Source organism: Narcine bancroftii, chromosome 2 (genome assembly GCF_036971445.1).
Source record: "Narcine bancroftii isolate sNarBan1 chromosome 2, sNarBan1.hap1, whole genome shotgun sequence".
Taxonomy (NCBI): domain Eukaryota; kingdom Metazoa; phylum Chordata; class Chondrichthyes; order Torpediniformes; family Narcinidae; genus Narcine; species Narcine bancroftii.
In genome coordinates this window covers 199,134,289-199,266,471 of record NC_091470.1, presented here as the reverse complement: position 1 = coordinate 199,266,471, position 132,183 = coordinate 199,134,289, and the positions used below count along the sequence as shown (strand labels likewise).

Here is a 132,183-nt window from a genome sequence, read left to right as displayed (position 1 = left end):
GTTCACCTGCTGGGGATTTTATATCCAACCCCCCATATTGCTATATGGCCGCAAGCAATCTATTCAGAAATGTAGAGGGGGTCTCCTCAGGACCTTGGGGAACCTCAAATGCCTTCTTAAAGTTCTGTCCTTTTGGAACAGACTCCTTTATATCTTTTACTAGATTAGCCCTGTACTGATCCATTCGCGTGCGACCATCATGAGTAGTCTTATCCCAATTTGGGTTGACCAGGGGAAATTTAGCTTCTCTTTTTTTAAAATTTTTTATTTTTCACACCATAAACCACATTAACCAAGATACATACATTTTCCTTTTCAAATATATAGTGTCATTTTCTTCCCCCCTCCTCCCATCCCACCCTCCCTACCTCCCCCCCATTAATTTAAAGTACAGAATCTAAGATACATTAAATCAGTCAAACAATGCTGTCATTCAATAAAAATAAACAAGAAATTCCACTGAGTCAATTCTTTTCATTTCCTTCTCCTTTCGTGAATTTAGGTAGTGAATGTCCCCGGTAGGGTTTCTCTATTGTGTTTCATGTATGGCTCCCATATTTGTTCAAATATTTCAATATTATTTCTTAAATTTTATGTTATTTTTTCTAATGGAATACATTTATTCATTTCTATATACCATTGTTGTATTCTCAAGTTATCTTCTAATTTCCAGGTTGACATAGTACATTTTTTTGCTACGGCTAGAGCTATCATAACAAATCTTTTTTGTGCACCATCCAAATCAAGTCCAAATTCTTTGTTTTTTATGTTACTTAGGAGAAAGATCTCTGGGTTTTTTGGTATATTGTTTTCTGTAATTTTATTTAATATCTGGTTTAGATCTTCCCAAAATTTTTTCACTTTCTCACATGTCCAGATTCCATGAATTGTTGTTCCCATTTCTTTTTTACAACAAGAACATCTGTCAGATACTGTTGGGTCCCATTTATTTAACTTTTGAGGTGTAATGTATAGCCTGTGTATCCAGTTATATTGTATCATACGTAACCTCGTGTTTATTGTATTTCTCATAGTTCCAGAGCATAACTTCTCCCATGTTTCCTTCTTTATCTTTGTTTAAATCTTGTTCCCATTTTCGTTTAGTTTTACCATTTGTTTCCTCATTCTCCTTTTCTTGCAGTTTAATATACATATTTGTTATAAATTTTTTGATTATCATTGTATCTGTAATCACATATTCAAAATTACTTCCCTCTAGTAACCTCAGACTGCTTCCCAATTTGTCCTTCAAGTAGGATTTCAGTTGGTAGTATGCCAACACTGTATATTGAGTTATATTATATTTATCCTTCATTTGTTCAAAGGATAGTAATTTATTTCCTGAAAAACAATTTTCTATTCTTTTGATCCCTTTTTTCTCCCATTCTCTAAAGGAAAGGTTATCTATTGTAAAAGGGATTAACTGATTTTGCGTCAGTATTAGTTTTGGTAATTGGTAATTTGTTTTATTCCTTTCTACATGAATCTTCTTCCAAATATTGAGCAGATGATGTAATACTGGAGAATCCTACGTTGTACCAATTTTTCATCCCATTTATATAATATATGTTCAGGTATCTTCTCCCCTATTTTATCTAATTCTAATCTAGTCCAATCTGGCTTTTCCCTTGTTTGATAAAAATCTGATAGGTATCTTAATTGTGCGGCTCTATAATAATTTTTAAAGTTTGGCAGTTGTAAGCCTCCTTGTTTATACCATTCTGTTAATTTATCTAGTGCTATCCTCGGTTTCCCCCCTTTCCATAAAAATTTCCTTATTATTTTCTTTAACTCCTTGAAGAATTTCTCTGTCAGGTGTATTGGCAATGCCTGAAATAGGTATAATATCCTTGGAAAAATGTTCATTTTAATACAGTTTATCCTTCCTATTAGTGTTAGTGGTAAATCTTTCCAATGCTCTAAATCGTCCTGTAATTTTTTCATGAGTGGATAATAATTTAGTTTATATAGTTGGCCAAGATTTTTATTTATTTGTATACCTAGGTATCTTATTGCTTGCATTTGCCATCTGAATGGTGATTCCTTCTTAAATTTTGAGAAATCCGCATTATTCATAGGCATTGCTTCACTTTTATTTACGTTAATCTTGTAACCCGACACTTCTCCATATTCCTTCAATTTCTTATATAATTCTTTTATTGATAGTTCTGGTTCTGTTAAGTATACTGTAACATCATCCACAAATAAACTGATTTTATATTCCTTGTCTTTTATTTTTATCCCTTTTATATTATTTTCTGTTCTTATCAATTCTGCTAGTGGTTCTATAGCTATCGCGAACAATAAGGGTGATAGTGGGCATCCCTGCAATGTTGAGCTGCTTAAGTTAAATTGCTTTGATATATATCCATTTACTGTCACTTTCGCCAATGGTCCCTTATATAATGCTTTCATCCAATTAATATACTTCTCTGGTAAACTGAATTTTTGCAATACTTTGAATAAATAATTCCATTCTACTCTGTCAAAGGCCTTCTCTGCATCTAAAGCAACTGCTACTGTTGGTGCTTTACTTCCTTCTACTGCATGAATTAAGTTAATAAATTTACAAATATTGTCTGTTGTGCGTCTTTTTTTAATAAATCCAGTTTGGTCTAGATTTACCATTTTCGGTACATACTCTGCTAATCTGTTTGCTAATAGTTTAGCTATTATCTTATAATCTGTATTAAGTAATGATATTGGTCTATATGACGCTGGTGCGAGTGGATCTTTCCCTTGCTTTAGTATTACTGTAATTATTGCTGTTTTACATGAATCTGGTAAGCTTTGTGTTTTATCAATCTGGTTGATTACTTCCAGGAGGGGAGGAATTAATAAATCTTTAAATGTTTTATAGAATTCTATTGGGAATCCATCCACTCCTGGTGTTTTATTATTTGGTAATTTTTTTCTTATCTCTTGTATTTCTACTATTTCAAATGGTTCTGTTAATTTATTTTGTTCCTCTATTTGTAGTTTTGGTAGTTCAATTTTAGTTAGAAATTCATCTATTTTCCCTTCTTTCCCTTCGTTTTCAGTTTGATATAATTGTTCATAGAATTCTCTAAAGTTTTCCTTGATCTCCTTTGGATTATATGTGATTTGTTTGTCTTTTTTCCTTGATGCCAATACCATTTTCTTAGCTTGTTCTGTCTTAAGCTGCCATGCTAGAATTTTGTGCGTTTTTTCCCCTAGTTCATAATATTTCTGTTTTGTCTTCATTATATTCTTCTCCACCTTATATGTTTGTAGTGTTTCATATTTTATTTTTTTAATCTGCCAATTCTCTTCTTTTAGTTGTATCTTCCTTCATTGCTAATTCTTTTTCTATATTTACTATTTCCCTTTCCAACTGCTCTGTTTCCTGATTGTAGTCCTTCTTCATTTTGGTTACATAACTTATTATCTGCCCTCTAATGAACGCTTTCATTGCATCCCATAGTATAAACTTATCCTTCACTAATTCCGTATTTATTTCAAAATACATTTTAATTTGTCTTTCAATGAATTCTCTAAAATCCTGCCTTTTGTGTAACATGGAGTTTTATCTCCATCTATACATTTTTGGAGGGATGTCCTCTAACTTTATTGTCAATATTAAGGGTGAATGGTCCGATAATATTCTAGCTTTATATTCTGTTTTTTTTACTCTATCCTGCATACTAGCTGATAACAAAAATAGGTCTATTCTTGAGTATGTTTTATGTCTAGCCGAGTAGTATGAGTATTCCTTTTCTTTTGGGTTTTGTTTCCTCCATATATCCAAAAGTTTCATTTCTTGCATTGATTTAATTATAAATTTGGTTACTTTGTTCTTCCTGTTAATTTTTTTCCCCGTTTTATCCATATTTGGATCCAAATTCAGGTTGAAATCCCCTCCTATTAGTATGTTCCCTTGCGTATTAGCTACCTTCAAAAAGATATCTTGCATAAACTTTTGATCTTCTTCGTTAGGTGAATATACATTAAGTAGATTCCAAAACTCCGAATATATCTGACATTTTATCATAACATATCTCCCTGCTGGATCTATTATTTCCTCTTCTATTTTAAATGGCACATTTTTACTAATTAATATAGCCACTCCTCTTGCTTTTGAATTATACGATGCTGCTGTTACATCTCCTACCAAATCTCACTTTAATTTCTTGTGCTCCAATTCAGTTAAGTGTGTTTCTTGGACAAATGCTATATCAATTTTTTCCTTTTTCAGTAAATTTAGTAGTTTCTTCCTTTTAATTTGGTTATGTATTCCATTAATATTTAAAGTCATATAGTTCAGTGTAGCCATTTTATATTTTGTTTATCTTCTCTTTCCGTTTTTCCATCATTACCTTTCCTCCTTTTCCATTTCTGTTTTCTTATTTTCAACTCTTTATAAGACAACATTCCTACAACATCCAACATTTTCCTTATTCTCCTATTTATATCTTCTTTATCCCCAATCTCCCCTTCCCCTCCTGAGTTGTCCTTTATCCCTTGTCGGACAACCACATCTCCCCTCTCCATTTGGGTTTGCGAATCCACTCGCAAGCGTCAACTGATTTTGCAGTGACCGCTATTTCCCCCCACCCAGCCCCCCCAGAAAAGATTTCACTTTTCATATGTCACAAAGGTCACTCTTTTAATTCCCTCCTTATTCTCTCTATTCCATTACCTTCCCTTATTAATTCTTGTCTATACTATCTATATTTTCCTCTAAGTACAGATACATTCACGTATGCACATTGTCTCTATTCACTCTTATACCTCTTTACCCGCATACATATCAATCGTAATCATTTTTACTCTCATTACCCGTCTTCATCCCTCAGTCTATTTTTGTCTTTACCCACATACATATCAATCGTGATCATTTTTACTCTCATTACCCGTCTTCATCCCTCAGTCTATTTTTGTAATTGTTCTGCAAATTTTCGTGCTCCTTCTGGATCCGAGAATAGTCTGTTTTGTTGTCCTGGAATAAATATTTTCAATACCGCTGGATGCTTTAGTATAAATTTATACCCTTTCTTCCATAAAATCGCCTTTGCTGTATTGAACTCTTTTCTTTTCTTTAGGAGTTCAAAACTTATATCTGGATAAATGAAGATTTTTTGCCCTTTATACTCCAGTGGTTTGTTGCCCTCTCTTACTTTTTCCATTGTCTTCTCCAGTACCTTTTCTCTTGTAGTATATCTTAGGAATTTTACTAAAATAGATCTTGGTTTTTGTTGTGGTTGTGGTTTAGAGGCCAATGCTCTATGTGCCCTTTCTATTTCCATTTCTTGCTGTAGTTCTGGACATCCTAGGGTCTTAGGGAATCCAATCTTTTGTAAACTCACTCATATTCTTGCCTTCTTCATCTTCCTTAAGGCCCACTATCTTTATGTTATTTCTTCTGTTATAATTTTCCATTATATCTATTTTTTGAGCTAGTTGTTCTTGTGTCTCTTTAGTTTTTTTTATTAGATTCCTCCAATTTCTTTTTTAAGTCTTCTACCTCCATTTCTGCTGCTACTGCCCGCTCTTCCATCTTGTCCATTTTCTTTCCCATTTCTGTTAAGGTCATATCTATTTTATTCATTTTCTCTTCTGTGTTGTTTATTCTTCTTCTTAAATCATTAAATTCCTGTGTTTGCCATTCTTTAAATGATTCCATGTATCCTCTAACAAGAGAAAGTATATCCTTTACCTTGCCTTTCCCTTCTTCTATTTCACTGTACTCTTCCTCTTCTTCTTCCTCTGGGTTGGCCATCTGTTGTTTCTTTGTTGCCCTTTTCTTCTCTTCTTTCTTGTTTCCATTGTCTTCTGTGGTCTCTTCTTGCTGCAGGTGTTCTGCAGCTGTCGTTGCCGGCTGCGGAGATCGACTCCCCAGCTGGTCCCCCCTCCCGTCGGTGTGTTTTTTTTCATGCGCATCGCGCATGCGCGAGGACTCGCGCATGCGCAGTTGTGCACTTTTACTCGGCTCTGCGAGCCATTTTTGTAGTCCTATTTCTACCGACCTGAGGAAGCGGGCTTCTCTCTCCACGGGTAAGACCTTACCTCTTCGGACAGGTAAGGCTCTCTCCTTCTTCCTCCGTTGTCTTCTCTTCCTCTCTTCTTACCGTTGATTTTGATTTTTCTTTTTTTGTCGCCATCTTCTTTCCACCTTTATACTCACTTTTCTTTAACTTTTATTTCTGTGCCTTTGTATTTTCTCTTGTTTTTCCCGACTTTTCTGGAGAGGGCTGGAGTTCATCGTCTGGCCACTACTCCATCACGTGACTCCTCCCCCACCTTCTTCTTCCGACGTCTTTCCTTCTTCTTTTCTTCCCGTTGTTTTTGGTTTTTCTTTCTTCGCTGCCATTTTCTCCACACTTTTACTTTCACTTTGTTTTGGTTTTTAAGTTTGTGCCTTTGCTTTTTCTCTATCTTTTTTTAAATTTTCTGGAGAGGGCTGGAGTTCCCCTACCGGCCACTACTCCATCATGTGACTCCCCCATTCTTGAGTATGTTTTATGTCTACCCGAATAATATGAATATTCCTTTTCCTTTGGGTGTTGTTTCCTCCATATATCCAAAAGTTGCATTTCTTGCATCGATTTAATTATAAATTTGGTTACTTTGTTCTTTCTGTTAATTTTTTCCCCAGTTTTATCCATATTTGAATCCAAATTAAGGTTAAAATCCCCTCCTATTAATATGTTCCCTTGCGTGTCTGCTATCTTCAAAAAAAGATCTTGCATAAACTTTTGATCTTCTTCGTTAGGTGAATATACATTGAGTAGATTCCAAAACTCCGAATATATCTGACATTTTATCATTACAGTGAATATACATTGAGTAGATTCCAAAACTCCGAATATATCTGACATTTTATCATTACATATCTCCCTGCTGGAGATTATTTCCTCTTCTATTTTAATTGGTACATTTTTACTGATTAATATAGCTACTCCTCTAGCTTTTGAATTATATGACGCTGCTGTTACATGTCCTACCCAATCTCTCTTTAATTTCTTGTGCTCCATTTCAGTTAAATATGTTTCTTGCACAAATGCTATATCAATTTTTTATTTTTTCAGTTAATTTAGCAGCTTCTTCCTTTTGATTTGGTTATGTATTCCATTAATATTTAAAGTCATATAGTTCAACGTAGCCATTTCATACTTTGTTTATCTTCCCTTTCCGTTTCCTCATCATCACCTTTCCTTCTTATCCATTTCTGCTTTCTTGTTTTGAACACTTTATAAGACAACATTTCTAAAACATCAAACATTTCCCTTATTCTCCTATCTAAAATTTCTTTAACCCCATTCTCCCCTCCCCCTCCTGAGTTGCCCTTTATCCCTTGTCGGGCAACCACATCTCCCCTCTCCATTTGGATTTGCTAATTCACTCGCAAGCATCAACTGATTTCACAGTGACCGTATCTCCTCCCCACCCAGCCCCCCCAGAAAAGATTTTAATTTTCATATATAACAAAGGTCGCTCTCTTAATTCCCTCCTTACTTCCTCTCTTCCCTTTCTTTCCCTTATTAATTCTTATCTATTCAGAAATGTAGAGGGGGTCTCCTCAGGACCTTGGGGAACCTCAAATGCCTTCTTAAAGTTCTGTCCTTTTGGAACAGACTCCCCTCTCCATTTGGATTTGCGAATTCACTCGCAAGCGTCAACTGATTTTGCAGTGACCGTAACTCCTCCCCACCCAGCCCCCCCTGGAGAAGATTTCAATTTTCATATATAACAAAGGTCACTCTTTTAATTCCCTCCTTATTTCCTCTGTTCCCTTTCATTTCCTTGTTAATTCTTATCTATACTCTATATATTTTCCTTTAAATACGGATACACTCATGTACACACATATATACATACACACACTCATATATATATATATATATATATATACCCATATACACATATACATATAGTTCATGGTCATTTTTACTCTCATTACATGTCTTCATCTCTCTGCTTGTTTTGTATTGTTCTGCAAATTTTCGTGCTTCCTCCGGATCCGAGAATAGTCTGTTTTGTTGCCCTGGTATAACTATTTTAAGTACCGCTGGGTACTTTAACATAAATTTATATCCTTTTTTCCATAGGATCGTTTTTGCTGTATTGAACTCCTTCCTCTTCTTCAGGAGTTCAAAACTTATGTCTGGATAGAAAAAAATTTCTTGACCTTTGTATTCCAGTGGCTTTTTGTCTTTTTTTACTTTCTTCATTGCTTTCTGCAATATATTTTCTCTTGTTGTATATCTTAAGAATTTTATTAAAATGGATCTTGGTTTTTGCTGCGGTTGTGGTTTCGGGGCTAATGTTCTATGTGCCCTTTCTATTTCCATTGCTTCCAGTAATTCTGGTCTTCCTAGGACCCTGGGGATCCAATCTTTTATAAATTCTCTCATATTCTTGCCTTCTTCATCTTCCTTAAGGCCCACTATCTTTATATTATTTCTTCTATTATAATTTTCCATTATATCTATCTTCTGAGCTAACAGCTCTTGTGTTTCTTTAACTTTTTTATTAGATTCTTCTAATTTCTTTTTTAAGTTCTCTACTTCCATTTCTATGGCTGTTTCTCGTTCTTCCACCTTGTCCACTCTTTTTCCTATATCCGACATGACCATCTCTAATCTATTCATTTTTTCTTCTGTACTTTTAATTCTTTTTTTTCACTAAATTCTTGTAATTGCCATTCTTTTACTGATTCCATATATTCTTTAAAAATATATATATCCATTGTCTTGCCTTTCCCTTCTTCTTCCATTTCTCTATGTTCTTCTTCTTCTTCCTCTGGTTTGGTCATCTGTTGTTTCCTTGTTTTCTTTTTACTCTCTTCTTTCTCGTTCTCGTTGTTTTCTATGTTCTCTTCCTGTTGTTGTGTTGCAGCTGTCATTTTCAGCTGTGGAGATCGACTCCTCAGCTGGTCCCCCCTCCCGTCAGTGTTTTTTTTGTCATGCGCAGTTGCGCACTTTTACTTGGCTCCGCGAGCCATTTTTGTAGTCCCGAGCTCGGGACTTCAACTGACCTTAGGGAGCGGGCTTCTCTCTCCTCGGCGGGCCTCCTCGGACAGGTAAGGCCTTCACCTTCTTCTTCCGACGTTCTTTCTTCTTCTCTTCTTCCCGTTGCTTTCGACTTTTCTTTCTTCGCTGCCATTTTCTTCCCACCTTTACTTTCACTTTGTTTTAATTTTTATTCTTGTGCCTTTGTGTTTTGTGTGTTTTTTTTAAACTTTTCCGGAGAGGGCTGGAGTTCCCCTACCGGCCACTACTCCATCACGTGACTCCTAGCGCGCTTCCTTAACGTTCTCCTGTCGTTTGTTCTCAATGCCTCTTCTCGGATATCACTCGCTTCATCCACTGACCAGTTACCCGTCATCCGGGAGTCCAGCTGAATCGGCCGGGGTGCACCTACCCCCGTCGTCGGGCACTCTGTCAGTGGAGGGAGTGGGATCCCGGACGAGTCCCCATTTGTGAGAAACAGAAGTATCTTCACAGATTTTTCTCGAGACAAAAATTGAGAACAAAGAACATTTATTGTACAACAGTGCAAAGTCGGGTGCTTCCCCTTACCCTGGGAATACACACACATACTGGGGCTCACCCAACTTTTATACAGTTCATTTCAGTGTAGAGGTACCCTCCTCCCCTAACATTCTTGTGCCTCCTGGATTGGTTTGGCATTTGGTAATTCTGTCTGCCTACATGCAGTTTCTGTAAACTTGAAAGACCATGGGGTATCCTGTCTGGGTCCCATCATGTCATTGTCCTTATTCATGAATCTGCTTTGTCTTTATTCACACATCTCAACCCTCAGGATACCTAATTCTATGTGCAGAACTTGCTAATATCACTAAGACCCTTATTCTATTATACTTGCGTAACCCTTCCTCACACTCTTATCGGAATTCATCCCTACTCAGCACTTACTTAACTTCCTCATTCATACTAACTTTACTTCCTATATTCTATTATCTCTCACAGTATGATGCAGGTAGGGGACGGTGTATGCCAAATAGCAGCAACCACCCCAGGTAAGGGGTAACCATGCAAAGGCACGAGACCCACAAACCCAATAGGTCCCATTCATAGGGTGCTTGGAAATAAAAGGGGAATATGCCAGACAGTCACGGTATCCCAATGCATCAGCAGGCTTATCTGGGAGTTTACAAAAGCAGATAGAGCCCTTCGCATGTTGAGAAACAATAAAATAGTGGGGTGTGATATTAAGATGGGGTAGAAATATGCCATCCTTGAAAAATACCCAAAATTTCACTTAGACTAAAGAACCGGGCCTCCTCAGGCACAGGCTTATTAACATCAATGTGAACCCTGCCTTTGGAGGGATCAAAATATTTCCAGGCAGCAACCTCCGTTCGGGTGAAAGCAATGGGGATCATGGGAATTCCTGTACTGGTATGCAAAGGGTCTATGGTACAAATCCAACAATCAGATATATTCAATCGGTGAGCATACGCATAGGAAACATGGAGAAAGGAATTGTCAGACAAATCTGAAGGAATATTAGATGGTGAACTAGACAACCAACCCTCCACAGAACCGGAATCCTCCCACCACTTAGCAACAGGCGGTGCAGAGTTATTACAAGAGAAAAAGCGGGTACAAAAATGACCATCACAGAAGTAGGGGTCGACTCCTTCAGTTGGTCCATCCACAAACAGAATAAAGGAACCATGACCGGCAATAACATATTTATATAAGCTGCACTTGAGGCGAGTGACCAAGGACCTCATTGAGCCGTGTCCCCCATGGGCAACTCCCTCGGAACGTCCTCGATATTACAAATCCAATTGCTGGCACCAAAGCAGCTGTTAAGCCACATCACCAGGAGCGTAAAACGGAGGACCTGGAACAAAGAAACCTAACATATGTCACTCACGATGCCGTAAGCGTTCAGTATTTAAACAAGCTAAATCATCCTGTCCCTCAATAACTAACCACCGACTGTTACCCTGGGCAGGTGTCACTATTTCCCCTTTTACAGGAGGGCCACTACCTGTTGGTGCCATCCATACCTTTTGTCCAGCATTCTCTGGCTCGGGAATGGGGAGCAATGACTGTTTTTCCTCTGGAATAGGCTGTAGTACAGAAGCGTGAAGAAGTCAGTGGAAAGGTGTACCTCCCTTCAAAGGGCAATGATTCAAATTGTCGACTGCCTGCTGCAGCACATGGGACCACCCCTTCAGGGTCCCCAGTGGTGTTGACAAACGAATTTGTTCCTTCAGTAAGCCATTCATTCGTTCAACTAACCTGGCAGCCTGTGGGTAATAAGGAATATGGTGGCCCCTTAAGATACTGTTGTCAGTTGCCCAATCACAGATTGCCTTCCTGGAGAAGTGTGAGCCATTATCAGACTGAATTTCTTCTGGTACATCATAACAAGAAATTAAATGCTTTAGTCCTTGGATAGTGCTAGCTTGGTCAGCCGTCTTTGTATGAAAAGCAAAAACCAGGCCCAAAAAGGTGTCAACCATTACTAGGATGGGGGAAGTCACGTGATGGAGTAGTGGCCGGACGGTGAACTCCAGCCCTCTCCAGAAAAGTTGAAAAAAATAAAGGAAAACACAAAGGCTCAAAAATAAAAATTAAAGTAAAGTGAGTATAAAGGTGGAAAGAAGATGGCGACGAAAAAAGAAAAATCGAAACCAACGGTAAGAAGAGAGGAAGAGACGACAACGGAAGAAGAAGGAGAAGGCCTTACCTGTTCGAGGAGGCCCGCGGTGGAGAGAGAAACCCGCTCCCTCAGGTCGGTAGAAAGTGGACTACAAAAATGGCTCGCTGAGCCGAGTAAAAGTGCGCAACCGCGCATGCAAAAAAACACACCGACGGGAGGGGCGACCAGCTGGGGAGTCGATCTCCACAGCCGGCAATGACAGCTGCAGAACACCTGCAGCAAGAGGAGAACATTGAAGACAACGAAAACAAGAAAAAAGAGAAGAAAAGGGCAACAAAGAAACAACAGATGGCCAACCCAGAGGAAGAAGAAGAGGAAGAGGAAGAGTACAGTGAAATGGAAGAAGGGAAAGGCAAGACAATGAATATACTTTCTCTTATTAAAGAATACATGGATTCATTTAAAGAATGGCAAGCACAAGAATTTTGTGATTTAAGAAGAAGAATAAACAGTACAGAAGAGAAAGTGAATAAAATAGATATGACCTTATCAGAAATGGGAAAAAGAATGGACAAGGTGGAAGAACGAGAAGCAGCAGTAGAAATGGAGGTAGAGGACTTAAAAAAGAAATTAGAGGAATCTAAAAAAAAAGTTAAAGAGACACAAGAGCTGTTAGCTCAGAAAATAGATATAAGGGAAAATTATAACAGAAGAAATAACATAAAGATAGTGGGCCTTAAGGAAGATGAGAGAGTTTATAAAAGATTGGATCCCCAGGATCCTAGGATGTCCAGAACTACAGCAAGAAATGGAAATAGAAAGGGCACATAGAGCATTGGCCTTTAAACCACAACCACAACAAAAGCCAAGATCTATTTTAGTAAAATTCCTAAGATATACTACAAGAGAAAAGGTACTGGAGAAAACAATGGAGGTAAGAGAGGACAACAAGCCACTGGAGTACAAAGGGTGAAAAATCTTTATTTATACAGATATAAGTTTTGAACTCCTGAAGAAGAGAAAGGAGTTCAATACAGCAAAGGCGATTTTATGGAAGAAAGGGTATAAATTTATACTAAAGCATCCAGCGGTATTGAAAATTTTTATTCCAGGACAGCAAAACAGACTATTCTCGGATCCAGAGGAAGCACGAAAATTTGCAGAACAATTACAAAATAGACTGAGAGATGAAGACGTGTAACGAGTGTACAAAAGACTGCGAACTAAAAAGACATATAAGTTTTGAACTCCTGAAGAAGAGGAAGGAGTTCAATACAGTGAAAACGATCTTATGGAAAAAGACTATTCTCGGATCCAGAGGAAGCAAGGAAATTTGCAGAACGACTACAAAACAAGCAGAGAGATGAAGACATGTAATAAGAGTAAAAATGACCACGATCTATATGTATGTGGGTAAAGAGGTATATATATATATATATATATATATATATATATAGTGTGCATACATGAATGTATCTGTATTTAGAGGAAAAAATATAGAGTATAGACAAGAATTAATAAGGGAAGGAAATGGAATAGAAGGAACAACGAGGGAATTAAAAGAGTGACCCTTGTTACATATGAAAATTGAAATGTTTTATGGGGGGGGCTGGGTGGGGAGGAGTTACGGTCACTGCAAAATCAGCTGACGTTTGCGAGTGAATTCGCAAATCCAAATGGAGAGGGGAGATGTGGTTGTCCGACAAGGGATAAAAGACAACTCAGGAGGGGAAGGGGAGATTGGGGCTAAAGAAGTTTTAAATAGGAGAATAAGGAAAATGTTTGATGTTTTAGAAATGTTGTCTTATAAAGTGTTCAAAACAAGAAAGCAGAAATGGATAAGAAGGAAAGGTAATGATGGAGAAACGGAAAGGGAAGATAAACAAAATATAAAATGGCTACGCTGAACTATATGACTTTAAATATTAACGGAATACATAACCAAATTAAAAGGAAGAAACTGCTAAATTTACTGAAAAAATAAAAAATTGATATAGCATTTGTGCAAGAAACACATTTAACTGAATTGGAGCACAAGAAATTAAAGAGAGATTGGGTAGGACACGTAACAGCAGCATTGTATAATTCAAAAGCAAGAGGAGTAGCTATATTAATTAGTAAAAATGTGCCATTTAAAATAGAAGAGGAAATAATAGATCCAGCAGGGAGATATGTAATGATAAAATGTCAGATATATTCGGAGTTTTGGAATCTACTCAATGTATATTCACCTAACGAAGAAGATCAAAAGTTTATGCAAGATATCTTTTTGAAGATAGCAGATACGCAAGGAAACATATTAATAGGAGGGGATTTCAACCTGAATTTGGATTCACATATGGACAAAACTGGGATAAAAATTAACAGAAAGAACAAAGTAACCAAATTTATAATTAAATCGATGGAAGAAATGCAACTTTTGGATATATGGAGGAAACAACACCCAAAGGAAAAGGAATATTTATATTACTCGGCTAGACATAAAACATACTCAAGAATAGACCTATTTTTGTTATCAGCTCGTATGCAAGATAGAGTAAGAAAAACAGAATATAAAGCTAGAATACTATCGGACCATTCACCCTTAATATTGACAATAAAGTTAGAGGACATCCCTCCAAGAATGTATAGATGGAGATTAAACCCCATGTTACTTAAAAGACAGGATTTTAGAGAATTTATTGAAAGACAAATTAAAATGTATTTTGAAATAAATACGAAATCAGTGAAAGATAAGTTTATACTATGGGATGCAATGAAAGCATTCATTAGAGGGCAAATAATAAGTTATGTAACCAAGATGAAAAAGGACTATAATCAGGAAACAGAGCAGTTGGAAAGGGAAATAGTAAATATAGAAAAAGAATTAGCAATGAAGGAAGATACAACTAAAAGAAGAGAATTGGCAGATAAAAAAATAAAATATGAAACACTACAAACATATAAGGTGGAGAAGAACATAATGAAGACAAAACAGAAATATTATGAACTAGGTGAAAAAAACGCACAAAATTCTAGCATGGCAGCTTAAGACAGAACAAGATAAGAAAATGGTATTGGCATCAAGGAAAAAAGACAAACAAATTACATATAATCCAAAAGAGATCAACGAAACTTTAGAGAATTCTATGAACAATTATACCGAACTGAAAACGAAGGGAAAGAAGGGAAAATAGATGAATTTCTAACTAAAATTGAACTACCAAAACTACAAATAGAGGAACAAAATAAATTAACAGAGCCATTTGGAATAGTAGAAATACAAGAGATAATAAAAAAAATTACCAAATAATAAGGAGAGGATGGATTCCCAATAGAATTCTATAAAACATTTAAAGATTTATTAATTCTGCCCCTCCTGGAAGTAATCAACCAGATTGATAAAACACAAAGCTTACCAGATTCATGTAAAACAGCAATAATTACAGTAATACTAAAGCAAGGGAAAGATCCACTCACACCAGCGACATATAGACCAATATCTTTACTTAACACAGATTATAAGATAATAGCTAAACTATTAGCAAACAGATTAGCAGAGTATGTACCTAAAATGGTAAATCTAGACCAAACTGGATTTATCAAAAAAAGATGCACAACAGACAATATTTGTAAATTTATTAACTTAATTCATGCAGTAGAAGGGAATAAAGCGCCAACAGTAGCAGTTGCTTTAGACGCAGAGAAGGCCTTTGACAGAGTAGAATGGAATTATTTGTTCAAAGTATTGCAAAAATTCAGTTTACCAGAGAAGTATATTAATTGGATTAAAGCATTATATAAGGGACCATTGGCGAAAGTGACAGTAAATGGACATGTATCAAAGCAATTTAACTTAAGCAGGTCAACACGGCAGGGATGCCCACTATCACCTTTATTGTTCGCGTTAGCTATAGAACCACTAGCAGAATTGATAAGAACAGAAAATAATATAAAAAGGATAAAAATAAAAGACAAGGAATATAAAATCAGTTTATTTGCTGATGATGTTATAGTATACTTAACAGAACCAGAACTATCAATAAAAGAATTATATAAGAAATTGAAGGAATATGGAGAAGTGTCGGGTTACAAGATTAACGTAAATAAAAGTGAAGCAATGCCTATGAATAATGCGAATTTCTCAAAATTTAAGAAGGAATCACCATTTAGATGGCAAATGCAAGCAATAGGTGTACAAATAAATAAAAATCTCGGCCAACTATATAAACTCAATTATTATTCACTAATGAAAAAATTACAGGACGATTTAGAGCATTGGAAAGATTTACCACTAACACTAATAGGAAGGATAAACTGTATTAAAATGAACATTTTTCCAAGGATATTATAGCTATTTCAGGCATTGCCAATACAACTGACAGAGAAATTCTTCAAGGAGTTAAAGAAAATAAGAAGGAAATTTTAATGGAAAGGGGGGAAACCGAGGATAGCACTAGATAAATTAACAGAATGGTATAAACAAGGAGGCTTACAACTGCCAAACTTTAAAAATTATTATAGAACCGCACAATTAAGATACCTATCAGATTTTTATCAAACAAGGGAAAAGCCAGATTGGACCAGATTAGAATTAGATAAAATAGGGGAAAAGATACCTGAACACATATTATATAAATGGGATGAAAAATTGGTACAACATAGAAGTTCTCCAGTATTACATCATCTACTCAATATTTGGAAGAAGATTCATGTAGAAAGAAATAAAACAAATTATCAATTACCAAAACTAATATTGACACAAAACAAGTTACTCCCTTTTACAATAGATAACCTTTCCTTTAGAGAATGGGAGAAAAAAGGGATTAAAAGAATAGAAAATTGTTTTTCAGGAAATAGATTATTATCCTTTGAACAAAGGGCATATTACCAATTGAGATCCTACTTGAAGGACAAATTAGGAAGCAGTCTGAGTTTACCAGAGGGAAGTAACTTTGAATATGTGATTACAGATACAATGATAATCAAAAGATTTAGAACAAATATGTATATTAAACTGCAAGAAAAGGAGAATGAGGAAACAAATGGTAAAACTAAACAAAAATGGGAACAAGATTTAAATATAAAGATAAAAAAGGAAACATGGGAGAAGTTATGTTCTGGAACGATGAGAAATACAATAAATACGAGGTTACGTATGATACAATATAACTGGATACACAGGCTATACATTACACCTCAAAAGTTAAATAAATGGGACCCAACAGTGTCTGATAGATGTTTTTGATGTAAAAAATAAATGGGAACAACAATTCATGCAATCTGGACATGTGAGAAAGTAGAAAAATTTTGGGAAGATCTAAATCAGATATTAAATAAAATTACAGAGAACAATATACCAAAGAATCCAGAGATCTTCCTCCTAAGTAACATAAAAAACAAAGAATTTGGAATTGATTTGGAGGATGCACAAAAAAGATTTGTTAAGATAGCTCTAGCCGTAGCAAAAAAATGTATTATGTCAACCTGGAAATTGGAAGATAATTTGAAAATACAACAATGGTATATAGAAATAAATAAATGTATTCCATTAGAAAAAATAACATATAGTTTAAGAAATAATATTGAAATATTTGAACAAATATGGGATCCTTACGTGAAACACAATAGCGAAAACCTACCGGGGACATTCACTACCTAAATTAACAGAAGGAGAAGGAAATGAAAAGAATTGACTCAGTGGAATTTCTTGTGTATTTTTATTGAATGACAACATTGTTTGACTGGTTTAATGTATCCTAGATTTTGTACTTTAAATGGATGGGAGGGGGGAGGTAGGGAGGGTGGGATGGGAGGAGGGAGGGGGGGGAGAAAATGGCACTGTATATGTTTGAAAAGGAAAAAGTGTGTATCATGGTTAATCTGGTTTATGGTGTGAAAAATAAAAATTAAAAAAAAAACCATTACTAGAATGTAACGTTTACCCATACAGTCTGGCATGGGGCCTATGTAATCAATTTGCTAGACCGCAGCTGAGCGATCTCCCCGTCTTATTTGGCCGTGCGGACCAGGAGGAACGGTGCGTGACTTCACATGCTGGGCATGTACACATGACCATGCAGACATCGTCCTGATGGACGGGTAAGGCATATGTACGGGCCCACATAGCTGATCCCTTCTCCCCTAAATGGCCACTCTGTTCATGTGCCCATCGAACCAGGGGGACAGTATTGGCGCGGCTGATAGTGGCAAGCTGATCTGCTACTGCATTATGTTGTGCCATGTTCATCGTCGCATTGGTATGGGCATCAACGTGATATATGGTTATCTCACGATAATGGGAAGCATCCCACAACAGCTGCCACAGCTGTTTTCCCCATACTGGACAGTCATGTTTCAGCCAGTCGTTCTTTTGCCAATCAGACATCCATACCACTAGTCCATTAGCCACAGCCCAGGAATCAGTAAACAAGCCAAGAGGGTGATCATGGTTGTCTAGTGGTAAAGTGACTGCCTTCAACTCAGCATAATGACTGGAGCCACCATCCCCCTCCTCCAATAAGTGAGTTCCTGACCTGGGATGGTAAGCCACTGCCTTCCACTTTTGCTTTCCTTGCACCCACTGGCTGCTACCATCAGTAAACCAGGCATCCTCTTGTTCTGCTGGAGTGAGCAAATCATATGGTTTACCCCACTGAACTGGTGAAGGGTGTAGGGGAGGGGGAAAGGCGGGTTCAACGTCCTCATGACGAGACGGAAGATCAGCCACCTGTTCATGTATGCGGCCCACCTCTTCAGGCCCTCTGGTTGCACGACTCTGAATATATCACTTCCATTTAACAATAGAAGACTGTTGAGCTCGCCCGATCTTTAGATTAGCGTCATTAGCCAGGACCCAGTTCATTATTGGAAGTGTAGGTCGCCTGTCATTCTCTCAGTTTCCAGCAGGGCCCAGTAACAGGCTAGTAACTGTTGTTCAAAAGCAGAATAACGAGTGGCAGCCTCGGGCATGGTAGGTGACCAGAATCCCAGTGGGACTCGGCGGCCCTCTTGTTTCTGCCAGAGGCTCCAGGATGCCACATCATCAGTAACGGAGACCTGTAGTTCGTAGGGGGTATCTGGGATGCAGGGAGCAATGGGCAGGGCCTGAAGAATAGCCTGCTTGGTGGACCGGAACGCCCTTTCCTGATCGTCACCCCATACAAAGTCTGTTTTCTTTCGGGTAACCTTATATAGAGGACGTAAAAGTAATGCAAAGTGTGGAATATGGCGTCCCCAGTATCCCAATAACCCCAGGCAATGCTGGGTCTCTTTTTTGTAGTAGGAGTGGCCAAGACTGCGATCTTATTGAGAACTTTATCGGGAACCATCTGTTCTCCAGCATTGGAGAGTTAATTCCAAGGAAGATAACTGTCTGGGATGGGCCCTGTACCTTGGTGGGGTTAATGGGCCATCCTCTTTGCATCAGGGTATCTTGGACACTCTCCATACTTTCCTGTACCATCTCTTCCATGGCCCCTTGGATCATCACATCATCAATATAATGGTGAATTGAGAGGGAAGGCGATACTGTCACCGTCTCCAAATCACGGGCAATTAGGCTGTGGCAAATAGTGGGAGAGTGTACATAACCCTGAGGGAGGTGAGTGAAGGTATACTGGCACCCCTTTCAGGTAAAGGCGAACTGATCCTGTGAGACCTCATCTATAAGAATACTGAAGAAGGCGTTAGCGAGATCAATGACAGTATACCATGTTCCTGAGTTCCCAGTAGCAATGTTTTCAATAAGGGTAACAATGTCCGGAACTGCCGAAGCAAGTGGTGGGGCATGTTTGTTCAAAAAACTATAGTCAACTGTCATTCTCCAGGAGCCATCCGGCTTCTGGACCGGCCAAACAGGGCTATTAAAGGGTGACGTTGTGGGCCTCACTACCCCATCTTCTTGCAGAGCATTGATGGTGGCAGTAATCTCTTTCTGCCCCCCAGGGAGGCGATATTGTGGAATGCACATTGGTTTTGGGGGGGGAGGCAACATCACAGGATCCCACTTAGCCTGACCCACCACTAATCTCTTAGTAATAGTCCGAATTCCAAATGCAAATCCCCTTGGCTAGTATTAAGGGCCGTACCGGCCAACATATTAATACCCAGGATATACTCGTCAGTGGCAGCCATTAGGGCATGTAACCATATAGGGAAAGGGCCATCACCCACCGTGGCACGGACTTTTATTTCCTTCGCCAGGTGATCGCTCCTCCCACCCCCTCTATTCAAAATGTTGGTCCAGTCCAGAGGTCAGGGTTACCCAGAATCACCGAGTGCTCCGCACCGGTATCAACCAAGGCCAAATATTGGCGGTCAATACCCCAACCCCAATGGACTGTTAACGGTATGTAAGGCCGTGGGTCCCAGTGTATCCTTTATATCTCAATGGAGTAGACACAAGGGCCCTGCCCACACCCTTGTGCTTTAGTAGGGTTCAGAGGCTTCCAGGCCCACATGCCACTATTATCCATAAGAGCCTTTTTAACCATTTGTTGTATCTCATCACGGATAACTGGAGCAAGAGAAGCTGGCTCAGTGGGAGCAGCAGTGGGAGCAGAAGGCACAGCTGGGCCAGGAGGACTCAGCAGCTGGGGATGATGTTCCCCTGCCTTCCTCTTATAAAGGGTTTAAAGGACCGTGGTAGGTTTCCCATCAATATCACTTTTAGGTACGCCTAACTTTAACAAGGTTAGAAAAAGGTCCTTTCTTGTTGGTCCTTTATTAGCAGCAGGCCCTCTCTTTTCATCCTGCTTGTCTGATTTAACCTGGGTTGTACGTGAGTGGATTTTACCTCCCAACTCTAATTCTCGAAGCCCAGATAAGGCGTGCACCGCCTCAGACACAGGGTGCCCAATTAGCGGACTAGTTATGGACAGAACCAGTCCCCGTACAGTGGGTTGGGCAGAACGAACCAATCTGATATGCATTCCGGTTGTGAATATCTCTTCATCAAGGCTCCCCCCATGTACCCACAGCCTCAAACGCCCTGCATACAAGGCAGAGGCCAGGGCCTGCTGACGAATTACTGCTATACCCTCCTCTGGGGTGCCCCAATTGTTCTGTAAATGTAAATCCCAATCTTCTGGTGATGGGTTTACTCGTAGCAGAGCATCCCCTAGAATGGCAAGTAAGTAATCCACCTCTCTTCCACTACCCCGCAGCTCAGCAGTGACCCGGATATCAGTAATCAATGTTCCTAATCCCGACAATTCCTCAGGGGTTAAATATACATTACCCCCTCCTTGCTCCCAAACACACAGGAGCCAGGCTGCCAGAGTTTCTCCTGCCTTTTGCCTATATCGATCTCCAATGGCAGCCAGCTCTTTTATAGAGAAGTCACGTATCATTGAATGCTCTTGACCTCTGCTCCCACTTTGGCCCATAGGGTCCTTTGCCCAGTGGACGGGACGAGGCCTAGGCCATCCCGTAGAGGAGGTGGGCCATTGAGCATAAGCAGGGGTTCGGGTATTTTCCCCTGGATCCTCTTGGGAGATCGGGGTATCTATCCCTTCAATCTCTTCCCTTACATCATCCCCCCTTTTGTCTGTTTGGGAAGTCTGCTGCCTTATGAAGCAGGCGTGAACTGGAGCGGGCAGTATGTTAGGCACATGCTGAGGAGTATCTGCATTATTACCATGGTCATCTTTCCAGATATTCCCGTCCCATTCATCAATTAAATCAGGATCGTCGCCATTCCTTATCATGGCACAAATACGATGTGGATCGGGTTCTACTCCATGCCTTTCTTTATCTGCACAGAGCTGCTACCGGAGTTTAATATTACGGCAGATCGTTTGGACATGCTTATCCTCCCATTCTTTGGCTCGGTCCTGATTGGTGCAAACAATCTCACTCATCATGGAACAGCGTTGTCGCAGGGCTTCTACCTTCTCCTCTAGTTGCTCTCTCTTATGCTAAGATTCTACTTCTCGCTGAACTGATTCTGCTTCACACTGAACAGAGTGGTGTAAGGCTTGTGTAACCAGCAGCCAAAAACCGTCCGTCAGCGTCCCCTTTGTAACAGGAAATTTACTTTCTCAAAGGAGAGTGGCAACCTGCTCTCCCAGAGGCGCACTTGATGGATCTAACTTCTCATCCCAACTGAAGGGTGGTCCCAACAAAGACAGGGTATTGGCCAACATGCCAAACCCATCGTCTTTGGAAGTCCATCCCAGAATCAAGAACTGCTCAGGGCTCACCTCCTTCTTTCGGCGAAACATCTTGAGACCAATCCTGCCGACTACGCCAATTGTCTTGGGTAAACTTGTACCTCTCACTTTGTTCGTTTTAGATTGGTCACAGTGTTCAAGCTACTGAAAGAAAATAGACACACACACCGAGAGCAGTTCAGTTTATACAAGTCTTTATTACTAAATCTAAAGCTGAATTCACACTACAATATGCAAGCCCTTCCCAATTATACTTATCCAATACCTGGACTGGTCCCAACTGCCAAAGCGAGGCGACAACTGCACTCTTGTAGTAGGTTGTCTGGGCGCCGGTAGCAGCTTCTCCACCTCCCCGGACCGGGACGTCGATTTGGAATCTTGAAGTTCTTCTTCTTCCTGAGATGTTGCCACCTCTTGGAGAGTCTCAAACTTCAGCAGTGGGACCATGTCTTATATTACCCAAAAGTTGTTTACTTCAGATCTTATCTCTGAACAAATGATTTAATTATCTTCAAGGTCTCCTGACAGTCTGCGACCAACAAAAGACAACTGCATCTCTTGACCTCATGGTGGAAGCTGGATAATGTCTACTGATTCATATGCATCCGTGGGCCCCATAGTGTAAATTAGATAATGTCTTCCTATTCAACTGCATCCTGGGCCCCATAGTGGAATTTAGGTGTGTCTACTAAATATGCATCTTGGGCCTCATAGTGGAATTGAGATTATGTCTTCTGATGCAACTCCATCCCTTCTTTCATAAGCTAGTCTAAATCCTCCATTACACCCGTGCACAGCCAGACTGAGACCACTTGCATGTTAGAGGAACAACACCTCATCTTCCAATATGAGCCCCCTCCAACTGGTTGGCAGTAATGTCGACCTCCGGTTTCTGTTATCTCCCGCCCCACCCCTGTGTCTCCTTTCCTTCCCTTCTCTTCACTTTTCTCTCTGTCTCCTTAACCCCCCACCCCCCCCCACCACCATCAATGCTCACCTTTTCTTTCCATATCCAATGACGCTGGACAATTTAAAAAAAAAGGTTTTCTTCCTGGAAAAAAAAGAGGGATGAGAGACAACTTCAAGATGAACACAAAGAAAGTTTGAGATTTGCTGCATCACGTAGAAAGTTGGAGAAACATTTACGTTTATTGAATTTAGCCTGTTTAATCACTTAATGATGCTGACACATTGTGTTAGTTCAACCCACCTAAAATTGCTTTGCCGTTGATTTTTGTTTGTGCTCGGCATCTGATGCCTCTCATGTCACTGATTGTCAATAGTCCCCGTTGCCCTGTGGTGCCGAGGTCCCGGTGAAACCTTTCGCCATGTTCGTCACTGATGGTGCTGAAATCAGCTGGGAAGTGCGGATGCAGAAAATTAATTTTCAACGACGTCTTGCACTTCACGGTTTTGTCGGATTGAAGTATGACAGGAAATCACAAAAATAGGTTACATCTAAAAAACAGTATTGTGATAGGAAAATTTTAAAGTGAGTTTCATGATCAACAGCCCAAACTCCATAAAATACATCCCAAAATGTTTAGGAAGCAAAAGCTTTATTGTCCAGTGTTATTACTTTTTGTCTATCCTTCTCCCCCTCCCCCCCCCGCCAATTCTTTTATCCAGACGCCTACTGCTTTTTCCATACCTTGAAGAAGGGCTCAGGCCCGAAACATCAGTAACATATCTTTATCTCCTGTGGATGCCGAGACCGACCGAGAACCCCCAGTTACTACAATCATAGGGTCTGTAGCCTTTTGGTGTTTCACTCTGCGGTCAGTCATTTTTACCCGCAAGAACACACCACGAAGAAGGAGGCAGTTCCCATGGATCTGGAGTCTGACATCCATTGGGTGGTGGAACCTCTGCAAAAAGACCCATCTCACGAGGAGAGGGATTTGGACAAAGCTGCAGGGGCAACAGAGGCAGTAGATGGTGGATGGTCGACGTGACCCATCTGGAACCTGGTGGGAGGGTGGAGGATCGAGGTGACCCCTGTCTGGAACCTGGTGGGAGGGCTGAGGTCATCGTGATCCCTGTCTGGAACCTGGTGGGAGGGCGAAGGGTCGACATGATCCCTGTCTGGAACCTGGTGGGAGGCCGGAGGGTCAACGTGACTCCAGACTGGAACCTGGTGGGAGGGCAGAGGGTCAACATGACCCCTTTCTGGAACCTGGTGGGAGGGCGAAGGGTCGACATGATCCCTGTCTGGAACCTGGTGGGAGGCCGGAGGGTCAACGTGACTCCAGACTGGAACCTGGTGGGAGGGCAGAGGGTCAACATGACCCCTTTCTGGAACCTGGTGGGAGGGCGGAGGGTCAACGTGACTCCAGACTGGAACCTGGTGGGAGGGCAGAGGGTCAACATGACCCCTTTCTGGAACCTGGTGGGAGGGCGGAGGGGCGACGTGACCCCTATCTAAACCTGTTGGGAGGGCGGAGGGTCGACGTGACCCCTGTCTGGAACCTGGTGGGACGGCAGACTGTTGACGTGACCCACCTGGAAGGGAGTGTGAATTGTGGAGGGTCACATGGCCTCTCCGCCTGGAACCCAGTTGGAAGCCACATCACCTGCCAATCAAGTTTGCACTCTGGCTCCCATTAGCGCACACCTGACCACTGGCCACCCTCCAGCTTACTGCAATAGAAAGCCCACCCACGTGGAGAAGCTCTTCCTCTTTTGCTCCTCTGAGACGATTCAGACACCACGTTGCACAACGCTGGGGTGGTTGGTAAAGTGCGCCCTACACAGGGATCCGGACTGTGAGATAGCACTAAGCCGTGTCCATGTTAGACCAGGGATGGCGGGAGGCATCTCTGTACACAGTTGGGAGTGTTGTCCAATGTGACTGATTACATGTTGTGTGATGGAGAGCCGTTAGTGTGCTGTCCATTACGATCCCCTTACATGTGTTTAATAAAGATCCTTCCTACGTCCAGAACTGTTGCTCTTTTTCCCTTCCCACACAACAGACATTGGGTAACCGCTGGATTTCGTCCTCGACGCTGTGGGCTGATGCCGAGGCTCTGTAATACGGGTGAATTAGCAGCAAACGACTGCTGGATCAAGAGGTTCCTCCATCTGGCGTCCCATCTCTGCTGACAAGCTTCGAGCCCAGGAGCAGATGAGCGACGCGGCCGTCTCATTACTAAGAGGTCACTGGCCCCACCATCCACGATCTACCGGAATCATCGGGTCCTCCAGCTGCTCCCATCGGGGGAAGAGATGCAGAAAGATCAGAGCCAGCACCACCATGGGCAGCGAGAACGCGGGACTGCACCCACTGACCCTCCGAGACAATATTTTTTGGTAGATTAAATACATGTCCTGCTTATGTGTGATTTGTCTGTGTGGACTTGTGACCATAAACTTGACTGATCAGTAGTACTCATGAGAGCACAGCAACAAATTCACGGGTCGCTTAACGCCTTTTCCGCGCCAGCGATCGGGACAGGACAGGGGTTCGAGTCCCGCACTGTCTGGAAAGAGTTTGTACGTTTTCCCCGCCTCTGTGTTTTTTTTTAAATCAGGGGCTCCAGTTTCCTTCCACCCTTCAAAACGTACCGGGGGTGTAAATTGAGCAGCATGGATTCGTGGGTCGAAAGAGCCTGTAAGTCTAAATTATATTTTTTTTATTTAAAAATCCAGATGATTCAAGCCCATCCAAAATTGAAAGACGCTCGCACCAAGTTTTAACGGAGAGAGATGGCTCAGTTTGCCTGCAGAACCAGTGGCAGTTCAACCCTGACCTGTATCAGTATTCCGTCCGCTTGGCGTTGCATGCAATTGTTCCACGCACCGCCTCAGCAGAGCTGAAGAGAGACCGGGCTCGGAAATCCCGTCGACAAAGGGCAGGCTGCCTCCCACCACGTAGGCGGCAGGGCCAGGGGCTCACACTGCCCGACAACCTGGCCTCTTCTCGCTCCCTCCCGCTCAGAGGCATGGAGGGCGCCACGATGCGATTGCAGCGCCAGCGACCACGGGTTCGAATCCGGCGCTGTCTGTAAGTTGAAAGCCTGTGTGAATCCCCCTCTCAGGTAAGGAGACCGGAATGCAACAGTACTCGAAGCGCAGCCTCACCGGGCCCTGTTACAGCTGTGGATGAAGGTCTGAAATTCAATCCCTCCAGTATTGAAGGCCGATGTTGGGCTGGAACTACGACTGCAGAGTCTTGAACAGTGATTTTCTCTTGTATGCGATTTATTGCGACTATGAGGATTGCGGCGCTTGTGCTGGGCAGCAGATCACGAGGGGTTTCAGGCTCTGGGGGAAGCAGCAACCACCTCCCCCCCAGAAGCATAGATGACCCCGCAGAACGGTGACCAAGGCAGTGAACCAGCAAGGGGCCTCAGCCCCAGAGGGAGCTGATTCACTCGGGCTGCAAAACTGCTGAAGACGGGCTCACGGGAACCAAGAGGTTCGGACAGTTGTGCAGCAGCGGGAGAGCTGGAGGCGAATCTACAGACATTCGGCGTCTCTGAAGGAACTCTCTTCTACTTTTTCCTATTGTTAGGGGCACTGCTCAGGGCCTTACGGCTGGCAGAAATGGAAATCTATCATTAGTACGTTACCTTGCATGGATGAACAGTTTTTTCTCTTTAACATTATTCCCTACCAAGTATAACATACTTTTGTTTTGTGGCACTGTGTACTCTTCATGATCTGCTGTATCTACTTGCTTGGATTGCACACACAAGAGCTTTTCACCGTCTCTCAATAAATTCAATTAATCCCTCCTGTTTCTGTGGCCAATTAAACTGGACAACTTTTTCCAAAAGGGTTGCTTCCTTAAAACCATTGGGGATTGTGATATTAAGCTGAACACCATTTCAGATTTATTGTATCACGTAGGAAGTTGGAGAAACATTAACTTTTATTGAATTTAGCCTGTTTAAGCGCACGACGACGCTGGACACATTGCATTAGCTCAACGGACGGAAAATCGTTTTGCCGCTGATTTTTGTTTGTACTCAGCATCTGATGCCTCTCACCTCAGTGTCCAACATTAGTTGGCCAGCACGGATGGGTTCCAGTTGCCCTGATAATCACTTTTCCATGTCCTGGTGCAGCCTTTCGCTGTGTTCGGCACTGATGGCGCCGATATCAGCCAAGACGTTCAAGTGCAGATGCAGAAAATGGATTTTCAAGGATGTGCTGCATGCACTTCATGGTTTTGTCTGCTTGAAGTAGACTTAAAATACGATTGGAAATCACAAAAAAGTTTTATCTTTAACAAAAAAGGTATGTGACAGGAAAATTTTCATGATCCAGCAGCCCAAAATCGATTAGAGGTAATTCTGCCGTGTCGACAAGAATGTGATGTCATGCATGTCTGAAAAATCCATAAAATACACCCAAAAGTGTTCAGGAAGCAAAATCTTTGTTGTCCAGTGTAATTTCCCCCCCACAGAAGGCTGGTCATTACCACATAGCTGCCCAAATGTCCACCAACTTGGGCACCAGATCAGAATCAGGTTGGAAAGAGAGATTGCAGAATTTTTTTTCTTCCAAATTTAGACATCCAGCAATGTTAACAGTCCTTTCCAGCCCACGAGCGTGATGCTAACCATGTTCCAAAGGAAAAAAGGCACAGGCAGCTTTAAAGAGGAAGCAGCTGAGGAAGCTTCCACCCACCTGTGCAAATGTTCTTGGAACTGGCAACACAATTAGTGTGGCCCAGTTGGAAGGTCAGTAACTGGCTGTCTGTGAGGAGCTTGAACATCCCCTGGGTGCTCTGGTTCCCCCCCCCCCACCCTTTAATTGCTGTATATGGATGGCCAGAAGGGCCTGTTACCTTGCTGTCTGTGTAGATCCGACAAGAGCTCAGAAATGTCGGCACAGTCGGCGTAGCGGTCAGTGCAACGCCTTTACAGCGCCTGCGATCAGGACGGGGGGTTTGAATCCAGCACTGTCTGTAAGGAGTTTATACGTTCTCCCGCGTTGGCGTGGGTTTTCCCCGGGGACTCTGGTTTCCTCCCACCATTCAAAAATGTACCAGGGGTGTAGGTTCACAAGACAAAGGAAAAGAAGGTGGCCACTCGGCCCATCGAGTCTGCTCTGTTAATCTACACTAAACTGCTCTACACTAGTTCCAATTTCTGGCCTTTTCCCCATATCCCTCGACACCTTCACTAATGAGATACTTGTCTATTTCTTGTTTAAATACTCCCAGTGATCTGGCCTCAACTGCTCTGTGTGGCAGCAAGTTCCACAGATCCACGACCCTCTGGCTTAAGAAGTTCTTCCTAATCTCTGTTTTTTATGGATAACCTCTAATTTTCAGACTATGACCCCTTGTCCTTGATTCACCCATTTACCCACATCCACCCGATCTAAACCTTTCAAAATACGAAATGCCTCTATGAGATCTCCTCTCATTTTCCTCCACTCCAATGAATACAACCCAAGAGCTGCCAAACGCTCCTGTACGTCAGCCCTTGTATTCCAGGAATCATCCAAGTCAATCTCCTCTGCATCCTCTCCAACCACATCACATCCTTTCTAAGATAGGGGGCCCAAAACTGCATACAGTTCTCCAAATAAGGTCTCACCAGTGCCCCATAGAGCCTCATCATCACCCCTTTACTCTTGTACACTGTTCCTCTTGAAATGAATGCCAACATAGCATTTGCTTTCTTCACAACCAATTTCACCTGGTCATTAACTTTTAGGTTTCCCTGCACGAGGACACCCAGGTCCCTTTGCAACACCCGAGGTCTGAATTTTCACCCCATCCATATAGTATTCTGCCTGTTTATTTCCACTGCCAATACATACAACTGTACATTTCTCGATGTTAAATCTCATCTGCCATATTGGGGTGTAATTGGGTGGCACAGACTCGCGGTACGACATGGTCTGTTACCATGCTGTATGACTAAATTTAAATTTAAAAAGCAGACCATAGGAACATAGGAAGTAGGAACAGGAGTAGGCCAAAAATGGCCCATCGAGCCTGCTCCGCCACTCAATACGATCATGGCTGATCTAATTTATGACCTAACTCCACCTACCTGCCTTCTCCCCATATCCCCCAATTCCTCTCTCATGTAAAAATTTATCTAACCGAATTTTAAATATGTTTAATGAGGCAGCCTCAACCACTTCCCTGGTTAGAGAATTCCTTACTCTCTGGGAAAAATTATTTTTCCTCATCTCTGTCCTAAATCTACTCCCCCGAATCTTGAGACTGTGTCCTCTCGTTTTAGTTTCCCCGGCCAGCTCAAAAAAACCTTCCTACATCTATCCTATCCATACCCTTCATAATCTTATATGTTTCTATAAGATCTCCTCTCATTCTTCTGAACTCCAGCGAATACAATCCTAGACGATTTAATCTTTCATCATAAGTCAACCCCTTCATCCCAGGGATCAACCTAGTAAACCTCCTCTGGACTGTCTCCAAAGCCAGTATATCCTTCCTTAAATATGGAGACCAGAACTGGACATAGTACTCCAGGTGCGGTCTTACAGTGTACAGTTGCGACATTACCTCCCTACTCCTGAATTCAATTCCTCTAGCGATGAAGGCCAACATTCCATTTGCCTTCTTAATAACCTGCTGCACCTGCAACCTAACTTTTTGCAATTCATGCCCAAGCACTCCCAAGGCCAACAGCATGCTGTAGTTTTTCACCCTTTAAATAATATTCAGCTCTTTTATTTTTCTTGCCAAAGTGGATAACCTCACACTTACTAACATTGTACTCCATCTGCCAGACCTTTGCCCACTCATCCAGCTTAACTATATCCCTCTGCAGACTCTCCACATCCTCATTACAATTTGCTCTTCCACTCAATTTGGTGTCATCCGCAAACTTGGCTACACCACATTTTGTCCCCTCCTCCAAGTCATCAATGTAAATGATGAACAGTCGTGGGCCTAACACTGACCCCTGCGGCACCACATTTACCACTATCTGCCAACCTGAAAAACTCCCATTTATCCCGACTCTCTGCCTCCTGTCAGACAACCAATTTTCAATCCAGGCCAATATACTTCCCCGGACTCCACTTTCCTGTAACTTACTGATAAGTCTCTTGTGCGGCACCTTATCAAACGCTTTCTGGAAATCCAAATATACAACATCAATCTGTTCCCCTCTATCCACCGCACCCATTATATCCTCAAAAGAATCCTAACAAGTTTGTCAAACAAGATCTTCCCTTTCTAAAAGCATGCTGCGTCTGCCTGATTGAACCCTTACGTTTCAAAAGTTTCACTATTTCATCTTTAATGACGGCTTCAAGCATTTTTCCAACCACAGACGTCAAGCTAATTGGCCGATAATTTCCAGTCTTCTGCCTACATCCCTTCTTAAAAAGTGGCGGGACATTTGCTGTCTTCCAGTCTGCCGGGACCTGCCCAGAATCCAAGGAATTTTGGTATATGACCACCAATGCATCAACTATAACTTCTGCCATTTCCTTCAGAACCCTTGGATGCATATCATCAGGACCAGGTGATTTGTCTGCCTTTAGTCCCATTAGTTTCTCCATCACTACTTCCTTTGTAACAGCTATTTTATCAAGGCCCTCCCCAACATTCGCATCCTTAACTCTGCACTTGGGCATACTGGACATGTTTTCCACTGTGAAGACTGACACAAAATATTTGTTTAATGCCTCGGCCATTTCTTCATTTTTTGCTACCAGTTTTCCTTTCTCAAAATTCCAACAGAACAGGGTGGCTGGCGTAAACAGCTTCCAGCTGCTTTCCTGAACTAATATCCAGGACTCGATGGACGCAGGGTGGCAGTGACCAATAAAGGCACAAATGGGAAGCAGTAACATACTGATGTTTTATTATTAGGCTCCGAGGTACAGGAGGTGTGTCCTCTGGGAGATATCGAGCACAGCTGGCAAGAGACTTATTTGTTCAACTTTGACATTTTAAAAGGTGAATCAATAACGACAGAAGGAACTCCCCAGCCGATCCCACCACCCCGCCCACCCAAAAACCAGGGAAAAATAAAAACAGCCAAAAGCTTAGATACCAAAGCTGAGAAACTTGACAAATCAATTGAATTCAAAGACTGATTTTGCAGGTCCCTCCCTCCCACCACCCCCCACCCAAACCCCAGCCCATTTTATCCAGAGTGATACGACAGATGCACAGAAGGTCAGCACTTAGAGAACACACCAGCAAGTGCAGAACCGGAGATGGGTGGGCCTCCAATGTAATGAGCAGCAATGGCTACATCCCATAGACGCTTTCGTCACTGTAGGCGATGTACAGAAAGAAGTCTTCTTCATGGTGTTCCTGAAGGAGAAATGGGGAGAAATAAAAAGACAGGACCTACCTTTGGTCTCCCTGCCCTGTCCCATTCTCCCTCCACACCCCAACCCACCTCAACCCCCCACCTGTCCAACCCCAATGTCCTTCTCCTCCTTGGTCACCCCCTCCCCACCTTTATCCCCACTCCCAGCCTTGACCTGCCTGCTCCACACTTCAACCTGTCCCCACCCCTCCGCATCCCCAGTGCAACTTACCCCTACTCCTCTCACCACCATCCTCCCTCGACATCTCACCCTCCCCACCTGGTCCTCACCTCCCCCCACCTGTTGCTGCCTATCCTCCCTCCCCACCTCCATTCTCCTCCTCACAACCCCACCTTGACCCCCGCTCCCCATCTCGACCTGCTCTGTCACTGCCTCCTCTCCGTCCCCACCTTGTTTCCCCCCCACGTCCACCCCCCATCCTCTCCACTACCCCCGTCCCGCCTTGACCTCCTCTCTCCCCTGCACACCCCCGCCCCCATCCTCCTCCTCCTCTCCTCTCCACTCTGACCCCCCACTCCCTCCCTTGACCTGGCCCGTCATTGCCTCCTCCCGCATCTTTGCCTTGTCTTCCCTCCACCCCATCCCCAGTCTCATAATCACTTTTCCTCCATAGGTAAAAGGTAGAAAACTCTCATCCCGATTAATTAGAAACGTTCTGCCCCTTTTACCAGTCCATTATGCATTTAAATTGCTCCTTCATAGCCCAGTCTCCTAAAAGCACCAAGTTTTTGTAGCCAATGTTCTATGGAGTTACAATAAATTTTATAGTCAAAGCTAGTGAACCCCTGCTCAATTCCCAGGGTGGGAGAGAACACAAGAGTGAGCGACACATCAAAGTCACCAACTCAGGGAGAGGATGATTCAAGGGCCTCCCAACCTCGTGGAGTGGGTTTCCAACCTCATGGGTTGAATGGGGCCTGGACTGTGGCACATTGCACACACTACACTGCGATCGACCGCTGCTGCTTGCTGATCACCAATTTCCATCGTATCAAACCCAAACGGCCCACTTCTCAGCCGAGAACCCCAGTTTGGTTTTGGGGTTCACTTAGCAGGTTGCCTCCCCTCAATGCCAGCCGCCTCTGCCTGTGGCTCCGTGCACAGTGGCGAGGCAATTCCAGGGCTTTGGGACCATGCCCGACCGGTTGGGAGCAGTCCACCCACGCCCCGGCTGCTGTGACTGACCTGATAGAGCTGCCCCATGGTTGCACTGGTTGGTGGAATGACATTGTTCACGAAGAAGAAAAGGGCATCCTCGGCCCGCAGATGAATACGCTTACGGATCAGGAAGTAGAACTGTCCAACTGTGGAAAGGTGGGAGAGAAAAAAAAGGGGAAGATCAGTACGGAGCACCGAACCCCTCTACTTCCCCCCTCCACCATCAGACTCCTCAACAACAAACTCAGGGACTCATTTAAGGACTCTTATCCTTTGAACTTTAAGTTCTTGGGAGTCTCTATCTCGGAGGATTGTTCCTTGTCCCAACTCACCAAAGGCATCATGAAGAAAGCACGTCAGCGCCTCTACTTCCTCGGGAGAATGCAGAGGTTTGGTGTGACATCAGAAACATTGGAAAATTTCTATAGAGGTGTGGTGGAAAGTGTGCTGACTGGCTGCATCAAGGTCAAGGGACACCAATAAACCTGAGCGTAAAGCCCTCCTAAAGGTAGTGCCCACAGCCCAGGACACCATAGACAAAACCCTCCCCACCATCGAGAACATCCATGGGGAACGCTGCCGTCGGAGAGCAGCAGCAAACACCCACAAGTGGTCAGGAAGCAAAATCTACATTGTCCAGTGTAATCAGGTTTTGTAATGGTTGTTGCCTTCCATCTCTGTCCAAACAAAGGGATCATTAGCCCATTCAAATTGCACGACCTGGGTAGCCCTCCTAGGACCTGTGTGCAATTACTGGGGCAAAGGTGCTGGAATGGGGAAATCTACCCATTAAATCATCAAACCCACAAAGACGGGTCACATACTCAGCGGAAGTAGTGCCGGATGTTCGGATGCTGGCTGCCGGGTGACACACGCACACAAATGCTGACATCACCAGAAGAGTCAGGTCGGCCATTTTCCTGTTCAAATTGCCTGTGGATGTGACCTAGGTAGGTTTAACTGGGTTCCCTGACTCCCCGAGGTAGGTCAGGGACCCGGTTGGGTTCCGACGTGGTTGACCGGGTCGGACCCTTTCTAACTACTATGTAACTGGGGCGCTAACCAGGCGAAATGCCCGGTTAACCCCATTTTATATGGCAGTTTGAAAGGGCCTAGTGACGGCAAATGGATTTTTGTCATTGAGCGCGCGGGGTTCCTGTACCATGAAGTTTGCAGATGGGTGGATCATTATTAAATCCCTGGAGAAATAAGCCAATTGTTCTTGATGAAGGGTCTTTGACACAAAATCCTCCTTTCTGTTGAAGACATCTGAATTGTTGAGGGCCCACCAAGTCATTGCTGCTCTTTTTAATTTTTAGGCGCTTTTTTGTGCAGGTGGGGAAGAAACCCATGCTGCAAGACTGCTGAATGCTGTGTCTAGACAGCAGTAATTTCAATTTTACAGTTGCAAGCACCATAGCTATTTTTCCCCGTGGTTAAGAGCACAGGACTTGTAAACCAGGGTGTAGTGCGCTCGTTCCTTGCTGGGGCCTCATTTCTGTGAGGGGCACTGGACAAAGTGACGACTCTCTGTCTGCCTTACGGTAGACAAAAGTTAAAGAATTTCATGTATGTTACATTCTAAACATGACAATAATGGAACCTTTACCTATTTCAGAAACTCTGAACAGCAGTGCAGAAACTACAACACTGGGGATTTTCTCAGTACAATGAAGCAATTTCTGAACGCAACAGGAAAGCACCTGCAGTTCTGCATCAATGTACGTAGCCGAGATTCTTGTCCTAAAGGATGGTGACCCACGCCCCCCCCTCCGGACAGCAGTGAGCCCCGGCAGTAGGCCAGCAAGAGGCTGAGTGGCGGATGGCGCCACACAGGCTGCGGGAGACTGGCTCGTGGGAACCAGGTATCGGAATCTGGATTCAAGAGGGTGCTGAGACATCAAGAAAGGGCCTTGGGCGCGGAGGGGTTCCTGATCGTGTCGGTTTGAATCTGGAGCTCGGGTTGCCGATGGTTTGAAGCGGAGTCTGTGCGGCTGCAGGAATGCCAGAGGTGAATTCACGGACTCTCGGTGCCTCTGAAGGAGCTTTGCTTTCTCCTGTTGTTACGGGTACCGGGCAATGCTCACGGCGACTCTGCCATACAGCAGGGAAAAGTACATCATATATATTACATTTTTAATGTATTATTATGTGACAATAAAAGGTATCTTTGAGAATATAAAGTGAGGCAGGAGAGCCATAGACACCAACAGCTGTGCAGGGTATGAACACTTTCCAAATCACCAAATTGCTTTTCGAGCACATCCACTGAGTCATAATTCTTTTTATTTTTCACACTGTGAACCATATGTACAAAAGTTTCTCATAAAATTTACACAGTGGCATTTTCTTCCTTTTTCCCCCCTCCCCACCCCCCTCCGAAACCCATATTCAACATATACAATAAAACCATAAAACAATATCTTTACACAAAGGAAAATAAACAAGAAAAAATGCGTCATCTATTTATTACACACTGAATCTCGTCGTTTTGTCTTCTTATCATTTTCATTCTCATTTTAGGGGATGGAGGTCCTAGGCATGCTCTCTCTGATATGTTCCATGTATGGTTCCCAAATTTGTTCAAACAATGGGACTTTATTTTTTAAATTATGTTATTTTTTTCCAATGGAATACATTTATTCATTTCCATGTACCATTGCTGTATTCTCAGGCTCTCTTCCATTTTCCAAGTTGACATTATAATGCTACAGCTATCATAATGTTTTTTTTTGTGCTTTATCCAATTTGAGGCCTAATTCTCTACTTCTTATATTACTTAGAAGAAAGATCTCTGGATTTTTTACATGTTAATTTTTGTGATTTTATTTAATATCTGATTTAGATCTTCCCAAAACATTTCCACGTTCTCACATGCCCAAATTGCATGTACTGTTGTTCCCGTTTCCTTCTGACAGCGAAAACATCTATCTGATAATGTTGGGTCCCATTCTTTTAATTTTTGAGGAGTGATATATACCCTGTGTAACCAATTATACTGTATCCTGCGTAACCTCGTGTTTATTGTATTCTTCATAGTTCCGGAGCATAATTTATCCCATGTTTCATTTTTTATCTTTATGTTTAAATCCTTTTCCCACTTTTGTTTGGGTTTATAGCTTATTTCATCATTTTCCTTATCTTGCACCTTAATATACATGTTCGTTATAAATCTTTTAATTATCATTGTGTCTGTAATCATATATTCAAAGCTGCTTCCTTCTGGTAACCTCAGTCTGCTTCCCAATTTATCCTTTAAATAAGATTTCAATTGATGATATGCAAACATTGTACCATGAGTTATTCCATATTGGTACTTCAACTGTTCAAATGTTAATAAATTATTTCCCAAAAAACAATCTTCTATTCTTTTGATTCCTTTTCTCTCCCATTCTCTAAAGGAAAGGTTATCTATTGCAAAAGGGATTAGTGGATTTTGCATCAATAGTAATTTTGGTATTTGGCAATTTGTTTTTTTCCTTTCTAAGTGGATCTTCTTCCATATATTAAGTAAATGATGTTGCACCAGCTTTTCATCCCACTTATAAAGTATATGTTGTGCTACCTTCTCCCCTATTTTATCTAGTTCAATCTTAGTCCAGTCTGGTTTTTCTCTTGTCTGGTAAAAATCTGATAAATACCTTAATTGTGCGGCTCTATAATAATTTCTAAAGTTTGGTAACTGCAAACCACCTTGGTTGTACCTCTCTGTTAATTTGTCTAACGCTACCCTCGGTTTCCTCCCTTTCCACAAGAATTTCCTTATTATTCTCTTTAGTTCATTAAAAAAAAATTTCTATTAAAGGAATTGGTAACGTTTGAAATAAGTATTGTATCCTTGGGAACACGTTAATTTTAATGCAGTTAATTCCCCTCCCTAACAACATTAGCGGTAATTATTTCCAATGTTCTAAGTCTTCCTGCAATTTCTTTTGTACAATTTTGTACAGTTTGTACAAGTGGCTTAAGTTATTATCTAATCTGATACCTAGGTATCGGATTGCTTATGTTTTCCATTTAAATGGTGATTCTTTTTTAAATTCTGTATAATCCGCATTACTCATTGGCATCACTTCACTTTTCTTTACGTTGATCTTGTACCCTGATATTTCTCCATATTCCTTCAATTTCTTATGTAATTCTTTTATTGATATCTCTGGTTCTGTTAAGTATACTATAATGTCATCTGCAAATAAACTGATTTTATACTCCTCCTCCTTTATTTTTATCCCTTTTATTTTATTTTCTATTCTTATCAGTTCTGCCAAAGGTTCTATTGCTAAGGCGAACAATGAGGGGCCATAATGGACATCCCTGTCTAGTTGACCTACTTAATTTAAATTGATTCAATACATATCCATTTACTGCTACCTTTGCCAACGGTCCATTATACAATGCTTTAATCGAATTTATATATTTTTCTGGTAGATTGAACTTTTGTAATACTTTAAATAAGTAGTTCCACTCTACTCTGTCAAAGGCTTCTTCTGCGTCTAAAGCAACAGCCACTGTGGTTTCTTATTTCCTTGAACTGCATGAATTAGATTAATTAGTTTACAGACATTATCTGCTGTTCGTCTTTTCTTAATAAATCCAATTTGATCTTGTTTTACTATTTTTGGTACACAATCGGTCAATCTGTTTGCTAATAATTTCGCTATTATCTTATAATCTGAGTTAAGTAGAGATATTGGTCTATATGATGCTGGTGTTAATGAATCCTTTCCCATCTTTGGTATTACTGTAATTATTGCTGTCTTACATTAATCTGCCAAGTTTTGTGTTTCTTCTACCTGGTTCATTACTTCCAGGAGAAGAGGAATTAATAACTCTTTAAATGTTTTATAAAATTCTGTTGGAAATCCATCCTCTCCTGGTGTTTTATTGTTTGGCAGGTTTTTTAATATATCCTGTACTTCCTCTATTTCAAATGGTTTTATTAGTTTGTTTTGTTCCTCTTCTTGCAATTTCAGTAGTTCAATTTTAACTAAAAATTCCTCTATTTTATCATCTTTCCCCTCATTCTCAGTTTGGTATAATTGTTCATAAAATTCCTTAAAGTTTTCATTAATCTCTGTTGGGTTTTCTGTAATGTGTTTGTCCTTTTTCCTTGATGCAAAAACAGTTCTGTTTTAAGTTGCCAGGCTAATATTTTATGGGTTTTTTTCTCCCAGTTCGTAATACTTTTGCTTTGTTTTCATTATGTTCTCCTCCACCTTATATGTTTGTAATTTTTCATATTTTATTTTTTGTCTGCCAAATTCTCTCTTTTTCATTATATCATCCTTTTTTACTAGTTCCTTTTCTGTACTTACTACCTCCCTTTCCAACTGCTCTATTTCCCGATTGTAATTCTTTTTCATCTTAGTTACATAACTTATTTTCTGCCCTCTAATGAAGGCTTTCATTGCGTCCCATAATATAAATTTGTCTTTCACTGATTCTGTGTTTATTTCAAAATATATTTTAATTTGGCATTCACTAAACTCTCTAAATTCCTGCCTTTTAAGTAACATGGAGTTTAACCTCCATCTATATGTTCTTGGTGGGATGTCCTCCAGTTCTATTGCTAATAACAGGGGTGAATGATCTGATAGTAGTCTAGCTTTATACTCAGTTTTCATTCCATGTTTCATTTCCTGCATTGATTTAACCATAAATTTGTCCACATTATTCTTTTTGCTTGTCTTTTGTCCAGTTTTATCCAACACTGGATCCAAATTAAGGTTAAAATCCCCTCCTAGCAATATATTTCCTTGTGTGTCTGCAATCTTCAAAAAATATCCTGCATAAACTTTTGATCCTCCTTGTTAGGTGAATATATATTGAGCAAATTCCAAAATTCTGAATATATCTGACACTTTATCATTACATATCTCCCTGCTGGATCTATTATTTCCTCCTCTATTTTGATTGGTACATTTTTGTTAGTTACTAATATGGCTACACCTCTAGCTTTTGAATTATATGATGCTGCCGTTAGGTATCCTACCCAGTCTCTTTAATTTTTATGTTCCACTTCAGTTAGATGCATTTCCTGCACAGATGCTATATCTAGTTTTTCCTTCTTCAATAAATTTAGTAGCCTCTTCCTTTTAATTTAGTTATGTATTCCATTAATGTTTATAGTAATCAACGTGGCCATCTTATATCTTGCTTACACCTCTTTTCCACCTCCTCACCACCTCCATCCCCCTTTTTCCCATTTTCATCTTTTCATTTTCCCTTATTAAACTCAATGTATGACAACACATTTAAAACATAAAATACCCCAACAGTTCCCACACCCAATAATACCTTAACCCCAAATGCTCCCTCCATCTCTTGAGTTGCCCCTTATCCCTTGCCAGGCAACCACAACACCCCTTTCCATTTGGTTTGCAATCTTGCTCGCAAGCGTCAACTGATTTTGTAATGACGGTTATTCCCTCTACCCCCAGCCCCCCAAGAAAACTTTTTTTTATTTTTTTTTTTACACATATAACAAAGCTTTTTTTTCCCCCTTCCTTCCTTCCCTTCTCTTTTCCCTCTTTAGTTCTTTACATATACATTGTTTTTACATCTTTATATATACTTTATCGCCGTTCTTCATTCTTGTTACATCTCTTCATCTGTCCTGCAAATGTTCTGCTAATTCTTGTGCTTCCTCCGGATCCGAGTACAGTCTGTTTTGCTCCCCAGGTATAAATATTTTAAGCATGGCTGGATGTCTTAACATAAATTTATAACCTTTCTTCCATAAAATCGTTTTCACTGTATTAAACTCCTTTCTCCTCTTTAAGAGTTCAAAACTTATGTCTGGGTAAAAAAATATTTTTTGACCCTTGTATTCCAAAGACTTATTATCTTCTCTAACTTTATTCCTTGCCTGCTCCAGTATATCTTCTCTTGTCGTATATCTCAAAAATTTTACTAAGATGGATCTTGGTTTTTGATGTGTCTGTGGTTTCAGAGCTGATGCTCTGTGAGCCCTTTCTATTTCCATTCCTTCCTGCATTTCTGTCATTCCCAGGACCTTCGGGATCCATCCTTTTATAAATTCCTTCATGTCTGTGCCTTCTTCATATTCCTTCAGCCCCACTATTTTTATGCTGTTTTGCCTACTATAATTTTCCAACATATCAATTTTCTGAGATAACAACTCTTGTGTCTCTAATTTTTTGTCACTTTCTTCCAATTTTTCTCTTGTCATTTACTTCCATTTCTACAGCCGTTTCCTGCTCTTCCACATTCTCCTCTCTTTTCCCTATTTCTGTCACAACCAGTTCTAAACTTTGCATTTTATCTTCTGCTCTTTTCATTTTCCTTTTAATTGCACTAAATTCTAATGATAACCATTCTTTTAATGATCTCATTTGTTCTTCAAAAAAGGATTTACCTTCTATTTCTCTGTGAAGATCTTGGTTTTCTTCTTCCTCTTCTTCTGTGTGTCTGTGTCTCTTCTGTTTTTCCTGATTAGCTGCTTATATCTCTTTGTCGGGCATCCTCTAGCTGGCCTCTTACTGTTGGTCCTCCCCTCCTGGGCTGCTCGTCTGTCAGGCCTCCTGCCGTTGATCCTCTTGTCGATCACCCCTCCGTTTTTCTCCCTCGTCCTCCAGCTGAGCGCCCTGGTGTCGGGCATCCCTTAGCTGTCCGCGCTGTGGGTGCCCACTCCTTTGCTGAGCCCCCCCTCCTGTCGGTGTCCTCTTTTTCCTTTGATTACGCACTGTACACTTTTGTTTGGCTCCAAGAGCAATTTTTGGTCCACCGGTCGGGAGGTCACGACTCCTCAGGGCAGGCACCAACCTCGGGGATCAGGTGCTCCTCGCCACCACAGCTCCCTGTTCCTTCGTGCAGATAAGGCCTTCTTCTTTCTTCTCCGGTGATTTTTCTTTTTATTCAGTTGTTTTTACTTTCTCCTTCTTGGGTGCCATCTTCTTTCTCTTCTCTGTCACTTTATCTTCTATTTCTTATATTTTATTTTTGTTGTGCTTTGTCTTTTCCTAACTTTTTTCCTTTTTTTCTGGAGAGGGCTGGTTTTCCCAACTGGCCACTACTCCACCACGTGACTCCCCTCCACTGATTCATAATTCAAGGTGAATTTCAGAAAACCTATTTTGCCGGAATATCAAATAACCCCAAACAGTTTACAGGCTAATATACACAAAAGCTGAAGATTCCTGGAGGGATTCAGCAGGTCAGAACAGCATCCACGAGTAGACATCATTTTAGATCTGAACCCTTTAAACTTAAATTTTTTTTTTAGACATACAGCACGGTAACAGGCCATTTTTGCCCATCCTGCCCAATTACACCCAATTAACCCACAACCTCAGGTGCGTTTCGAACAGTGGGAGGAAATCAAAGGAAACCCATGCAAACACAGGCAGAGCATGCAAACGCCTTCAAGACAGAACAGGATTAGAACCCTGGTCCCAATTGCTGGCACTGTAATGGCATTGCGGTCCCCACACTGATCCCTTTCCCCACTCTCTCCCCACAGCCTCGTGTCTGTGCCCACACTGATCACACTGCCCCGCCCTCTCCTCAAAGCCCTACGTCAGTCCCCACACTGATCCCACTGCCCCATGTCGGTCCCCACACTGATCCCTACTTACAAAGTTTATAGACATATAGCTTTGCTAAGTATATATGGTGTTCAAACAATGTTCACATCACATAACACCCAATTCATATTAAATGGTGCATATATGTACACCAATAGGAGGTAGAAAGAGTGAAATCAGGTGAAGGTGGGGAAATCACATGCCAATTTCAGTAACTGTTCAATTTGTCCGGTAACATCAGGCAAGGATGTGGCTCAAATATTTTGATCTACTCTATGTGCTTTCGATTTCAGCTCTCCACGCAACATTAATTAACATGGAATTAAATCTCACAATGGCTCAGAGTAACTTCAATGAAAGGATCAGGGATGGTAGGGTTTAATGTATATCGAGGATAGTTTGGGACAGAAGCCACCCAGAAATAGGTGCTGACTTACACAGATCACAAAACGTCATGGGCATGAGTGGGTTACAAGCATCAACAGACCAGAAAGAGGCCATTTGGCCCAACAATTCCACACTGGCTCACTGCCAGAGGGGCAGAGACTGCTTACCTGTCAGGTCAGATGGTACAAGATATTTCTTCTTGTCCAGGTCCCCTATCCTGGCTTTCGGAGCCTTCTCTACAATCACCTGCACAGATAAAATAGAGGCACTCTGTAAATGTGACATTTTAATTATTCCTTCACCTCATCCTTCCAAGTTAAACATCCCAAAGGAACCTTGTACAGTGGCAATTATTCTTTTCTTCGGCTTGGCTTCGCGGACGAAGATTTATGGAGGGGGTAAATGTCCACATCAGCTGCAGGCTCGTTTGTGGCTGACAAGTCCGATGCGGGACAGGCAGACACGGTTGCAGCGGTTGCAGGGGAAAATTGGTTGGTTGGGGTTGGGTGTTGGGTTTTTCCTCCTTTGCCTTTTGTCAGTGAGGTGGGCTCTGCGGTCTTCTTCAAAGGAGGTTGCTGCCCGCCAAACTGTGAGGCGCCAAGATGCACGGTTTGAGGCGCTATCAGCCCACTGGCGGTGGTCAATGTGGCAGGCACCAAGAGATTTCTTTAGGCAGTCCTTGTACCTTTTCTTTGGTGCACCTCTGTCACGGTGGCCAGTGGAGAGCTCGCCATATAACACGATCTTGGGAAGGCGATGGTCCTCCATTCTGGAGACGTGACCCACCCAGCGCAGCTGGATCTTCAGCAGCGTGGACTCGATGCTGTCGACCTCTGCCATCTCGAGTACTTCGACGTTAGGGATGAAAGCGCTCCAATGAATGTTGAGGATGGAGCGGAGACAACGCTGGTGGAAGCGTTCTAGGAGCCGTAGGTGATGCCGGTAGAGGACCCATGATTCGGAGCCGAACAGGAGTGTGGGTATGACAACGGCTCTGTATACGCTTATCTTTGTGAGGTTTTTCAGTTGGTTGTTTTTCCAGACTCTTTTGTGTAGTCTTCCAAAGGCGCTATTTGCCTTGGCGAGTCTGTTGTCTATCTCGTTGTCGATCCTTGCATCTGATGAAATGGTGCAGCCGAGATAGGTAAACTGGTTGACCGTTTTGAGTTTTGTGTGCGCGATGGAGATGTGGGGGGGCTGGTAGTCATGGTGGGGAGCTGGCTGATGGAGGACCTCAGTTTTCTTCAGGCTGACTTCCAGGCCAAACATTTTGGCAGTTTCCGCAAAACAGGACGTCAAGCGCTGAAGAGCTGGCTCTGAATGGGCAACTAAAGCGGCATTGTCTGCAAAGAGTAGTTCACGGACAAGTTTCTCTTGTGTCTTGGTGTGAGCTTGCAGGCGCCTCAGATTGAAGAGACTGCCATCTGAAGAGACTACAGTGGCAATTATACACAAATGATAAACACCAAAACAGGCAAAGTTGTCATCAAACTGCATCTCAAACCCAGAAGCCCTGGAACTAACTGATCTAAAGGCCCCAGTATCCCTTCTGTGAAGGTGCAGACCTGGGATTTGGCTGGCATCATCACAATGGATGTTGGACCCAGGTCCATCTCACCTGTGATTACTGTAACACACCCTTTCAAATCACTCAGCCTCAATGTACATCTTCCGATTGCATGACACAACCTTCAGACCTGGAGCACCACAGGGCTGCATTCTCAGCCTCCTGCCCTACTCTCTATATACCTATGACTGTGGGGCTCTGTACGACAGCACCATCTCCAAATGTGCTGACGAGACCTCGGCAGTGAGTTGCACAAAAAGAAGTAATGAGTCATCAGGCAGGAGGGAGGGTGAAAATTTGGCTGAACGGTGCATCAACAATAATCTCACATTCAATGTCAACAAAACCAAGGAGCTGGTTGTTGAAGTCAGGAAAGGAAAACTAGAGGTGGACGATCCAATGATCATTGGAGATCAGAGGTGGAGAGGGTGAGAAAATTTAAGTTCTTGGAGGTCATTATCTTGGAGGATCCAACACACCTCTACTTCCTCAGGAGTTTGCAGAGGTTTGGTATGGCAAATTTCAACAGAGGTGTGGTAGAAAGTGTGCTGACCGGTTGCATCACGGTCTGTAAAGCTGTGCAAAAGGTAGTGAACATGACTCAGGAGACATCGCAGGAAAAACCCTCCCCACCATCAAGAACATCGACAGGGAATGCTGCCATCGGAGGGCAGCAGCAGTCATCAAGGATCCCATGCCACCCAGCACATGCTCTGTTCTCGCTGCTGCCATCAGGAAAGAGGTCTCGGGGCCATAAGACCCGCACCCCCAGATTCAGGAACAGCTGCTCCCCCTCCACCATCAGACTCAACCACAAACACAATCAGGGACTCATTTAATGATTCTTACTTGTGCACATTATTGATTTTTTTTTCCTCTCTGTATTGCAGTCAGTTTGTTTACATTTCTTTATTTGTTTAAATGTGAATGCTGTACACATTTTTTTTGCATTACCAATCAGTGGTAATTCTGTCTGGCCCGCAGGAAAAGGAACCTCAACATTGTATGTGACCTCATGTATGTGCACTGAGAATAAAATTTAAATCTGAATCCGAGCACTGTAATGGTAGCTTCTTCTTTCTTCGACTGAACCTTTTTCACAGAACAATAGTCCTAATTGTTGTTTGAATCACAGGGAATAGATTACAGGCAATAATACAGTGGATTTTAAACAAGACAAGCAGCCAATCTATACAAAGCAAGACCCCACTGACAGCAGCAAGGTAAACACATGACCAACATCTCAACTAGTAACGACTGAAAAGTGAGATATAACCATATGCTCTTTTGAAGAGAGTGTCACACTACTTTCACCCGAGGAGGCAGCAGAGCCATTGCAATTGCAGCGGGCTGCCGTGCAGAAGGACTTGGGAGGGCTTGTGCATGAATCACAAAAGGTTTGCTAATGCAGCGGGCGAATGAGAAGGCAAATGGAATGTCGGCCTTCATTACTAGAGGGGTTGAATTGAGGAGCTGGGAGATTCTGCTGCAACTATACAAGGTGCTGGTGAGGCCGCATCCGGTCTCCTGACTTGAGGATGCACTGGCAGTTCACCAGGTTGATTCCAGGGGTCGGCCTATGAGGAGAGATCGAGTCGTCTGGGACTGTACTCGCTGGAATTTAGGAGAATGAAGTGGATCTTATAAAGTACAAAATTATGAAAGGTGTTGATAAGAGAGAGGGACGTCAGTTGTTCCCATGGGCAGGGGAGACCAGAACGAGGGGGTAGAGCCTCAATATTCAGGTAGTAGGTTTAGGACGGAGATGAAGAGGAACTGCTTTTCCCAGCGGGTGGTGAATCGGTGGAATTCGCTGCCCATTGAAGCAGTGGAGGCGACCTCAGTAAATATATTTAAGACAAGGTTGGAGAGATTTCTACATCATTTGGGGAATTAAGGGATACAGGGAAAAGGCAGGTCCATGGTGACAAGTCTCTCATCAGATCAGCCACGATCTCATGGAATGGCAGGGCAGGCTTAATGGGCCGGATGGCCGACTCCTGCTCCTGTTTCTGAAGTTCTAATGTTCAACATACAATTCACTGACAGGGCAGCTGAAAATGTATGCTGCAAAGCAATGAGTGAGCCTCAGATTCTAGAGGCTTAATGCATCCCAGAGCAATGGTTCAAAATGAAAGGGTGCTGAGGGATTTACACATTCAATGACTCACACAGTTCAATACATGAAGGTATCCTCCCCCCCCCACCATATTTAGAAATATCCTTAATCAGTGATGGCCTCTTGCAAGCCCAGATCAGGTTCAGAAATTGCGGGAAACATCTGGCAAATCGACGATGCATTTTATATTCCATTCTCCATGTGGGATCCTATGACTATCCCATGGTTTCCAGATTTAGCACATGAACAGCCTCCTTGATCCTTTGCTGGCCAGAAATGGGAGAGAAAGACAAAGCTCTGTGCAAGAAATAGTCCCAAATGGATATGGAAACCTTGCAGTCCAAATGAAAACCTCAAAGCATCATCACCAAAAATAATTCACTTCCTTTCCCATGAGACAAGTACAAACTTCGCAGTATGACTCAAAGCAGATACCCATGCACATCGTGCAAGAATTCGCCACAGTAAAAATCAATATGTAGGGTCTTATGATTAACTATGATACTTCAAAGCATCTTACTCTTTTCTCCCTCAATGACATAAGGCTGATTTTTGCAGTCAGACCAAGTGATACAAAACCATAGAACATTACAGCAAAGAAATGAACCCCTCGATCTCTGCTGAACTATTAATCTGCCGAGTCCAAACTGTCCTGCACCCAGTCCATCGCCCTCCGCACCCCTCCCATCCATATACCTATCCAAATTCTAAATGTTGAAATTGAGCCCACATTCATCACTTCAGCTCACTCCACAATCCCACCGCTCTCTGTGTGAAGAAGTTTCCCCTGAAACTTTTCCCCTTTCACCCTTAATCCTCTGGTTTGTATCTCACCTCCCCTCAGTGGAAAAAGCCTACGTACTTGCATTTACTCTGTCTGTCCCCCTCATAATTTTAAATACCTCTATCAAATCTCCCCTCATTCTTCTACGCTCCAGGGAATAAAGTCCTAACCTGTAACTCAGTTCCTCAAGTCCAGGCAGTATCTTCATAAATTCTGCACTTCTTTAATTTTATTGATATATTTCCTGTAGTTAGGTGACCAAAACTCAGTAGAATACTCCACATTTGGACTCACCAATGTTTTGGACAACTCCTATGCTCAATACTTTGATTTATGAAGGCCAATATGTCAAAAGCTCTCTTTACAATCCTATCCACTTGTGACGTCACTTACAGGGAATTATTTATCTGTATTCCCAGGCCCCTCTGTTCTACCGCACTCTTCAGTGCCCGACTGTTCACCATGTACGTCCTTTGTTGGTTTGTCCTTCCAAAATGCAAGACCTCACTTGTCGGTGTTAAATTCTATCTGCCACTTTTCAGCCCATTTTTCCAGCTGGTCCAGATCCCTCTGCAAGCTTTCCTCGCTGTCCAGAATGCCTCCAATCTTTGTGTCATCTGCAAACTTGCTGATCCAATTTATCACGAGGTTTAAAAAAAAAGAAAATCTGAAGTCGCTGTGCTTGTAGCAAAAGCACAGAAGTGCCGGAGGAACTCAGCCGGTCTCACAGTGTCCATAGAAGGTAAAGATATATTACCAACATTTCAGGCCTAAGCCTTTGTTTAAAAAATGTGTTGAAAGTTTGTCTCCTGAGATGGAGTCAAAAAGATCGAGAAAAGGGAGCGTTGCAAGAAATGGACCAAGTAAATTAGAGGTGGGGGGGGGGAAAGAAGCTTTCAGGAACTAAACATCGGTAATATATATGGGGGGGAAGGTGAAAGGATCACCTGGGGGGGGGTCGTCAGTAATATAAACGGGGGGGAGGGGGGGGGAAAGTGGTGACAGGTCTCACCCCGGGGAAGAGAGAGAGAGAGGTGACAGGTCTCACCCCGAGGAAGAGAGAGAGAGAGGTGACAGGTCTCACCCCAGGTTGGGGGGGGGAGGTGGAAGAGAGAGGTGACAGGTCTCACCCCAGGTTGGGGGGGGCGGAAGAGAGAGGTGACAGGTCTCACCCCGGGGAAGAGAGAGAGGTGACAGATCTCACCCTGGGGGGAGTGGGGAGAAAGAGGTGACAGGTCTCACCCCAGGTTGGGGGGGGAGAAAGAGGTGACAGGTCTCACCCCAGGTTGGGGGGGGGGGGGGGGAGAAAGAGGTGACAGGTTTCACCCCAGGTTGGGGGGGGGGGGGGAGAAAGAGGTGACAGGTCTCACCCCAGGTTGGGGGGGGGGGGAAGAGAGAGGTGACAGGTCTCACCCCAGGTTGGGGGGGGGGAAAGAGAGAGGTGACAGGTCTCACCCCAGGTTGGGGTGGGGGGGGGGGGGGGAGAGAGAGGTGACAGGTCTCACCCCAGGGGGGGAGAGAGAGGTGACAGGTCTCACCCCAGGTTGGGGGGGGGGGGAGAGAGAGGTGACAGGTCTCACCCCTGGGAGCCCAAGTACCGACTCACCCCATCCCTGAGCCGGGCTCCGACTATCCCGGTCCATCCCACCCCCACTCCAACCTCAAGGGGCTTCCTATGACGGCTTCCCAGGGTAACTCCCCCCCCCACTCGGGGCCTAGTCCCTCCTCACGTACCGCGCCACCCCCCCTCCCCCGGGGCCGGGGCCTGGCGTACTGACCGGCACGCGGTCCGGGTACTTTTTGCGGATCTTCTCGCCCTCCGAACGCCGCTTCTCGAACAGGTGCTCCTCCTTGTACTGGAACTTCATGGCCTCGGGCCTCACTCGGGCTCCACGTCGGGCCTTCACCTCCGCCGCTGCCGTCTCCTCCCCCCCCCCGCGCCGCGCGCTCCCGCCGCTCGTCCCCGCCGCCGCGGACCGACACACCCCCCCCGGCCGCCTCACACCGCCAAAACAAAATAGTTCCCCCCCCACCCACCGTGTCAAACCGCACCCTACCTCCCTCTCACCCTCTCACTACCCGGCCAGACCCCCCTCCCCCGATATTTCCCCTCTTCGTGACCACCCCCCACCCCAACGCCATCCCCTTCCATCTCACAGACCGCGGAGGGACACGGCTGCAAGGTCGGGCGGGGAGGGGGGTGCTGCGGTCGCAGTCATAATGGTGAGTCATGAGACCTCAGGGCCGACGCCCCCGTTGCTTCCGGTCAGGTGATGCGTTGGGGATCACGTGGTTGGCCCAGCCAGCGCAGCGACCTGTCAATCAATCTGCCTGCCTGCAGTGTCAGACCTTGCAGTGTCATTTTCTGCAGGGGTTTTCATCCAAAAACTATAGACTGCACCAAATTAAGAGGCTTCTTTGAAGCTGAATTCCAACCCAACGTTTCACAATCTAACACACTGCATCCCTCATCTTTTTTCTTGCAGCTGCCTTTTAATTTTCATTCCATTCCTCCTTCCCCACCAATGGTCAAAATAAAAGATTCAGAGTGTGAGAGATGAGAAAAACTGATATTGCAATATGAACATGAAGAAATGAAGAAAATAAAATTGATACATAAGTAAATGAATGAAGCCAGTACAAACAACATGAGACATGGATATTAGAAGACAGGAAGCTGACACTGTCTGAGTAAGATAAGAATCTCCTAGAGAATCAGCAAGTTCACTAACTGAAGGAGATAAGGACAAACAATTGATGATAGAAGTAGAGTTAGTCTGAACGAGATAAGGGTCTCCAAGCCCCAGATAGAATTAGCAAGGCTTGCATAAATAATTAGAAAACCTTAGACAGTATTAGCCAGTTCTACATATATAATTAGTAAGCCATACACAGATTTATCAAGTTATGCATATTTAATTAGTAAACCCTAGACAGGATTAGCGAACTCTGCATATGAAGGGACTGTAGCTCTGAGAGTTGGAAAGGTGTGAATGGGGACAAGGGCAAGGTTATGAATAAGGACAATGGGGATAATGACATGAGAAGACACCGACAGGATACCCCCTGGTCCTCCAAGTGCACAGAAACAGCACGTAGGCAGGCAGGATTGCCTAATGCCAAACCTCTCCAGCAGGAGGCAGAAGAATGTAAGGGGGGTGGGTTATTCCTATACTGAGATAAACTGTATAAAAGTTGGGTGAGCCCCAGTGTATGTGTGTATTCCCAGGGTAAGGGGAAGCACCCAACTTTGCATTGTTGTATAATAAATGTTCTTTGTTCTCAATTTTTGTCTCGAGCAATTTCTTTAAAGGTAATTCTGTTTCTAACTAGAGTTTACAAATCATGAAATTCGGTGCTTTTGCAGCAGTATCATCGTGCAAACATTCATATTATAACCATCTTACAACATTACTATAAAATAAATAACAGTGATGTCAGAGGGGAAGAAGCTGCTGCTGGGTGCTCATCTACAGGCTCCTTCCTGTACCTCCTTCCCAATGGTTGCAGAGTGAAAAGGGCACAGCCTAGGTGGTGGGTTCTTTGAGGATAGAGGCTGTGCGAAGGAATATAGATATGTTTTTGGAAGATAAATTGGGGCAAGGTTAAAGCAGATCTTATTTAAAATATTGGAGCTCTTCCCCATGCTAGACAGGCCAGGGCCAACAGTCTTTTCAAGAGCTTTGGAGAGTGCCCAAGAGACTTCACTAATGGATTGTTGTTTAAGTGGGTCATATAGTTTTGCAAGCAGAGAGAATGTGCGTGAGAGAGAGACACACACACAGAGGTCAGTTCTGTTAGAAACAGAAGTACCTTCACAGAAATTGCTCGAGACAAAAATTGAGAACAAAGAACTTTTATTATACAACAATGCAAAGTTGGGTGCTTCCCCTTACCCTGGGAATACACACACACACTGGGGCTCACCCAACTTTTATAAAGTTGATTTCAGTATAGGAATACCCTCCCCCTTACATTCTTCTGCCTCCTGGATGAGTTTGGCATTAGGCAATCCTGTCTGCCTACGTGCTGTTTCTGTGAACTTGGAGGACCAGGGGGTATCCTGTCGGTGTCCCATCATGTCATTGTCCTTATTCACACCTTCCTTTATATATTATCAATTAAGATCTTTTGTAAAACAGTTATGTGGTCGACATATGATTTTATTGCCTGAATCTAGTTTTGAAGAATATGTACTTTCAATACCAAAAAAGGGATATATAGCTGATTTGTATTTTTGTATTTTACAAGAAATTGATAGTAAAAAAGACTGGGATAAAGATAAGTTGAAATGGGAAAAAGATTTAGGACATAAAATAGCTGAAGAAGCTTGGATGGAAATTTGTCAGAATAGTATTCGGAAATTAACTAATGCTAGACTAGCGATGATTAATTATAATTTTATTCATCAGCTATATTTAAAGCCGGAGAAATTTAAAAAATTTGGTTTTAGTAAGTTGGATTCTTGTTTTCGATGTGATCAGACGGCCAATACTTTTTTGCATACTGTTTGGCTTTGTGATCGATTGCAACAGTTTTGGAAAGGTATTCAATCTGTTTTTAACAGTTTATATAATATCCATCTTGCATTAGATCCCGATATATTTTTATTAGGGAACATGCAATCATTAATCGATTTAGGTTTAGAGGATTATCAGATTTCATTTATTTATTTAGCTTTAGTTGTGGCTAAGAAATGTATAGCACTTACTTGGAAAGATAGAAATATACTAACTTTAGATAAGTGGTATTTGGAAATGAAATTTTGTTTGACTATGGAAAGGATATCTTTTTCAATTCAGGATAAGATGTCTTTTTATAAGTTAAAGTGGACTCCATTTGCTAATTATATGCATTTCTTCTTCTTTGGCTTGGCTTCGCGGACGAAGATTTATGGAGGGGGTAAAAAGTCCACGTCAGCTGCAGGCTCGTTTGTGGCTGACAAGTCCGATGCGGGACAGGCAGACACGATTGCAGCGGTTGCAAGGGAAAATTGGTTGGTTGGGGTTGGGTGTTGGGTTTTTCCTCCTTTGCCTTTTGTCAGTGAGGTGGGCTCTGCGGTCTTCTTCAAAGGAGGTTGCTGCCCGCCAAACTGTGAGGCGCCAAGATGCACGGTTTGAGGCGTTATCAGCCCACTGGCGGTGGTCAATGTGGCAGGCACCAAGAGATTTCTTTAGGCAGTCCTTGTACCTTTTCTTTGGTGCACCTCTGTCACGGTGGCCAGTGGAGAGCTCGCCAAATAACACGATCTTGGGAAGGCGATGGTCCTCCATTCTGGAGACGTGACCCATCCAGCGCAGCTGGATCTTCAGCAGCGTAGACTCGATGCTGTCGACCTCTGCCATCTCGAGTTCTTCGACGTTAGGGGTGTAAGCGCTCCAATGGATGTTGAGGCTGGAGCGGAGACAACGCTGGTGGAAGCGTTCTAGGAGCCGTAGGTGGTGCCGGTAGAGGACCCATGATTCGGAGCCGAACAGGAGTGTGGGTATGACAACGGCTCTGTATACGCTGTATATGCATTTAAGTATGATTTAAATATATGTTTAAGTGTGATATTTTAGTATTCACAATTTTTTTGTTGTTATTGTTGTTAGAATTTTTTTAGGTTAAGTTTTATCTCTTTTTTGTAAGTGGGTATTTTTTTTCATATATAACATTGTCAATTTTATTAACTCTTCACTCTTTATTTTGGGGGGGAGGGTTGGACTAATTTTAAGTTAGACTATTAATATTGTGTTACAAATAATGGGGGGGTTATTTTGTGTAGTTTTCTGATGTAATATTGTAATCATACCTTTTAAAAAATTTTTCTCTATTTTTCTTTAAATGTAATTCTTTATTGTATTCATGTTATAAAATTTTAAATAAAGTCTTCAAAAAAAAATCACACCTTCCTGACTCTCAGGGCTGACTAACTTCTTACATGCAGAACTTGCTAATTCTGTCTAAAAGGCTAGAAGACCCTTATCTTATTCAGACTAACTTTACTTCCTACATTCTAATATCTATTCTTATCCTATTCATACTGGCTTTATTCATTACACATATATCTATACTAGTTTCCTCATCTTCATATTTTTATATCAGTTTTACTCATCTCTCACAATCCTCACTTTTCTTTTAGATCAGTGTTACGGACAAGAAACAGGATCTGGGACTGGAACAGGACAAGCTGGCAAGCTTGTAAAAAACCCCATTTGGAAGCTGTGTTGTGAGTGCTTAGTTCAGCCTGGTCAAAGGCCTTGTGGTTCATGCAAGAGGAGAGGACTGGCTGTCTAATGTTTCACTTGGAATAAGGGCAACAAAAAGGCACTCTGCGGTGACCTGAAAGAAAGCGGTTATCATCTGGAGAATCTTGAAGGGGAAAGTTTCATTAGCAAGACACTGGAGTGGCTGATGGAAGTACATCAGTTGTGGGTGTGAGAGATGGGAAAATTGATCTAAAATTATGAACATGGAAGAAACTAAAGTTCATCAGTAAATGGCTGTAACCAGTTCAAACAGGATAAGCTTGGGGCTTAGGATGCAGGAAAGCAGAGTCAGCACGATTAACATAAGAATCTTCTAGTCTTTGTGACAAGACCATAAGACTAAGATAAGGAATGGTAAGGTACAATAGAATGTAGGAAGTTGAGGTAGTCTGGATCAGATAAGGGTCTCCTAGCCCTGGACAGAAGTACCAAGTCATACATTTCTAATTAGCTAACCATACACAGATTTATACATATGAAATTAGCCAACCCTAGATAGAATGAGTCAACTCTGCATATCAAGAGATTGTAGCCCTGAGAATCAGGAAGGTGTGAATAAGAACAATGACATGATGGGGCACCCACCCTGGTCCTCCAAGTGTACTGAAACTGCACGTAGGCAGGAAGGATTGCCTATGCCAAACCCATCCAGGGGGCAGAAGAATGTAAGGGGGAGGGCACTCTGATACTGAAATTGACTGTATAAAAGTTGGGTGAGCCCCAGTGTATGTGTGTATTCCCAGGGTAAGGGGAAGCACCCAACTTTGCATTGTTGTAGTAATAAATGTTCTTTGTTCTCAATTTTTGTCTCGAGCAATTTCTTTAAAGGTACTTTAATTTCTAACATGGGTGTCCTGGAACAACCAATCTCTCTCTCTGAAAACCAACAAGAACCTCCCTGAGCGGTAACCATTTACCTTTCAAGCACCAAAGCCTGATGAACTTCATAAATGTTAAATTCTGTGCACAGTATAAGAATTGCCTGACACCGGTGAACTTGGAGGAAAGAGAAGTGAGATTGGGCTGTGAACCAAAGAACTTTTCTGAACTTACACACACACACACACACACACACACACACACACACACACACACAGATTACGTACACGTGCGCTTAGAATTAGAAGAGGGTTGTTAGGTTAAGTAAGTCAATAGAGATGTTAAAATGTGATTCTGTTTTCATGTTTAAAGAAAACTAAAAGCAACTTTTGTTTAAGTAACCATTTGTCTCGGTGAATATCTATTTGCTGCTGGGTTTTGGGGTCCTCTGGGCTCGTAGCAGCTGCTTTTTTTAAGACCACCTCATGTTGATGTCCTCGATGGAGTGAAGTTTGGTGCCGGTGATGGCACAGGCCGAATTAACAACCCTCTGGAGTTTTCCAATTTTCCAATGGCACCATGGTCATTAGCAGAACTACAGAGAGTAAAGAGGAGGGAGATAGATCAGCTCATTGAGTGTGTCACACCGACAACCTTGCACTCCACATTGGCAAAACCAAGGAGATGATCGTGAATTTCAGGAGGGAGCAGAGACCCAGCCCCATCAAGGGCTCAGTAGTGGAGAGGGTGAAGAACTTCAAATACCTGAGGGGGGAGAGATCTCCGATGGTCTGTCCTGAAGCCTTCATGTCGATGCAATCACGAAGAAAGCTCACCAGCGGCTAAACTTTGTGAGGTGTTTGAGAAGATTCGGTAGGTCACCCAACACACTCATGACCTTGGGAAGCTGCAGCAGGCAAGACTTCACTGCACCTATACATCAGACTCATGTGCATGGAAATGATCCTTAAGGAATCTGGTGGGAAGATCCTTCTGTAACAATAGGAAGCAGTCTTGCTCTGACAACTCATTACGAGGCATCAGTGGACTGGTGGCAAGCAATGAATGAAACATGATAGGCTGAAGATGCTGCCATTATAGTAAACACACTGAAATGCTGGAGGAGCTCGGCCGGTCTATTCAGGATCTATATATCAGTGACGTATTGGGCCTGAGCCCTTCTTCAAGGAAAAAAATCAGAACAGGATAGATCTGAAAATCTCAGAATTCAACAATGGGGGAGGAATTCAGACCAACAAAAGGTGTTAATTGGATAGGATTAGGTCGAATTTATCATGTCTGTGCAAAAAGAGAGACGGGGGGGGGGGAACAATGGGGTAGGGGGGTTTAACAAAACCCTGAGAAGTCAATGTTACTGCCATCTGGTTGGAGAGAGCCCAATCAGAAGATGAGGTGTTGTTCTTCCAATTTATGGATGGTCTCAAGTCTGGCAGTGCAAGAGGCCAGAGAGGCAAGGGAATGGAGTGGAGAACTGAAATGGGCGGCTGCTGGTAGATCCACGCTGTTGTGGCAGACGAAGCTGGGGTGGCAAGAGACGAACTGAGAGGATCTGGAACAAGTGACCTGGACTTGAGAAGAAAGGTACAAACTAGCAGAGAGAACAGATGCAGAAACAAAGTCCAACCATCTGGAAAGAAGATGAAAGGACATTAGGTGAGAACAGGGGCCATTGGTTGATTGTAATAAAGGGATTGGAGCTACAGTGGAGAATGGTTACCGAAGAACATAAAAAAAAGGAGCAGCAGTCAGCCATTCAGCCCATCAAGCCTGCTCTGCCATTCAATGAGATCGTGACTAATCTGATGACAGGCTCATCTCCATCAACCTGCCTTTTCCCCATATCCCTTAATTCCCCGACTATGTAAAAATCTATCCAACCTCGTCTTAAATATATTTATCGAGGCCACCTCCACTGCTTCAATGGGCGAATTCCACAGATTCACAACCCTCTGGGAAAAGCTTCCTCATTTCCCTCCTAAATCTACTCAACTGAATCTTGAGGCCATGTCCCCTAGTTCTGGTCTCCCCCGCAAATGGGAACAACTTACCTACCTATGCCTTTCATAATTTTATGCATTTCTGTAAGATCCCCTCTCATTATCCTAAATTCCAGCGAATACAGGCCCAAACGACTCAATCTCTCCTTGCAGGCCAACCCCCTCATCTCTGGAATCAGCCTGGTGAACCTCCTCTGCACAGTCTCCAAAACCAGTCCATCCTTCCTCAAGGCGACCAGAACTGCCCGCAGTGCTCCAGATGTGGCCTCACCAGGACTTGACACAGAGGATCAAGAAAGCACAGTCTTAATAGAAAGGGCAAATGGTCAGTAATGAAGCGGGGTGGGGGAAGATGGGTCAGTAATGAGGGTGGAGACTTGGGATCTGTAACAAGGGAGGGAAGAGAGACTCAAGGCCAATAATGGGGGCAAAGAAAGACTGGGGGGACTGTCACAATAGGGGGGAAGAGAAAGACTGGGGATCAGTAACAAGGGAAGAGACTGGGGGATTTGTAATTGGGGAGGGGAGACTGGGGGTCAGTAATGAGGAGAGATGGAGACTGGGGGGGGTCAAAGAGATAGAGTAGGGGTCAGTAAATGGCAGAGAGAGACTGGGGTCAGTAATGAAGGGGGAGAGACACTGAGAGTCAGTGATGAGGGGGAGAAAGAGAAAGACTGGGTGTCAGTAACGAGGGGGAGAGAGACTGGGGGTCAGCAACAAGGGGGGGGAGAGACTGAGGGTCAGAAATGAAGGAGGAGAGAGACTGGGTATCAGTAATGGGGGGGAGAGAGACTGGGGGTCAGTAATGAGGGGGGTCCATCCATTCCAAATGATCCAAACCCAGGTTGTAATGGATGAAACATCAGTTCAAAGGGAATTTGATGAGTCAAAGAATTATAAAGAGATGGACTTACCAGACGAATTAACATGAATGCTTTATCAGAATAACCAGCAAAATAAAAACTCATAAATAAAAATGTTTTATTGTTAAATGGAAAACCCCAGTGAATGGATTCTGCACCCACTCTTGACAGAGGTAGTCCGGATGGCGTAGGGTTTAAGCTCCCATTCAAGTTGACTGTTCTACCGGGATAGTTGCCCACAGACTAAGGCCGGGAAGCAGCTGCCTTGCCTGAGCGTTTCCAAACTGAAATGCCAGCAGTCTGGGCTGGGGCGGAGTGGTCAGGGTGCACTGGGCTTGTGAGATGTCCCTTCAGTCGCAGCAACCAGCTCCGTGCCTGTTCCCCAGCGGTCTCCCACGTTTCCCAGATTGTCTCCTGTTCTGCGCATAAGTACCAAGCCGCCAGACCTGCGGCAAGAGAACCCCCCCCCCCCCCCAAACCCACGTCAAATTAACTGGCGGCAAGTCTCACACGGTAGTCGTGTGGTGAAAGGGAATAGAGAAAGGGAAAGGGAATAGAGAAAGGGAAAGGGAATAGAGGGGTGAGACGGGGGGGGGTGGAGGATGGTAAAAGGGGGAAAGGGAGAGGGTTGCGGAAGGGGAGGAGTAGAAGGGGTGGAGGAAGAGAAGGGTGAGAAGGAAAGGGGGTAAGGGGCAGAGGGCGAGGGGCAGGGTGAGAGAGGGAAAGGGGGCCGAGAGGCAGGGAGAGGGGGCCGAGAGGCAGGGAGAGGGGGCCGAGAGGCAGGGAGAGGGGGCCGAGAGGCAGGGAGAGGGGGCCGAGAGGCAGGGAGAGGGGGCCGAGAGGCAGGGAGAGGGGGCCGAGAGGCAGGGAGAGGGGGCCGAGAGGCAGGGAGAGGGGGCCGAGAGGCAGGGAGAGGGGGCCGAGAGGCAGGGAGAGGGGGCCGAGAGGCAGGGAGAGGGGGCCGAGAGGCAGGGAGAGGGGGCCAGAGGCAGGGAGAGGGGGAGAGAGGCAGGGAGAGGGGGAGAGAGGCAGGGAGAGGGGGAGAGAGGCAGGGAGAGGGGGAGAGAGACAGGGAGAGGGGGAGATTCACGGGTTGCAAGTATCCAGGTGACATGAAAGTCCCAAAGTCAGCAAAACCCTTGGGGACATTGTTGAAGGTTGAGAAATAAATGACAAAGTTGGGGAGAGGGTGGAGGGAAAAGAAAAAGGTCAAGGCTTTCTTCATACAAGAAAATTATTTTAAAAGACTAAAGAGGGGAGAAACAAATGAGCTTCTTCCAAATCTCTCGTGCGCCGGATGGATTCTCCTGTCCCCACCAACGCTGTACAATACTGTCCAGTTGCATCATTGTCCACTGCACGGAGTGTCTCGGCACATTTTTCACGTTGCAGGCACGTGGTTCTGTCTGCACAGTGTCAGGGTGTAAAGGGTGCGTGCCTAGTGGCACGGAAAGCCCGGTTCAGTAGACGGCGGTGCCTGTGCCAGAGGCTTCGGGGTGAAGTGCAGAGGGGAAGAGGGAGGCGGAGCAGAGGTGGGGCGGGCAGCTAAATGCAGGGAGACTACCCGAGTCACAGGGCGGGAGGGAAGGGGGTGGGGGGGGTTGAGGCGAGTGGCTGCCGATGAGGATAAGGCATAGATCAGTCCCTGTGGTTCAGGAGTCAGAGATGGAGGGTCACCACAATCGGTGCTGGTGCAAGTTTCGACTCAGGAGTGACCGGACGTCTGCTGTAAACCTGCAAGAGAGCGAAAAGAAGCCCATGAATGTCGCCAGTAAAAACCACGGCACCTGAACCCACCCCCTCTGTCTGGCCCTGTGCTCATGCACTGCCAAACTAAGACCACCCGTAAAATGGAGGAACAACACAATATTTTGTCCGGGCCCTCTTCAACTGTCCGGCACTAACGTCAACTTCTCCAGTTTCTGCCAGCCCACTCCCCGCTCTCCCTCCCTTCCCTGTCCCTCTGTCCCCTTTCCTCTTCCCCTCCCCTTCCATTCCCAGATCCACTCTCCCCCCTCCCCGTTTGCTGCTGCGTCCTCCCTCCCTTACCCACTTATTACCCCCTGCCTGTGCTCCTCCCCCTCTGCCCCACCTCCTCCACCATTTCCACAATATACAGGAGCAGAAGCAGGCCATAGCCCATCGAGTCTGCCCTGCCATTCTAATCATGAGTTGATTCATCCTCCCTCTCCTTCCCTGTTCTCGCCACTCCTCTCCTTCCCCGTTCCCTGTTCTCGTCATTCCTCTCCTTCCCTGGTCTCGTCACTCCCCTCCTTCTCCGTTCCCTGTTCTCGTCATTCCTCTCCTTCCCCATTCTTGTCACTCCTTCCCCGTTCCCTGTTCTCGTCACTCCCCTCCTTCCCCGTTCCCGTCACTCCCCTCCTTCCCCTGTTCTCGTCACTCCCCTCCTTCCCCGTTCTCGTCACTCCTCTCCTTCCCCCGTTCTCGTCACTCCTCTCCTTCCCCCGTTCTCGTCACTCCTTTCCTTTCCCGTTCTCGTCATCTCTCCTTCCCCGTTCTCGTCACTCCTCTCCTTCCCCGTTCCCGTCACTCCTCTCCTTCCCCGTTCCCGTCACTCCTCTCCTTCCCCGTTCTCGTCACTCCTCTCCTTCCCCATTCTCGTCACTCCTCTCCTTCCCCATTCTCGTCACTCCTCTCCTTCCCCGTTCTCGTCACTCCTCTCCTTCCCCGTTCTCGTCACTCCTCTCCTTCCCCGTTCTCGTCACTCCTCTCCTTCCCCGTTCCCTGTTCTTGTCACTCCTCTCCTTCCCCGTTCTCGTCACTCCTCTCCTTCCCCGTGCCCCAATCTCGTCAATGCTCCCCTTCCCTGTTCCCTGGTCTCTTCACTCCTCTCCTTCCTCGTACCCCCTTCTCATCACTCCTCTCCTTCCACGTTCCCGTCACTCCTGTCTGACCAGTGGCTGTATCCTATAAATTCCATTAAGGTCTGGATGTTTGTTGGGGGGCTGGGTGTGTGCGGTGGGGAATGGGAGTGCGAGGCTCTTGTCATCACAGAGTCGTTCAGCACAGAGGCAGGCCCTCGCTCCTCCACTACACTGGCTATGCTGACCGACTCCGCGGCCCTCTGCACTTTAGCTTGTTAAATGCTGCTTCAATGTTGCGGGGATGGCACTCCAAGGCCCCTTCTACCCTCCCGATGTCCAAAACCATACGGGGATTGTAGATCAATTGGGTATAAATTGGGCGGCATGGGTTCCCATCTGTCTGAATTTTAAAAAATGAATCTTAAAGGAGAGTATACCTTTTCCCCCCATCCCCAGCCTGATTGCACCAAACCACACCCTCTTCACCTGTAGATGAGAGACTGTCTCTGCTTACCGTAATGCATCAAGCATCGGGAGAAGGTTCAGTAATGCTGTGTCGCCTGGCTCGCTGAACCACGATTTAATGGGTATGGCATTATCTACAAAGCAACAAGAGAAATCAGATCCAAGGGCCGGAGGTAACGGGGTACAGTCCTGCCACGGTCCTTCCTTGTTCCTCTGGCCTCTCCCCCCACACTTGGGGCGCAAACCATGTCGGGCAAATTCAACATCAGCTGATGTCTCATCGGCTGGGGGTTTTGAAGAAGAGTTGAGGATAACTGGTGTGTTCTTTATGAATGCAAGGGGCAAAACTCTTGCTACACAGCCCCCTCACCCAGGACTGGAGCTTAATCACAGAGACAACGTCCCATCAGAGTGAAGCTCCCTCCCAACTGTCCCATCACACGCTCCCGGGGTCAGACACAGAGTGAAGCTCCCTCCACACCGTCCCATCACACACTCCCGGGATCAGACAGGGTGAAGCTCCCTCCACAGCGTCCCATCACACACTCCCGGGATCAGACAGGGTGAAGCTCCCTCTACACCATCCCATCACACACTTCTGGGGTCATCACAGAATGAAGCACCCTCCACACCGTCCCATCACACATTCCTGGGGTCAGACACAGAGTGAAACTCCCTCTACACCGTCCCATCACAAAATGAAGCACCCTCCACACCATCCCATCACACACTCCAGGAGTCAGACACAGAATGAAGCACCCTCCACACCGACCCATCACACACTCCTGGGGTCAGACACAGAGTGAAACTCCCTCTACACCGTCCCATCACAAAATGAAGCACCCTCCACACCATCCCATCACACACTCCCGGGGTCAGACACAGAGTGAAGCTCCATCCACACCGTCCCATCACACACACCCGGGATCAGACAGGGTGAAGCTCCCTCCACACCGTCCCATCACACACTCCCATGGTCAGACAGGGTGAAGCTCCCTCCGCACCATCCCATCACACACTCCCACGGTCAGATACAGAGTGAAGATCCCTCCACATTGTCTCATCATACACTCCCGGGGTCAGACGCAGAGGTGAATGAGCACTGTACTGGTGGGGAAGTGTGGTGAGGGGCCGTTCTGAGGAAAGGCTGTCCTGCCAGAGGAACAGTGCCAAGAGAGTGCAACCTAATCAAAGCAAGAGCAGGAGAACTTTATCAGATGTTGCCCGGAATAGGGGGCTTTACTTTGAAAGAGAGATTGAAGTAGGTTGGGTTTATTCTCTCTGAAATGTCAGAGCCACAGGGATAGGCCTTATAGAGGGTCTGTGAAATTACCAGTGACATACAGCGCCCTCCATGTTTGGGACAAAGACACTTTTTCCTTTATTTGTCCACAGTTTTAAACAAACAATTCATGTGCGACTAAAGTACACATCCCAGATTTTAAATTTAAATTTAGACATCCAGCACAGTAACAGGCCCTACTGGCCAATGAGGCCCCCTCCCCCCAACCCCCCAGTTCACTTTTGAACGGTGGGAGGAAACCGGAGCCCCCAGGGATAACCCATGCAGTCACAGCGAGAACGTACAAACTCCTTACAGACAGCGCCGGATTCGAACCCCTGATCATTTGCACTGTGACAATACCGTTACGTTAACCGTGCCACCCTTATTCAAGGGTATTTGCGGACATTTTGGTTTGACCGTGTAGAAATTACAGCACATTTCATACATAGTCCCCTCATTTTCAGGGCACCATAATCTTTGGGACGTGGCAGTGATGTGCATATTAAAATAGTCGTGTTTAGCACATTGTTTCACAGCCCTTCCCTGGAATGATTGCCTGGAGTCTGTGATTCATGGATGTCAGCAGGCACTGAGCATCTTCTCTGGTGATGCTCTGCCAGGCCTCTACCGCAGCCATCTTCTGCTACTGCCTGTTTCAGGGATTTTCCCCCTTACATTTTCTCTTCAGCCTATGGAAGGTGTCCTCAGTTGGATTTATAGTGGGCAACTGACTTGGCCATTCAAGAATTTTCCAGTTTTTAGCTTTACAAAACCCCTTTGTTGCTTTAACAGTACGTTTTGGATCATGGTCTTGCTGTCGGGTGAAGGTCCGTTCAATGGGTTTGGGGACACTTGGTCAAACTTGAACAGATAAGATGTTTCAGAATTCATTTTGCTACTGACGTAGGCAGTTAGATCATTGATGAAGATCAATGCACCAATACCTGTGGCAGCCAGACATGCCCAGGCCATAACATCCCCACCGCCAGGTTTCACAGATGAGATGGGATGATTTGGACCTTGGGCCTTCACACTTTGCTCTTTCCATCACTCTGAATCAAGCTAATCTTGGTCTCATCTGTCCACAAGACCTATTTGAAGAAATTTTGCAGACTCTTTTAAATACGTCTTGGCAAACTGTATCCTGGTCATCCTGTTCTGTGGCTAACTCGTGGTCTGCACCTTGCAGTGTAGCCTCTGTATATCTGCTCATGAAGTCTTCTGCAGACAGTCACCATTGACACGTCCACACCCGCCTCCTGAAGAGTGTTTCTGATCTGTCGGAGATTTTTCTTCACTACGATAAGAATTCTTCTGTCCTCAGCAGTGAAGGTCTTCCTTGGAACACCAGTCCTTTTGCAATTACTGAGCTCACCAGTTCACTCTTTCTCACTAATGATGTTCCAAACTATTGATTTTTTTGGTCATCATAAGGTTTGGGCGATGTCTCTTCCTGTTTTATTCTGGTTCTTCAGCCACATAATGGCTTCTTTGACGTTCACTGGTACAACTCTGCTCCTCATGTTGAAAAATGGCAACTACAGACTCCAAAGGAGATCGACAGCTTCGAACCAAGCCCAGCTCCCTTCTACCTGCACCAATGAACCAATTAAACATACCTGCGTTCTCACAAACACCTGTGAAGCCAAATGTCCCCAACAATATGGTGACCCAAAATGAAGGAACTATGTATAAAACGTGCTATAACTTCAACACGGTCAAACCGAAAAGTCCACAAATAACCTTGAATAAAATCAGGAATGTGCACTTTAATCACATGTGAATTGTTTGATTATAATTTTAAAACCGTGGAGCACAGGGGAAAATAAAGGAAAAACTGTCTTTGTTCCAAATATTATGGAGGTCCCTGCAGGATTATTTTCCAGAGAGTGGGCTTTGAGAATGAGAGGGCACAGGTTAAAGGTGAGAAGGGAGAAATTTAAGGGAGACTTGAGGGGTAATTTTTCCACACAAGAGGGCAGCTTGTACAAGGAATGAGTGGACAGAAATTCAGATTTATTGTCAGAGTACATACATGCATCACATAAATTCCTAATTTCTGTGGGCGTGGCAGAATTACCACTAATTGGTAGAGCAAAAATAAACTGTACACTGCGTAGACATGTAAACAAATAGAGAACTGTAAATAGATAACAAATGTAAACAAACTGCGTGCAATACCGAGAATAAAAAGATAGTCCTTAAATGAGTCTCTGACTGAGTTTGCTGTTGAGGAGTCTGATGGTGGAAGGGTCGCAGCTGTTCCTGAACCTGGTGGTGCAGGTCTTGTGGCCCTGAGATCTCTTTCCTGATGGCAGAAGTAAGAACGGAGCATGTGCAGGGTGGTGTGGATCCTTGACAATCGCTGCTGCTCTCCGACGGCAGCGTTCCCTGTAGATGTTCCCCTGCCCCGACCATGGGAAACATCCTTGCCACATCTACTCTGTCCAGGCCTCTGATGTCCTGGGTTGTGTCCACTGCCTTTTGCAGGGCTTTACAATCAGAGGTATTGGTGTCCCCCGTACCAGACTGTGATGCAACTGGGTCAGCACACTTTCTACCACCCCTCTGTAGAAATTTGCCAGGGTTTTCGACGTCATACCAAACTTCCAAAATCTCTGAGGAAGTAGAGGCACTGACATGCTTTCTTCACCGTGCCATTGGTGTGTTGGGGTCCAGGAAAGATTCTCCGAGGTTGTGACTCCCAAAAACTTCAATTTGCTTACCCTCTCCACCTCTGATCCCCCAGATGCAGCACGGCTTGGTACGGGGAACACCAATAACCCTGAGCATAAAGCCCTGCAAAAGGTAGTGGACACAGTCCAGGAAGTCACAGACAAAACCCTCCCCACCAATGAGTACATCTACGGGGAACGCTGCCATCGGAGAGGAGCAGCGATCATCAAGGATCCCACACCCACCCAGAACATGCTGCTGCCGTCAGGAAAGAGGTGTCAGGGGCACAAGACTTGCACCACCAGGTTCAGGAACAGCTGCTCTCCCTCCACCATCAGACTCCTCAACGACAAACTCAATCAGAGGCTCATTTAAGGACTTTTACTTGTGCACCTTATTGATTTTTTTCTCTGTATTGCACAGTCAGTTTACATTTCTTTATTTGTTTACATGTGTACGTTCAGTACAGTTTATTTTTTGCACTGCAAGTGGAAATTCTGCCTCGCCCGCAGGAAAAAAGAATCTCAGAGTTGCATGTGATGTCATGTATGTACTCTGACAATAAATCTGTAATCCAAATCTGAAAATCCCACTATCGATGTGTGACTGTGATTTTACATGGGTCCTTGACTATGTGGCAGTAGTGCCGGGAGCTTTGACTTGCAAAGCAGCTCAAAGCCTCGGCAACTGGTGAAATCTGTCGCGGCGGAGTCAACGCCAGGCACGCGGCAGGTAAAGCACGGCCGGATCTCGCCGCTCTTACCTGGGTGACTTCTGTAGGCTCCGGGGGAGTTGTCTAATATGACGATGCTGGAGAGGTCGTCGTGCACCACTGAGAGATCTTTTATGTAGCTGCCCAGCTCCAGTGTACAGTGCTGCCGCAGACAGGAGTGGAGGGTTGAGGGAGGGGCGGGGGTGGGGGAAGCGAGGAACAAAGAGTAAGGGGGTGTGGGGGAAGAAAGTGTTCAGATTCAAGACTTGGACATCAAGCAACAACAGACATGTACTGGGACTTGTACAGCATTCTGTTGACACTCCCAGCGATGGTTAAAGTACAAACGTTGTCGTGCATTTGAGCCCAGACACAAGATATACAAGCAGAAGTAAGCCAATCGGCCCGTTGAGTCTGCCCCGCCATTCTATCATCAGTTGATCTTTGTCACTCAGTCCCACTTCCCGGCCTTCTCCCTGCTATTGACTAATCAAATACCTGTCCATCTCTGCCTGAAATGTGCCCAACGGCCTGGCTTCCACGGCCGCCCATGGCAACATGTTTCACAGACTCACGACCCTCTGGCTAGAAATAACTCTGCATCTCTGTTTTAAATAGACTCCTTTTTTATCCTGAAGTTGTCCCAGACCACCCTGCCCCGATCATGGGAAACATCCTTGCCACATCTATTCTGTCCAGGCCTTTCAGCATTCGAAATGCCTCTATGAGATTTCCATCCCCCATCCTTCTGTACTCCAACAAGTTCAGTCCAAGAGCTGACAAATGTTCCTCATATGCGAACCCTTTCATTCCTGGTATCATTCTAGTAAATCTTCTCTGAACCCTCTCCAACTCCACCACATCTTTTCTCAAATAAGGTGGCTAAAACTATACACAGTTCTTCAAGTGACATCCCACCAGAGGAAATTAAGAAATTAATGTCACCACAAGAGCCTGGGGTGACACAGGTTGCACAGTGGCGAGGGAACCCAGCGTGCTTCAGAACATCCCTCTAAAAACGTCCCACCATCCACCAGCTCGATGAAGGCAGAGTTATCTTCAAAGGCTTGGGGCCAATGGTTGTGCATCAACCAAGGAAGATACAAGCATGCAGTTCCGGTCTCCTTACTGGAAGAAGGCGATTACAGCAGGCCGCCGTGCAAAAGAACTCGGGAGGGCTTGTGTGTGAATCGAAAAAGGTTAGTTTGCAGGTGCAGCAGGCTATCGAGAAGGCAAATGGAAAGTTGGCCTTCATCGCTGGAGGGATTGAATTTAGGAGCAGGGAGGTTCTGCTACAACTATACAAGGTCCTGGCGAGGCCCCTCTGGAGCACGGCGTGCAGTTCTGGTCACTGTATTTGAGGAAGGACGGACTAGCTTTGGAGATGGTGCAGAGGAGGTTCACCAGGTTGATTCCAGAGATGAGGGGGTCGGCCTGTGAGGAGAGATTGAGTCGTCTGAGACTACTCACTGGAACTGAGAAGAATGAGAGGGGATCTTATAGAAAAGTATAAAATTATGAAAGGTAAAGATAAGATAGAGGGAGGTAAGTTGTTTCTATTGGTGGGGAGACCAGAACGAGGGGACATAGCCTCAAGATTCAGGGGAGTATGTGATAGTACGGATTCTATCACAGATGTATATCTGTGTATATTGTAGTATAGGATGGCTGTGATTGGCTGAGAGCATAGCTACGCCTACTGGCAGGTCTTAAAGGGTTGCTCCTAGCCAGATCCAGGTCATTCTGGACTGGTTGATCCATGTGATAGGCTCCAGTCTTTTGTTAATAAAAGCCTTGGTTCGGATCGACAAGTCTTTTGATTCTTTCGATGTGCACTACAGAGTAGATTTGAGTTGGAGATGAGGAGGAACGGCTTTTCCCAGCGGGTGGGGAATCTGTGGAATTTGCTGCCCATTGAAACAGTGGAGGTGACCTCCAGTAAATATGTTTCAGACAAGGTTGGATCAATTTTTAAATAGTCGAGGTATTAAGGGATATGGGGAAAAAGGCAGGTTGGTGGAGGTGAGCCTGTCATCAGATCAACCACGATCTCATTGAAGGACAGAGCAAGCTTGAAGGGCCAAATGGCCGACTCCTGTCCTTATCTGTTCTTAAACAGATACCCACTCCCCACCATTTGTGGGATCTTCCTGTGCCCACATCGACTGCTGTGTTTTTGACATTATACTTCAACAAAATTCTTAATGCCCAGAGATCCCAATAAATGTACAAGCCTCCACTTCTTCGGCTACCGATTCCGACTGGCTGTGCTCAAATCAATCCTGAGAACAGCACCTGCTTCCAGGTGCCCCACCCTTGACACCAATGTGGTGGGTAGAACCCTGGGCACCTTGGGCAGAGCAGGTAACGGGCACAGCAGAGCGAACAAAGGCTCGTGTCTGAAGCAGATCTCTCTGTCTTAGCCCCGCGCCAGAGTCATCTACGAGCAGGGCACAGCAAGATCCCAGGCTGGAGAGGGGGGGGGAGATGTTTAAATGCTGTTGCCCTTTCACTGGGGGCACTAGGAGGGGTGGGGAGGAGGGAGAGACCAATGGACTCTGAGTTACCCACCATAGCTGGACATCCCATTCCTTGGCTGACTCCTGGGGGTGGGGTGGGGGGTCAGCCCCACCTGCCCTGACGCAGCTCGGAGCACCCGCCGCCCCTCCTCACTCCCACGAGGCCCGGCACCTTGCCCCTTACCTGTCTGTAGTACCTTCGCTTCAGGATCCCTCTGTTATTGTCCAGTTTGTCAGCCACAGCCGAGCCGTAGATCTCCATGCTGGCTGTGAAGACCACCAACTCGTACCACCGGCTGACCTAGCAAACAGCAACGGGGAAGGGTGTTAAGAAGCGAGTAACCCCCCCCCCCCCCACCTACCTCTGGCAGTCCCCTCCACCCTCGAAGACCCTCACCTCCACAGCTTCCCAGTCACAGGAGGCCAATCCACTCTCCGTTTACACACAGTGCCCTCCACGATGTTTGGGACAAAGACACTTTTTACTTTCCCTGTGCTCCACGTGTGATTAAAGTGTACATTCCTCATTTTATTCACAGTTATTTGTAGACATTTTGGTTCAACAGTATAGAAACTAGAGGACTTTTAAAACAGAGTTCCCCCCACTTCAGGACACCATAATGTTTGGGACATTTGGCTTCACAGGTGTTTGTGAGAAAGCGGGGATGTGCAGGTATAAGAGAGCTGGCTTCAAAGCTTTTGATCACCTCAGGAGTCTGTAGTTGCCATTTTGGAATCAGAATCACGAAATTTGTTGTTTTGTGGCAGCGTCGCAGTGAAAATCTCCTTAAAAATAAAAAAAAAACAAAGCAGGAAAAAGTCAGAGTGAAGCGGTTCATGGTTCATGCAGGAATCTGATGGCGGAAGGGAAGGAGCTGTCCTTGTGCTCGTCTTCAGGCTCCTGGACCTCCTTCCCGATGGTAGCAGAGTAAGGAGGGCACGGTCTGGGGGGGGGTGGGGGTCCTTGAGGATAGAGGCTGCTTTTTTAAGGCACCGCCTCATGTCTATGTCCTTGACGGGAGTGGAGTCTGGGAACCGTGATGCCACAGGCCAAGTTAGCGGCCCTCTGGAGTTTATTCTTGTCCTGAAAGTTGGCACCTCTGTACCAGGCAGTGATGCAACCGGCTCCCCACGATCAACCTGGAGAAGTTTTTGAGGGTCTTCGGTGACGAACTGAATCTCCTCAAACACCTCACAAAGTCTAGCCGCTGGCGACCCTTCTTCATGATTGCATCGACGTGGAGGCTCCAGGACAGATCCTGGAGTTGTTGACCCCAGGAATTTGAAGTTCTTGGCCCCCCCTTCACCCAATGTCAATGACGACTGGGTCGTGTTCCCCTGACTTCCTCCTGAAGCCCACAATCATCTCCTTGGCTTTGCTGACGTTGAGCGCGAGGTGGTTGTCTTTACACCATTCAATGAGCTGATCCATCTCCCTCCTGGACACCTCCTCATTGCCGTTTGTGATTCTGCCAACCATTCTCTCATCGGCAAACTTGTAGACAGCATTGGAATTGTGCCTGGTCACACAAGTCATGGGTGTATAACAAGTAGAGCAGTGGGCTAAGCATTGTCCCTTGGGGTGGACCTGTGTTGATAATCAGTGAGGAGGAGATGTTGTTTCCAATTCGTGCAGACTGTGGACTTCTGATGAGGAAGTAGAGGTGGGTTATTTTTCAACAAACCTCGGCAAACCCCTGAGGAAGTTGAGGTGTTGACGTGCTTTCTTCACGATGCCATTGGTGTGTTGGGTCCAGGAAAGATCCTCTGAGATCGTGACTCCCAGAGCTTAGCCTCTCCACCTCTGATCCCCCAGTGATCGTACACCTCTGGCTTTCCTAAAATCAGCCATCAGCTCCTTGGTTTTGCTGACATTGAGTGCGATAATGTATCGAGTGCATTCCCGATACAGTTGTGGGGGGGGGGAGTGAGATGGCCAGCACCTGTCTCCTGTGGAAGGGGTGTCTGCAACTACATTGGTGGTGGGGGGAAATCTGAGGAGACCCAGAGGTGGAAGGAACAGTGTTTAAGACGAATCTTGGCAGGTACATGGACAAGCTCAAGCCACCACACAAACCAACCCTCCCCCCCGACCCGCATCGATTCCACCTACACTCCCTGCTTGGAAAAGCTGCCAACATTTTAAAAAAATTTAGACATGCAGCACGGTAACAGGACCTTCCAGCCCACGATCCCATGCCACCCAACTACACCCAATTGTCCTACAACTGCCATACGTTTCGAACAGTGGGAGGAAACCCACGCCACACTGGGATAAATGTACAAACTCCGTGCAGACAGTGCCAGATCCAAACCTGGTCAGTTCTCAACCTTTATCCTCCCACTCACATTCCACATTTAAGTAATCCCAAGGTCATCTGTGGTTTGTAAGGGGTTGTTCAGGTGGGAAGAAAAAGTTTGAAAACCCCCATTTTAATCCTCCCTTATTGAATCATTCGGTGCGTCGTTTCAGAGCTCCAAAGGAAATGGACCAATGACAATTTTTCTCAAGCAAAATATCTCAGTAACAGTCAGGTTTAAAGCAGGGATTCTCAACCTTCCCTTCCCACTCACCTTAATCATAGAGCCTTGATGGCGTGAGTGGAAAGAAAAAGGCCGAGAACCCCTGTGCAACTGGGCCACCATCCCAAGATAATAAAATTAAAGCATTTACAGAGTAATTTGGTATTAAAATGACATGACAGTATCACTCCAGTGGTCAGTGTCAGACTTGGTAGCTCAAAACCTACATTTGTAGACCGGCATACACAGTAAACAGTAAGAACACACCGTAACGCTGGAGGAACTTGGCTGGTCTTTCGCCCTCCGTAAAAAAAAACAAAGATATATTGCCGGCGTTTCGGGCCTGAGGCCTTCTTCAAGGCATAAGCAGAATGAGCCAGAAGTAGGTAACCTCTATGACCCGGATCCAGACCCACAAAAGGTGTTAATTGGATGCGAGAAGGGGACAAGGTGAGAATTTATCACGTTTGTGCGAAAGGAGACAGGGAAGGGAAGAAGTGAGGTGGGGGGCGGGGGGGGGTGTGGTTTAAGGAAAGCCAGAGGTCGCTATTAATGCCATCGGTTGGAAGGTGCCCAGACGAATAATGAGGTGTCGCTGCTCATTCCTTGAAGAAGGGCGCAGGCCCGAAACGTCGGTGATAATATCTTTGTCTCCGATGGACGTTGAAGGACCGGCCAAATTTCTCCAGTGTTTTGGGTGTTTTTTAAGGTTAGGGTCTGCAGACTTCCGTGTTTCACTCATATATGGGAGATAACTGCATGAGACGCTGAGTTTCTACAACACTTTTATATTAAATTACAATCACAGCATTGGTTAACGTGGCAGTAAACAGGTGTGGATGTAACGCAGGCAGGTGAGATCAGTCGAGCTCGGCATTGGGCTGGACGTTAGAGGTGGCGGGCGGTAGGGCCAGTTTCTATGCTGTATGACTGCCTGAGCAGGACACCCCTCCCCGCTCCACCTCCCCCCCCACCCCCCCGACACTCACCACCTCCAGGAAAAAGTCCACGTGCGGTCGTTTATGAACGAAGAACCGAACTGGATGCTTGTCAATCACAACCTGCGGTGGGGTGGGAGGGGGGGTGGGGGGAGGGAAAGAGGAGGGGACCGGGTGAGTGCTGAGCTAAGACGCTCTCCCCTTCCCCCCCCCCCTCCACTGCAGTGGTTACCCTTCCCTCCATGCCGGGGAGGGGAGGGGTGGCGTAGTTACCTTTAATATAAAGTCTGGAGGTGTGCCTGGCCTCACTGTCGGCCTCAACACACCATCATGGTGTGAGTGAATTAATGTTTCGTCCAGGTCGAGGACCAATACTTTGCCCTTCACTTGACCTGAAACAGATTCAAGATTAAATTTATGGTCGTGTAATAAAGACAGTGCAAGATTACATGGAATTTATATTCGTCAGCCGCAAGGTAGACGGATTCGGCATAGGCAGAAATCACCTGAAAAGCCTTAGTCTGAGAAAAAGAAGCAAAACAGAGTCCCCGCAAACCCCCCCCCACACAGTCATTGAGTATCTGTGGATTCGCCTCAACAGCCCACAGGGTCGAGTCCAAACCATCGGCAGCCCGAGCTCCAGATCCGAACCTCTGACACGGTCAGGGACCCTTCAGCGCCTTGGCACCCTCTCACGTCCCATCTCCAGCAGCCCACAGCACGGCGTGAATCCCTCGACCACAGTCTCCAGCAGCCCGCAGCGAATCCCCTCGCCTCGAGTCACCAACACGCTGCCTACGTGTTCTTCAGCCTCAGAAGCACCCTTGCTGGCCCGCCGACGTGGTCACCGTCCAATGGGTCGTGTCCTCTGCTTCTCCTTCTCAGATGGGGTGAGGGTGGTCACCCCATTTTCTGGGGGCCCGGCGCCAGTCCTCCGCTTTCCCGGAGTCTGCAACTCCTCGTGGCCGCTGCCAATCGCAGGCGCCACCATCTTGGGCCCAGACCCCACGGTCGCAGGATTAAAAAAATTAAAACCGTCAGCTTCATTTTCATGCCATTTAAAGCTTGCACGGAGCTGATGGCAGTGGGTCTGGGTGGTTGGACCCTTCAGGGAAATGTCTCTCCACATCCTCCCCGCAGGACCGCACATCAACAGGTGAGAGAGCACAGAGTGAGAATCCAACTCACGATGGGAAGTGCGAGCAGGGACTCCAGGAGGGTCGAGACGGAGGGGAGGGAGGCAAGAGGTCAGGAAACGAGTGGTGTGGTGGTGGGGGGGGGGCTTCCTGAGCCGGAAGAAGCAAGCAGCGTGACACTGTTACAGTGCCAGTGACTGGGGTTCGAATCCCACGCTGTCTGCAAGAAGTTTGTACTTTCTCCCTGTGTGTCTGCGAGGGCTTTCCCCGAGGGCTCCAGTTTCCTTCCACTGTTCGAAACATGCCGGGGTGTAGGTTAATTGGGTGGCACAGGCTTGTGCGCCAGAAGGGCCTATTACCCTGCTGTAGGTCTACATTTAACTAAAAAGGATGGAGCAGAGACTTACCCAGCCTGTTCCTTGAGATGGGTGAGAGAGGTAGAATATCATATCGAACTGTCTGATATTGGATAATCTGCAGGAAAGCAGAGAGATATGTTATAATCTCTTCATCTGGGCCTCATTTCCCCGCCCCCCCCACACCGCCCAGCAATCACTACCCACGTGGGGCCAATGCCAGACACCTGATGGTCCACAGAGAGTGGGAGAATGAAACAGGAAGTGGATGGTGTTTGACAACGTTGTCTCTCCGCAGCTCCTTCCATTGGGTAAAGTGACATGAACCAGACCCTCTCGAACCCTGGGGTCTGGAGCAAGGAACTCTCAAAGCCTGGGGTCACAGGGCAGGGGGTTGGAGGCAGAGACCCTCCATTACCCCAGGAGTTGGGAGCAGGAACCCTCTCCAATTCTAGGGTCAGAGGGCAGGGGTTGGGAAGAAGAACCCTCTTTAACCCCGGGGTCATAGGGCAGGGGTCGGGAGGAGGAACCCTCTCTAACTCTTGGGTCAGAGATCATGAGGAGGAACCCGGTCTAACCCTTAGGTCAGAGGGCATGGGTCAGGAGGGGGTTTACAAAGTGGTGTGTGGTCGCAGCCACGAGCGGCTCAGAGGGAAGTCAGACTGGGAGGTGAATCGGGGGTGGGGGGGTGGGGAGGAGAGAGGGGGACAGAAGGAGGAGAGAGGGGTGGTGGGGGCGGAGAAGAAATAGGAGTTGGGTGGCACGGTAGTGAGGGCGGAGAAGAGATAGGAGTTGGGTGGCACGGTTAGTGCAACATTGTTACAGAGCCGGCAATCCGGACCTGGTTTCAAATCCTGCGCTGACTGCAAAGGGTTTGTACGTTCTCCCTGTGTCTGCCTGGGGTGGGGGGTGGGGGGTGGGGGGTCTGTTTTCACCTCACCCTTCAAAACCTACCAGGGTGGACTGTACGTTAATTGGGCGGCACAGGCTCGTGGGCCAGAAGGGCCTGTTACCATTTTGTGTGTGTGAATTTATTATAAATTAATTTGTTTATAGAAGTGATGGGTGAGGCAGGAGGGAGGGAGCAGCTGGAGGAAGGGAACCAGACAGATGAAGGAGAGCAACACTGAGCAGGAACCCAGTTCATTTTCCAAACCGGAACACCACCTTGAATCGCCAAAGGTTGGTTTGCAGGTGCAGCGGGCTATCGAGAAGGCAAATTCAGTCCCTCATCACTGGAGGGACTGAATTTATGAGCAGGGAGGTGATGCTGCAACTGTACAAGGTCCTGGTGAGGCCAGTTTGCACTGGAGGTGGTGCAGAGGAGGTTCACTGGGTTGATTCCAGAGATGAGGGGGTTGGCCTATGAAGAGAGATTGAGTTGTCTGGGACTATACTCGCTGGAATTTAAAAGAATGAGAGGGGATCTTGTAGAAACGGATAAAATTATGAAAGGCATTGATAAACTAGAGGTAGGTAAGTTGGTTCCATTGGTAGGGGAGTCCAGAACTAGGGGACATAGCCTAGAGATCCAGGGGAGTAGATTTAGGATGGAGATGAGGAGGAACGGCTTTTCCCAGAAGACGGTGAATCTGTGAAATTCGCTGCCCATTGAAGCAGTGGAGGCGACCTCAGTAAATATATTTAAGACAAGGTTGGATAGATTTTAGATGGTAGGGAATTAGGGGATATGGGGAAAAGGCAGGTAGGTGGAGATGAGCCCATCACAGATCAACCACGAATGGTGGAGCAGGTTCGACGGGCCGGTTGGCCGACTCCTGCTCCGAGAGAGAGGGGACAGACAGCAGAGAGAGTGGATTATGGAGGGGGACGGACAGATAATTGAGGGTATGGGGGAAGATGGAGGGGGACGGACACCTGAGAAAAAGGGCAGGGGAAGATGGAGGGGGATGGTCAGCTGAGGGAGGACCGAAAGTTGGGGTTGGGGGGGATGATGGAGGGGGACGGACAGCTATGGGAGGACCGGAAGTTGGGATGGGGGGGGATGATGGAGGGGGTCGGAGACCTAAGCCCTGACATGGTTTCCGGGGGGAGGGGGGTGGTGATCCCGGTGACACCGCCGACCCTGGCCGGGCCCCGACTCACGGTGCGGATCTGCCGCCGCAACATGTAGAGCACGAAGCTCCAGACTTTGGCGGCGAACGCCACGAAGGTTCTCAGCCCCAGCAGGCACTGGTTCTTCATCATGGTGGCCGCCCGCGCCAGGCTCCCCGCCCGCTCCAGCTTGTCCGCGGCCCGGCCGCCACCGTGTGCAAACCTCGCCGGCAGCCAGGCGAACCTTCCCGTTTCAGTGAATCCAAACTGAAACTGGAATCTGGATGAGAGCCGCCATCGTTGAGCGGAAGCGCCGTCGCCTTTACGCCACATCCGGTAGCCATGCACTCGCCTCCTCTTGACCGCTCTCCCGTGTGCCTCTGCGGCCTCATCTGTGTTGGACACCTCCCATAAGCCTTTGCGGCCTCATAATCTATGGGACACCTCCCATGAGCCTCTGCACTGTGGTCTCCCTGGGACACCATGAGCCTCTGCGCACATTGTCCATTCCTGCTGAATTGAGTCTGACCCACCAGTCAATCATGAGCGTATTCACGTTCCCACTCAGCTCCACTGCCCGGCCTTCTCCCCATAACCTTCGATGCCCTGGCTAATCACGAACCTATTAACGTCTGGTCCGTGGCAACAAATTCCACAGATTCACCGCCCTCTGGCTGAAGAAATTCCTCCGCATCTCTGTTCTAAGCGGAAGCCCTTCAATCCTGAAGTAGTGCCCTCTTGTCCCGGACTCTCCCTCCAGTGGAAATGACCTCTGGACATTGGAGGGACTGGACTCAAACTGGGAGATGGCTTCAATGAGCACCATAATAGCGTGGACTTCCCTGTGGCCACCCATTTCAATTCCCCATCCCATTCCCCTACTGACATGTTTGTCCGTGGTCTCATGCCCTGCCAGACTGAGACCACCCGCAAATTGGAGGACCAACACCTCATCTCCCGTCTGGGCCCCCTCCAACCGGATGGCATTAACATCGACGTCTCTGGCTTTCGTTAATTCCCCCATTTCTTCCAGCTCTTTTCCCCTCCTATCACACAGAAAAAATCAATTCTCACCTCTTATCATTATCCTTTTGTTGGTCTGGACTCCTCCCCCAGCCAATCTGAGATTTCCTGGGTTTTTTTTGCTTATTTCTTAAAGAAGGGCTCAGGCCTGAATCTTTACCTCCAGTGGACACTGCGAGATCAGTCGAGCTCCTCCAGCATTTCAAGGCCTTTTTACTACAATCACAACGTGTTTCAAACATCCTTTCTATGTCTACTCTATGTCTACCTTTCAACATTCAAAATGTTTCAATGAGATCACCCCTCATTCTCCTAAATTCCAAGGAGTTCAGGCCAAGAGCTGTCAAAGTCCTCGTCTGAAAACCCTTTCATTCCCAGAATCATCGTTGTAAACCTCCTCAAAATCAAAATCATGTAATAAAGACAGTGTAATATTACACGGAATTTGTTTTCATCTGCTGTAAGGCAGACAGATTCACCATCGGCAGAAATTGCCTGAAGTTAAAGAGAAACAAAAGATCCCACCTCCCCCTTCCCCCACCCAGAGTCAGTGAGTGTACGTGGATTCACCTTCCGCAGCCCCACATAGTCCAGTCCAAACCATCAGCCGTCTGAGCTCCGGATCTGAACCTCTGAGACGTGGTCGTCTCCTCGGCTTCTCCAACTCCGGGGGTGGGGGTGGGTGGGGGAGGGTGGTCTCCCTGCTTTCGGGTGTCACAAGATAAAGGAGCAGAAGCAGGCCATTCGACCCCTCTAGTCTGCTCCGCAAATCCACCGAGCTAAACTGTTTTCACATCTAGTTCAAAGTTCTGGTGTTTTCTCCATATACCCAGATACCCTGACTAATTAGATACCTATCAATCTCCCCCAATGATCCGGCCTCCACAGGTGGATGTGGCAACAAATTCCACAAATCCACAACCTTCTGGATAGAGAAATTTCTTCTCATCTCTGTTTTAAATGGGTACCTTCTCATTCTAAGACTGTGCCCCCTTGTCTTATTCACATCTATTCTTGTCCAGTGCTTTCAGCATTCGAAATGTCTCTATGAGATCCCCCCTCATTCTTCTCTACTCCAATTAATACAATTCAGGGGCCGCTAAACATTCCTCACGTTAGCCTTTGAATTCCAGGTAAATCTTCTCTGTACTCTCTCCAACATCATTACATCCCTTCTGATATAAGGGGCCCAAAACTGCACACAGTTACTCCGAATGAGGTCTCGCCAGTGCCCCATAGAGCCTCACCAACATCTCTTTACTCTTACACACGATTCCTCTTGACGTGACCTGCGCCGATCCTCCACTTCCCCGGTGTCTGCAACCCCTCGTGGCCACTGCCAATCACAGGCACCGTCAACTTGGGCCCAGACCCCGGAGTCACAGCATTTTTTAATCTAAAAAATTTTTTTAGATTAATCACTGTGGGCTCCATTAACACTGGGTGGTTGGACCCTGTGGGGGAGCGCTGTGTCTCCACTACCCGCGGGTCCGCATCAGCGCCGCCATCTTCTGAAAACTGAACCCTCTACCACGTCAGCACATCCTTCCCAGATGAGCAGCCCCAAACTGCTCACAATCCTGTCTTTCCAAACCTGTCCTGTCTGTATCCAAACGTCTTTCGAGCATCCTGGCGACCTGCTATGGTCGCTCCTTCCAGGTGTGAACAGCTAGTGGTGTCCTCCCCCCAGACCACCATTCCCAATAGCACATCCACCTTGAGAAAAAGTTGCAAAGTTCCTGCTGGCTCATGACCCTGGGAAGCAGCTCATGGGATGAGGCTGAGAGCCCAGCGTCCAGGCCTTGGGAGACGAGGCATGGCTTTCAGCACCCCTCCATGGGGGTCCCACTGCCCAGCTGTCCCATCCCTGATGGTTTAAACCGTCTGTAGAATGGGGCCAGCACCCTGTTGTATTTACGCTGTGTCCGCGGGGGGGGGACCACGCCCAAGATGGCAGCATCCATTCTCGGCAGCCCACGGCTCGAGGGTCTTGGGTTCCGGGGACCAGCACAAATGTTAATACATCAGAAGCAGTTTGGAGAAGGTTTGGTAGACCAAACATGGATAGGATATAGTACAAGAAGTAGACGATTTAGCCCATCAAGTCTGGCTCGCCATTCAATCATGAGCTGATCCATTCCCCACTCAGCCTTCTCTCCATAACCATTGAATGCCCTGGCTAATCAAGAACCTCCAATGACCCGGCCCCACAACTGACAGAAAACAAATGACAAGAAAGGAATCTTGAGTTCACTGAACCAGTGACCTATCACGGACACTAGTCAGGAAGGTGCCACAGTGACTGCACTCCCTGGGTAGACTGAGTCGGGCAAGGTCACCAGCCACTGTCACGTCAACCTTCTACAGGAGCTTTATCCAGTGCGCCCTGGCCGGCTGCATCAGTGTAGGGTACGGTTGCTGCAGAGAAATGGATCGGAGGTCAATCCACAGAACCACAAGAACAGCAGAGAGGATCAGTGCAGTCTCCCTCCCCCCCCCCCCCCCCCCATCGACATGATCGACTGGGATCGTTGTCTGAAGAGGGGGCGCTAAATCATTGAGGACCCCCTTCCACACCCGCACACAGCATCTTTCAACTGCTCCTGTCGGGGAAGAGATTCAGGAGGATCAGAGTCAGCACCATCAGGCTGAGGAACAGCTTCTTCCCACGGGCAGTGAGAACGCTGAACGACCAAAGGAACTGCTCACAATGACCCTCCGAGACTCTCATATTCACGAAATATTTATTTATTTTATTCAGATAAAATACTTGTTCTGCATATGTATTGTTTGTCTGCGTGTTTTGCACCGAGGACTGGAGAACGCGGTTTCATTGTACAATCAGATGACAATAAACTTGATTTGGAAACCCTGGCAAATTTCTACAGAGGGACGGTAGGAAGTGTGCTGACCAGCTGCATCACGGTCGGTACAGGGGACACCAATACCCCCGAGCAGAAACCCTTGCAAAATGCTGGAAGACTGTCAATGCGGTGAAAGACACCCTTTGGTCTGCCTGAAACCTGTTGGTCTTCCAGTGCATGGAGAGATCAGTGAAGGAACGTGGCTGATGGACACATTCCAGGCTGCAGGAGCACGTGCCGAGGCTCAGCGCGGCCAACGGAAGGGAGCTGTCTAGAGTCCTTCCATGACCGGGTGCTGAGGGGCTGAGACTGAGGGGAAGTCTCTCAAACAACAGAGGGAGGAGAGGCGACAAGATGTCACGGGGGTAAATAGGAATGAATGTAACAACGTACAGTGGTGGAAATGTATTTCTATGAAACTAAGGTTGGGAATAGACTTTGAATAGTTGTCCCTTGTAAATAATTTATTGTGAATAAAGTCTCTTTTTGGGAAGGAGTGTTTGTGTGTGTAACTCGTCCCCCAGTGAGGGTTTGTGTGTGAGGGACCCGTCCCCCCAGTGAGGGTCAGTGTGTGAGGGACCCGTCCCCCCAGTGAGGGTCAGTGTGTGAACGACCCATCCCCCCAGTGAGGGTCAGTGTGTGAGGGACCCGTCCCCCCAGTGAGGGTCAGTGTGTGAACGACCCGTCCCCCCAGTGAGGGTCAGTGTGTGAGGGACCCGTCCCCCCAGAGAGGGTCAGTGTGTGAGGGACCTGTCCCCCCAGTGAGGGTCAGTGTGTGAGGGACCCGTCCCCCCCAGTGAGGGTCAGTGTGAGCGACCCGTCCCCCCAGTGAGGGTCAGTGTGAGTGACCCGTCCCCCCAGTGAGGGTCAGTGTGAGCGACCCGTCCCCCCAGTGAGGGTCAGTGTGAGTGACCCGTCCCCCCCAGTGAGGGTCAGTGTGAGCGACCCGTCCCCCCAGTGAGGGTCAGTGTGAGTGACCCGTCCCCCCAGTGAGGGTCAGTGTGAGGGACCCGTCCCCCCAGTGAGGGTCAGTGTGAGGGACCCGTCCCCCCAGTGAGGGTCAGTGTGAGGGACCCGTCCCCCCAGTGAGGGTCAGTGTGAGGGACCCGTCCCCCCAGTGAGGGTCAGTGTGAGGGACCTGTCCCCCCAGTGAGGGTCAGTGTGAGCGACCCGTCCCCATAGTGAGGGTCAGTGTGAGGGACCAGTCCCCCCAGTGAGGGTCAGTGTGTGGGACCCGTCTCCCAGTGAGGGTCAGTGTGTGGGACCCGTCTCCCAGTGAGGGTCAGTGTGTGGGACCCGTCTCCCAGTGAGGGTCAGTGTGTGAGGGACCTGTCCCCCCAGTGAGGGTCAGTGTGCCTGAGGGTCTTCTCAATCTGTCGGACTTTTGCTAACTACTCAGATGTACAAGTCATCGTCAGGGTCTTCCTCGTCGAAATCGTCTCCTGCGTCGGCCTGGTAGAAAATCTTCCCCTCACCAACTCTTCCCTGCAGCATCGAGGCCTTTCTGTGCGAAGCAGAAACAGACGATGCTGGGTCCTGTGGACGATACTGCAGGAACTCCCCCTCTCCCTCTGGCCCCCTTCCCTCGCTTCCTCCTGTCCTCCGCTGCATCCTGACCGGGGCCTGAGAGGGCAGGTGCTGAGCCAGGGCCCTCCTGCCATGGTCCAGCCGTGATCCATTTCCGGGTCAGGTGGTGATCTGTTCCTGGCCCAGTCCAGATCCGCTCCCGTCCCATCCCGTCCCTGATTCACTTCAATCCTGATCAGTTTCCAGTCTTGTCCTAATCCGCTCCTGGTCTGGCCCTGATCCACTCCGGCCCAAATCCGCTCTGGGTTTGCCCCTGATCCAATTCAGCCCTGATTTAGACCAGCCATGATCCAGTCATATTCCATTCCCATTCCGGTCCTGACACCCCAACTCTGCTCCTGGTCCAGCCCTGATCCACTCCAACTCTGCTCTAGTCCAACCCTGATCTAGACCATCCATGATCCAGTCCCACTCTGCTCCGGCTCTGGTCCACTCCCACTCCGTTCCAAGTCCAGTTGTGACCTGCTCCCCACTCCCTGCCCGCTGGGTGCCCGCTGACCAGTCACTTACTTGTCCGGGGTGAAGTGGAAAGGCAGGGTCACGTCCTCCTTCGCTCGACGCTCTGTCTCTGTCAGCTGCAAGTTAAAGGTCAGGTTCGCAGAGGGGTCGGCCTGAGGGGAGGAAGGAACAGCAGAGTTAAACTCGGGGGGTGGGGGAGTGGTGGGGGTGGTGGGGAGAGTGGTGGGGGTGGGAGGGCAGCTGGCAGAGAGGAAGGGTTGGGCAGGAGGGCCAAGGGCAGTAGCTGGAGGGGGGTGGGGGAGTGGGGAGAGGGGGACAGGGTGAGCGCAAAGGGGAATAGGGAGCAGGGAAGAGGGGAGTGGGGAGAAGGAAGGGAGAAAGCAGGGAGAGGAGAGAGAGGGAGCAGGGAAGAGGGGGATCGGGAGAGGGCGGAGGGGAGCAAGAGGGGGACGGGGAGAGGGCAGAGGGGAATAGGGAGCAGGGAAGAGGGGAGAGAGGGAGAGGGGAGGGAATGGAGAAAGCAGGGAGAGGAGAGAGGGAGCAGGGAAGAGGTGGATGGGGAGAGGGCAGAGGGGAGCAGGGGAGAGAGGGAAGGGAGGAAGGGGGAGCAGGGGAGAAAGGGCAGAGGGGAGTAAGGAGTGGGGGAGAGGAGAGTGGGGAGAGAGGAAGGGGGAGGGGTGAGAGGGAGCAGGGAAAGGGGGAGATGGAGCAGGGAGAGAGAGGGAGCAAGGAAAGGGGGAGAGGGAGCATGGGACAGAGGGGAGGGAGGGAGAGGGGAGCATGGAGAGGGGAGAGAGGGAAGAGGGAATGGGGAGAAAGCGGGGAGAGGAAAGAGGGAGCAGGGAAAGGGGGAACGAGGGAGTGGGGGAGAGAAGCAGAGGGAAGAAGAGGGAGGGAACAATCAGAGACGCAGGTGCCAGGCGTTGAGGTCGTACTGTGGCCTCGTCTCCCTCTGCTGTTGCCTCCTTTGCGGGGTCTACCTCTGAAGTTCGGAGGGCCAGTCTCTCGTCAACTGTGAAATATTCCACCTGTGGTCGGAGAGCAAGGGGTTTACCTGGACTTATCGCCTCATTCCTCCCTCACCCACCCCCCATCACCCTCAGGACGTCCCACCCGGAGACCTCCAAGATCTGGTCTCCACCCCCCATTACAGTGCACAGCAGGATCCCAGCAACAGCCAGAGCAAACATTTCCTTTCTCTGATGCTGCCCGTACTATTTTCACCTCCCACCCTTGCTCAGTTCATTGGTGCTGGGAATCGTAGACCAGGGCTCAAGGGAACAGCATGGATGGGAAATGGCATCAACTGGATGATCTCCTTCCTTGGCATTACAAGTTTACTGTAATCCAACCTGACGAAACGGTGTTCTCCGGTCCTCAAGTGCAAAACACGCAGACACACAACCAAACATAACACACGTACAGACAAACAGTACACACGCAGGGCAAGAATTTAAACTATACAAATAAATGTTGCTTTGTCTAAATGAGAGTCTCAGAGGGTCAGTGTGAGCAGTTCCTTTGGTCATTCAGCGTTCTTGCTGCCTGTGGGAAGAAGCTGTTTCTCAGCCTGGTGGTGCTGCCTCTGATCCTCCTGGATCTCTTCCCCGACGGGAGTAGCAGAAAGATGTTGCATGCGGTGGGGGTGGAAGGGGCCCTCGATGATTTTGTGTGCCCTTTTCAGACGACGATCACAGTAGATCATGTTGATGGTGGGGGAAGGGGAGGAGGGAGACCCCAGTGATCCTCTCTGCTGCTCTTAGGGTCCTGTGGATTGACCTCCGATCCATTTCTCTGCAGCCACTATACCCCACACCGTGATACAACCGGCCACGATGCTCTCGATAGACCTCCTGTAGAAGGTTGACATGATGGTGGACAGTAGCCTCACCCGCTTCAGTCTTCCTGACAAGTGAGGAGTGTCCACAATAGGCCACTAGTTCAGTGAACCCGAGGTGCTGCTCCCGTCAGGGGTAGAGATCCAGGAGGATCAGGGCCAGCACCACCAGGCTGAGGATCAGCTTCTTCCCATGGGCAGTGAGAATGCTGAACGACCAAAGGAACTGCTCACACTGACCCTCCGAGACTCTCATTTGTACAAAACAATATTTACATGGATAAAATACCTGTCCAGATGTGGTTGTCCGACAAGGGATAAAGGACAACTCAGGAGGGGAAGGGGAGATTGGGGATAAATAAGATAGAAATAGGAGAATAAGGAAAATGTTGGATGTTGTAGGAATGTTGTCTTATAAAGAGTTGAAAATAAGAAAACAGAAATGGAAAAGGAGGAAAGGTAATGATGGAAAAACGGAAAGAGAAGATAAACAAAATATAAAAGGGCTACGCTGAACTGTATGACTTTAAATATTAATGGAATACATAACCAAATTAAAAGGAAGAAACTACTAAATTTAAATGAATAAATGTATTCCATTAGAAAAAATAACATATAGGTTAAGAAATAATATTGAAATATTCGAACAAGTATAGGAGCCTTACATTAAATACAATAGCGAAAACCTACCGGGGACAAACATTACCTAAGTTGATGGAAGGAGAAGGAAAGAAAAGAATGGACTCAGTAGAATTTCTGGTGTATTTTTGTTGAATGACAACATTGTCTGACTGGCTTAATGCAACCTAGATTGTATACCTAAAATGGATGAGAGGGGGGGGTGGAGGGGTGGCTTGGGAGGAGGGGGGGGGAGAAAAAGTCACTGTATATGTGTGAAAAAGAAATAGTGTATATCATGGCTAATGTGATTTATGGTGTGAAAAATAAAAAATTTAAAAAAAAGATAAAATACCTGTCCTGTGTATGTCTGTCTGTGTGTTACATCTGGTTGTGTGTCTGCGTGTTTTTGCACCGAGAACTGGAGAACGCGGTTGTGTCAGGTTGTACTTGACAATTACTCCCCAACTGCATCCGCGGTACCTTCAAATTCCCCAAACTTGACTGATCGTGAAGGGCTCTACCCCGAAACTTTGATTCTGTCTTTATCTTTGCTACACAAAGGGCACTGTTTGACCTGCTGAGTTTCTCCAGCGTTTTGTGTCTTTACTTCAACTGCGAGGTCTGCAGACTTTCGTGTTTTACTTGTGTCGGCGGATACACTAGTGTAAAGGTCCATTTTTGTAGATCACGTTTTAATGTTAAATTTATGGGGGCGACCATGATGTGGATGCTACTTTTCAAGGGGCTGAAATTCACACCAAAATCCAAAATTACGTTCTCCCCATGTCTGCGTGGGTCTTCCCTGGGGGCTCACACGGTATCAACGATTACTCGGGCATATGCAATAAATCTCTCCACGGGTGGTTGCGAGTATTGGGCAGTTGTTACATCTGAATCGAGTCCGTTGTACAATCCGGTGAAAGTGTGCGCGCGATCGTGCGCAAGTGTGTGTGCACGCGCACGCGAGTCAGTGCGGCTGCATGCCTGTGTGCGTGCGTGTCTGTCTGCGTGCTTGTAGGTGTCTGCATGCTTGTAGGTGTCTGCGTGCGTGCGTGCGTGCGTGCGTGCGTGTGGGAGTCTGTGTGTGCATCATGTGCATGTGTGCGCGCACACAGCCTACCAGCGACTCCTCCAGCGTTGTCTGCAGTTCATGACATGGATTGGAGCAGGGTTCATCTCAGGGCCAAAGAGCAAAGAGGAAGATCTGGGCGTGGTGGATTATAGCCCCGTGAGCTGGAGGGTCTGGCCCAGGGTGATTAAAGGAGGGCCAATGGTCAGGTGTGCACCAGTGGGTGGACAGAGCCCAACCTTGATTGGCAGGTGATGTGACTTCCCACCAGGTTCCAGAGAGGTCACGTGACCCTCCATGATCCACTCTACACTGTCAAACTTCCTTTACCCTCACACAACACTCGCGACCGCCCTCGTGTGGGACAAGAGGCTCTGAGACTCCCCTGAAGCCAGAGGTGACACCACCCCCCTTGCTCCCGGACGGGGATCAGACGATGGGGAAAGGCACCAACCGTCTTGAGGACCTTTCCCGATTTCTTCCTGAGCAGAGTTGTGGCGACGCCGTAAGGCGGGAAGTCTCGGTGTGGATCGGTGTGCTTGGAGGCGGTGGTCAGGCTGACCACAGCACTGGCCATTTGACCCATGACCTCCAGTACCTCAGGCTGGTGGAGGTCGGCGTGGAACAGGCCCAGCACCTGCTTAATATGCAACCCTGGGGGGAGGGGGAGAGGAGAGAAAGAGCAGTGACAGTCACTGGGCAAGAGTCCCTGTCCACCAGCAGCTTCCCAAACAGCACCCTTCTTCTCCCCGTCCTCCCTCCCTCTCCCCACCATCCAACTCCCTGCTCTCCCATCCTCCTCTTCTCTTCTCCCCCTCCCTCCTCTCCCCTGCCCTCTCCTTCTCTTCTCCCCACCCTCCCTCCCTAACCTCAAACTCCCCCGCCCTCTCCTCGCCATCCAACTTCCTGCTCTCCGCTTCTTGTCTCCCCCTCCCTCCCTTTCTCTTCTCCCCCTCTCTTCTTCCCCCTCTCTCTCTGGTGACCAGAAGGTGACATCTGATCTGCGTCTCGAGTCAGCAACCTCCGACCTGCGCCAGATGCCAGCAACCCATGCCAGAGGTCAGCGACCTGCATCAGGAATCAAGCAATCTCTGACCTATGACAAGACTCGATAGCCCAGACAGCAATGGGCGGACAGTCACGTATGATGGGATCTGGTGACGTATGACCCACATCAAGGATCAAGCGACCTCTGATCCTGGGTCGAGAATCAGCGATCTGCTGCTCCCCTCCCCCCAAAAGTGGAGCACCGGTGACAGGCCCGTCGTTTAGTGCCTGTGACTGTTGACCTATGCCGGGGGTGGGGGGGGTGTGCCGCAAAGGGTCATTGACCTTTGACCTGCAGAGTTCAAACTGACTAACCCGGTGGCAAAGAGGACACTGACCTGCACCGACAGCTTTTCTCTGGAAGTCACGGAGCTCTCGGCAGAGAGACCCCACCCCTTTCCGCTGAAGGATCCAGCTGAGGGAGTCGATCACAACTGTACAAGCCCCCCGAGACTCGCCAAGGGCTGAGCAGATGCGGGCTACCAGCTCCGAGGCAGTGAAGTGGTCCAGGGAGAAGGCCTCGCTCTGATCCCAGTGCAGGGGGTCACTGAACCCGTCATCAAACCGCAGACTGGTCTCGGGAAGGAGTGAGAGGTTTAAACCACCCCTCCCAACACCCCTCCTGGAAGACGAAACCCAGACCCGCAATCTCCCCCCCCCCACCCCCACGCCCACCAACAAACCAGAGCAGCGGCCCTGGCCCTGACTGAAGGAGGGCATTGGCCAATTCCTTCCCCAAAACCTCCACCCGCACTCTCTATCCATGAGCAGACAGGTCTGTCCCCAGCACCCCGGTCACAACCTTTAAACTTCTGCTTGGAGATCGCGAGGCCTTAAGTTCAGCATCTCTGAGTCCAAGAACAGTGAGCTCCCAAAGTCCAAACCTACTCAAAAGTATTGGATCTTCTTAAAAGCAGTAAGACTGTTTAAACCCCCTACCGGGATCGTTGTCTGATGAGGGCGTGCAAAATCATCGAGGACTCCTTCCACTCCCGCACACAGCATCTTTCAGCTGCTCCCTGACAGGAGGATCAGAGCCAGCACCACTAGGTTGAGGAATAGCTTCATCCCACGGGCAGTGAGAATGCTGAACGACCAAAGGATCTGCTCACACTGACAACCCGAGGCTCTCATTTGTACAAAACAATATTTATTTGTATAGATGAAATACTAGTCCTATGTATGTGTTGTTTGTCTGGTTGTGTGTCTGCGTGTTTCGCACTGAGGACTGGAGAATGCTGTTTGGTCGGGTTGTACCTGTACAATCGGATGACAATAAATTTGACTTCCCAGAGGCCGGACGTGATATACCCCAGGCTGCTGTGGGAAGTGGGTGAAGAGATAGCTGAGGCATTGGCTATGATCTTTGAGTCCTCCTTGGCCACAGGGGAGGTGCCGGAGGATTGGAGGACGACAAATGTAGTCCCCTTGTTTAAAAAAGGGTAATAGGAATTCCTGGGAATTACAGTCTTACGTCAGTGGGGTGTAAACTATTGGAGAGGATTCTTAAGGATAGGATCTATGTGCATTTGGAGAAGTTAATTCTACTTAAGGATAATCAGCATGGCTTTGGGAAGGGAACGTCGTGCCTCACGAGCCTAATTGATGAGGGTCAGGCAGTAGATGTGGTCTGCATGGATTTTAGCAAAGCATTTGACAAGGTCCCCCATGAGAGACTTGTTCAGAAAGTCATGGGGCTCGGGATCAGTGGAATCTTGGCTGTGTGAATAAAAAATTGAATGGAGGGACCTTGGGATCCAAATCCATACATCGCTCCAGGTCACCACACATGTTGATAGGACAGTTAAGAAGGCCTATGGGATACTGGGCTTCATTAATAGGGAGATTGAGTTCAGGAGTAGAGAGGTCACGTTGCAACTCTATAAATCTTTGGTGAGACCACACTTGGAGTATTGTGTTCAGTTCTGGTCACCTCATTACAGGAAGGATGTGAAAGTCAAGGAGAGGGGGCAGAGGAGATTCACCAGGATGTTGCCTGGATTGGGAAACAAGTCTTATGAAGCAAGGTGAGCAGAGCTGGGACCTCTCTCTTTGGAGCGTAGAAGGATGAGAGGAGACTTGGAGGTATTTAAGATTCTGAGAGGCATAGACAGGGTGGACGGCCAGCACCTGTTTCCCAGGGCAGGATCGGCAAACACCAGAGGGTGTCTGTACAAAGTGAAGGGAGGGAAGTTTAGGGGAGACGTCAGGGGTAAGTTCTTTTACACAGAGAGTTGTGGGGGCCTGGAATGCCTTGCCAGGGATGGTGGTGGAGACTGCAACATTGGGAGTATTGAAGAGACTCTTAGACAGACACGTGATGGAAGTAAAACAGAGGGTTATGGGATAGGGAGGATTATATGGGTTGGCACAACATCGAGGGCTGAAGGCTGTAGTGTTCAATGTGCTAAGAAATTTGAACCCTGAACGAATTCTCCCACTTCTCTCCTGGGAGGACCTCAGCAGCAGATGCCGGGGAGGTCACTCTGTTTCCCCACGACTCCTCACCGGGCCAGGCAGTGAGTTCACCCTCCCCCCACCCCCCGCATATCTGCTCCCAACAGCAGAATCTCACCTCACTCTCACAGCCTCGTCCAGCCCAACAACGAAGTCTGACACTGACATCTCGAGAGCGAACACATGGACGGGTTCCATCCTGCAGGAAGCATAAAACACACAGTGTTGTCAGTGTCCCAGCCTCCCTCAGCTCTTTCCTCATTTCCTCAGCATAAAGCATCAGTCAAATCAAAACCCACAAATCAACTTTGCGCTGACCAGCCATGTCACAGTCTGGTAGGGGACCAATACCTGAGTGTAAAGCCCTCCAAAAGGTAGTGGACGCAGCCCAGGACATCACAGGCAAAACCCACCCCACCATCGAGAACATCTACAGGGGACTCTGCCGTCGGAGAGCAGCAGCGATCATCAAGGATCTACAACACCCAGCGCATGCTCTGTTCTCACTGCTACCATCAGGTCTCGGGGGCCACAAGACTCACACCCTCAGTTCAGGAACAGCTGCTCCCCCTCCACCATCAGACTCCTCAACAGCAAACTCAATCAGGGACCCATTTAAGGTCTCTAACGTGCACGTTATTGATATTTTTCCTCTCTCTCTCTTAATTGCAGTTTGTTTACATTTTTTTATTTGTTTACATGTGTACATTGTGTACAGTTTTCTTTGCACTGCCAATAAGTGGTAATTCTGCCAAGCCCGCAGCAAAAAGAATTTCAGGGTTGTATGTCATGTCAGACAATAAATCTGAATCTGAATTAAATTAAATTAAACAAAATTAAGTCAAGGTTCCATTATTGTCACATTTAAAATGTAATATACATGAAATTCTTTAACTTTTGTCTACTGTAAGAGCAGACGGGGAGTTGCCACTTAGTCCGGCGCCCCTCGGCGTATCGAGGAATAGATGCTCCTTGGCACAGCAGCCACTAAATCACAGAGCGCTGAAACAAAGAACAAGCTCCCAGTGTCTGAGCAGGGAAGAGAGCTGCTGCCTTCACCCAGCAGGCCTGGGCATGTTTAATTGCCCTGCAGCCATTTGAGGGAGAAATTAAAAGTCAACTTTTTTTTTTAATTTAAAAAATGTAGTCGCGGTAACAGGCCCTTCTGGCCCATGAGCTCATGCCGCCCCATTACACCTAATTGACCCACAAACCCTCCACCCCCCGTACGTTTTTCGAGAGTGGAAGGAAACCGGAGACCCTGGAGGAAAGCCCATTCAGACACAGGGAGAACGAGCAAACTCCGTGCAGACAGTGCGGGATTCGAACCCGGGTCGCTGGAGCTTTGCCAATAATCTGAAGTCTGAAGAGTAGTTAGCTCGGAGGAACAGTCTTCATCTGAAATGAAACTCTCCACAGATGCTGCCTGACTGGTTGACTGTTTCCAGCATTTTCTGCTTCTGACACCAGACTAAAATGCTGTACAAGGCTGAATTATCGAACCAATATTAAAAATCATTTCTTGCATTGTACCCAATCCCACCAAGAAGAACAATACACTTTGGAAGAACTTTCCAAATCAACTGACCTCCCACTATCCTTCTACAAAATTAGGTTGGAGAGGGCCTAAAATTGCAACTGTTCTGAGTTCCAAGAATAAATTGTCTTTAAGCAGAAAGAAATTTAAATGCCAAGTCAGCTACTAAGAGAATTTTGGAGTTTGTACATTCTCCCCACATCAGTGTAGGTTTCCTCCCAACCTTCAACCCATACTGCGGGGGGGGGGGGGGGGGGGGGGGGGTTGAAGGTCAATTGGGTGTCACGGGCTTGTGAGCTGAAAGGACATGTCACCCTGCTGTACGCCTAAGTTTAAATTTTGAGGAATTTCCTTTGACACTTGATCCAGTTCCAAACTTGCAGCTGTAGTGAAAGGTTGGTGTGTAAAAGTTCTGGTCACTGGTAACGGTCACTCTGAACACTCACCGCAGAGCTGCACTGGAGACCAAACTCTTCAACAAACTCCGACCCTCGCATTCTAGGCTGTCTGTGGTGGAATAAAAGGAGGTCAGCCATGAGAATGAGCAGGGACCCGACTTCACCTCGTTCCACGGTGCAGCCAATGCAGGGAAGGTGATCGCAGGGTCATCACTCAATGCAATGGAGACAAACACGAGCAGTATCAGCAGAAGGAAAGAATGGACAAGGTTTCAAGCTGAAACTCTTCATTAGGGCTGACGAAGGTGATCACGTTGATTCCTCCCTACCTTCCACAGGGATCGCTCCCTCTGTGGTATCCTCGTCCACTCATCCCTCCCCTTCCCACCCCTACAGCCCACGATTGGCAATACCTAGGGGGTTACCCTCCCATGGGATCCGTGAACAGCAACCTCAGGGTCTCCCTCATTCCCCCGTGGGTCTACCTATCCCCAGTATCCATCACCCCTAGACCACCCCCCCCCACCCCTCGGTTCCTAGACCCGTCATCAGTCGCAGCCCCTTCGGCCTCAGGCCCCCCTGTTCCTCGGCCCCAGGTCATCTCCTGTCCCCAGTCCACCCCAGTATCCATCCCCTGTCCCTGTTACCCCACCCCACCCCCACTTCAGTCCCTCCCAGCCCCCAAACCCCCTGTCCCCGGACAACCCTGGTACCCACCCCCGTCTCTGTTTCCCCCTCCAGTCTCCACCCCCCCCCCCAGACCCCCTGATTCCCCCAGGTATCCGGTCCCTGTTTCCCAGCGAGCCCCCGAGACCCCTTGACCCCGGTCAGCCCTGGTACCCACCCCTCCAGTCCCGCCCCACGAGCCCCCGTCCCCGGTACACCCCAGTCTCCACCCCCCCCCCCCCGTACCCGCCACCATCAGCAGCCCACCCGGCCCGGCGCCGCCGCACAGACGCGACAACATTCCGACGCTCAGCCGCTCACGGGCGCCGCCATGACAGTCGCACAATAATTACGTCAACAGACGCGGGGTCCTCAGCCGGAGAACGACCTGGGTGATTAACCTGGTCACTGGAACCCGGGTGATTCACCTCCTGGGACCCGTCAGACAATTAATATTTCACAGAGTTTAGATCATCCTCCAATAGATCACAATTCAAATAAGCGTTCGTCGTTGGGATTGGGGGGTCCTGACAACAACCAAGGGTGACCACTGGGAGGAGGCAGTGAGCAGAAATGACCACCACCATCAGGGGACAGCAGTGAGCACCAGGAGGCAGCACTGATCACCAGCACCAGAGGGCAGCAGTGAGCACAAGGAGGCAGCACTGACCACCAGCACCAGAGGGCGGCAGTGAGCACAAGGGGGCAGCACAAGGTTTGTCGGGTGTTTCATTGGGAAACTCAATGGTTAAGCGTTCTTCCCCTCCGTGCCTGCACCCTAATCACCTTCAGAGCTAGAATCAAATCTCACATGTCAGGTCAAACGTGGGCGGAGCGGTGCACCAACTCCCTCCCGCAGTGGCAGCAGGCCAAGAACGGGCTTCGACTCAGCAATGTCTCGGGCAGGAGTTCGTGGCATCAGCCCAGCGTTGGTCAGATTCACCTTGCATAAGACATGGGAGCAGAAATCGACCATTCAGCCCATCGAGTCTGGCTTTTCCCAAAATGCCAGAGCTCTGCTCAAGCCAGACACCTTTGCAAAAACTTTGAAGAATGCCTATAAGGACTTCACAAGTAGGTGTTCATTGGACATGCTGTGGAGTAATGGGTTATTGTTTTGGAAAGCAACAGGTGAACAAACTTGGAAGATTAGGTCTGGTGCCATAATCTGTCTGAGTGCAGATGGCTGATCTAAGAAGGTCGTGAGGCTTTCTCTGAGAGAGAATTCAGTTCTACAGTTCAGCAGCAGCAGCTGGGACTGGAACAGGACAAGCTGGCAAGCTTGCGGAAAAACCCCATGTTGAAGGTGGGTTGTGAGCTCTTATTTCAAAGGCCCTTGTGGTCCATACACTAGGAGAGGAATGGCTGCCTAATGTTTCACTTGAAATAAGGGAAACAAAAAGAAACTCTGTGGTGATCTAAAAGAAAAAAGTTATCATCTGGAAAACCCTGATGGGGCATTTCTTCACCAAGACACTGAAGTGGCTGATCAGAAGGAGTCAGTTTGTGTCCAACGAGCAACGAATCTCTCTCGGAAAACTGACAGAATCCTGAGCGGTATCCATTTACCTTTTGAGCACCAAACCCTGGTGAATTTTATAAATGTTAAATTCTGGGCACAGTATGAGAATTACCTGCAACCAGTGAACTTGGAGGAGTGAGAAGTGAGATTGGACTATTAACCAAAGAACTTTTCTGAACTGACACACACACATTACAGACACGTGCGCTTAGAATTGGAAGGGGGTTAAGTTAGGTTAGTTAAGTCAATGGAGATAAGTTAAAGTTTTATCCTGTTTTCATGTTTAAAGATAATTAAAAGTGACTTTTGTTTAAGTAACCATTTGTCTTGGTGAATATCTATTGCTACTGAGTTTTGGTTTCCTCTGGGCTTGTGACATTTTGGGGGCTTGTCTTTTCGGATTGAAAATTGGAGTTTTGGGATCTTAAACTTTTGGAGTTTTGTGATTTATTAGTTAATTGGTTTTTCCAGCTAATTTTAAGTTTGCGTGTGTGAAAAACAGCAGCAATGGAGGTTGATACATTTTTGTTACAACCATCACCTGCAGAGCAAAAGAGGAACTGATGGTTATTTCTAAGGCATTAAAACTGACTGAAGTTAAGCATTGGATGAGGAAAATACAAATTCAGAGGATTATAGTGAGATATTATATAGGTGAGGGAAAATTTGTTGAGAAAGTCTTAGATAATTTTCCAGAGGATAGATCTGTTGAATTGCAATTGGAATTCAAGAAATTGAAGGTGTTGGAAGAAAGAGAGAAATGGAACTGAGTTGCAGAAACAACAAAATGAGGCAGAGGAAGCTGAAAAACAGGGGAAGGATGATGGAAGACAAAGAAAATATGACTTGGAACAGATTGAAAGGGATAGACGGTTTCAATTAGAGAAGTTAAAAATTGAGATGGAGGGAGGTAAGAGAATTGAGGCTGTAACTCCTGGGGAGAGGTTTTTGGCTGGTCAAGAGGTAAATCTAGTTCTTCCTTTTCATGAGGGAGATATAGATACATATTTTTTAGCTTTATGAAAAGGTTGCCGAGAGCTCAAGGTGGCCAAAAGAAAAGTGGCCTCTTATATTCCAAAGTGTATTTTTTTTTTAATTTTTATTTTTCACACAATAAACCATATTGATCAAGATACATACATTTTCCTTCTTAAATATATAGTGTCGTTTTCTCCCCCCCTTCCTTCCTCCCTCCCTCCCTCACCTACCCTCCCATTTATTTAAAGTTCACAATATAAGATACATTAAACCCGTTGAACAATGTTGTCACTCAATAAAAATAAACAAGAAATTCCACTGAGTCAATTCTTTTCATTCTCTTCTCCTTCTGTCATTTTAGGTGGTAGATGTCCACGGTAGGTTTTCTCTATTGTGTTTCATGTATGGCTCCCATATTTGTTCAAATATTGTAATGTTATTTCTTAAATTATATGTTATTTTTTTTTAATGGAATACATTTATTCATTTCTATATACCATTGCTGTATTTTCAAATTATCTTCTGATTTCCAGGTTGACATAATACATTTTTTTGCTACGGCTAGAGCTATCTTAACAAATCTTTTGTGCATCCTCCAAATCAATTCCAAATTCTTTGTTTTTTATGTTACTTAGGAGGAATATCTCTGGATTCTTCGGTATATTGTTTTCTGTAATTTTATTTAATATTTGGTTTAGATCTTCCCAAAATTTTTCTACTTTCTCACATGTCCAGATTGCATGAATTGTTGTTCCCATTTCTTTTTTACATCGAAAACATCTGTCAGATACTGTTGGGTCCCATTTATTTAACTTTTGAGGTGTAATGTATAGCCTGTGTATCCAGTTATATTGTATCATACGTAACCTCGTGTTTATTGTATTTCTCATGGTTCCAGAGCATAGCTTCACCCATGTTTCATTCCTTATCTTTATGCTTAGATCTTGTTCCCATTTTTGTTTAGTTTTACCATTTGTTTCCTCGTTCTCCTTTTCTTGTAGTTTAATATACATGTTTGTTATAAATTTTTTGATTATCATTGTGTCTGTAATCACATATTCAAAATTACTTCCTTCTGGTAACCTCAGACTGTTTCCCAATTTGTCCTTCAAGTAGGATTTCAGTTGGTAGTATGCCAACATTGTATCGTAAGTTATATTATATTTATCCTTCAATTGTTCAAAGGATAATAGTTTATTTCCCGAAAAACAATTTTCTATTCTTTTGATCCCTTTTTTCTCCCATTCTCTAAAGGAAAGGTTATCTATTGTAAAAGGGATTAGCTGATTGTGCGTCAGTGTTAGTTTTGGTAGTTGGTAATTTGTTTTATTCCTTTCTACATGAATCTTCTTCCAAATGTTGAGCAGATGATGCAATACCGGAGAATTCCTACATTGTATCAATTTTTCATCCCATTTATATAATATATGTTCAGGTATCTTCTCCCCTATTTTATCTAGTTCTAATCTAGTCCAATCTGGACTTGTTTGATAAAAATCTGATAGGTATCTTAATTGTGCGGCTCTATAATAATTTTAAAGTTTGGTAGTTGTAAGTCTCCTCGTTTATACCATTCTGTTAATTTATCTAGTGCTATCCTCGGTTTCCCCCTTTCCATAAAAATTTCCTTATTATTTTCTTTAAATCCTTGAAAAATTTCTCTGTTAAGCGTATTGGTAATGTCTGAAATAGGTATTGTATCCTTGGGAAAATGTTCATTTTAATACAGTTTATCCTTCCTATCAGTGTTAGTGGTAAATCTTTCCAATGCTCTAAGTCGTCTTGTAATTTTTTTATTAGTGGATAATAATTGAGTTTATATAGATGGCCAAGGTATTTATTTATTTGTATACCTAGATAACGCATTGCTTGCGTTTGCCATCTGAATGGTGATTCTTTCTTAAATTTTGAGAAATCCGCATTATTCATTGGCATTGCTTCACATTTATTTGCATTAATCTTGTACCCCCGACACTTCTCCATATTCCTTCAATTTCCTATGTAATTCTTTTATTGATATTTCTGGTTCTGCTAAGTATATTATAATGTCATCTGCAAATAGACTGATTTTATATTTCTTGTCTTTTATTTTTATCCCTTTTATTTTATTTTCTGTTCTTATCAGTTCTGCTAGTGGTTCTATGGCTAATGCGAACAATAAAGGAGATAGTGGGCATCCCTGCTTAAGTTAAATTGTTTTGATATATATCCATTTACTGTCACTTTTGCCAATGGCCCCTTATATAATGCTTTAATCCAATTAATATATTTCTCTGGTAAGCTGAATTTTTGTAGTACTTTGAATAAATAATTTCATTCCACTCTGTCAAAGGCCTTCTCTGCATCTAAAGCAACTGCTACTGTTGGAGCTTTATTTCCTTCTACTGCATGAGTTAAGTTAATAAATTTACAGATATTGTCTGTTGTTCGTCTTTTTTTAATAAATCCAGTTTGGTCTAGATTTACTATTTTTGGTACATAGTCGGCTAATCTGTTTGCAAATAGTTTAGCTATTATCTTATAATCTGTGTTAAGTAAAGATATTGGTCTATATGACACTGGTGTAAGTGGATCTTTCCCTGTCTTTGGTATTACTGTAATTATTGCTGTTTTACATGACTCTGGTAAGCTTTGTGTTTTATCAATCTGGTTGATTACTTCCAGAAGGGGAGGAATTAATAAATCTTTAAATGTTTTATAGAATTCTATTGGGAATCCATCCTCTCCTGGTGTTTTATTGTTCGGTAGTTTTTTTATTATCTCCTGTATTTCTTCTATTTCAAATGGTTTTGTTAATTTATTTTGTTCCTCTGTTTGTAATTTCGGTAGTTCAATTTTAGTTAAAAATTCATCTATTTTATCTTCTTTCCCTTCGTTTTCAGTTTGACATAGTTGTTCGTAGAATTCTCTGAAGTTTTCATTAATCTCTGTTCGATTATATGTGATTTGCTTGTCCTTTTTCCTTAATGCCAATACCATTCTTTTAGTTTGTTCTGTCTTAAGCTGCCACGCTAGAATTTTGTGCGTTTTTTCCCCTAGTTCATAATATTTCTGTTTTGTCTTCATTATGTTCTTCTCCACCTTATATGTTTGTAGTGTTTCATATTTTATTTTTTTATCTGCCAATTCTCTTCTTTTAGTTGTGTCTTCCTTCATTGCTAATTCTTTTTCTATATTTGCTATTTCCCTTTCCAACTGTTCTGTTTCCTGGTTGTAGTCCTTCTTCATCTTAGTTACATAACTTATTATTTGCCCTCTGATGAACGCTTTCATTGCGTCCCATAGTATAAACTTATCTTTCACTGATTCCGTATTTATTTCAAAGTACATTTTAATTTGTCGTTCAATTAATTCTCTAAAATCCTGCCTTTTAAGTAGCATGGAGTTTAATCTCCATCTATACGTTCTTGGTGGGATGTCCTCTAACTCTATTGTCAATAACAGGGGTGAGTGGTCCGATAATAGTCTAGCTTTATATTCCGTTTTCCTAACTCTCTCTTGCATGTGAGCTGATAACAGGAATAGGTCTATTCTTGAGTATGTTTTATGTCTGCCCGAATAATATGAATATTCCTTTTCCTTTGGGTGTTGTTTCCTCCATATATCCAAAAGTTGCATTTCTTGCATCGATTTAATTATAAATTTGGTTACTTTGTTCTTTCTATTAATTTTTTTCCCAGTTTTATCCATGTTTGAATCCAAATTAAGATTGAAATCGCCTCCTGTTAATATGTTCCCTTGCATGTCTGCTATCTTCAAAAAGATATCTTGCATAAATTTTTGATCTTCTTCATTAGGTGAATATACATTGAGAAAATTCCAAAACTCCGAATATATCTGACATTTTATCATTACATATTTCCCTGCTGTATCTATTATTTCCTCTTCTATTTTAATTGGTACATTTTTACTGATTAATATAGCTACTCCTCTTGCTTTTGAATTATATGACACTGCTGTTACATGTCCTATCCAATCTCTCTTTAATTTCTTGTGCTCCATTTCAGTTAAGTGTGTTTCTTGTACGAATGCTATATCAATTTTTTTTCTTTTTTCAGTAAATTTAGCAGTTTCTTTCTTTTGATTTGGTTATGTATTCCATTAATATTTAAAGTCATATAGTTCAACGTAGCCATTTCATACTTTGTTTATCTTTCCTTTCCATTTTTTCATCATCACCTTTCCTTCTTATCCATTTCTGTTTTCTTTTTTTGAACATTTTATAAGACAACATTTCTAAAACATCAAACATTTCCCTTATTCTCCTATCTAAAATTTCTTTAACCCCACTATCCCCTCCCCTTCCTGAGTTGCCCTTTGTCCCTTGTCGGGCAACCACATCTCCCCTCTCCATATGGATTTGCGAAATCACTCACAAGCGTCAACTGATTTCGCAGTGACTGTAATTCTTCCCCACCCAGCCCCCCCCAGAAAAGATTTTAATCTTCATATATAACAAAGGTCACTCTCTTAATTCCCTCCTTACTTCCATTCTTCCCTTACTTTCCCTTCTTAGTTCTTATCTATATTTTAAAAAAATATACATACACACATATACACACACACACACATATATATATATATATATATATACACACATAGAAATATATATACCCATATACACACATTTCTTTGGCTTGGCTTTGCAGACGAAGATTTATGCAGGGGGTAAATGTCCACATCAGCTGCAGGCTCATTTGTGGCTGACAAGTCTGATGCGGGACAGGCAGACACGGTTGCAGCGGTTGCAGGGGAAAATTTGTTGGTTGGGGTGTGTGTTGGGTTTTTCTTCCTTTGTCTTTTGTCAGTGAGGTGGGCTCTGCGGTCTTCTTCAAAGGAGGTTGCTGCTCGCCGATCTGTGAGGCGCCAAGATGCACGTTTTGAGGTGATATCAGCCCACTGGCAGTGGTCAATGTGGCAGGCACCAAGAGATTTCTTTTTTTTTAATTTTAATTTTTTATTTTTCACACCATAAATCACATTAACCATGATACACGGTCTTTCCTTTTCACACATGTACAGTGCCATTTTCTACCCCCCCTCCCTCCTCCCATCCCACCCTCCCTACCTCCCCACTCCCATCCATTTAAAGTACAAAATCCAGGATACACCAAACCAGTCAAACAATGTTGTCATTCAATAAAAATAAACAAGAAATTCCACTGAGTCCATTCTTTTCATTTCCTTCTCCTTCCGTTAATTTAGGTAGTGAATGTCCCCGGTAGGTTTTCGCTATTGTGTTTCATGTAAGGCTCCCATATTTGTTCAAATATTTCAATATTATTTCTTAAACTATATGTTATTTTTTCTAATGGAATACATTTATTCATTTCTATATACCATTGCTGTATTTTCAAATTATCTTCCAATTTCCAGGTTGACATAATACATTTTTTTGCTACGGCTAGAGCTATCTTAACAAATCTTTTTTGTGCATCCTCCAAATCAATTCCAAATTCTTTGTTTTTTATGTTACTTAGGAGGAACATCTCTGGATTCTTTGGTATATTGTTTTCTGTTATTTTATTTAATATCTGATTTAGATCTTCCCAAAATTTTTCTACTTTCTCACATGTCCAGATTGCATGAATTGTTGTTCCCATTTCTTTTTTACATCGAAAACATCTATCAGATACTGTTGGGTCCTATTTATTTAACTTTTGAGGTGTAATGTATAGCCTGTGTATCCAGTTATATTGTATCATACGTAACCTCGTATTTATTGTATTTCTCATCATTCCAGAACATAACTTCTCCCATGTTTCCTTTTATATCTTTATATTTAAATCTTGTTCCCATTTTTGTTTAGTTTTACCATTTGTTTCCTCATTCTCCTTTTTTTGCAGTTTAATATACATATTTGTTATAAATCTTTTGATTATATTTGTATCTGTAATCACATATTCAAAGTTACTTCCCTCTGGTAACCTCAGACTGCTTCCTAATTTATCCTTCAAGTAGGATCTCAATTGGTAATATGCCAGCGCTGTATCTTGAGTTATATTGTATTTATCTTTCATTTGTTCAAAGGATAATAATCTATTTCCTGAAAAACAATTTTCTATTCTTTTAATCCCTTTTTTCTCCCATTCTCTAAAGGAAAGGTTATCTATTGTAAAAGGGAGTAACTTGTTTTGCGTCAATATTAGTTTTGGTAATTGATAATTTGTTTTATTTCTTTCTACATGAATTTTCTTCCAAATATTGAGTAGATGATGTAATACTGGAAAACTTCTATGTTGTACCAATTTTTCATTCCATTTATATAATATGTGTTCAGGTATCTTTTCCCCTATTTTATCTAATTCTAATCTGGTCCAATCTGGCTTTTCCCTTGTTTGATAAAAATCTGATAGGTATCTTAATTGTGCGGCTCTATAATAATTTTTAAAGTTTGGCAGTTGTAAGCCTCCTTGTTTATACCATTCTGTTAATTTATCTAGTGCTATCCTCGGTTTCCCCCCTTTCCATAAAAATTTCCTTATTATTTTCTTTAATTCCTTGAAGAATTTCTCTGTCAGTTGTATTGGCAATGCCTGAAATAGGTATAATATCCTTGGAAAAATGTTCATTTTAAAACAGTTTATCCTTCCTATTAGTGTTAGTGGTAAATCTTTCCAATGCTCTAAATCGTCCTGTAATTTTTTCATTAGTGGATAATAATTGAGTTTATATAGTTGGCCGAGATTTTTATTTATTTGTACACCTAGGTATCTATTGCTTGCATTTGCCATCTAAATGGTGATTCCTTCTTAAATTTTGAGAAATCCGCATTATTCATAGGCATTGCTTCACTTTTATTTACGTTGATCTTGTAACCCGACACTTCTCCATATTCCTTCAATTTCTTATATAATTCTTTTATTGATAGTTCTGGTTCTGTTAAGTATACTATAACATCATCCGCAAATAAACTGATTTTATTTTCCTTGTCTTTTATTTTTATCCCTTTTATATTATTTTCTGTTCTTATCAATTCTGCTAGTGGTTCTATAGCTAACGCGAACAATAAAGGTGTTAGTGGGCATCCCTGCCGTGTTGACCTGCTTAAGTTAAATTGCTTTGATACATGTCCATTTACTGTCACTTTCGCCAATGGTCCCTTATATAATGCTTTAATCCAATTAATATACTTCTCCGGTAAACTGAATTTTTGCAATACTTTGAACAAATAATTCCATTCTACTCTGTCAAAGGCCTTCTCTGCGTCTAAAGCAACTGCTACTGTTGGCGCTTTATTCCCTTCTACTGCATGAATTAAGTTAATAAATTTACAAATATTGTCTGTTGTGTGTCTTTTTTTGATAAATCCAGTTTGGTCTAGATTTACCATTTTCGGTACATACTCTGCTAATCTGTTTGCTAATAGTTTAGCTATTATCTTATCGTCTGTGTTAAGTAAAGATATTGGTCTATATGACGCTGGTGCGAGTGGATCTTTCCCTTGCTTTAGTATACTGTAATTATTGCTGTTTTACATGAATCTGGTAAGCTTTGTGTTTTATCAATCTGGTTGATTACTTTCAGGAGGGGAGGAATTAATAAATCTTTAAATGTTTTATAGAATTCTATTGGGAATTCATCCTCTCCTGGTGTCTTATTATTTGGTAATTTTTTTATTATCTCGTATTTCTACTATTCCAAATGGCTCTGTTAATTTATTTTGTTCCTCTATTTGTAGTTTTGGTAGTTCAATTTTAGTTAGAAATTCATCTATTTTCCCTTCTTTCCCTTCGTTTTCAGTTCAGTATAATTGTTCATAGAATTCTCTAAAGTTTTCCTTGATCTCTTTTGGATTATATGTAATTTGTTTGTCTTTTTTCTTTGATGCCAATACCGTTTTCTTAGCTTGTTCTGTCTTAAGCTGCCATGCTAGAATTTTGTGCTTTTTTTCCCCTAGTTCATAATATTTCTGTTTTGTCTTCATTATATTCTTCTCCACCTTATATGTTTGTATTGTTTCATATTTTATTTTTTTATCTGCCAATTCTCTTCTTTTAGTTGTGTCTTCCTTCATTGCTAATTCTTTTTCTATATTTACTATTTCCCTTTCCAACTGCTCTGTTTCCTGATTATAGTCCTTTTTCATCTTGGTTACATAACTTATTATTTGCCCTCTAATGAATGCTTTCATTGCATCCCATAGTATAAACTTATCTTTCACTGATTTCGTATTTATTTCAAAATACATTTTAATTTGTCTTTCAATAAATTCTCTAAAATCCTGCCTTTTAAGTAACATGGGGTTTAATCTCCATCTATACATTCTTGGAGGAATGTCCTCTAACTTTATTGTCAATATTAAGGGTGAATGGTCCGATAGAATTCTAGCTTTATATTCTGTTTTTCTTACTCTATCTTGCATACGAGCTGATAACAAAAATAGGTCTATTCTTGAGTATGTTTTATGTCTAGCCGAGTAATATGAATATTCCTTTTCTTTTGGGTGTTGTTTCCTCCATATATCCAAAAGTTGCATTTCTTCCATCGATTTAATTATAAATTTGGTTACTTTGTTCTTTCTGTTAATTTTTTTCCCAGTTTTATCCATATTTGAATCCAAATTCAGGTTAAAATCCCCTCCTATTAATATGTTCCCTTGCGTATCTGCCATCTTCAAAAAGATATCTTGCATAAACTTTTGATCTTCTTCATTAGGTGAATAATGAATAATAGATTCCAAAACTCCGAATATATCTGACATTTTATCATTACATATCTCCCTGCTGGATCTATTATTTCCTCTTCTATTTTAAATGGCACATTTTTACTAATTAATATAGCTACTCCTCTTGCTTTTGAATTATACGATGCTGCTGTTACGTGTCCTACCCAATCTCTCTTTAATTTCTTGTGCTCCAATTCAGTTAAATGTGTTTCTTGCACAAATGCTATATCAATTTTTTCTTTGTTCAGTAAATTTAGCATATTCTTCCTTTTAATTTGGTTATGTATTCCATTAATATTTAAAGTCATATAGTTCAACGAGGCCATGTTATACTTTGTTTATCTTCCCTTTCCGTATCTCCATCATTACCTTTCCTTCTTATCCATTTCTGTTTTCTTGTTTTGAACACTTTATAAGACAACATTCCTAAAACATCAAACATTTTCCTTATTCTCCTATTTAAAACTTCTTTAGCCCCAATCTCCCCTTCCCCTCCTGAGTTGTCCTTTATCTCTTGTCGGACAACCACATCTCTCCTCTCCATTTGGATTTGCGAATTCACTCGCAAGCGTCAGCTGATTTTGCAGTGACCGTAACTCCTCCCCACCCAGCCCCCCCAGAAAAGATTTCAATTTTCATATGTAACAAAGGTCACTCTTTTAAGTCCCTCCTAATTCCCTCTATTCCATTTCCTTCCCTTATTAATTCTTGTCTATACTCTATATATTTTCCTCTCAATACGGATACATTCATGTATGCACACTATAATTATACACACATATACCTCTTTACCCACATACATATAGATCGTGGTCATTTTTACTCTTATTACATGTCTTCATCTCTCTGCTTGTTTTGTAGTTGTTCTGCAAATTTCCTTGCTTTCTCTGGATCCGAGAATAGCCATTTTCCATAAGATCATTTTTGCTGTATTGAACTCCTTCCTCTTCTTCAGGAGTTCAAAACTTATGTGTCTTTTTAGTTCGCAGTCTTTTGTACTCTCGTTACACGTCTTCATCTCTCAGTCTATTTTGTAATTGTTCTGCAAATTTTCGTGCTTCCTCTGGATCCGAGAATAGTCTGTTTTGCTGTCCTGGAATAAATATTTTCAATACCGCTGGATGCTTTAGTATAAATTTATACCCTTTCTTCCATAAAATCGCCTTTGCTGTATTGAACTCCTTTCTCTTCTTCAGGAGTTCAAAACTTATATCTGGATAAATAAAGATTTTTCGCCCTTTGTACTCCAGTGGCTTGTTGTCCTCTCTTACTTTCTCCATTGTTTTCTCCAGTACCGTTTCTCTTGTAGTATATCTTAGGAATTTTACTAAAATAGATCTTGGCTTTTGTTGTGGTTGTGGTTTAAAGGCCAATGCTCTATGTGCCCTTTCTATTTCCATTTCTTGCTGTAGTTCTGGACATCCTAAGATCCTGGGGATCCAATCTTTTATAAACTCTTGCCTTCTTCATCTTCCTTAAGGCCCACTATCTTTATGTTATTTCTTCTGTTATAATTTTCCATTATATCTATTTTCTGAGCTAACAGCTCTTGTGTCTCTAACTTTTTTATTAGATTCCTCTAATTTCTTTTTTAGGTCCTCTACCTCCATTTCTACTGCTGCTTCTCGTTCTTCCACCTTGTCCATTCTTTTTCCCATTTCTGATAAGGTCATATCTATTTTATTCATTTTCTCTTCTGTATTGTTTATTCTTCTTCTTAAATCATTAAATTTTTGCGCTTGCCATTCTTTAAATGACTCCATGTATTCTTTAATAAGAGAAAGTATATCCTTTGTCTTGCCTTTCCCTTCTTCTTCTATTTCACTGTACTCTTCCTCTTCCTCTTCTTCTTCCTCTGGGTTGGCCATCTGTTGTTTCTTTGTTGTCCTTTTCTTCTCTTCTTTCTTGTTTTCGTTGTCTTCTATATTCTCCTCTTGCTGCAGGTGTTCTGCAGCTGTCATTGCCGGCTGTGGAGATCGACTCCCCAGCTGGTCACCCCTCCCATCGGTGTGTTTTTTTGCATTCGCGATTGCGCACTTTTACTCGGCTCAGCGAGCCATTTTTGTAGTCCACTTTCTACCGACCTGAGGGAGCGGGTTTCTCTCTCCACCGCGGGCCTCTTCGAACAGGTAAGGCCTTCTCCTTCTTCTTCCGTTGTCTTCTCTTCCTCTCTTCTTACAGTTGGTTTCGATTTTTCTTTTTTCGTCGCCATCTTCTTTCCACCTTTATACTCACTTTTCTGTAACTTTTATTTTTGTGCCTTTGTGTTTTCCTTTATTTTTTTCGACTTTTCTGGAGAGGGCTGGAGTTCACCGTCCGGCCACTACTCCATCACGTGACTCCCCCACCAAGAGATTTTTTTTAAAAAATTTTTTATTTTTCACACCATAAATCACGTTAGTCATGATATACACTTTTTCTTTTTCACACATATACAGTGACTTTTTCTCTCCCCCCCCCCCTCCTCCCAAGCCACCCCCCCACCTCCCCCTCTCATCCATTTTAGGTGTACAATCTAGGTTGCATTAAGCCAGTCAGACAATGTTGTCATTCAACAAAAATACACCAGAAATTCTACTGAGTCCATTCTTTTCTTTTCTTCTCCTTCCATCAACTTAGGTAATGTTTGTTCCCGGTATGTTTTCGCTATTGTATTTAATGTAAGGCTCCCATACTTGTTCGAATATTTCAATATTATTTCTTAAACTATATGTTATTTTTTCTAATGGAATACATTTATTCATTTCTATATACCATTGTTGTATTTTCAAATTATCTTCCAATTTCCAGGTTGACATAATACATTTTTTTGCTACGGCTAGGGCTATCTTAACAAATCTTTTTTGTGCATCTTCCAAATCAATTCCAATTCTTTATTTTTTATGTTACTTAGGAGAAAGATCTCTGGATTCTTTGGTATATTGTTTTCTGTTATTTTATTTAATATCTGATTGAGATCATCCCAAAATTTTTCTACTCTCTCACATGTCCAGATTGCATGAATTGTTGTTCCCCTTTCTTTTTTACATCGAAAACATCTATCAGATACTGTTGGGTCCCATTTATTTAACTTTTGCGGTGTAATGTATAGTCTGTGTAACCAATTATATTGTATCATACGCAGCCTCGTATATATTGTATTTCTCATCGTTCCAGAACATAATTTCTCCCATGTTTCCTTTTTTATCTTTATATTTAAATCTTGTTCCCATTTTTGTTTAGTTTTACCATTTGTTTCCTCATTCTCCTTTTCTTGCAGTTTAATATACATATTTGTTATAAATCTTTTGATTAACATTGTATCTGTAATCACATATTCAAGGTTACTTCCCTCTGGTAAACTCAAATTGCTTCCTAATTTATCTGTCAAGTAGGATCTCAGTTGGTAATATGCCAGCGCTGTATCTCCAGTTATATTGTACTTATCTCTCATTTGTTCAAAGGATAAGAATCTACTTCCTGAAAAACAATTTTCTATTCTTTTAATCCCTTTTTTTTCCCATTCTCTAAAGGAAAGGTTATCTATTGTAAAAGGGAGTAGCTTATTTTGCGTCAATATTAGTTTTGGTAATTGATAATTTGTTTTATTTCTTTCTACATGAATCTTCTTCCATATATTGAGGAGATGGTGTAATACTGGAGAAGTTCTATGTTGTACCAATTTTTCGTCCCATTTATATAATATGTGTTCAGGTATCTTTTCCCCTATTTTATCTAATTCTAATCTGGTCCAATCTGGTTTTTCCCTTGTTTGATAAAAATCTGATAGGTACCTTAATTGTGTGGCTCTATAATAATTTTTGAAGTTTGGCAATTGTAAGCCTCCTCGTTTATATCATTCTGTTAATTTATCTAGTGCTATCCTCGGTTTCCCCCCCTCCATAAAAATTTCCTTATTATTTTCTTTAACTCTTTGAAGAATTTTCTGTCAGTTGTATTGGCAATGCCTAAAATAAGTATAGTATCCTTGGAAAAATGTTCATTTTAATACAGTTTATCCTTCCTATCAGTGTTAGTGGTAGCTCTTTCCAATGCTCTAAATCGTCCTGTAATTTTTTCATTAGTGGATTGTAATTGAGTTTATATAATTGGCTTAGATTTTTGTTTATTTGTACACCTAGGTATCTTATTGCCTGCATTTGCCATCTGAATGGGGATTCCTTCTTAAATTTTGAGAAATCCGCATTATTCAAAGGCATTGCTTCACTTTTATTTACATTTATCTTGTATCCCGACACTTCTCCATATTTCTTCAATTTCTTATATAGTTCTTTTATTGATAGTTCTGGTTCTGTTAAGTACATTATCACATCATCCGCAAATAGATTGATTTTATATTCCCTGTGTTTTATTTTTATTCCTTTTATATTATTATCTATTCTTATCGATTCTGCTAGTGGTCCTATAGCTAGCGCAAACAATAATGGTGATAGTGGGCATCCCTGCCGCGTTGACCTGCTTAAGTTAAATTGCTTTGATACATGTCCATTTACTGTCACTTTCGCTAACGGTCCCTTATATAATGCTTTAATCCAATTAATATACTTCTCCGGTAAACTGAATTTTTGCAATACTTTGAACAAATAATTCCATTCTACTCTGTCGAAGGCCTTCTCTGTGTCTAAAGCAAATGCTACTGCAGGTGCTTTATTTCCTTCTACTGCATGAATTAAGTTAATAAATTTACAAGTATTGTCTGTTGTGCGTCTTTTTTTGATAAATCCAGTTTGGTCTAAATTTACCATTTTCGGTACCTGTTCTGCTAATCTGTTTGCTAATAGTTTAGCTATTATCTTATAATCTGTGTTTAGCAAAGATATTGGTCTATATGACGCTGGTGAGAGTGGATCTTTCCCTTGTTTTAGTATCACTGTAATTATTGCTGTTTTACATGAATCTGGTAAGTTTTGTGTCTCATCAATCTGGTTGATTACATCCAATAGGGGCGGTATTAATAGGTCTTTAAATGTTTTGTAGAATTCTATTGGGAGTCCATCCTCTCCTGGTGTCTTATTATTTGGTAATTTTTTTTATTATCTCTTGTATTTCTACTGTTCCAAATGGTTCTGTTAATTTATTTTGTTCCTCTATTTGTAGTTTTGGTAGTTCAATTTTAGTCAAAAATTCATCTATTTTCCCTTCTTTCCCTTCGTTTTCAGTTCGGTATAATTGTTCATAGAATTCTCTGAAGTTTTCCTTAATTTCTTTTGGATTATATGTAATTTGTTTGTCTTTTTTCCTTGTTGCCAATACCATTTTCTTAGTTTGCTCTGTCTTAAGCTGCCATGCTAAGATTTTGTGTGTCTTTTCACCTAGTTCATAATATTTCTGTTTTGTCTTCATTATATTCTTCTACACCTTATATGTTTGTAATGTTTCATATTTTATTTTTTTATCCGCCAATTCTCTTCTTTTGGTTGTATCTTCCTTTATTGCTAATTTTTTTTCTATGTTTACTATTTCCCTTTCCAACTGCTCTGTTTCCTGATTATAGTCCTTCTTCATCTTGGTTGCATAACTTATTATTTGCCCTCTAATGAATGCTTTCATTGCGTCCCATAGTATAAACTTATCTTCCACTGATTCCGTATTTACTTCAAAATACATTTTTAATTGTTTTTCAATAAATTCTCTAAAATCCTGTCTTTTAAGTAGCATGGAGTTTAATCTCCATCTATACATTCTTGGAGGGATGTCCTCTAGCTTTACTGTCAGTATTAAGGGTGAATGGTCCGATAGCATTCTCGCTTTATATTCTGTTTTTCTTACTCTATCCTGCATACTAGCTGATAACAAAAATAGGTCTATTCTTGAGTATGTTTTATGTCTAGTCGAGTAGTATGAGTATTCCTTTTCTTTTGGGTTTTGTTTCCTCCATATGTCCACAAGTTTCATTTCTTGCATTGATTTAATTATAAATTTGGTTACTTTGTTCTTCCTTTTAATTTTTTTCCCCGTTTTATCCATATTTGGATCCAAATTCAGATTGAAATCCCCTCCTATTAGTATGTTCCCTTGCATATTAGCTACCTTCAAAAAGATATCTTGCATAAACTTTTGATCTTCTTCGTTAGGTGAATATATATTAAGTAGATTCCAAAGCTCCGAATATATCTGACATTTTATCATAACATATCTCCCTGCTGGATCTATTATTTCCTCTTCTATTTTAAATGGCACATTTTTGCTATTGTATTTAATGTAAGGCTCCTATACTTGTTCGAATATTTCAATATTATTTCTTAACCTATATGTTATTTTTTCTAATGGAATACGTTTATTCATTTAAATTTAGTAGTTTCTTCCTTTTAATTTGGTTATGTATTCCATTAATATTTAAAGTCATATAGTTCAGCGTAGCCATTTTATATTTTGTTTATCTTCTCTTTCCGTTTTTCCATCATTACCTTTCCTCCTTTTCAATTTCTGTTTTCTTATTTTCAACTCTTTATAAGACAACATTCCTACAACATCCAACATTTTCCTTATTCTCCTATTTCTATCTTATTTATCCCCAATCTCCCCTTCCCCTCCTGAGTTGTCCTTTATCCCTTGTCGGACAACCACATATCCCCTCTCCATTTGGATTTGCGAATCCACTCGCAAGCGTCAACTGATTTTGCAGTGACCGCTATTTCCCCTCACCCCGCCCCCCCCAGAAAAGATTTCACTTTTCATATGTCACAAAGGTCACTCTTTTAATTCCCTCCTTATTCTCTCTATTCCATTACCTTCCCTTATTAATTCTTGTCTATACTATCTATATTTTCCTCTAAGTACAGATACATTCACGTATGCACATTGTCTCTATTCACTCTTATACCTCTTTACCCGCATACATATGAATCGTGATCATTTTTACTCTCATTACCCGTCTTCATCCCTCAGTCTATTTTTGTCTTTACCCACATACATATCAATCGTGATCATTTTAACTCTCATTACCCGTCTTCCTCTCTCAGTCTATTTTTGTAATTGTTCTGCAAATTTTCGTGCTTCTTCTGGATCCGAGAATAGTCTGTTTTGTTGTCCTGGAATAAATATTTTCAATACCGCTGGATGCTTTAGTATAAATTTATACCCTTTCTTCCATAAAATCGCCTTTGCTGTATTGAACTCTTTTCTCTTCTTTAGGAGTTCGAAACTTATATCTGGATAAATGAAGATTTTTTGCCCTTTATACTCCAGTGGTTTGTTGCCCTCTCTTACTTTTTCCATTGTCTTCTCCAGTACCTTTTCTCTTGTAGTATATCTTAGGAATTTTACTACAATAGATCTTGGTTTTTGTTGTGGTTGTGGTTTAGAGGCCAATACTCTATGTGCCCTTTCTATTTCCATTTCTTGCTGTAGTTCTGGACATCCTAGGGTCTTAGGGATCCACTCTTTTATAAACTCCCTCATATTCTTGCCTTCTTCATCTTCCTTAAGGCCCACTATCTTTATGTTATTTCTTCTGTTATAATTTTCCATTGTATCTATTTTTTGAGCTAGTAGTTCTTGTGTCTCTTTAGTTTTTTTATTAGATTCCTCCAATTTCTTTTTTAAGTCTTCTACCTCCATTTCTGCTGCTACTGCCCGCTCTTCCATCTTGTCCATTTTCTTTCCCATTTCTGTTAAGGTCATCTCTATTTTATTCATTTTCTCTTCTGTGTTGTTTATTCTTTTTCTTAAATCCTTAAATTCCTGTGTTTGCCATTCTTTAAATGACTCCATGTATCCTTTAATAAGAGAAAGTATATCCTTTATCTTGCCTTTCTTTTCTTCTTCTATTTCACTGTACTCTTCCTCTTCCTCTTCTTCTTCCTCTGGGTTGGCCATCTGTTGTTTCTTTGGTGCCCTTTCCTTCTCTTCTTTCTTGTTTCTATTGTCTTCTGTGGTCTCTTCTTGCTGCAGGTGTTCTGCAGCTGTCGTTGCCGGCTGTGGAGATCGACTCCCCAGCTGGTCCCCCCTCCCGTCGGTGTGTTTTTTTTCATTCGCATCGCGCATGCACGAGGAATCGCGCATGCGCGGTCGCGCACTTTTACTCGGCTCAGCGAGCCATTTTTGTAGTCCATTATTTACCGACCTGAGGGAGCGGGTTTCTCTCTCCGCAGCAGGCCTCTTCAGACAGGTAAGGCCTTCACCTTTTTCCTCCGTTGTCTTCTCTTCCTCTCTTCTTACCGTTGATTTTGATTTTTCTTTTTTTGTCGCCATCTTCTTTCCACCTTTATACTCACTTTTCTGTAACTTTTATTTCTGTGCCTTTGTGTTTTCCTTTGTTTTTCCCGACTTTTCTGGAGAGGGCTGGAGTTCACCGTCCGGCCACTACTCCATCACGTGACTCCTCTTGTGAGGGTAACCTTAAAGAAACTCTGGTTCCTGTCTAACTCAACAATTTTGGAAAAGTTAGGCCATCTTAAGTCACAAGAATGGATCCAATTGAAAGAATTGATTTTGAAATATACAAATTTGTTTCCTGATGTACCAAAAAGGACATCAGTGATTTATCACGATGTGGATGCTGGAGAGGCAAGTCCCATAAAACAACACCCATATAGAATAAACATTCAGAAGAGTAAAATCATGGATTAGGAGGTGGAATATATGTTGGAAAATGATATTATTTGACCTTTGAACTCAGATTGGAGTTCTCCTTGTATTCTGGCACCGAAACCAGATGGAACTGTTAGGTTTTGTACAGATTACAGGAAGATTAATTCAGTAACTAAAACAGATGCTAATCCTATTCCGAGAATAGATGACTGTATTGATAAAATTGGCAAAGCTAAATTCCTTACTAAGTTGGATTTGTTGAAGGGAAAGAATATTTCGGCTTTTGTAATTCCATCCGGTTTATATGAGTATAATGTGTTACTTTTTGGCATGAAAGATGTCCCTGCAACGTTTCAAAGGGTGATTAATTCGGTAATCCAAGGGTTAACACATACAGATACTTATATTGATGACTTAGTCACAAAAAGTGACACATGGGAAGAACATCTGAGGGAATTGGACAAATTATTTGCAAGATTAACCAAAGCAAACTCAGCTGTCAATTTAGTAAAGAGTGAATATGGACATGCTACTGTAACATATTTAGGTCATGCAAAGTTGCACCTATTCAAGCTAAGGTAAATGCAATTTCTGAGTTTCCTACTCCCAATGGCAAGAAAGCAGTGAGAAGGGCTTTTAGTATGCTGGCCTTTATCAATCATTGCATGGAATATAGGAGTTGGGAGGTGATGTTGAGATTGTATAAGACGTTGGTGCGGCCTAATTTGGAGTTCTGTGTGCAGTTCTGGTCGCCTAATTATAGGAAGGATATAAACAGAGTGGAGAGAGTGCAGAGAAGGTTTACCAGAATGTTACCTGGGTTTAAGCATCTAGAGTATAGGGAGAGATTGGACAGATTAGGTCTTTATTCTTTGGAGCGTAGAAGGTTGAGAGGGGATTTGATAGAAGTATTTAAGATTATGAAAGGGATAGACAGAATGGATGTGGATAGACTATTTCCGTTAAGAGGAGGAAAGATTAAAACAAGAGGACATGAGTTAAGAATTAAGGGGCAGAGGTTTAGAGGTAACATGAGGGGGAACTTCTTTACTCAGAGAGTGGTAGCTGTGTGGAATGATCTTCCGGGAGAAATAGTGGCGGCGGAGTCAATTGTATTATTTAAGAAAAGGTTGGACAGGTATATGGATGAGAAGAAGATGGAGGGTTATGGGCATTGTGCAGGGAGGTGGGACTAGAAAGGGGTGTTTGGTTTGGTGGGGACTAGAAGGGCCTAATGGCCTGTTTCCGTGCTGTAATTGTTATGTTATGTTATGTTATATTACAGGAAGTTTTGCTGAGGTTGCTCTTCCTTTACCCACCTCTGTTCCCGCATCTCCGTCCCGTTCCGCCTGCGGAAGCCTCAGGGATTCCGACCTTCATCAGACATGGTCCCTGTTCTGGGAGCCCACAGCAACCTTCTCCATCCCCCCCCCCCCACCCCCTCCCTTTGCTCTCACCTGTTTGCTCCGTCCCCTCCCATTAAACCCTGGGGTTAAATTTGCCATCTCCCATCGCAGAAAACTCTTCCTTAGTTGATAGAATTTTGAAACTTAGCTACAAAATGCAGCCACCAGGTGGTGATATGACTGCCAGCCGACTGCAGGGGGTGACCTCGGTACCTGCAGGAGGACCATCTAAAGGGGCTGACTCAGCTGACCTGACTATAGACCTGAGCCAGTCACACGGGAGCCACCAAGGCATGGATGGACTGGTATTCAGACGTTTACTGGAATAAATTCTGTTCTACAGTCCTGTCTGAACTCGCTCGCTGCCGTTTCCATTGTTACCTCATTTACAGTCATAGTGTTTACTTCTCACCCCTCACCTATTTCATTAAAAACATTTTATTTGGTTACAAATCTCCACTTCACTGCAAACAATGGTTAAAGGCTGAATTACAGACACTTTTTTTTTGCTCAAAATATACCTTATTCATGATAAATTACTTACAAACAAGAAACCATTCAAGACTTTTTAACGTATCTGTACATTCTCATTAGGAACATAGGAAGTAGGAACAGGAGTAGGCCAAAAATGGCCATTCGAGCCTGCTCCGCCATTCAATAAGATCATGGCTGATCTAATTTATGACCTAACTCCACCTACCTGCCTTCTCCCCATATCCCCTAATTCCTCTATCATGTAAAAATTTATCTAACCGAATTTTAAATATGTTTAATGAAGCAGCCTCAACCACTTCCTGGTTAGAGAATTCCAAACATTCACTACTTTCTGGGAAAAACTATTTTTCCTCATCTCTGTCCTAAATATACTCCCCCGAATCTTGAGATTGTGTCCTCTCGTTTTAGTTTCCCCGGCCAGCTCAAAAAACCTTCCTACATCTATCCTATCCATACCCTTCATAATCCTATATGTTTCTATAAGATCTCCTCTCATTCTTCTGAACTTGAGCGAATACAATCCTAGACGATTTAATCTTTCATCATAAGTCAACCCCTTCATCCCAGGGATCAACCTAGTAAACCTCCTCTGGACCGTCTCGAAAGCCAGTATATCCTTCCTCAAATATGGAGACCAGAACTGGACACAGTACTCCAGGTGCGGTCTCACCAGTACCTTATACAGTTGCACTTTACACATACACTTTATACCTGCTCTCTATTTACACCCCCTGTCGTTCCCCCACCATTGATTGAGAGGCTTCCACCTCGGTCTCAGCCCCTCAGTGCCTGGTGATGGACGGACTCTAGACCGTGGTCCTTTCCCCACAGCGCCCTCGCGTTGGCCGCGCTAAGCCTCAGGACATCCCTCAGCGCGTACGCCTGCAGTCTGGAATGTGCCGGTTGGCATCCCCCCCCCCAACTGGCATCTCAGTATATACAGATCCGAGTTACTGTTAGTTAGTTTTGGTCCTTGGTTTGATTACAGTTTATGCAGGGCGTACCTTGTTCTTATAGTTTAATGCAGTGGTTTTCAATCTCTATCCTAAACTTGTATTCCACCTTAAGTCATCCCTAGGTGATCAGTGCTCAGTGATTAGCAAGGGGTTGCTTAAGGTGGGATGTGGGTGGAAAGAAAAAGTTTGAAAGCCCCTGTTTTAATTGTCCCTCATTGATTCGTTATGTGCACCATTTCAGAACTCCAAAGGAAATGGGCCAATGACAATTTTTCTCAGTCAAAATATTTCTGTAACAATTGGGTCCAGAGCAGTGATTCTCAACCTTCCCTTCCAACTCACATACCACCTTAAGTTTAATGAGTTCCTGATTTCACTACAGGTCCAGCTGTTGCATTTTGATTACAATCCCTCATTTCATTACAGGCCTGGTGTGGTTTGATTACAGTCCCTGATTTCATTACAGGCTTGGTGTGGTTTGATTACAGTCTCTCATTTCATTATAGACCTAGTACAGTTTGATTACAGTCCCTCATTTCATTACAGGCCTGGTGTGGTTTCATTACAGGCCTGGTGTGGTTTGATTACAGTCCCTCATTTCATTACAGGCCTGGTGTGGTTTCATTACAGGCCTGGTGTGGTTTGATTACAGTCCCTCATTTCATTACAGGCCTGGTTGTCCTCACTCCAATTCGGATCCTGCCAGTTGTTACTAATCAGTCTGGGACTGAAATGAAGGCCCGGTTGCCATGGTTTTGATCTCCCTTGAGGTGATTCATCCCTGTTGCTTGTGCAGCTGAGATAATAGTTACCATGTGGAAGTTCTGGTTCTTCCAGTTCTGCTCAACCTTCCGGAACTGTCTGTACTGTACACATTGGCTGGCATCAAGCGGCTGTGGAAACTCCGTGACTCCGTGCCCCCCCCCCCCCCCCACCGCCCGGGGAGGATAAAGTCCCAAGGGAAAAGTCCAGGAACAAATCTAGAGGGGTAGGGTCCCCACCCCCATCACCTCCCTGCCCCCCCACCAGGGACCAGCAACTTCACCCATGACAGAACTCCCCGCTGATCACGGCTGGTAGGGTAGGGAGCTTGTGGGGATTCGTCTAGAATTAGGAAGCTCGCCTCCCGCCCCAACCCCGGCCCCAGGGTTAGAGAGGGTTCCAGCTCCTGACCCCAGAACCTAGGGATACAGAGGGTTCCTGTACCCAACCCCTGCCCTCTGGCTCCTGGGGTTAGAGAGGGTTCCAGCTCCTGACCCCTGAACCCAGGGATTCAGAGGGTTCCTGCACCCAACCCCTGCCCTCTGGCTCCTGGGGTTAGAGGGGGTTCCAGACCCTGACCCCTGAACCCAGAGATACAGAGGGTTCCTGCACCTGACCCCTGCCCTCTGGCTCCTGGGGTTAGAGAGGGTTCTTCCTCCAGACCCTTGACCCCAGGGTTAGAGAAACTTTATTTCTCTGGACACAGGAAGTTTCTTGGAACAGGCAATGAGGTGACTGGACTTTTGCCTTTAACTGATTTCCCCCCCCCCCACCCCCACCCCCGAAATTCTTTTTTCGAGAATTCCTTCTGCCACAGAGGGTGGTAGAGGGGGATTCGCTGACTATGTTCAAAAGAGAGTTAGATAAGACTCTTGTGGGTAACAGAGTTAAGGGTTATGGGGATAAGGCTGGAAAGGGGTACTGATGGTAATGATCAGCCATGATCTAAAATGGCGGTGCTGGCCCGACGGGCCAAATGGCCTACTCCAGCTCCTATTGTCTATTGTCTATTGTCATCTTCCAAATGCAGCCACAGATTCTGGGGGAGACGGAGAGAGGATCCCAGAGCTCGGAGGGAGGGGCAGCGACGGGGGCGGGGGAGTCAAAGGGGGTTTGAGGAGTGAAGATCAGCGAAGGCAGTCTGGGGTGGGAAGGGTCCAGGGAGGGAGGGAGGGGGAGGGGGTATGGGGGCTCACGCTGGTACGTGGGAGAGGGGGTTGACGGGGCAGATCGAGGGGGGGGGTGGACGGGGGTGAGAAGCGTGGAGATCCCTCGCCGATGATGAGTATTCCCGGTGACCTCATTTCAAAGCGGAACCTGGGCACCTGAGGAGGGAGTGACTCAGTGTTTCTGTCCGTGGGGGAATCTGGCAAGAGGTGGGTGTGGATCGTCCCTCTGCCTGGATGTATTAGTTTCAGACCAGCCCCTGACGCATCTGTGGGAGAGGGAAGAGCGGAACCTGGGAGGGAACGGGGGAGGGTGTAGAAAGGGGCGAAAAGGAAGGAGAAAGAGGGAGTAATGAAAGAGTAAACTTGGAGAGAAAAAGATGTGAGGAGGTGAATGAGAAAATAACAGGGAGGAGGGAGATGTTACAGAAAACGGGCAGCAACGAATGAAAATGTTGCCTACAAATGAAAGACGGAGCAGGGGAAAAGGGAGAGAGGGGGAGGAAGTGAGTGAGAGTGAGGGAGGAGGAAGAGAGAGAGAGGGAGAGTTGTGAGAGAGGGGGAAGAGAGAAAGAAGTGGACAGGGAAATGAGATCCTGAAATAAAATACTGCAGATGCCAGAAGAAGGGAGGGCTGTTAGAGGGGGGAAGGGGAGTGAGGGCTGTATTGGGGGGGGGGGCGAGAGGGGAAAGGGAGTGGAGGGCTGTGTTAGGGGGGAAGGGGAGTGGAGGGCTGTGTGGGGGGGGGGGGAAGGGGAATGAAGGGCTGTGTATGATGAGGGGGAGGGAGGGAACATTGGTTTTATTCCTGGCCCACATCCCAGAAACTTCTGCTCTTCTCACTCAGTAAACATTACCACAGAACACAGACCTGTGTACAAAACCTTCAAAGGAAAATGAAATCGGTCTGTGTGGTGGCCATTGAGGACAAAGGCTTTTATGTCCCAGGCACAGGTGATGGTCTCAGAACCACCAGTTAATCATCTCCCCCTTACATCTGCTGAGATTTAACTCTTTCTCTCTTGGAGCACTGCCTCCCCTGCAAACCTGCCATCCTCTCCCCACCCCCCATAGATAAATCAATGCCCTCTCCTCCATCCTCATGAACCACCATCCATCTCTACCCCCACATCAACACCTCAACTTCCTCAGGAGTTTGTGGAGGTTCGGTTCCACACCGGAAACCCTGGCAAATTTCTACATCAGTGCGCTGACCGGCTGCGTCACCGTTTGGTACGGGGGGGACACTAATACCCCTGAGTGTAAAGCCCTGCAAAAGATAGGGGACATAGCCCAGGACCATCACAGGTAAAACCCTCCCCACCAATGAGAACATCTACGGGGGACACTGCCATCGGAGACCAGCAGCGATCACCACCCAGCGCGCGCTCTGTTCTCACTGCTGCCATTAGGAAAGAGTTCTCGGGTCCACAAGACTCACACCCACCATGTTCAGGGACAGCTGCTCCCCCTCCAACATCAGACTCCTCGACGACAAACTCAATCAGGGACTCGTTTAAGGGCTCTGACTTTGCTCATTGTTCATTACTAAATATTTATATACAGTATCTGTATTTACACAGTCAATTTGTTTACAATTCTTTATTTGAGTACAATACACAGTTACTGCCAATTAGAAATTCTGTCATATCTGCAGAAGAAGATATGATGTGAGGTCATGTTCGTACTCTGACAGTAAATGCCCCTCATGAATCCTCTTCGCTGTGATCTGCCTATGGCTTGGTGGTTCCTCAGCTTGTTCAATGAGGCTGGTGAGACCCCACTCAGCCAGGGAGGACATACGATACAGGGAGCGTTCCCCACCCGCTCTGGTATTAACAGAAACAACTGGAGACACCCAGCAGGTCAGGCAACATCTGTGGATAGAGTCGGGGGTCCCAACTTGAAAACGTATCCCTCCCTTTCTGGTTATGGGGAGCGCCGGGTTTCCCCAATGTTCTGCCTTTATTTCAGATTGCCAGTATCTGCGACTTTTTTGCAGAATGAGACTGGGGTCAGGCAGCATCCATGGAGAGATGAGTGGTCGGCCTTGGGGCCGGAATCCCTGTCTCTGCAGCTTTGCGCGTTGCAGTGTGGGTCTCACCTGGACCTCCTGGTCTCCCAACTGTCCCCTGCAAGCGCACACACACCATAAGAACATCCACTGACTGCGTCACAGTCTGGTACAGGGACACCAATATCCCTGAGTGAAAAGCCCTACAAACACACCCCAGGACTTCACAGGCAGAACCCTCCACACCATTGTGAAATCTACAGGGAGCGCTGTTGTCAGGGAGCAGCAGTGATCGTCAAGGACCCACGCCACCCAGCACATGCTCTGTTCTCGCTGCTGCCATCAGGAAAGAGGTCTCGGTGCCACAAAACTCGCACCACCAGGTTCAGGAACAGCTACTCCCCCTCCACCATCAGACTCCTCAACGACAAACTCAGTCAGGGCCTCGTTTAAGGGCTCTGACATGCACTGTATTGATTTTTTTCTCTCTCTTTATTGCACAGTCAATTTGTTTACATTTCTTTATTTGTTTACATGTGTACATATCTTCTTGAGTCAAGTTTTTTTGCTCTAGCAATAAGTGGTGATTCTGCCTGGCCCGCAGGAAAAAGAATCTCAGGGTTGTATGTGATGTTGTGTATGTTACTGACAGTAAATCCAGACTTTATCAGTAGCCTCAGATCTACCCTTCTTGCACGGTAAAGACAAGATAATGTTTCTCCAGGACCATGGAGCTGATTTACAGAAATAGAAGTGAAACACATTAAAATGTTAAAATATTAAGCCGTATACAGTAAAGGTCCACGGTTCACTATCAACAAATGTTCTGGGAATTAAGGAGCCTGATGGCTTGGGGGGGAAGAAGCTGTTGCCCAATCTGGACGTGAGGGCCCGAGTGCTAAGGTACCTCCTACCAGATGGCAGAAGGGAGAACAGTTTACGTGAGGGGTGTGTGAAGTCCTTCACAATATTTAATGCTTTTAGCCTCCAACGATCTTTCCCACTGACTTCACTCTCCTCCGTGGTTCGAGGGGCTGCAGCTTCCAAACCAGGCAGTGATGCAGTCGCACAGGACGCTCTCGATCCATCCTCCCTAGGACGTAGCGAGGGCGGAGGGTGGACTTTCCTCAGACTTCGCAGGAAGTCGAGGCGCCGCTGGGTTCTGGAGCTGGTGTTAAGGGACCAGGTGAGATTCTCCACCAAATGCACTCTAAGGGGCTTGAGCCGCTTGACGACCTCAATGGTCGAGCTGTCAGTGGTCAGTGGAGCGTAGTCCCTTGGGCCCTCCTGAAGTCGACAACCATCTCTTTTGTTTTATTAACGTTCAGATACCAGTTGTTGGCTCTGCACCAGTCTATTAGTGACTTCCCCTCATCTCTGTATGCTAACTCATCATACTTAAAAGGCCCCCCACAGTCGTGTCGTCAGCAAACCTCATGATATGGTTCAAGTTGTGTTTAGCTACCCAGTTGTGGGTCAGCACAGAGTGAACAGCAGTGGACTGAGCATGCAGCCCTGGGGGGCTCGTGCTCAGTGTAATGGTCTTGGAGGTGCTGCAACCAATCCGGACTGCTTGAGGTCTTCCCGACAGGAAGTCGAGAATCCAATTGCAGAGAGAGGTGTTTAGACCCAGTAGGCTCAACTTCTTTATCAGGTACTGAGGTATGGTTGAGTGGTGAACTGAAGTCAATAAACAGCATTTGAACATACAAATCCTTGTTTTGCAGGTGGGTGAGGGCTAGATGGAGGGCGGTGGTGATGTCATCGTCTGTAGATCGGTTGGGTCTGTATGCAAACCGCAGGGGGGTCCAGTGAGAGGGGCATAATGGATGTGAGTGCCACAGGGTGGTAGCATTGGGGAAAGACACAGACAACTTCTTCGGCATGGGAACAACGGTGGTGGCTTTGAAGCACGTTGGGAACACGGCACTTCTCGGGAGATGTTAAAGATGTGGGTGAGACTGTCCGCCAGCTGAGCTGCTCACCTCCTGCTGGGGGGCGAGGTCCAGTCCAGCAGCTTCCCATGGGTTGACCCAACTCTCTCTCCACATCGGCCACTGCAAGACCCAGCAGCTGGTCGCTCGGTGGAGGGGCTGTCTTCTTCGCCGCCACGTCAGCTTTCACCGCGTGGAAGTTCTTCAGTGCTTCTGGGAGGGAGGCCTCACCAGCCCAGGCAGATGGTGCAGTCCTGTGGTTGGTGACGTCTAGGGTGCCCTTCCACATGCTGTCCAGGAAGTGACGAGCAATGCGCTGGGCATGTGGACGCTTTGTTCTTGCAATAGCTAGGGCTACCTTGAAGCCCTATGAAGCTCAGGCCACAGCATCTGCTTTATCCAATCGCACTCAGGTTTGTCAAGGGAGTTGTCACCAATTTTACGAGTTTGCCTGAGGCTTCTTTTAAAGGGGTGTCAACTTTAACAAAATTTAAATCAAGATGAAGTGTTTGACTGATGTGAAAAGACTTTGAATGGTTTCCTTTTCTATAGATAATTTATTGTGAATAAAGACTATTTTTTGGGGGAAAACCATGAGTCTCTAGACTATTCTTTCTTCTTTGGCTTGGCTTCGCGGACGAAGATTTATGGAGGGATATGTCCACGTCTGCTGCAGGCTCGTTGGTGACTGACAAGTCCGATGCGGGACAGGCAGGCACGGTTGCAGCGGTTGCAAGGGAAAATTGGTTGGTTGGGGTTGGGTGTTGGGTTTTTCCTCCTTTGTCTTTTGTCAGTGAGGTGGGCTCTGCGGTCTTCTTCAAAGGAGGTTGCTGCCTGCCGAACTGTGAGGCGCCAAGATGCACGGTTTGAGGCGCTATCAGCCCACTGGCGGTGGTCAATGTGGCAGGCACCAAGAGATTTCTTTAGGCAGTCCTTGTACCTCTTCTTTGGTGTACCTCTGTCTCAGTGGCCAGTGGAGAGCTCGCCATATAACATGATCTTGGGAAGGCGATGGTCCTCCATTCTGGAGACGTGACCCACCCAGCATGGATTCGATGCTTGCGGACTCTGCCAGCTTGAGTACTTCGATGTTGGTGATGAAGTCATTCCAATGAATGTTGAGGATGGAGCGGAGACAGTGCTGATGGAAGCATTCTAGGAGCCGTAGGTGATACCGGTAGAGGACCCATGATTGGGACTATTCAATGGCTAGTTAACAGATGGGGGGTGCCCCGCACTGTGGGAGTGGCAGTGAGGGAGCTCTGCACCGTGGAAGGGGCAATGAGGGAGCTCTGCATTGGGGAGGAGGATCACGTAAACCACTCCAATGACTATAAAAACACAAAGCTGGGGAAACTCAGCAGGTCAAACAGTTTAGGACAGAGATGAGGTAGAACTGCTTTCCCCGGGGCGGGGGGGGGGGGGGTGGGGGGAGGAATCTGTGGAATTCACTGGAGGTGACCTCAGTACATATATTTAATTCAAAGTTGGATGGATTTTTACAGAGTTGGGGAATTAAGGGATATGGGGAAAAGGCAGGTCGGTGGAGATGAGCTGATCATCAGGTCAGCCGTGATTTCATTGAATGGCGGAGCAGGGTTGACAGGCCAATGGCTGACTCTTGCTCCTATATCTTCCATGTGCTTTATATAGCAAAGATAAAGATACATGACCAATGTTTTCAGTATAAAGCCTTCATCGAAGTGAGTCTGGGTGAGACCATGGTTGTAGAGCTCGAGAGCAGCAGGGATTACAGATGGGGAGCAATAAGAAAAAATCCCAGAGGCGCCAACACTCAGGACAAGAATAAACTCTGGAGGGTGATTAGCTCGGCCTGCAGAATCATGGACCCCAGACTTCACTCCATTGAGGATGTCGACACGAGGTGGTGTCTTAAAAAAACAGCCTCTATTCTGGACCCCCACCACCCAGGACATAACTGCTTCACTCAGCTACCATCGGGAAGGAGGTCCAGGAGCCTGAAGATGAGCACAGATTCTTCTCTTCCATTACCAGATTCCAGAACCACAGACACAGCCTCACTTTGACTTTGCGTGCACGATTTTTATTTATTGTTGTGCGGTGGTTTATATGAATGTTGGCTTGGTGGCGCTGCCATAAAACAACAAATTTTGTGACTTGCTCCTGACAATAAATTCTGAATCCGATTCAGAACTCCAGAGAAGCAAAGGGAAACTTCCACAATCCGCAGAGTTTTGCAGTAGACGGAACTCAAATACAGAAGTCTGCAACGCCGCGGTTGAAGTAAAAACACACAGCACTGGAGAAATTCAGCACGTCAAACAGTCTCTTTTGTAGAGCAAAGATAACCAACTAACCTGAGCCCTAGTTCCAGCCACAACTCTGATTCATCAAGTGTTGAAACCAGGGGTTTGAGTAATTTACTGTCAGAGTATGTACATGACATCATATTACAAACCCTGAGATTCTTTTACCTGCAGTTCACTAATTGGTAGTGAAAAAAAATGTACTCTACGTATATGTGTAAACAAATAACAAAATGTAAACAAACCGACTGCAATGCAGAGAGAAAATCAATAATGTCCAAGAGTAAGAGTCCTTACACGAGTCCCTGATTGAGTTTGTCGTTGAGGAGTCTGACAGTGGAGGGGGAGCAGCTGTCCCTGAACCTGGTGGTGCGAGTCTTGTGGTACTGAGACCTCTTTCCTGATGGCAGCAGCGAGAGCAGTTGGTGCTTTTCGAACTGCCCACCCTAAACTCACATTCCACCTTAAGCAATCCCGATGCCACCGGGGCTCTGTGATTAGTGAGGGATTGCTTAAGGTGAGATGTGGGTGGAAAGAAAAAGGTTTGAAAAACTATTGTTTTAATCGTCCCTCGTTGACTTGTTATGTGCACAGTTTCAGAGCTCCAAAGGAAATGGGCCAATGACAATTTTTCTCAAACAGTTGGTTCTGGAGCAGTGATTCTCAACCTTTCCTTCCCACTCACATCAGTCAGTTTGTTCTAGACTGGCACTTGGCAGGTGAGGCCTGGAGGGGCAACAGAGGCAGAAGCTCTGTCATGGTGCTTCCTGTGCCTTTCCTCTGTTCCCTTTTTGACCTTGTTCTCAGCAGCGTTCGCACCTTTTCTGATGGCATCCCTCCACTGCGAGCAATCTTGAGCCAGATCCTCCCATGTTGATGGGGCGATGTCAGCTTTCTCGAGGCTGACACTCTTGTACTGTAGTCACTGGCCTCCTCATTTTCGGGTACAGTTGGCCGTACAAGATGTCTTTGGGCAGTCTTCTGTCAGGCATTCTAACAACATGTCCTGCCCAGTGCAGTTGGGATGACATCATCAAGGTTGACACTGCTGGGATTCTGGCTCAAGAAAGGACCTTGACATTGGAGACCTTGTCTCACCAGGTGATCTTCATCAGAGAATGTAGGTGACGCTGCTGCAGCTGGTCAAGCTGATGTAAGTAACTCTGATGTGGGCACCGCGTCTCCCATCCATGTAGCAAGCCCTGATATGACAACAGCCTTGCACTTGGTGGCCGACCTGATGCTCTGTGACCCAACCCAATCTTTCAGCTGACCAAAGGCAAAGCAGGCCTTTCTGGTTCTTGACTCAATCTCTATGTCAAGAGAAGCTAAGGATGTTATTATGCTGCCCAGGTAGCAAAACGTTGGCAGCATTGAGACGAGTGCCATCAATGAGGACAGTGGGTTCCTCGTAGCTTGAGCCGGGGTGGGGTAGGGGGGCAGCCGGTGGGGACAAAATGTCCATCTTTTTCGGGCTGATTGCCAATCCTTGGCCAGCACTGGCCAAGAGACTGGTGATCTCCTGGAAGAGAGAGTGGGCAACCTGCAGCGTGCCCCGACTCAGTTCTACGCGGTTGAGGAGCCCCCCCCCCAGTCAGCCCTCGTTTGAGGAAAGACCCCTTAACTTCAGGCCTGGTGTGGCATCCTGAAGAACCTCGAGAGTAGGAGCCCAGTCACATCCCCCCTTAAGTAATCCCTTACTAATCACAGAGCATCCACGGCAGGGATTACTTAAGGGGGTCTGTGGCCTTCGGGGGAGCAATTTGAAAGCCACTATGAGGAGGGTTTTGCCTGTGATGCCCTGGGCTGGGTCCACCCCACCACCCCCTTCCGCAGCGAGCTCTGACAATAACTCTCCATCAACAGGCTGAAACCTGGGAAATTTTGTCTCAGTGTCACATGCCTCCGTGGGATCCTGCTGTGCAAGGAGGGTGGTGGGGAAAGGGGGCTCTGCGACGTCCCAGAGCGGATGACTCCTTTTACGTGGCGAAACTGGGGGTGGTTTTTCTCAATCGAAACCTGAGACGCGCGTTCCCGAGGAGGTGGGGCGCGCTCCCGGCCAATTAAAAGCAGGTGAAGGTGTGGCAAGCGAGACAGACAGACAGAGGCGAATTCCGGACCCCTCCAGCGCCGAGACCCTCGGGACCCCTCCAGCACCGAGACCGTCCGGACCCCTCCAGCGCCGAGACCGTCCGGACCTCTCCAGCGCCGAGACCCTCGGGACCCCTCCAGCGCAGAAGACCGTCCGGACCCCTCCAGCGCCGAGACCCTCGGGACCCCTCCAGCGCAGAAGACCGTCCGGACCCCTCCAGCGCCGAGACACTCGGGACCCCGGCTCGAAACGATGGCCAACTCTGGACTCCAGATCCTGGGCTTCGTCCTGGCCCTACTGGGCTGGATCGCCGTGGTGGCCAGCACCATCATGCCGCAGTGGAAGATGTCGAGTTACGCCGGGGACAATATCATCACGGCACAGGCTGTTTACCAGGGCTTGTGGATGAACTGCGTGTCGCAGAGCACCGGGCAGATACAGTGCAAGGTGTACGACTCCATCCTCGCCCTGGGGGGTAAGAGGTGTCCGGGGGGGGGGGCGGCGCTATCAGGGTTTGTGTGTGAGAGTGTGTGAGGTGTGAGTGTGAGGTGTGAGTGTGAGAGAGTGTGTGTGAGAGAGTGTGTGTGAGAGAGTGTGTGTGAGAGAGTGTGTGTGAGAGAGTGTGTGTGAGAGAGTGTGTGTGAGAGTGTGTGTGAGAGAGTGTGTGTGAGAGAGTGTGTGTGAGAGAGTGTGTGTGAGAGAGTGTGTGTGAGAGAGTGTGTGTGAGAGAGTGTGTGTGAGAGAGTGTGTGTGAGAGAGTGTGTGTGAGAGAGTGTGTGTGAGAGAGTGTGTGTGAGAGAGTGTGTGTGAGAGAGTGTGTGTGAGAGAGTGTGTGTGAGAGAGTGTGTGTGAGAGAGTGTGTGTGAGAGAGTGTGTGTGAGAGAGTGTGTGTGAGAGAGTGTGTGTGAGAGAGTGTGTGTGAGAGAGTGTGTGTGAGAGAGTGTGTGTGAGAGAGTGTGTGTGAGAGAGTGTGTGTGAGAGTGTGTGTGAGAGTGTGTGTGAGAGTGTGTGTGAGAGTGTGTGTGAGAGTGTGTGAGAGAGTGTGTGTGAGAGAGTGTGTGTGAGAGAGTGTGTGTGAGAGAGTGTGTGTGAGAGAGTGTGTGTGAGAGAGTGTGTGTGAGAGAGTGTGTGTGAGAGAGTGTGTGTGAGAGAGTGTGTGTGAGAGAGTGTGTGTGAGAGAGTGTGTGTGAGAGAGTGTGTGTGAGAGAGTGTGTGTGAGAGAGTGTGTGTGAGAGAGTGTGTGTGAGAGAGTGTGTGTGAGAGAGTGTGTGTGAGAGAGTGTGTGTGAGAGAGTGTGTGTGAGAGAGTGTGTGTGAGAGAGTGTGTGTGAGAGAGTGTGTGTGAGAGAGTGTGTGTGAGAGAGTGTGTGTGAGAGAGTGTGTGTGAGAGAGTGTGTGTGAGAGAGTGTGTGTGAGAGAGTGTGTGTGAGAGAGTGTGTGTGAGAGAGTGTGTGTGAGAGAGTGTGTGTGAGAGAGTGTGTGTGTGAGAGTGTGTGTGTGAGAGTGTGTGTGTGAGAGTGTGTGTGTGTGAGAGTGTGTGTGTGTGAGAGTGTGTGTGTGTGAGAGTGTGTGTGTGTGAGAGTGTGTGTGTGTGAGAGTGTGTGTGTGTGAGAGTGTGTGTGTGTGAGAGTGTGTGTGTGTGAGAGAGTGTGTGTTAAACAGGCAGGTAAACTCTCAGATGTTTTTACACAATTTTTGAGAAACTCAGCAACTGTTTCTGTGTCTTGATCTTTGTACAAAAAGGACACTGTTTGAATTGTGATGTGACTTTTATGCAACAAAGATAAAGGTCTCCGAACCGGTTTCGGGCTTCAGCCTTTCCTGATGAAGCCAGAAACGTTGGTTCTGTATCTTCAACCTTTACTACATAAAGGACACTGACCAGCTCAGTTTCTCCAGCATCTGCACATCTGCAGACTTTCGTGTTTTACTCCCCTCAAATGTATTTTTTCTCCCCCCCCCTCCACCTCTTCCCCCCCCTCCCCCCCCCCTTGATCCTCCTAGGGTTTAGATGTGCTATAGTCCCATGTTCTCCCTACGGTCCCTTCCCCCACAGGGATCAGTCACTAACAAAGAACCTCTCCCCAGCCTCTGAACCTGCTTCCAGTCACTCTCTTGTGATGCAGCTGTTCCTTTCTCTCCCCTCCCCCTCCAGCACAGTCCCTTCACGTGCCCCTCCTGGATCTCTCTCCTCCCTCCCCCATCCCCTCTGCTCCCTACACCCAACCCCTCCTGGATCTCTCTCCTCAACCGCACCCCCACTCCCTGCACCCATTACCTCCTGAATCTCGCTCCTTCTCTCGCCCACCCCACTCCCTTCACCTGTCCCCTCCTGGATCTCTCTCGTACACCCATCCCCTCCTGGATCTCACTCCTCCCGCCCCCCCCCTACTCCCTAGGCCTGTCCACTCCTGGATCTCTCTCCTCCACTCCCCTTCCTATACCTGTCCCCTCCTGGATCTCTCCTCCCCCACCCCCTAAACCCGTCCCCTCCTGGATCTCTCTCCTCCCCCACCCCCTAAACCCGTCCCCTCCTGGATCTCTCTACTCTCTCCCCCCTCCTCCACTCGTCCCCTCTTGATTCTCTAATCTCATTTTTTGGAAGGCAAGATCTCTGAGACTAAGCTGAAATGTTGTGTCTGTTCGCCATGCACCAGGTTATCTTCTTGTGTTGATTAGAATTACACAAATATTGATAAACTTGCCAGGTAAGGTCAAATTAGGAGTGGCAGGTGGAGATAACAGCCCTAAACAAGCCATAAACTGGTGTTTCATGTTGTAGTGAGACTTGTGGGGAGGGAGGGAGTGAAGGGTAGATGATTGAGGAAGGTGATGTTACCTGCCTCTGGTTTTTGGGGGGCAGAGGTGGTGCAGGGGGAGGTAGATGCTCCTCAACGTTATGATGAGGAAACTATTTACCATGTGGGTGGGGCTGGGAAGTTCGGTGGCGGGGTGGGGGGGGGGGGGCGGGGGGGAATTGTTATCCAAGGTAAAACATGAAAGTCTGCAGGCACGGCAGTTCTGTTGAAGTAAGAAACTCAGCAGGCCAGACAGAGCAAAGATAACATAACCAAGTTTCACACTTGATCCCTTCATCAAGATATGAGCGTCCATACAAAATGGTGGGGGGGAGGGACAAGGGGAGGAGCACGGTCCCACAGGCAGGTGTGTTCAGTTCTGGTCACCTCATTAAAGGAAGGATGTGAGATTTTCCAGGATGTTGCCTGGATTGGAAAATAAATCTTATGAGGCATGGTTGGCAAGTGCCACGCCTTGGCAGTGTTAGCGATCAGGACCAGGGTTCGAATCCTGGGCTGCCTGTAAGGAGATGGTACGTTCTCCCTGTGTCTGGGTGGGTTTTCCCCGGGGGAGGGGGGGCGGCTCCGATTTTCAAATGTACCTGGGGATGTAGGTTAATGGAGTGTAAATTGGGTGGCACGGACTTGAGGGGGCGAATTGGCCTATTACCGCGCTGTACGTCTTTAAAAAAAAAGGGAAGGTTGGCAGAGCTGGGAGTTTTCTCTTTGGAGCGCAGAAGGATAAGAGGAGACTTGATAGATTCTGAGAGGCGTGGACAGGGTGGACGGCCAGTGCCTGTTTCCCAGGGCAGGAGTAGCAAACACCAGAGGACGTCTGCACAAAGTGAAGGGAGGGAAGTTTAGGGGGGACATCAGGGGTAATTTTTTTTTACCCAAGGAGTTGTGGGTGCCTGGAACACAGGGGATGGCGGTGGAGGCTGGAACATTGGGGGCATTTGAGAGACTCTTAGACAGGATCATGGATGGAAGGAAAATAGAGGGTTACGGGGTAGGGTGGGTTTTTATTTCAAGGAATATATGGGTTGGCATAACATCGAGGGCCGAATGGCCCATACTGTTCTATGATAAGGGAGGGAGGGTGAGTGGAGAGGGTGGAGAGCTGGAGGAAAGAGGGAGAGGGAGGGAGAATGGAGAATAGGCTATGTGGGGGGGGGGGGAGGTTAACCTGCTTATCCTGTGAATGACCCATGAAAGGTGACTACAGCAAGCCTGATGATGGTCTTTCTCATCACCTGGTCCTGACCCACCCTTTCCCATGCGAACTCAGTTTGTTCCTGTTTATCTGAGAGAGCAGGCAGAAGGGATACTTCAAGTAGATGTTCTCCGTTGATTCCCAACTGGTGGGAGAATCTGGGGGTGGGGGTGCGAGATTGTGGTGGAGTTGGTTGGAGAAGATTTGGAATTGATGGTCCCCACTAGTACAGCCCCCTTCCCTACCCCCGGCTGTTGTTGGACTGTGGTCGAGCTGTTCTGCACGATGGCATTTGGCTGGGTTCCAGTAAAATGCAAACAACAATGTACGGGGTGGGAGGGAGGGGAGGGTCAAAGAGGAAGATGTGACCTGCAGGCCATCAGCTCCCCCCCCCCCCCGCCCACCCCCTCCTTTCACTGGAGGAAGAGGCTGAGATGTGAGTTTCTCCTGCCCCCAAGAGTGAGGACTGGGGAAGGCAAGGCCTGTCTGGCTACAGTCTAGAATCCTCCCAGTACCAATGCAACAATGTGGGAATGTGATGATATGATTAAAACTGGGTGTGACAATACTTTAAATCTTTTTCTGTATTTTGGGGCAAGGTTGGCAGTGCTGGGACTTTTCTCTTCGGAGCGTAGAAGGATGAGAGGAGACTTACTGGGGGTCTACAAGATTCTGAGGAGGCTTGGATAGGGTGGGCGGCCAGTACCTGTTTCTTAGGGCGGGAATAGCAAACACCAGAGGGCATTAAAAAAAAATAATTAAATTGAGACCTACAGCACCGTTACAGGCCATGCGAACAAGATGACGGAAGGAAAGTTCAGGAGTAGGTTTGTGTGAGCCTGGCACGCCTTGCCAGGGGGCAGTGGTAGAGGCTGGAACATTGGGGGCATTGAAGAGGCTCTTAAGAGATGGAAGATGGATGGAAGATAAATAGGGGTTTATTGTTTTTTTTAAAGAATATATGGGTTGGTACAATATCAAGGGCTGGAATGGCCTGTACTGTACAGAACCAATGTTTTGGGCTTGAGCCCTGCATTGATGTTTTGGAAATGGAAATCATGTACCTGCAGAGTTTGCCGAGTTTGACCTGCTGTGTTTTAACTTAGACCACGGGGTGTCTTAATTTCCTTATTCTGGGTGGGGTGAGGCGGATAGGAATTTCCAACCACTTCCCCTCTGAACTTTCTCTGCCAGAGAGCTGTTTGGGGGGGCGTGGAGAAAGGACCTTCTTTTCAACTGCCCCAAGAATTGGTGGGGAGACTCCAACTGCTCTGTGTGTGTTGATGGGGTGGGGGACTCAGCAGGTCAGTCACGATCGCTGCTCTGTGCCCTTCCACCTTGATGTTACACAGAGGAGAAGGGGAAGCTGGGGAGGGGGAATTGCCCACGCTGTCATGTGGAATTAGCCCAGTTCACCTTGGGAGAACTTTGTTCCCTGTGTGTGGTGAGGACTGGTTAGTCAGGAGAGCTGTTTAATGCATAAGCCAACTGTGTCGGAGAGCCGCAGGCTTCCACTTTCCTCTGTTCCACTTCCCTCTGCAGGGTTTCTGTAAGTAAATTACAAAAACCTCTAGACACTCATTGTTTTAAAAAAAAAACACAAAATGCTCAGCAGGTTAAACAGTGTCCTTCACGTAGCCATGGCAGAGATACGTTACCGACGTTTCGGCTAGAGTCCTTGGTCAAGGGTTTCTGGTGCACTTCCTGCAGCACCTGGCCTGGGCCTTGCCTCCACATTTATTCAGTCCAGAACGCATCCCCTTGAGGCAGGCGAGGCAGACTTTGGAGTTAGTGTCCTGCAGTTGGGGTTTTGTTTTCAAACAAGTTATTTTGTTGACTGAGTTTAATCCACCCAGTTCATTTACTTGTCCAACTGCATGGGCAGACAAAGCCATTCTTCCTTTTTTGACTTTCTCTAGACCCTGGGCGATGGGGGTCTACTGTCGATGTGGTATGAATTCACACCAAACCCACCCACCCCCCCCCCCCTGATCTGAGCTTCCCACTCCCCTCACCAAGTCCAGACGTCGGTAATGGATCTTTACCTCCGATGTACACTGCGAGACCAGCTGAGTTCTTCCAGCATTTGTTATGGTCAAGTCAAGTCAAATCAACTTTATTTACCATTTATACCCTGCTTCCACGGTAAAGACGAGATAGTGTTTCTCCAGGATCACGAAGCAGATTTACATAAATAGAAGTTAAACGCATTGAAATATTAAGACGTTTACAGTAAAAGTCTGCGGTTCACTATCCACAAATATTCTGGGAATTTAGGAGCCTGATGGCTTGGGAGGGAAGAAGCTGTTGCCCAATCTGGACGCAAGGGCCCAAGTGCTACGATACCTCCTACCAGATGGGAGAAGGGAGAACAGTTTACGTGAGGGGTGTGTGGAGTCCTTCACAATGTTTAATGCCTTTTGCCTGTATCGAGTGTCCGTTGCGGTAAGAAGAGAAGCCCCCAATGATCTTTTCCGCTGATTTCACTCTCCTCCACGGGGCCTTGTGGTCTGAGGAGGTGCAGGTTCCAAACCAGGCAGTGATGCAGTCGCACAGGATGCTCTCGATCCATCCTCTGTAGGATATAGCGAGGGTGGAGGGTGGACTTCCATCAGTCTTCGCGGAAAGTCGAGACGCTACTGGGCTCTGGAGCTGGTGTTGAGGGCCCGGGTTGAGGTTGTGACACGGTATGGGGAGAGGCGAGAGTGATGAGGGGAACAGGACTGGCTGAGGTGACTGACACTCCACGACCCTGAACGCGACCTTCATTTGACCCTTCTTTCTTCCCACAGCGTCCCTGCAAGCGACCCGTGCCCTAATGGTGGTGGGGATAGTGGTGGGTGTCCTGGCCGTTGGTGTCAGCACCGTTGGCATGAAGTGCACCAAGTGCGGCGGTGACGACAAAGTCCGCAAGTCTCGCATCGCCATGGGAGGTGGCATCACTTTCATCCTCGCAGGTGAGGTGCGGAACCCTCCGGATCCACTGCTGCTCTCCCCCGGATGTGGGAGCCGCCAGATCTGTGGGGGAGGGGGGTGCGCTACTGGTTGGGAGTCAGTGGTTCTCAGCTCTGGGTGGAATTTGGGCCAAACCTGGGTGGGTCAGCACGAACAGGTAGGGAGGAAGGGGCTTTCCCGTGCTGTAAAACTCGTGATGTCTCAGAAGGTTGAAGATTCAATTTATGGTCATGGAATAAAATTGGGGGCCGGCACGGTTAGTGTAGTAGTTAGCAAAACGCCTTTACAGCGCCAGTGATTGGAACCAGGGCTCGAATCCCGTGCTGTCTGTAGGAGTTTGTACGTTCTCCACGTGTCTGCGTGAGTTTTCCCTGGGGGCTCCGGTTTCCGCCTTCCATTTGAAACGTACTGGAGGTGTAGGTTAATTGGGCAGCATGGACTTGTGGGCCAGAAGGGCCTGTTACCTCACTGTATGTCTAAATTCAGTCGGCCGCAAGGCAGACAAATTCGCCATCGGCAGGAATTGCTGCCTCTTACAGTCAGAGAGAAGCAAAAGAGAGTCCCCCCCTCCCCCCAGAGTCACTGAGTATCCGTGGATTCGTCACCAGTGGTCCCACAGCCACACTATCAGCAACCTGAGCTCCAGATCTGAACCTCCAACACGGTCTGGAACCCTTCAGCGCCTCCGCGTCCTGGTCCTGATACCCAGCAGCCCTTCAGCCAGTCTCCAGCAGCCCGCGATGTCTTTGTCTTTCTTCAACTGCAGAGCTCCTCCTTGCTAGTCCGCCGCCGTGGTCAGCATCCCCCCCCCCCCATCCCCTCCAAATGGGTCATCTCCTCAGACTCTCCTACTCGAATGGGAGGGTGGTCTCCCCATTTTCTGGTGCCCTGCACCAGTTCTCCACTTCCCCAGAGTCTGCAACCCCTTGTGGCTGATGCCAAGCACAGACTCTGCGGTTACCATCGGCTCTTTAACACGCCCGGACCAAAGCCTGACAGCAGTCGGACTGGGCAGTGGGTAGGAGACTCCTTCCTGGCCAGTGAGCTGAGGGAACACCATGGTCGGGAGGCGAGAGGGGCCCAGATTCGCACCTGTCTGTGTGTTTGGCACCGAGGACCGGAAAATGCAGTTTGGTCGGGATGTACTTGTGCAATCGGATGACAATGAACCTGACTCAAACGTTCTTGGACTGAAGCTGGTGTCTGGACTCTGTTCACGGCGGAGGTTTTCAGCGCACACACACCCCTCACCCCACCCCCAGCCCCCTTCTTCAGCAGGGCAGTTTTAAAATTTAAACATGCAGCATGGTTACAGGCCTTTTCGGCCCACAAGTCCGTGCTGCCCAATTAACCTACAACCCCCCATATAATTTGAAGGGTAGGAGGAAACCGGAGTGCACGGGGGAAACCCATCAGACATGAGGAGAACTTATAAACTCCTCACAGACAGTGTGGGATTCGAAACCCAGTTGCTGGCGCTGTAAGAGCATTGCGCTAACCGTGCTACCCCAAATCTAGCAGTGCCAGAATGAGCCAACACTGCCTGCCCCTGGTGACGTGACTCTGCCACACCTTTCCTGCTCTTGGTTGTCCGGAACCCAAGTACAGTCTCCCCGCCTCATCCCCCTCCTCCTGTTATCTTTTCCACTCCTGAAAAGGAGCACATCACTTTCCTGCACTAACCCCACCTCCCTCTGTGAAAGATTAAGTTTAATGAATATGCTCAACAAAGGTTTAATGAAGTGGGTGAGAAAATACAGTCATTGCCTCATAACATGGTAGGAATGTAACTGCCTTCTAATGTGACCTTCCCAGTGCTGTAGTAACTAACATTACAAAGAATGTAGTAAAAGTAAAGAAACAGAATAAGGACACCCTGACATTTCCCAGCCATCTGTGGACACCACGTTGTAAAACCAGGAATCGCCAGCTGTGTGAAACGAAACTTGTAGGGCCTCAACCTCCTTGAAGGTGTACAGAAATTTGGTGAATACTCTGTATGCTTTGAGTGGGGCTCAGTGTAGAGAACGAGTTACTGAACTCTTCACTTTGTGCCCTTCACTCCCGCTAGCGTTATCAAGGTGGAATAAAGGAACTGTTGTCTGCTTCATTGGTTCTGCTGTTTGCTTTATGACAGTTTGGCTGACTTACTCACCTCAATTCTTCCACAGTCCCTTTCCTGCCCTGTATCTGCTCCTCGCAATTCCTTGTCCAACTGCACCCAGTCTTGTTCGCTTCTGGCGGGGGAGGGAGTGGGAGACCTCTTCATCATTCCCAGAGCCCTTGTTCTGAGACTCTCCACACACCCACCCCCCCACCCCCCATCTCTGATCCAAGGAGACTTCCATTCCACAATTCTCCCATTTTTTGGGGGGGGGGGGGGCTGGGAAATCGGGAAGCCATTCAGCCCTTTATTCCTGGGCTTTAGTGAGCATGGCTACAAGGCTCAAGGATATCAATTCAGTGCCCCAATCCTGCTTCGCGTCTCCCTTGTTCCTGTTGAGCTTTGAAGGTACCTTGTAAACCTTTTTACTGTCGTTCAGCCCTTCTCCTGATAGCTCCGCACTTTGAAGGTTTTATTCCAGTGTCGTGGGAAGGGGGGGAGGGGAAAGACGAAGGGAATTTTGGTCCTGTGACCCCTTGTTTCTCTCCGCAGGCCTCTGTGTGCTGATTGGTGCCTCCTGGTTTGGGAATCAGATCGTGAAAGATTTCTACAACCCACTCACTCCAGTCAACACAAAGTAATTACCGCTCCTGGTTGTGTGGGGCCGGGGAGGTGGGGAAGGTTGGAGGTGTATAGATTGTAGAGGTTTGTCTGGCACCGCCCTGCTGCTCCAACTCCTTTTGAAAATGTTTGGTGTTAAACCGGTTGGTTGTGTTCTGTGGCAACTGTGTTGTAACGTCAAGGGCAGGGACTCTTCTAGGAACTGCTGTGGGGTTGCATTGAGTAAAAATACATGAGATGCTGGAGGAACTCGGCCAGTCTCGCAGCATCCATAGGAAACCTGCGGCTTGGGCTGGAGTCCTTCCTCAAGGAACCTGTGAATCAAAGAAAGGGCAGGTAAAAGTTACATTATTGTCACATTTAGAATGTAACCTACGTGAAATTCTTTGACTTTGGTCCAACGTAGGGCAGACGGAGGGTCACCGCTTTGTCCAGCACCCCTCACAGACCCCGACAGCCTCTGCGTTCCCAGGCGGCCTCCCCTCCAAGTACTGACCAGGCCCGAGATCAGACAATCCCAGGCTTATTCAGGGTGCTGCTGTTTTTTATATAGAGTACAGACCGACAGACAAAAGGAGGAAGGACAGGAGAGGGGAAAGGGGAGAATTGATAGGGTGGGGGGGGTCATTGGCTCTGCGAATGCAGAGGTGGGGGGGGGAGGAAGCAGAAGGAAGAGAGAGAGAGAGAGACAGCTGCAGGGAAGAGGGACGTTAATGCCCTCCGGTTGGAGGGGGCCCAGACGGAAGATGAGGAGCTGTTCCTCCAATTTGCGGGCGGTCTCAGTCTGGCAAGCGCGTGAGACCGTGGATAGACATGCCGGTGAGGGAATGGGGCAGGGAATTGAAACGGGTGACCACTGGGAGCTCCGTGCTGTTGCAGTGAGGTGAAGTGCTCGGCCAGCCTGCGTCCGGTCTCTCCGACGCGGAGAGGCCATGCCTGATGCTGTAGAACAGCTTCTGCGGATTCACAGATGTTTGGGGACCCGAGTGGTGGGGGGGGGGGGGAATGATGAGGGATGAGCTGACCAGGGAGTTATGGAGGGAGGGATCCCTGGAGGAGAGAGGAGGGGA

At 45.5% G+C, this 132,183-nt stretch overlaps 4 protein-coding genes across 6 annotated transcripts in view; 1 reads left to right on the top strand and 3 right to left on the bottom strand.

Annotated features, from left to right (window-relative positions):
- Nucleotides 1–30,548: 30,548 nt before the first annotated feature.
- gabarapb (GABA(A) receptor-associated protein b) lies at nucleotides 30,549–47,559 on the bottom strand. Its single transcript, XM_069920036.1, has 4 exons — nucleotides 47,383–47,559; nucleotides 41,302–41,380; nucleotides 32,229–32,347; nucleotides 30,549–31,023 (listed from the first exon to the last, which is right to left on the bottom strand). The coding sequence occupies exons 1-4, from the start codon at nucleotides 47,470–47,472 to the stop codon at nucleotides 30,958–30,960; spliced, it is 354 nt and encodes a 117-aa protein (XP_069776137.1). The 5' UTR covers nucleotides 47,473–47,559; the 3' UTR covers nucleotides 30,549–30,957.
- An 8,100-nt stretch (nucleotides 47,560–55,659) lies between these two features.
- LOC138754959 (CTD nuclear envelope phosphatase 1) lies at nucleotides 55,660–73,407 on the bottom strand. Of its 2 annotated transcripts, XM_069920034.1 has the most exons (8): nucleotides 73,097–73,404; nucleotides 71,042–71,108; nucleotides 69,772–69,890; nucleotides 69,550–69,621; nucleotides 66,222–66,338; nucleotides 63,570–63,681; nucleotides 58,895–58,979; nucleotides 55,660–57,289 (listed from the first exon to the last, which is right to left on the bottom strand). In XM_069920034.1, exons 1-8 carry the CDS (start codon nucleotides 73,376–73,378, stop codon nucleotides 57,229–57,231), a joined length of 915 nt encoding a protein of 304 aa, XP_069776135.1. In that variant the 5' UTR covers nucleotides 73,379–73,404; the 3' UTR covers nucleotides 55,660–57,228. The 2 variants fall into 2 exon arrangements, with proteins under 2 accessions (XP_069776135.1, XP_069776136.1); XM_069920035.1 differs by lacking the exon at nucleotides 69,550–69,621 and having other exon boundaries at nucleotides 73,097–73,407.
- A 3,391-nt stretch (nucleotides 73,408–76,798) lies between these two features.
- On the bottom strand, nucleotides 76,799–88,958 carry elp5 (elongator acetyltransferase complex subunit 5). Its single transcript, XM_069920033.1, has 8 exons — nucleotides 88,857–88,958; nucleotides 87,993–88,053; nucleotides 86,128–86,208; nucleotides 83,891–84,123; nucleotides 82,960–83,159; nucleotides 79,914–80,006; nucleotides 79,030–79,130; nucleotides 76,799–78,436 (listed from the first exon to the last, which is right to left on the bottom strand). Exons 1-8 carry the CDS (start codon nucleotides 88,909–88,911, stop codon nucleotides 78,328–78,330), a joined length of 933 nt encoding a protein of 310 aa, XP_069776134.1. The 5' UTR covers nucleotides 88,912–88,958; the 3' UTR covers nucleotides 76,799–78,327.
- Nucleotides 88,959–121,419: 32,461 nt separating this feature from the next.
- The window catches only part of LOC138754957 (claudin-7-like), a 14,035-nt gene continuing 3,271 nt past the window's right edge, over nucleotides 121,420–132,183 (top strand). The window contains exons 1-4 of one of the 2 annotated variants that reach the window (XM_069920031.1): nucleotides 121,435–121,529; nucleotides 121,636–121,898; nucleotides 128,226–128,390; nucleotides 131,045–131,129. In XM_069920031.1, coding sequence (XP_069776132.1) covers nucleotides 121,676–121,898; nucleotides 128,226–128,390; nucleotides 131,045–131,129 — 473 coding nt within the window. In that variant the 5' untranslated portion in view covers nucleotides 121,435–121,529; nucleotides 121,636–121,675. Of the gene's footprint in view, nucleotides 121,899–128,225; nucleotides 128,391–131,044; nucleotides 131,130–132,183 lie in introns of both variants that reach the window. The other variant, XM_069920032.1, reaches the window with a different exon arrangement.

Bases quoted from the DNA above. Each gene is read 5' to 3' on its own strand.
- gabarapb (XM_069920036.1), bottom strand. From the start codon at position 47,472: ATGAAGTTCCAGTACAAGGAGGAGCACCTGTTCGAGAAGCGGCGTTCG. The intron at 41,381-47,382 runs GTCAGTACGCCA...TTATCTGTGCAG, and splicing joins AGTACCCGGACCGCGTGCCG to GTGATTGTAGAGAAGGCTCC. The intron at 32,348-41,301 runs GTAAGCAGTCTC...ACCTTTCCACAG, and splicing joins TGTACCATCTGACCTGACAG to TTGGACAGTTCTACTTCCTG.
- elp5 (XM_069920033.1), bottom strand. From the start codon at position 88,911: ATGTTGTCGCGTCTGTGCGGCGGCGCCGGGCCGGGTGGGCTGCTGATG. The intron at 83,160-83,890 runs GTCAGTGTCCTC...CCCTCCCCCCAG, and splicing joins GAGAAAAGCTGTCGGTGCAG to GGTTGCATATTAAGCAGGTG. The intron at 78,437-79,029 runs GTAAGTGACTGG...TGCTTCGCACAG, and splicing joins TTCCACTTCACCCCGGACAA to AAAGGCCTCGATGCTGCAGG.
- LOC138754959 (XM_069920034.1), bottom strand. From the start codon at position 73,378: ATGTGGCGTAAAGGCGACGGCGCTTCCGCTCAACGATGGCGGCTCTCA. The intron at 71,109-73,096 runs GTGAGTCGGGGC...GCTTTCCTGCAG, and splicing joins TGCGGCGGCAGATCCGCACC to ATTATCCAATATCAGACAGT. The intron at 69,891-71,041 runs GTAAGTCTCTGC...AATCTGTTTCAG, and splicing joins CATCTCAAGGAACAGGCTGG to GTCAAGTGAAGGGCAAAGTA.